Source organism: Bos indicus, chromosome 10, assembly GCF_029378745.1.
Source record: "Bos indicus isolate NIAB-ARS_2022 breed Sahiwal x Tharparkar chromosome 10, NIAB-ARS_B.indTharparkar_mat_pri_1.0, whole genome shotgun sequence".
NCBI classification, from domain to species: Eukaryota; Metazoa; Chordata; class Mammalia; order Artiodactyla; family Bovidae; genus Bos; species Bos indicus.
The window spans coordinates 81,135,514-81,278,119 of NC_091769.1; the positions used below are offsets into that span (position 1 = coordinate 81,135,514).

A 142,606-nucleotide genomic window follows, 5' to 3' on the forward strand; every position below is an offset into this window, starting at 1 on the left:
CCAGGCTTCCCTGTCCTTTGCCATCTCCTAGAGTTTGCTTAAACTCATGTCCATCGAGTCGGTGATGCTATCCAACCATTTCATCCTCTTTTGTCCCCTTCTCCTCCTGCCTTCAATCTTTCCCAGCATCGGGGTCTTTTCCAATAAGTCGTCTCTTCACATCAGGTGGCCAAAGTATTGGAGCTTCAGTCTTAGCATCAGTCCTTCCAATGAATATTCAGGACTGCTTTCATTTAGGGTTAACTGGTTTGATATTCTTGCAGTCCAAGAGACTCTCAAGAGTCTTCTCCAACACCACAGTTCAAAAGCATCAATTCTTCAGTGCTCAGCCTTATTTATGGTACAACTCTCACATCTGTGCATGACTACTGGAAAAACCACAGCTTTGACTATATGGACCTTTTTCGGCAAAGTGATGTCTCTGCTTTCTAACATGCTGTCTAGGTTTGTTATAGCTTTTCTTCCAAGGAGCAAGCATCTTTTAATTTCATGACTGCAGTCACCATCTGCAGTGATTTTGGAACCCAAGAAAATAAAATCTGCCACTGTTTCCATTTTTTCCCCATCTATTTGCCATGAAGTGATGGAACCAGATGCCATGATCTTAGTTTTTTGAATGTTGAGTTTTAAGCCAGCTTTTTCACTCTCCTCTTTCACCTTCATCAAAATGCTCTTTAGTTCTTCTTCGCTTTCTGCCATTAGGGTGGTGTCATCTGCATATCTGAAGTTGCTGATATTTCGCCTGGCAATCTTTCTTCCATCTTGAGCTTCATCCAGCCCAGCATTTTGCATGATATACTCTGCATGTTAAGTTAAATAAGCAGGGTGACAGCATGGAGCTTTAACATACTCCTTTCCCAATTTTGAAGCAGTCTGTTGTCCCATGTCTCGTTTCAACTGTTGCTTCCTGACCTGCATACAGGTTTCTCAGGAGGCAGGTAAGGTGGTCTGGTATTCCCATCTCTTTATAGCAGTGGAACCCTATTGTCATGGAGTGAATAATGGGGGAGATGACTGTAAATCGATCACACAAGTGCTGGTGGAAGGAGAGAGACTGCCGGAAGAGCATCCAGTCAGTCAAGAGATGGCCTTGGCCTGGAGTAAGGCAGCAGTGAGAATAGAAAAATGATAAAGATATTTATGAGAGAATCACAAATTGGTGAGTGATTAGGTATGGGATCAAAACTCTTAGAAAGCTGGCTTAGGCAACTGGATGTGGGGAGGGTAGTACCATCTGCTGGGATGGAAGTACCATCTGCAGGGGGAAGGGGAAGATTTGGGCAAAGATGATGAGTTCCTTTTTGGACCTGTTTAATGGCCATATCCATCGGGTGTCTAACTCATCGGTTGAGAGCTTGAGCTTCTGAGTCCACAAACCTGGGTTCAAATCCCAGCTTTTCCGTGTCCTGGCTGTGTGATCCTGGGAGAGTTAGTCCACCTCTCTGAACTGCTCTCTGTTCACCACAAAATAAGTACAGTAGTATCTCTCTTATAAGGTTGTTGCTGAGAATTAAACAAGAGGGACTATGTTCAGCATATAGCACAGCGTACCCATGTGGCTGGCACATGGTAAGCACTCCACAAATAGAATATCATTATTATTATTGCTAAATTTGAATGAAATGAGCAAGTCCAAGCTTTTTGGCTAATTTCCTTTATGCCTGTAAGTCATGTCTTTAACTTGAATTTCAGTTCCTCTCTCCATTTGGAAATGTTGCCCGCTACTCATTTCGCCTTTTGTCCCTGGAGATTAGGGGCTTTCCCTGATGCTCAGCTCTTTGATAAAGCTGAATGGCAGGCAGGATTATTTTGTTTACTGAAGGCAAATTTTGAGGAGGAAACTCGATGCTCGCTTCACACTGTGGCCTCCAGGTGGCGCCCTTCCTCCGCTCATCTGGTAGTTCTCATGCTATCCTCAAAAGTGAGAAATCAGGACGGAAAACAGCAAACCCAATCCCTAAAGCCCAGAGGAATGTTAAATCGAGGGACAATTCTGCAGAAGAAATTGAAGGAAGCATCTTCCTCCTTTTGGCCATAGGAATTGACGGTCAGTTCAGTCATCAGTTCAGTTGCTCAGTTGTGTCCGACTCTTTGCGAGCCCATGGACTGCAGCAAGCCAGGCTTCCCTGTCCATCACCAGCTCCAGAAACTTGCTCAAACTCATGTCCATCCAGTCGGTGATGCCATCCAACTATCTCATCCTCTGTCGTCCCCTTCTCTGCCTGCCTTCAATCTTTACCAGTATCAGAGTCTGTTCCAGTGAGTCAGTTCTTCGCATCGGGTGGCCAGAGTATTGGAGTTTTAGCTTCAGCATCAGTCCTTCCAATGAATATTCAGGGTTAGTTTCCTTTAAAATTGACTGGTTGGATCTCCTTGCAGTCCAAGGGACTCTCGGTCCAAACAATTCCTTGCAGTCCAAGGAACTGACGTGCACTTACAACTCTCTCGGGAGGCCATGCTGTTTCATACTTTGGCATCTCTCTCTGCACGTAGCCTTTGCCGGCAATGCTTATTTCCTGCCCCTTTGCCCCATGAATTCTGTCCTGTCTTGAGAAACGCAGCTCAGATGGCCCCTCCTCAGTGACACCTCGCGTGGTTGGCCCTTCAGTCTGGGTTGGACACCCCTCCTCTGGGCTTTCTTCACACCCTGAGTGCTGTGTTTGAATGAAGCTACATTTTTTTTTTCTCCAAGGGGGTAAGAATGACTTTATTTTCAATGGAATATTACTCAGCCATTAAAATGAATACATTTGAATCAGTTATAATGAGGTGGATGAAACTGGAGCCTATTATACAGAGTGAAATAAGTCAGAAAGAAAAACACCAATACAGTATACTAACGTATATATGTGGAATTTAAAAAGATGGTAATGATGACCGTATACGCGAGACAGCAAAAGAGACACAGATGTAAAGAACAGTCTTTTGGACTCTGAGGGAGAGGGCAAGGGTGGGATGATTTGAGAGAATGGCATTGAAACATGTATATTATCATATGTGAAATAGATTGCCAGTCCAGGTTCGATGCATGAGACAGGGTGCTCAGGGCTGGTGAGCTGGGATGACCCTGAGGGACGGGATGGGGTGGGGAGGTGGGAGGGGGGTTCAGGATGCGGAACACATGTACACCCGTGGCTGATTCATGTCAATGTATGGCAAAAACCACTACAATATTGTAAAGTAATTAGCCTCCAATTAAAATAAATTAATTAATTTTTTAAAAAGTAAGCAAGGTGAAAGAAAAAAATATAATTCCTTCTAGATTAAAAAAAAGAATGATTTTCTTTTTTATTTATTTTTAAAATATGTATTTATGTATTATCGGCTGGGCTGGGCCTTCACTGTTGTGCAGGCTGTCTCCAGTTGCAGCAGTCAGGGCCTTTCTTCATGGTTGTGTGCAAGCTTCTCATTGCAGTGGCTTCTCCTATTGTGGTGCATGGGCTCAGTTGCTGGGTTGTATGTGGGATCTTAGTTCCCAGACCAGGATCAAACCCGTGCCCTCTGCATTGGCAGGAGGACTCCTAACCAATGGGCCCAAGGGAAGGCCCTACAATACATATTTTTAAACATTTTATTGTAGAGATCTTCAAACATTTTTTAAAATTGAGTGAATGAACTAACAGCATCAGTTTTGCTAAACTTAATGTCTGATTTTCTTATTCAGTTTACCCACAGATAAGGATGTCTATGAGGGAAGGACTTGTATTTTATGACATTTTGTCCCCAACCCCTGGGCCTGACACAGATATCCAGAAGGTTTGAGGAATAAATGGACACAAGACATACTTGGTCTCATCTCTCTATTCATGCTCTCCCCCTTCTTTCCTCCTCTCTGGGGAGGGCCTTCCCATCATTGCCTCATTTTTGAGAGTCCTGCGGAGAGGCAGCCACGGGCATTGCCAGCAGGGCTCAGGGCTAAGGCTCACCAGGACGCTGTCCTCCACTGAGACTTGGCTTCGGGACCACACACACCTCCCTGTCTAAATTTTGGATCTTATTTTATGAACACAACAAATGACTGAACATCTCTGAGCCTCAGTTGCCTTATGGAGAAGGTGATGGCACCCCAGTCCAGTACCCTTGCCTGGAGAATCCCAGGGACAGAGGAGCCTGGCAGGCTGCCGTCTATGGGGTCGCACAGAGTCGGACATGACTGAAGCGACTTAGCAGCAGCAGCAGCAGTTGCCTTATCTGTGAAAACAGAAATTGTTTGCTTTGCAGAGCTGTTGTGAGAATTAAGTAAGATACCCAACTGCTTGGCACGTAGTAGGTGTGCAATAAATACTAGTTTCCTTCCTATGGGGTTTTATGTTGAATCCAGGGAAGTGACTTCATCCTTGGGGAAGAATGGCTGTTATTCATTATGCAGGTGGAACAGTGACAACAAGCATCTTTGGGAAACACCGGCTTCCCTTGCCTGGCACAGGAAACAGGCCAGCCTGCCCTCTGTCTCTGCCGGGAGGCCAGGTGGGCGGAGGCAGATGTGCAGGGCAGCGGGGCCTCTGCACGGCGCCCTCCTGCTTTGATTGTCCTTTTTCCCATTCGTTTGCTCCTTCAGCTGACACTCTATGCTCTCGAGGGGCAAGGTGCTGGGGCTGGTGGTGAACAGGCAGACGTGGCTGCTGTCCTCATGGAGCATGTGGTGTTAGTGGCTGGGTGGAAAGAGAGACAGGTGCATGTTGCAAAGAGGGATGGAATGAGTGTCAGTTGCTCAGTCGTGTCCGACTCTTTGCGACTCCATGGACTGTAGCTTGTCAGGCTCCTCTGTTCATGGGATTCTCCAGGCAAGAATACTGGAGTGGGTTGTCATTTCCTACTCCAGGGGATCTTCCCAACCCAAGGATCAAACCCAGGTCTCCTGCATTGAGGCAGATTCTTTACCATCTGAGCCACCAGGGAATAAGGGCTATGAGGGAACAAAGGAGGATATAACCTAGTCTGGGAGAGGGGAGAGCTTCCCTGAGGAAGGGACTTGGAAACGGAGACAGAAAAGATGGCTGGGAGTGAGCCAGGCCAAGTGCGGCTCACTCACTCTTCCCCATCAGCTTGTGGGGGACTCCAGGTGGGTACCCCACCCAGAGCTCCCTGTCACAAAGCTCCACCTGAGCCAAGCCCCCGCAAACCGCCTAGCCCAGCCCCTGTGGCCCTCTTCTCAAGTGGCTGCAGGAACCAGAGGCTCTTTTTCACCAAGGAAGTCTCCCTAAGATGACAACTGGGAAATGTGTCTGTTCAGGGAGCACTTGCCTTCTATTCAAGGATGCACAGAGAGGACCTGTCTTTAAAGAACAGCTTCCAAACACTGAGCATGTCAGGCACTTTCTGCTCAGTGTTGGAAAGTCATACATGGCTTCCCTCCCTCTCTCTCCATCACGGTGCCCTTAACTTCTCCCCACCAGAGCAACCCACCAGCCCCCGGAGCCTTTCCTTGCTTTGGCACAGCCAGATGCCAGGGCCCTGGGCAGCCCAGGGGATTGGGCAGGGACCTGCAGACTTTCTGTTGCCAGGCCACATGATCTGGCCCAGCCCAGGGCAAAAAGTGAACTTGACGTCAGCCCAGGGTGGGGTCCGACAGTGAATGGTCTGTGAGCCTCAAAAGGAAAAGAAGAATCACCAAGAACAGAGCCCAGCTGCTTTCGTTTCCTTTTCTTGACAAGGTTGGCAGATCAGGGCAATACTGGCAATCCAAGGCAAGATCCTGGACACTCTTTGTGGATGGGATGGTGAAGCGTGGTCCCAGTCAGACTCCTGCCAGTCATTCGGTCTACATTTCCAACTTGGATAGAGTCACAGTGGAATTGCTGGGATAAATGATGCAGACTTTTTTTTTTCACTTTTTGTTGTATTAAAATTTTTATTTTTAGAAGGGAAAATGTATACATGGTAAAAAAAAAAAAAAAATCCAGATCGTACAAGATATACACAATGAGAAGGAGGTCTTTCTGACACTGGTTTCCAATTTCCCACTCTGAACCAAAATTGCTTTCTTGTGCATGTTTCCCAGAGATAATGGGTGTAAACAACAGTTATATGTCTGTATAATCCACGTTTCTTTAGAAAACTAAAATTGATATACTATAAGCACATCTTTCCCTTTTTTATTGATACATTAGTGACTGAGAACGCATGCAATATATCTTGGAGATACTTCCTATACTTATCACCGCACAGTATTTCTTGTTAAGGATGGACAATAATTTAATAATTTAACTAGTGGGGCTTCCCTGGTGGCTCAGACAATAAAGAATCTGCTTGCAATGCAGGAGACCCGGGTTCTGTCCCTGGGTTGGGAAGATCCCCTGGAAAAGGGAATGGCTACCCACTCCAGTATTCTTGCCTGGATAATTCCATGAACAGAGGAGTCTGGTGGGCTATAGTCTGTGGGATCGCAAAGAGTCAAACATAACTGAGCGACAAACAATTTCACTTTTCATGGGTGTTTTAAAGATGTTTGATGCATATCAATGAATCAGCAGAAGTGAGCTCTGGTTTACAACGAGAAGTCCTTTAAACCCAGCTAATCAGTGAAACCAGGATTAAAATCCAGATCAGCTCAAAGCCATGCTATGTCTGCAAAGATGTTCAAAGACCAGCAGCCCTGGAGAGGGAGTCAGTTGCTGGAGAATAACCTCCTCATACCTCCCAGAGAAGGTTGGACTTAAAAATATGTATGAGAAGTAAGGCCCATCATTTTTTAAAACAATTGTTAGGCTACCAGCCAGATAATTGTATCCTCTATAGCAAGTGCTTGCGATGCAGAGCGGACGGTCCGCACATGGCAGTGTGAGAATGGGCCTGCTCCACCTAAAGATACTCAAGTTCAAGCACATTATTAACTATGCTGAGCAACGTCAGCTTGAGACCGTCTCGGTGGCAACGAGATCAAACTGTGCAATACAGAGCAGAAAGAGCAAGCCCTGTGCGCACATGTGGCTGGATTTCTGGTTAGGTGGACAGGACCTCCATCGGAGCCCTGAGGACCTTTTCTGAGACCTGGGTCTTCTTGAGATCCTCTCTGATATGGAATGGAGAGGAAGCAACACTGCTGAAGGCCTTCCCAAAGTGGCAGGGAGAGCGGAATGTGGCCTGCAGAGGACCTTCTTGGGGGGACAGAGCTTATCTTTGTCCCGTGCCCCCTGCAGCGGAAGAGAAGAGTCCTAACCACTGGACCACCAAGGAATTCCCCAAACTGCTGGGACTTCTGACGGATTACTTCTGTTTTTTTTTTAAAGTGTCTATGTTATCCCTTGTCACAAAAGTTTTATCTTCTTCCAAGACATGTTAGAGAGGACTACTTTAATCTGCGAAGCTGGGGAACCTGGAGAGCAGTACTGTAGACAGAGCATCTTTGTTCATATGATTACAAAATATCAAAATGCCTATGACTGGATGAAAAGGCGCATTCAGAGACATCCTTCTTAACTCCAAATTCCCTGATATACTGCTAGAACTGACAACTATTTCTGCCTGAGGGTTAGTATCAAAGTTGAACTGTGACTATGTAAGTCACATCTGTCAGCTCCTTGGGGTTGTATGGAGCCTACAGGTGCTGGGCGGAAGGTCCTGAGCAAGTGTGTACAGGCCCTTCTGCCTTCTCATCTCTGGCCTCCTTCTTCCATCCCCAGTCCTTCCAGCTCCACAGAGATCAAAGCCGATCCCTCGACCATACAAAGCCATTGATGGAAAAGCCGCAGTGATGCGGCAGCTCTTTGCTGACTGGGGCTGGGAGTGGTGCCAGGCCAGAGATTTTAAAAGGGAAAGCTTCCAAAGGCTGGATTAAGCCTCTGGAGCAGACGTTGCCTGTGGCTCGCCAGCATTCCGAGAGCTAGACGGGCGGCGGGCATGGATGGGGATTCAGCTAGCTCACAAAACTGTTGAGCAAAGACCTGGAGAGTCTGTTCTGAAAGGAGAGGCCAAGGAAGGGTCAGGTGTCAGGGGACTCCAGGGGAGCCCCGCTCAGTGCCTTCAGAGACTGGCATCACAGTGACTCGTTTCAGACAGAAAGGGCACAGAACAGGTGTTCCCATGAGTGCCTCCCCAACACCCCACCCACATGGCACTCCATGGATATCATTCCTTCTTGCAGTTTTATACGCAGCCTCCGCATTTGGAAATGGGGAAAAACTGAATGCCTGAAGTTTGCCAAGGAGTGAGACTTTGATAAACAGTAGAAATAATGTAGGGACATATCCATAAACCATGGTATAGTTTTATTTCTTTTTGGCCGTGCTGTGCAGCAAGTGGGATCTTAGATCCCCGACCAGTGATCGAACCCTCATGCCTATAGAGGAAGTATGGAGTCTTGACCACTGGACCACCAAAGAAGTCCCATAAATCATGGTTTTGTACACAGAACACAGCAGCTCGGACAGAGCTGATCTTGCCCTTTGGAATAGGTGAATGAGGGACCAGAGAGGTGTGCCAACCAGAAGACATCTCTCTCCACCAGCATGTTCCCATGCCTGAAATTCCACCACTGCCAGTTGGTAGCACTGGGTGGCCGTATCAGGTCAAAGAAGACCCAAAAAGAGAGGCCAGGAGGCTGAAAAAGATGTGGGGAAAGATACACTTTGCTGACTGCGCTGATCTGCTTAAGGGCAGCTTTGGGACAAAGACACGTTATCCCACGGTGCACACAACTGAGCGGCTGAACAGAAACAGCACAGAACAGATACCGGACTTGGGAGTCAGGTACACCACCGTTTGAATCCTGCCTCTGACAATTACTGGCTCAAGTAACTGACTTTGAGCCTGTCACTTGACTTTTCTGAGCCCCCACTTTTCCATTGCTGAAGCAGGGAATTGACTCCTGCCTCACAGGATTGCCATGAATGTGAACATGCCCTTTTACTGAGACCCTGAGCACACGTGTAATTTATCAGTAGTGGCAGCCCAAACATCCGTGGCACTGTTGTGGACGGGATGTTCGACTTGCCTCGCAGATTCTCTCTGCTGTGATCGCTCTTCTCAGCCCAAGTCCCCTGCTTATTCTTGGGCAGTTCCTTCCGAAGCTGTGGTGACCTTCCATGCAAGCTATTGAGAGGCTGGTGTTAGAATTTCACTCAAGTTTTCCAAAGGTATTTGCATTTTGAGGCCAATTTTCCTTTGCCATGTTTCAACACCCCCCCCCCGCCCCCCCCGCCCACTTATGTTCGGCCTTGGGGAGAAGGTTTCCATCTTTCTGAAATTAATCTTTGTATGGAAGAGTTTCTTACCACCAAGACAGATCTAGGCCTGCCTGCCGCCCCCCCCCACCCCCGCCACCCCCGCAACCTCCCCATACACACATTTGCAAAGGAGGGCAGGATAGAGGAGGAAGAGGCAGAGAAAAGTTGGAGTGAAGTTAGGAAAACAAATGATGTGAAAGCAGCAAATAGAGAAGGTGCAGGGAACTAGAGGGCAGAGGAAGAGGGCCTTGAACCTGGAGGGTCTCTTCCTGAGTAACCGTGGGAGCCAGCAGTCCCTGTGAACAGGCTTTCTCCCAGCGCCTCCTGTCCCCACCAGAGCAGCCTGCCTCCATGGAGCTGTGCAGGGCCTGCCTGCCTGTGGATTCTAAATTCAACTCCTAGTGCCCCCAGAGTCTTCTAGCTCTCTCTCTCTTTTTTTCCCCCAACTGTTGCATAGGGAATGCCAGATCTTAGTTCCCCAACCAGGGATCGAACCCATGCCCCCTGCAGTGGAAGTACAGAGTCTTAACCATTGGCCCACCAGGGAAGTCCCTAGTTCTCCTTTCCGCAGGCCTTCCTGCTGCCTCTGAGAGGCCTGTGGGTTCTCCTGGTAACCGCTCTCTCACTAAGCCCCATTGCCTGCACCAGCCAGTGTGGGGTCGGGTTCCTGGGTGTGCAGCCTGGGTGGTTATAACAGGTCCTATGCTCAGAAAGAGCATTAAATCTGCTTTGATTTAATGCTCTTTTTCTGTCTCCATCTTGAAACTTCTAATAATTTAATCTTTGAAATGGGTAAGTGTTTTGTAAGTGAAGTCCAATGACTTGATGGAGCATACCTGAGACAAGACCCCAGGCGGGCAGGCAACAGGAACACAAGGCTTAGTGGCCCTGCAAGTATATGCATGCCTGGCAAAGTCTAGGGGACCACTGGGCCCCAGTGTGGCCCAGTCAGACCTGGACCCATACTGGTGGCAGTGACAGTGGCGGCGGCAGAAACCACAGGAGCGGGGGGTGGGGGGTGGGGGGTGGGGGTGGAGGGGCTCACAGGAAGGCAGCACCCGATACCCCCGGGGGGCCTGCTTCTGCCCCTGGAGCCCATCCTTGCAGTGTCTGGACAACTCTTGGATCTGAGCTCCCAGAAAAGAATTGCTGGCCTTCAGGCAGTAAATTTTGTCAATAAATTATTACAAAATAATGGCATATATATAGATATTATAATAGAGCATATCAAGGAATTATTAGAATTCTTCAAGGAGTTTAGATAGTCTTCAAGAACTACTACAAAATTACAAAGCAAATATTCACAGGCTTACAAAGAGAAATTAGATTCAAATTGAATTTTTTCATTCAATGGAAAAGAACACTATATTCATATGAAGCTTGAATTAAACCAGTTATTAACAAGCAAGGTGACTTCAAAATTAAGTTTTCTTGTCATTTAAGATACAATGAAAGAGTGCATAAATAGGTGTTTTAAATTACATGCCAAAAATGAGGCCACTTTCAGTTTCGTATTTGACCTCAAGGTACAGAAATAGTCAAAGGAAACATTAAAGAGGCATGGTGTAAATTTATGTTTAAAACCAAATTCAAACTTACATGAAACTGGCTTGTATGAAGAATTAAATCTGCCTAGAAAGATTGTTCCATGGAAATCATCAGATCTAAATGTACCAAAATTTATATTTTGAAATAATTTGTTAAAAATGTATTCACAGGCCATAAAATATTCTTAACAGCTTCAGTAACAGCTGCATCCGCAGAAAACTCCTTCTCAAAATAAAAAATTATTGAAAATATTTACTATCTTACATTTGCAAGGGCAACTAACGTCACTCTCCATTATACTGACTGAAAATAAAGTTGTGAAAATTATAAATTTTGGTGACCTAATAAATGAACTTGCAGATAAACAAGGCAGAAAATGCTTATGCTCAATCAAGATCTAACATTAATGAATTATCACTATATATTGCATTATATCTAGATAGCATATTAAAAAGCAGAGACATTACTTGCCAACAAAGGTTCGTCTAGTCAAGGCTATGGTTTTTCCAGTGGTCATGTATGGATGTGAGAGTTGGACTGTGAAGAAAGCTGAGCGCCAAAGAATTAATGCTTTTGAACTGTGGTGTTGGAGGAGACTCTTGAGAGTCCCTTGGACTGCAAGGAGATCCAACCATCCATTCTGAAGGAGATCAGTCTGGAATATTCATTGGAAGGACTGATGCTGAAGCTGAAACTCCAATACTTTGGCCATCTGATGTGAAGAACTGACTCATTGGAAAAGACCCTGATGCTGGGAAAGATTGAAGGCAGGAGGAGAAGGGGACGACAGAGGATGAGCTGGTTGGATGGCATCACCGACTCAATGGACATGAGTTTGAGTAAACTCTGGGAGTTGGTGATGGACAGGGAGGCCTGGTGTGCTGCAGTCCATAGGGTCGCAAAGAGTCAGACATGACTAAACAACTGGACTGAACTGAACTGATTGCATTATATAAAATATGACACCAAAAATACTTTTTTACAATTTGTTAGTTTGTTACTTATGTATCTTTATTACCCCCAATAGATTCCATAAGTAATAAAAATATTTGTAAAGGCAGAACTTTTACATTCTAGTACCTTTAGTGGCATGTTTTTCTTGCTTTTTGAACAGGGACTCCCACATTTTCATTTTGTACTGGGCCCTACAAATTACGCAGTCTTCCCTGCTCAGTACCTTGAAGGCTCTCTAAATTTCAGCAAAGCCCATAGACATATAAACTCCACATTTTAAGAGTTTCTCCAGACTCCAGATCAGAGGATTTCAACCAAGAGCGATTTTGTCCCTCCTTCAGGGGACATGTGGCAGTATCTGAAGACATTTTTTTAATCATCACAAATGGGGGGCTGTGGGCTTCCCTGGTGGTGCTAGTGATAAAGAATCCACCTGCCAGTGCAGGAGACGTGGTTCAATCCCTGGGTTGGGAAGATCCTCTGGAGAAGGGCATGGCAACCCACTCCAGTATTCTTGCCTGGAGAAACCCATGGACAGAGGGGCCTGGCAGGCTACAATCCATAAGGTCACAAGGAGTTGGACACGACTGAAGCAACTTAGCACAGAACTCTAGGGCACTGCTATCAGCATCTAGAGAGTATAGGTCAAGGATGCTGCAATATCCCACAATGTTCGGGACAGCTCCCCACAGCAAAGAATTATCCGGTCCACAATACCAATAGTGGGGCAGTTGAGAAACTCCTATCTGGGGTCTCCATGTGTGATTCTGGATCAGCAGAACAGCATCCCTGGTGGGTTTGAAATGCAAACTCTCAGGCTCCACCCCAGACCTGCTAAGCCAGGATCTGCGCTTTTAACAAGATAGCCAGGTGATTCGTGTGCACAGAGAAGTTTGAGAAGCACTGAGCTAGAGGACATGAATGGTGTATTTTAGACATGTGAAAAGAGCTGAGAAGCTGTCTCTGAACCCTTCAGTCATGCCAGGTTAGACCAGCCCTGCAAGGACTCCAAGGACTATGCTGCTCCTGCCACTTTATTGTCTCTTCTTGTTCATCTCCTGAGCCCCAGTCCCCAGACGTGTGATAGATAATCCCAGAGGCAAGGACACTGTGGTCAGGGTCTGACAGCACCTCAGTCCTGGCAGTCGCTCTGATTTTAGACTATCTCAAGTCAAGCAAGTATGCAGAGAAAGACAGCAGGCTGATCTCAGACCTGGGAACTTCCAAGTTCTGGCCTGGCTTCCAGCTGGTCCCAGGCCACCCCCTGTTGCAGTGGCCCAAGGACTCTGCCGCAGGCCTCTATGTCCTAGCGACTGGTCCTCAGGCACGCCCCTGCTTCAGACCACAGCCACTAAACACACCGTTTCCTTCTCCAGTGAAATGTCCTTTCTCTCTCTCTTTTTTTTCTAACTTTTATAGTTATTTATTTTTGGCTGTGCTGGGTCTTCATTGCTGCATGTGGGCTTTCTCTAGCTGCAGCGAGTAGGGGCTACTCCACGTTGCAGTGTGCAGGCTTCTCACTGCGGTGGCGTCTCTAGTTTGTGGAGCACAGGCTTTAGGCTCGAGGGCTTCAATAATTGTGGTGCATGGGCTTAGCTGCTTCGTGGCATGTGGGATCTTCCCAGACCAGGAATAGAACCTGGGTCCTCCTGCACTGGCAGGCAGATTCTTAGCCACTGGACCGCCAGGGAAATCCCTATCCTTTCCCTCTTTATTTGCCTCCCAACAAGCATTCAAGGTGGCTTCCCAGGTGGCTCAATGGTAAAGAATCTGCCTGCCAATGCAGGAGATGCAGGAGACGCGGGTTCAATCCCTGGGTCTGAACGATCCCCTGGAGAAGGAAATGGCAGCCCACTCCAGTATTCTTGCCTGGAAAATTCCACAGACAAAGGAGCCTGGCAGGCTATATATAGTCCAAGGGGTCGCAAAGAGTCAGACATGACTAAGCATGCCTGCAATGAGCATTCAAGACTCACTCACCTGCTTATCCTGGAGACTTTTCATTTTCCTTGGGGTTCCCATAGCTACCAGCAGCCATATCTATGACAGTGGCCCCAAGCTCCAGGGTCCTCGAGACAGGGGGAAGTAAATGAAGGCCAGGTGGAGGCTGTGGCAGATGCAGAACTCTCAACCAGACACACAAACACAGGCCCAGTGTGTACACAGCTTTGGATTTTAAAAGAGAAGCAGAAAGTCTTGCTTTTTATGTGAAATATCCTTTTCAAATACTAGTAACTAAATTAAAAAATTAAAACAAACCAAAGGCTGACCACACTCCTCTACAGGAGGCTAGCATCGCCGATAGGCAATTTGCTAGTCTATGTAAACACTTGTTATCTTGTTTTGTCACTATCTGTGGACATCTTTGTCTTCCCACTCAGCCTGGTAGCAACCTGAGGGTGAGGCCTGAAACAAGTTGTCCTTAACATATGGTGGGTGAGTAAATGAATGAATGAATGCTGCTGCTACTTCATGTAAGCCGTGGTCATCTGGTGGGTTTAAAACCATGGTTCATTATGGGCAGTGTCACCTCCTAGGAGTTGTTTGGACAACTGTGAAGGTATTTTTGGTTGTTATAAAGATTAACAGTACCATTGGCATTTAATGGGTGGGGGTACTCAGAATAATATGGATGGATGTATGGATGAGAGAGCTGAACCATAAAGAAAGCTGAGTGCCAAGGAATTGATGCTTTCAAACTGTGGTGTTGGAGAAGACTCTTGAGAGTCCCTTGGACTACAAGGAGATCAAACCAGTCCATCCTAAAGGAAATCAGTCCTGAATATTCATTGGAAGGACTGATGCTGAAGCTGAAACTCCAATACTTTGGCCACCTGATGCGAAGAACTGACTCACTGGGAAACACCCTGATGCTGGGAAAGATAGAAGGCAGGAGGAGAAGGGGATGAGATGGTTGGATGGTATCACCAACTCGATGGACATGAGTTTAAGCAAGCTCCGGGAGATGGTAAAGGACAGGGAAGCCTGGTGTGCTGCAGTCCATGGGGTCACAAAGAGTCGGACACGACCGAGGGACTGAACAGCAAGTCAGAATGATGAAAGTAATTTTAAGCACTTATTTTGTGCTCACTGTGTGCCAGACTCTCTTCCAGGTATTTTATTGAAAGGAACTTATTTAATCCTTATGACAGTCTTACAAGGTAGATACTGTCATCATACCCATTTCACAGTTGGCAAGGTGGGTGAGGGGAGGCTAGTAGGTTGGCAGCGGACAGAGCAGCCTTGCATCGTAAGAAACTGCAGTTTCTTGGATGCTCCATTGAATGCTTATGCAGGAAAAAAAAAAGCCTCTGTTTATGACCATCAGAAATACAACAATCACATAAATGAAGAGTTTTATTTTTACTAACTGCTGAAAAGAGCTCACCATTTCATAAAAATCAACAGGCAGCAACATTGCTCAAGGCATTTGGGTCTCTAAACCCATATCCCTACATCCATCTGTGTTCACAGTTACCAAAGTTATGATGATTCTAGATGCAAGCACTGGATTGATTGATTTTTTCTATTAGTAAACTTGGTATTGAATAACTATGAACTTCAAAGAAGTGAACGAATCATAAGTATACACCTTATGAGCTTTTGCAAAATGAACACTTGTGTAACCAGGACTCAGATCAAGAAACAGAAAGTTCTTAGCACTCCGTAAGTCCCTTCTAGTCACAATGTACCCTAAAGGTAACTAGCGACCATCCTGACTTCTAACACCTGACATTCATTTTGCCTATATATCTTTGAACTTTATATAAATGAAATCAGGTAGTATATGCTTCTTTAGTGTCTGGCTTCTTTTAAAATTGTGATTCAGCCACATGGTTGTGTGAACTGAAAGTCTGTTCATTCTTGTCATTGTGTAGTATTCCATTGATGGACATACCATGCGGATCTATCCCTTCTGCTGTAGGTGGACTTTTGAGTTGTTTCCAGTTTTGTGCTATTGCAGATAATGATGCTGTGAATATTCTTTTGATAGCTGTCTTTTGGTAACATGTATACATTTAATTTCTGCAAGTATGTGCGTAGGAAGTTTATGGTATCTGTGATTTTCATCTCATAGTAGGAAGTTGTTGTTCAGTCATTAAGTCTTGTCCGACTTTTTGCGACACCATGGACTGCAGCACGACAGGCTTCCCTGCCCTTCACTATCTCCCGGAGTTTGCTCAAACTCATGTCCATTGTGTTGGTGATGCCATCCAGCCGTCTCATCCTCTGTCACGCCTTTTTCCTGCCTTCAATCTTTCCCAGCATCAGGGTCTTTTCCAGTGAGTTGGCTCTTTGCATCAGGTGGCCAAAGTATTAGCAGTAAGAGGGTGTTACAAAATACTATCCAAAGGAGGTATCGGTTTGAAGGAACAGTTGAGACTCTCTGGTTTGAAGCAGAGGCTCTGTCCATGGCCCATTTTCTGTCCCACAGAGATTGTCCCTGCTGCCATGTGCTTCCTGCTAGGGAGTGCTGTGGCTGAGCTCTGAGGAGGGAGTCAGAGAATCTTGTCTGAGAATCAGTCTGAGAATCTTGTCGTAAGACTAAAGGGCCGGGACTTCCCTGGCAGTCCAGTGGTTACGACTTTGTGCTGCCAATGCAGGGGGCATGGGTTTGATCCCTTCTGGGGAAACAAGATGCTGCATGCTACTGCTGCTGCTGCTGCTAAATCGCTTAAGTCGTGTCCAACTCTGTGCGACCCCATAGACGGCAGCCCACCAGGTTCCCCCGTCCCTGGGATTCTCCAGGCAAGAACACTGGAGTGGGTTGCCATTTCCTTCTCCAATGCATGAAAGTGAAAAGTGAAAGGGAAGTCGCTCAGTCGTGTCCGACTCTTCGCGACCCCATGGACTGCAGCCTACCAGGCTCCTCCGTCCATGGGATTTTCCAGACAAGAGCACTCCCCACCAAAATTAAATTAATTAAAAATAAACAAATAAATAAAAGACTCAAGGGCAGAGACCTGCATTCTCACTTCCACCACTAGAGGTCAGGCATTCACAAGGGACAGGGACTGGCGGCCCCTCTTCATTCAACCTTCCTTTCAGGTTCCTGTCCCTTCATCCCTGGTAACTGGGGATCCAACTCTGCCAGGGGAATTTAAACAAAATCTTCTTAGTGCACCTCAGAGGAGGCAACGGAATCAACACACTGTGGGGGCATCAAATCTTTTCCACCCAACCTTCCCTGTAAAATGGAGACTCTCTAGGGTCTGGCTGTCTCTTAGAGGTAACCCATGTTCTCTGTCACTCACTGGCTTTAATGGGAAGTGTATCCAACCCTGGGCCATCTCTGCTGGATTCACTGTTCCTACATGGTGACTTCTATAGACACACACATGCTGGTAAATGTTTACCAACTTGTTCTGGGAGTTGGGGGGTAATTTGTAGTGTTTACTAATTTCTGTGATGTAAATACTTTCACTATGTCTGATTTCAGTTATTAATGAGATGTCACTGAACCTGGAATTGGGAAGAGATGCTAAATAGCATAGTCGTCATCACGCATATGTGCTCAGTCGTGTCTGACTCTTCACAACCCCATGTACTGTAGCCTGCCAGGCTTCTCTGTCCATGGGATTCTCCAGGCAAGAATACTGGAGTGGGTTGCCATTTCCTCCTCCAGGGGATCTTACTGACCCAGAGATCGAACCCCTGACTCCTGAAGCTCCTGCCTTGCAGACAGATTCTTTACCTGCAGAGCCACTGGGGAAGCCCAAATAGCATAATATGATATAGTATTTCCAACATACATGCATAATAGATGTAAATAAACTTGAAAGCGTAGATAAGAGTACAATGTAGTAAAATTAAGAAGTGATATGTTTTGAGTGTGTGTTAGTTTAAAACTTTTGTTTTAGTGTAGTGTAAATGCCATTATTTGGAGAAGGCAATGGCACCCCACTGCAGTACTCTTGCCTGGAAAATCCCATGGACAGAGGAGCCTGGTGGGCTGCCATCCATGGGGTCGCTAAGAGTTGGACACAACTGAAGCAACTTAGCAGCAGCAGCAGCTTTCTTTATAGTCCAACTCTCACATCCATACACAACTACTGGAAAAACCATAGCTTTGACTACCCAGCCCTTTGTTGGCAAAGTAATGTCTCTGCTTTTTAATATGCTGTCTAGGTTGGTCATAACTTTTCTTCCAACGAGCAAGGAGCTTTCATTTTATGGCTGCAGTCACCATCTGCAGTGATTTTGGAGCCTCCCCAAAAAAGTCTGTCACTGTTTCCACTGTTTCCCCATTTATTTGCCAGAAGTGATGGTACTAGATGCCATGATCTTACTTTTCTGAATGTTGAGTTTTAAGCCACCTTTTTCACTCCCCTTTTTCACTTTCATCAAGAGGGTCTTTAGTTCTTCTTTGCTTGGTGATGTCATCTACATATCTGAAGTTATTGATATTTCTCCTGGCAATCTTGATTCCAGCTTGTGCTTCATCCAGCCCAGTGTTTCTCATGATGTACTCTGCATATAAGTTAAATAAGCAGGGTGACAATATACAGCCTTGACATACTCCTTTCCTTGTTTGGAACTAGTCTGTTGTTCCATGTCCAGTTCTAACTGTTGCTTCCTGACCTGAATACAGATTTCTCAAGAGGCGGGTCAGGCGGTCTGGTATTCCCATCTCTTTAAGAATTTTCCACAGTTTGTTGTGGTCCACACAGTCAAAGGCTTTGGCATAGTCAATAAAGGAGAAGTAGATGTTTTTCTAGAACTCTCTTGCTTTTTCCATGATCCAGCGGATGTTGGCAATTTGATCTCTGGTTCCTCTGCCTTTTCTAACAGGTTTCTCAGGAGGCAGGTAAGGTGGTCCAGTATTCCCACCTCTTTAAGAATTTTCCAGTTTGTTAGAGGAGGAAATTGAGCAGGGAGGGAGGGTGTCCACCTTCTGCAGTGAGTCTGGATCTCGGAAATGTTAAAAAACAAAATTCAACCCAATAACTTTGAAGATCTAATTGACTTTATTCAATGGTTCAGGAATCAGGGAGAACCCCATCTAGCAACTATAAGGGCACTCAGAGGGGCTGTACAAAATGGAAGGTTTTTTACAGGAAAAAGGGTGGGGCAAGGGACCTATTGTTAAAAGAAATGAAAGTGGGGGGGTGGGGGGGAGAAGTGCCAAGGGTTTTACTATGTAGATTGTTTCTTCTTCTCTTCGGGAATGGAGAGGGTCCCTGTGACAGATTATTATGTGACAGCTTCTCATTGGTGCCAACCAGAAAATTCCAAACTCATTAAGATTACATTTATGGTAAAGATTGAAACTGCAATTGGGCTCGGTATTAAATCTAGCTTTGGAATCATGGGCTTTAGCACAAGTGACGCCATTTTGGGCCTGTGGGTTTTCTCTTTAACAGAACTTAGGGAGCAAAGAAGGCAGAACAAGGACAGACTTATGGAAAAGGAAGCAGCAGCGGTAATGCAGGCCCCAGAATGGGAGGGTTTCCTTGCTGCTGCTGCCAAGTCGCTTCAGTCCTGTCCGACTCTTAGCGACCCCATGGACTGCAGCCTACCAGGCTCCTCTGTCCATGGGATTTTCCAGGCAAGAGTACTGGAGTGGGGTGCCATTGCCTTCTCCAGGGTTTCCTTGGGATAGGTGTGTATGCTTGGTGGTGGACATTCTGCTTGCTTTGTTTGAACTACCTCAAACATTTGACTTGTTAATCACAGCACTTTTTTAGAGAAGCTAGCAGAATTGGGCTGGGTGAGAGACCCTGAGAACCTGCCTGACCCAAGTTGCAGCAGAGGCTCTGGGTCCAAGCCCAGACTCTGGCACTGCCTATCAAGTAGGAACGCCTCAACATTAATTGAGCACCTCTGAGACAAGTATTGTTCAAGACCCTGGGGCGCAAAGATATAAAATCAAAACTTTTTGTCATTAAGGGGTTATTCTCTGGTGGCGCAGTGATAAAGAATCTGCCTGTGCATAGAGGAGATAAGATTTCATCCCAGGGTTGGGAAGATCTCCTGGAGAAGGAAATGGCAACCCACTTCAGTATTCTTGCCTGGGAAATCCCACGGACAGAGCAGCCTGGTGGGCTTCAGTGCATGGGGTTGCAAGAATGGGACACGACTTAGCTACTAAAACAACAACAATAAAGCCCTGTAAACACAAGCAGAGGACTTATCTCCTATGGCCGCAGGGGGACCACCTATATATAGAGAGAGATGCTATAACTATAAAGTGCTCAAACTGGTTGCATACTGTATGTTGGAAAATAGCCCTGGGAGACAAAGCTCAGGCTGGGAAATAAAGCCAGGAGTGCGGCGGGGTACTATAGCCGACTCTGACAGCCCTCGAGCTGAACTTGTTTTCTGAACTTTGAGATCCGTTGCGTGCGTTTAGAATGCCGAGGAATCCCTTTTAGGAAAGCCTGTTAAAATAGATTTTTAACACTAACGGCTTAAACACTCCAGTCGTAGCCTTTTTGAATCAGAATGGCTGAACGAGGGACCCTAAATCTGCATTTTTACACCCCTACCCCCGGGACAATCTGACGCTGGTAGGCTTCGCAACAACAACAAAAACAACAGCTTAGCGACGGGCCTGAAGAGAGATTCCTAAGTCCAAAGCTAAGGCAGCAGGAACGAAAGCGCCTAGCCGACCGGAGAGCAAACCAATCCTTTGCAAATAACAGTACTCCAAAAAAATAAATCCTAGCCGAATACTACAAATAATAATACAAACAATAAGAGCAGAAGAACTGAGAGGCTAAGCGCAAAGCCGTCGCAGTCAGCCCGCAACACCTCCTCCCAGTCTACTCTGGCGGAGTTGGCGTGACGGTCCCTTTAAGAACTCCCTTTCTTCCTCTGTCTCGCCTGCCGCGAGGCGTGAGGCGTGCGGGCCGGCCGGCGGCGCGTGCGTGCTGGCAGCCGTCTACCGGCCGGGCCTTTTCCCCAACGGGACGATCGCTGCGGCCGACGCCGGCGCTCGTTACGTGCGCGCGCGTGGCCCCGCCCCTCGCCCGCCCCTTCCCCTCCCCCCTCCGCGGCCTCCCCCGCCCGCGCAGTACAGCTGGCCCAGTGACGCGAGCACTGCCACTGCTGCCGCCGCGGTGTTCCATTCTCCTCAGCCGGCGACAGCCTCGTCCCCCTGCCACCGGCCTCCTCCTCACGCAGCGCCGGCCAGACGACGGCACGCGCGCGGGGGCTCGCCTAGACCCGAGAGGGCTGCGGGCGCGCGCAGGCGACGGAGCGGATCCCAGCGCCGCGGAAGCTGCGAGCGCCCCCCTCCCGGAGGTCGCCGCGCCGTCCCCCCGGTGAGTTGTCACCGCGGCCGGGGGCGCGGCGCGGGGCCGGGCATTGTGTCACAGGAGCGCCCGACCGGGCCGGCTGTCAGGGGCGCGGGGCCGGCGCGCACAGCCCAGGAGGGGGACGGCTTGGGGAGCCCGGGCAGCCGCCCCGAGTCGGCTGCTGTCCGCGCTTCCTGGCCCGGCGCCCCGGGGTGTCACCCCAACTCCCCGGGCGGCGAGCCCCGGTGCTTGGCGTGGGCCGGGAGGGCTGGCGGGGTGGGCTGTGTGCCGAGGCCGGGAGGAGCACCGACCGGCAGGCTTACGGCCGGGAGCTTGGTGGCCGGGACCGGGGCGCGCTGCCCAGGGGCCTCTCCGGTCGTGCGGGGTCGCGCTCCGAACCGGAGTTCAGGGTGGAGACCGCACTTTGCAGGTCGCAGGAGAGGAGGTAGGCAGAGGCTTTCTTTTCTTTATTACTTGTTAACCGTTTTCGCGTCAGGGCCAACGAAAGCGGCGGGTCCCGAGCTGGGGCAGGGTCGGCTTAGCGATGGTGGACTTCGCAGGACAACCTTGGAGCCGAGGTGTGCAAGCCTCGGAGCTTCATGGAGCTCCTGCGTCTCGTCTGGTCTTTAATCTCAAAACTTCATTATTATCCGGGCTGAGACGCACCGAAACCACTTCCTGTTTGTGTATGTAGACTTTTTTTTTTTTTAATTTCTGGTTTTTAGAAGCTCCAAATATTGGTGTCGGTCTGACCCTCCCACAGGGTTGTGACTCTGGGGGCAGCTGAAGTGGGAAAAGTTACCCCGTAAGGGAGGTCAGGAGAAGGAGGTGGTTTGGGGCACCGTGAGACCCAGGAGAAAAGCGTCGAAAACACATCTTTAGCTGGCTCGAGGGAAGTTCAGCAAGGAGGCCTGATGCTGCTGTTCCCATAGAATGTCCTCTGGTGGTAGGTACTTCCTCCGGCTATTTCTCAGATCACTTGCATCCTTATTTCTTTTCTCCAGGGTACACATTGATGGTATGTTTGCACAACATTCGCTTGTTCATACATTCTTTCTTTTCTTTAGTTTCACGAAAGTTTTTGTGATATAGGATATATGCCAGGCACTGTGTGCTAGGTATTCGGGTTACTGCAGTGAATAAGACAGAACCCAGCCATTCCTTACAGAGTTCACAGTTTTTAAATCAACTCATTTTGGATTATGTTGTTAATTTTCACTGGTGGCCATTGCTGCTTAAGGAAGTTTTGCCCAGTGTGTTAATAGGGGACAGTACTGGTACAAGACCTGATAAATAGAAATCCCTGTCCACAGAGTGGCTTTTTGGATACTGTAGTAGAAGTGTTCTGTGAAACCAAACCTCACCTGCAGCTAGATGGGGCAGGTCCCTGATCAGAGTAAGACATCCCAGGGCTCCCCCACCGCCGCCACCACCACCCTGCAGTGCTTAAACCCTCAGAGCAAACCCTTTGTCAGATGGCAGAGTTCAGCTTATTTGCTTGAGGCTTGCCTGCTCAAAGGTCAGAATTTGGGCAGATAGAAACGAAAGGAAGAAAGGTAGAATGAGCTATTACAGATGCAGGCTGGCAGACGATGAGCCCTCAGCACTTTGTCTGGTCTCCTGGCTGGTCTCCATCATGTGGTGGTTGAACTTGTGCTGTCATGTAATGGTCTCTTCGTAGGGGATTTCCTCCCTTGCGATGGCCAGGGCAGCAATCTCTATAGCTTCCTCCCCACCCCCCATAACACATGTATGCACCCTCCAAAGGGAATTATTCACCTGACTTCTTAAAAGGAAGAACGTATTTTAAGTTTACTGCTACTCAGCATTATGCATTTCCATCCTCCAGGAAAAAAATTTGCCTTATGTTTAAAATGTTTCCTTGTTCTCTTTTTCCACATTCTTAGCTCTTTGATAACCAGATAACTACTGGTATCTGTCTGTGGCCCAGAGAATTATAGTACTGTGTCTTTGAAAAAATTCGTGAGTCATGTAATCTTCCTTATTTCTGTTCCAAAACAGTTGAACTGGGGAGAATGTCTTGAGCAGAGCCTCTTGCAGGCGGAGAAGGAAGGCCAGAGAGCACATGTCCTCGTCTTCCTCTCTAGTTCTCCGTTTACCAAGGGGCGATTTGCAGAGAGGGACATGATGCCTGTGTCCAGGCCTGACATGCCCACTTGGAGGCCTGAATGTCTGCAGACCCACCAGGCCCAGTTGTGTAATTGCCATGCAGGAAGCACTTTCCTGAGCTCCTGAACTGACATGTGATCTCCTAGTGAAAGCTGACTAGCAGGATTCCTTTTCCCTCTTCCATTCTCCTGGACAGTAGGGAAGTCTTGTCTGGGGGTATTCCCTCAGGCAGTAGGAGAAACAGGAGAAGGGACAAGGAGAGGGAGAAGCCCAGTGCCTTTTTTGTTTTTAACTTTGCAGGCAGATACTACTGTGGTACAGACTTGAGTGCAAATTTGCTTCTTGGGTTAAGAGTAAGCATTGGGACAAATGCTTGTATGTTAATAGAGACTCTTTTCTCCTGGTCGAGATGGCTTCAGGCTAGGGTCCACTCACATATCCAACTGTGGTGAGGCTTCACTTAATGGAATGAGTTTAAAAAAAATTAATATTCTTAAGTTACATTGCCACATTGCAGGAAACTTGAAACTAGAGCAGTGAGAAATAAGGCCCATGATATGCCAGTGTTGTTTCCTTATTGGTTGGAATGAAGGCTACAGCTCGAGGCTGGGGCTGGGGGATATGTGATGGGTGTTGGAAGCTGCTAACAACTATGGATCTGAGACCAAAGAAGCAGTCTCAGGACAGCTCAAGGACCATCCTTGAGCATCAAGACACGTTCACGCCTGCCCTGGCTAGGATTCATGGCAGCAGCCGTTCTACCCTTAGATGGCTATGAGTTCTGGTGTCTCTTTGTAAAATCTTTATCAGAAAAAGTAGAGATGCTGGAAAGAGGCACCTCAGACAAGGGCTAGGTTTTAGCAGCAGAGTCTGTGGGCACCTACGGATGTTTCCCTTTTCTTGTGCTCACCTGTGTCTGTGGTGCTGGCCTTTTTCTTTCCCTCTTAGTTCCTTGGCCTAGAAACCGGCAGGATTCCTCTATTTGCTCTCTGATCGTCTGGTTCATACCTGAGTGTGGAAGTCTCCACTCCTTTGGTAGACTTTGCAGTGGTGCTGAGCTGGGTTGCTGCAGCTGTGGAAGGCCACCTGTGCTGTCGTCAGGGCTAGGGGACGGTTGAGTCTCTGTGAAGGTGCTGGTACAGCAGGAACAGGAAACGCAGCTACTATGGTGAAAACTAAGTGGGTTTCACAGACTCTGTTGTTGCCTGTGGTGTATTCTGCCTCCCTGACTCTTCCATCTCAAAAGAGGAAAATAGCCACCCTTGAAACATCAGAAGCTGCGTGCCAAGAATTCATGCAGTCCTCCAGAAACAGGATATTACTGAAGCATTTTTCTCAAGCAGAAACAGATGTAGTTCCCTGTTAGTGTCGCCAGTGTTAGTGGATCCTTATAAAATTACCTGATAGCAGTGTGCCCTTAAGTGTACCCCCCAACATGTATACAAGCATTATTATTATTATTATTATTATTATTATTTTTGGCAGAGCCTCATTGCTTAATCTGGGGAAGGTTAGCCTGGGATTCCTGATCAAAGTTAGCCTGGGTTTGTAGATGCAGAGGTTGTGACTGACAGTTCCTTATTACTCAAGAGGATCTTGTGTGGTGAAAAATTTGATGACTCAGGATTCTTTCCTCCTGTAGTTGGTGATTGAACACAGAACCTCAGGGAAGAGACACAGATAGGGGTTTTTTCCCCAATTTACCCTTTCTTTCTGTCCTTTTTTTTTTTTTTGTGGAACACTTCACGAATTTGCGTGTCATCCTTGTGCAGGGGCCATGCTAATCTTCTCTGTATAATTTCAGTTTTAGTATGTGTGCTGCTAAAGCACTCTTTCTGTCCGTTTTTAAGAAGGGGAAAGTCTAATCTTTCCAAATCCAGCCTCCTGCCAGCAGTGACTTGCCTTCATTCACAGAAGTTGAAGACTAGAGTGTAAATTGCCCTATATGTAGACTCTCCTTGCTGAAATTTTGGCTAGACTAGGCTAATGATGCGAAGAACTGACTCATTGGAAAAGACCCTGATGCTGGGAAAGATTGAAGGCAAGAGGAGAAGGGGACGACAGAGGATGAGATGGCTGGATGGCATCACTGACTCAATGGACATGAGTTTGAGTAAGCTCCGGGAGTTGGTGATCGACAGGGAAGCCTGGCATGCTGCAGTCCATGGGGTCACAAAGAGTCAGAAACAACTGAGCAACTGAACTGAACTGAGGCCAATGAAACATGCTTCTGGGAATGGGAAAGGGGTATTCATCCCTTTCTTCCTTCTTTGGGTTATTCTTAGTTGATCTCAGTAAACTGAGTTGATGGGAGTTTAAAAAAGAGAACTTGAAAAAGAGAACAAGGTGGTTTTGCTTATTTTGCATTTTAAGTTGTCAAGACAAACTGAGGGGAGAGGGGAGACTGAGGCTTTTTTTTTTTTAAATTGTTAATATGCTGGGACAAGATTACAGAAGACTTGGAAAATAGAGGAGGGGAACCACTGTGATTCTACCATGCTAACACAAACATCATGTCCATGTATGTATTCTGTGGTAGTCCTGTACATTCGATTTTCTATTTCTTTTTATCATCCAACATTACAGCATAAACATTTTCCTGTAATGACACATAACTTTTATAATTATTTTTAGTGGCTTTATAAAATTCCGTTAACTAGATCAGCTGTGATTTAAATACCCTTTTTTATACATCTGCTTCCCCGGTGGCTCACATGGTTAAGTGTCTGCCTGCAGTGCGAGAGACCTGGGTTCGATCCCTGGGTCAGGAAGATCCCCTGGAGAAGGCAGTGGCACCCCACTCCAGTACTCTTGCCTGGAAAATTCCATGGACAGAGGAGCCTGGTAGGCTGCAGTCCATGGGGTTGCAAAGAGTTGGACACGACGGAGCAACTTCATTTTTTTTTTTTTTTTTTCATTCATTTTATACATCTAGATTATTTCTAAGTTGGCTCAAGGAGATTTTTTTTTTGGAGGGTGATTTTATTTTGTCATGACATTTTTAAAAGACAACTTTATTGAGACATAATTTATATATCATAAAGATCATCCATTTCAAATGTACAAGCAATGGATTATACTATATTTAGCATTGTCCAGCGATCACCATAATCTAATCTAATCTAATCTTAGAACATTTTCATCACCTCCCAAAGCAACTCCATTAGTAATCACTCCCTATTTCTCTACAATTCCTCTGGTTCAGGGGTACCACTAGTCCACTGCTCTGTCTGTAGTTTACGTATTAGGACATTTCATTTGAATAGAATCATATATTATACAGTCTTTAATGATTGCCTTCTTTAATTTAGCATAATGTTGCTGAGGCTTATCCATGTTGTAACATATGTCACTACTTCATTCTGCTTTATTGCTGAATAATCTGTTGTATAGATATACCATATTTTGTTTATTCATCAGCAGAAAAACATTTGGGTTGGTTCTGTTTTGGCGATTATGAATAGTGCTGCTATGAACTCATGGTTTTTGTGTAGGCATAGATTTTTTAATTTCTCAGGGAATTATTTTTAAAGCTGCATCTGTATTTTTATTTTGGATTTAATGTTCTACTTGGTTATGTTGTTTGTTTGGGTAAGAACAGTATAGTGAGATCTCTTGTCGAAAGATGTTGAAGGTATTGCCCTGAATTTAAGAAGAGGTGCTCTATCTCTCTGTCTATATCACATATTTAAGAAGTTTGAACTCTCCAATAGCATTGTTTCCAGGTCTTTGGTGCAGAACTTTATAAACAGCAGCGAGAGCTAATAGATGCAATAGTGCTTAAATTCAGTGCACATGTACTGCTACTTAAAAAAAAAAAAAGGGGGAGCGGGGAGAGGGGTGGGGTGGTGGTTTAGCATGAAGGCTCCCAGTTCTAAATCACATCATCATGTCTTTTGGAAAGAGAGTTACCATGAACCCCACAGAGCCTTCCTTATCAATGTAATTTATAGTTCTCAAAAGTTTTTCCTCTCTGTATGAAAAATTGCATACAAGGGCTCTGTGCACCTGCTTGAGGCTGCTGCTGGGCTGGGGAGTGGCGTGCCTGATGAAGAGAAAGCCAGCCAGTGATGGGGGAGGGGGAGGGGCTGTGTAAACACAAGTCTAGAAAAAATATTCTTTAGAACAGCTCTTACAGGCAGACCTTAGTTGCACCCAAGGTTTAAAATATAGATCATGCCAGACACAAAGAGGAACAGATGGTGCTGCTGGGAGTGTCATTTCCTCCACAGAATCTACCCCTGGGTGGCTTTGCATCATAGCAGCCTCAGTACTGAAATAGTGCCATGCCTACTTTCGCCCTTGTCTTAATTGGAACTCCTAGCATTTGTGATTAGTAGCTGTTCTTGCTTCTCCTGCTCCTAGATTCCTACCAGAATCTCTTGAAAGTGTGCATGTATAGGGCACCTGAAGATCAGAGAGTCCAGAAAGTTCTACCTCAGAAATATGTGGGACACAGGCCACATGCCTTTTGTCCACAAGCCAGACAAAACCTAGGAAGTTGAGTTATTTTCCCTTGTACCTGTTTCAGGTTCCTGTACCTGTAGCTAAGTCCCCGGACCAGTTCTTCCAGAAAGTTCGTGTATGTGTGTGTAAATGTGTATGAGTGCAGCCATAACTTCACAGCCACTGTTCACTGCCAAAAGTTTTAGATTTGGAGTAGGCTCTACCTGTTAATGGCTTCCCTTGTGGCTCAGATGGTAAAGAATCTGCCTGCAATGCAGGGGACCTGGGTTTGATCCCTGGTTTGGGAAGATCCCCTGGAGAAGGGAATGGCAACCCACTCAGTATTCCTGCCTGAGAAATCCCATGGACAGAGGAGCCTGATGGGCTACAATCCGTGGAGTCACTGAGCAACTAACACTTTCACTTTCACTACCTGTTAATTTAAATTCTGTTCCTAAGTACTAGGAGTCTCAAAAGAGTGAGGACACAGTATCCACATGTTACTTGCACAGTACGTCAGGCATGTGACCAGAGAGAGCTTGTGAAATGCCGGAGTTGGAACAATGGGGCTTGAGGATGGTCTCATTTCACCACCTCACTTTATAGAGAAAAATGGGATATGGTTGCTCAGAGCTCATTTCCTTGAGTGCTGACGGGGCCAGGGCAGAAGCCAGGGCTTCAGATTCCTAGTCTGGTGCATTTTCTGTCCCAGTGTGATCAGCTTCTTTTCCCTGGGCCTCTTCCAGGAAAGAGGGCTGGAGCCCAAAAGGGTATGTGGTTCATATCGTTAGAAACAAACTCATATCCCTCTGTGATTGTGGCTTTTGAGTCTTTAGTAGTGAAATTACAAGAGAATGAGCCTCTAAATTCAGTTCTTCAGAAGAACTGTTCCTTAAAATGGGAGTTGTTGTGTTTAGCCTGGCCTGCTTAACTCTTCTATCTCTGTACTGTGCTTCCTTACAATTTAAAAAACACTCTGACTCCAGGCCGACGGGATGTGTTCTCTGAGTCATTTTCCCCTTGCGGTCTCTCTCGCCTAGGTGAGGCGGTGGCAGGTACTGGTGGCATCCTGGATGTAGGAGGACTGCCCAGTATCTGAGAACATGCTGTCTGGGCGAGCTGACTGCCTCTCCTTCCCACCCTGTTAGCAGACCGAAACCCTTTGCAACCGTGGTTCTGGTTTCCTCAGGTTTATTTCATGTGGGTCAGCCACCCGTCCACATGTATGCAGTGTGAACAAGGTCTCTAACTGTGTCTTTAAGCAGCGAGGAAGGAAACAGACTTCTTGGGTTGAGTTGTCGCATATACTATCTTTCTCCAGATAGCCAGTGAGCAGTTTTGTGTTCAGTGGGTGCTGTTCTTTCAGTTGGCACGCCCGGGGCATTTCTAGAGGGTTAACACATGGTGTGTTGGCTAGTCCACACCTTTATCAATCCTTGATTCTCATCCACCCCCAGGTAGAAACTGTGCCATGGGAAGGCGGTCTACCTCCTTGTTTCAGTCCTATGGGGGATTTTGCTTGTTACACAGCAGGATGGCAAGAAAAACAGGCTCTGGGTTTCATAAGATTTCATTGGTCCATCCTAGTTTCCCCTTTACATGTGCCCTCAAGTCCTAATCATTTGTGAGCTGAAAGTCTGGTTGGGCTGTGACGTCATACTGGTGGGAGGTGGGCAGAGGGTTGCTACAGAAACCAAGAGGAAGGAAGGAATCAGGTCATTTGTGTGGCAGGTACTTAGTGAATGCCTGTGGTTGCTCAGGCATTGTGAACAAAGAACAAAAAGGACACAGCACTTGCCCTCATGAGGTTAACAGTCCGGGGGAATACCCGGGGGTTATTTAATATGACAGTAGTGCTGGAGGAATCTGTTGTGTAAAGCAGGCGTTCAGCTTGGCTACTCAAAAGGAGTGGCTCTGGCTTTTTCAGGGACATTTGTGCTCCAAACCCACAATCACCCTGGAAAGGAGGAGGGCTTGAAACATTCTCTTGGCGAATTCTACCTGGCCTCCCTAGCAAGAGAGCAAATTGCCTTTCTCTGTAGAGCAAGCTCGGTCTAGGAATTTGGAGTCTGGACTCCCATTTTCTGGCTTTACTTGAGTGCTGCACAGTCTGTGGGATCTTAGTTCCCTGACCAGGTATCAAACCGGTGCCTCCTGAAATGGAAGTATGAAATCTCAACCACTGGGCTGCCAGGAAGTCCCAATCAGTTTTTAATGTGTGAATGTTTTCTGACCCTGAAGTATCTTCCCTTCACCCGCTCCCCCACCTTTCTTTTAGTTTAGAGAGAAAAGCCTGTGTGAGTTTAACAGTGAGAAATTGGGAGGGAAGTAGGATCAGTGGTGTGCATTCTTTAGGGAATCTTTTCTTCTCCTTTTCCTTTAAGTCTCAGTTTTAAATAATGTTAATTTGCAGTATCTCTTCCTATTATGGGGCTTTCCTGGTTGCTCAGCTGGTAAAGAATCCACCTGCAGTGCAGGAGACCCTGATTCGATTCCTGGGTCAGGAGGATCTGCTGGAGAAGGAATAGGCTACCCACTCCAGTATTCTTGGGTTTGCCTGGTGGCTCACCTGGTAAAGAATGTGCCTGCAATGTGGGAGACCTGGGTTTGATCCCTGGGTTGGGAATATTCCCTGGAGAAGGGAAAGGTTACCCACTCCAGTATTCTGGCCTGGAGAATTACATGGACTACAGTCTATGGGGTTGAAAAGAGTTGGACACGACTGAGTGACTTTCACTTTCACTTCCTGTTATATCTGGCTTTATAACCTGCCAGGGTGGTAAGGCCCCAGTACACTACTGGCGCAGATAAGGGTCCCAATAAGCACATTTCCCACGTAGGCTCAGGTTCTTGGCTAAGATTGTAAGTTCCTCAGGGTCAGTGCTTGTCTCGTCCACTTCTTTATACTCAGCTCCTGGATTAACTGGTTGATAAGAATTGACCAGATGTAGAGGATTAAAGTAAAAAGGGTGAGAGGGCAAGGTGACTTTGAGCCTTGATGACAAGAAATGTAAGAGTGGCATTATTGATAAAATTCTAGAAAGAAACATTTTGAGGGAGGCCTGGCTTGAGTGGAAAACAAATATAAACAGGGTGATAAGAAGCTGTTAACATTCATCAAGTTCATTCCGACTGGTGGCTGGAAAAGAAAAGAGCTCAGGACCCGTGGAGGTGGAGGGAGGGAGGGAAGGAAGGAAACAGAGGATATTGGTTGTCCAGAATGTTTCAGTGAGGCCAGTCAAAAACAAATTACAGGACCCGTTACGAATTTTGATCCTAGACCAGAGAGTTACCCCTTCTGATATTCAGGTGCAGGACTTTGTTTCTGGGAAACTGTCATTCTTTTAAAAGCCTCAAGAGGTATCAGTCACACCCTTAATCCAATTTACACGTGTGCCATCTACTTGTTTGGCCTTTTTTTTTTTACAGATACATAACATCCACTGCACATCTGGCTGCAGGCAAGGAAGTGGTTAACATAAGATGGCTTGTTTTCTGTTCTCCGGAACCAAGCTCTTCTGGGTGCATGCTCAGTCGTGTCCACCTCTTTGTGACCTTGTGGACTGTAGTCTGCCAGGCTCCTCTGTCCGTGGGATCCTCCAGGCAAGAATCCTGGAGTGGGTTATCATTTCCTCCCAGGGGATCTTCCCAACCCAGGGATTGAACCTGCATCTCCTGCATTGCAGGAGGATTCTTTACCACTGAGCCACCAGGGAAACCTGAGCTCTTCTGGGTTGGTACTTTTACTCCTGGAATTATAAAATAGAATTGTGTGGGTCATCTGCTTTGAAGATCTGTGTGTGGTTTGAAAAATCACGCCTTTGAAAGAACGGCTGCTCTCTGCAAATGCTGACCGCTTTCTTGGAATGTATGTGAGACAGTGCACGAACAGATTTCACAGCCTTTCGTATTGGTAAAACTTTCTGTGGATGGTAACAAGTAGATATTTTTCAAGCAGTGCATTGGAACTCATTTATTAATTGAACAAGTATTGAATGCTCTTTCCCACGTAATCATCTCCCCACAGGGATTATTTGCAGCACGGTATAACAGAGGTTTTGAATCGTTTGTCAGTATTTGGTTAGTCTTTTCCTCTCATAGATTTCAAATCCCTAGAGGAGAGAAGGGCTGGTTTAAGTTTCTTCCTCATTTACTTAAGCAGGTTGAATGTTCATATTAATAGCAATAAAGATCTGTTTATTTTACAAAGTACTTTACATAAGGAATCAGATAATTACTGTGAGGAAGATTTCTGTCCCATTTTACAAATGGGACAGCCAAGGCCTTTGCTGACCAGTGGGCATTTAGAATTCACTGTGCTGATAAATAGGGGCGCTGAGTCAGCTGGGGCTGAGGCTGAATCAAACACTGGTATCCTGCTGGGAAACAAGAAAACTCCTGGAATTGCAGACTTGGTAGATTTTAACTTGTGCATGAAAAGCAATGTAGCAGCCCCTTTCCTCGTCCCTACCCCTGTGTCGGCGTGGGTGCTCTCCAGATCAGTATGTCAGTATGTTTTTGTGTATCAGTGGGACAGAGATGTGAAAGTATGTGTAATTCAAAAGGGCACATTGCATCTCCTAACTAAGGAAAAAGCATTGCTGTATAGTCTGAGAAGATTTCACTTTTATTTTTTCAGAGGAGCAGGGAGGCCACAGGGGCAACACCCTGGTATTTAGAAGCCTGTGCAGTTTTGGGGTTAATAGAGGGTCCATTTGGGAGTGAGCCAGAGCAGAAATTCTAAGTTCCTAGGACTCTGTGTGGGGATCTTGAGGGCTCTGCAGTTGTATCCTGTATCAGCGTTGTTGCAGTCCTGTTCTTTCTGCAGGTGTGTTCTGACTGGGACACCAACTGTGGGTCCAGAGCCCCCTGAGACGCCTCCCACTCCTAGGCCGTCCTGAAGAGTGTCCTTTCTTGCTGACATGGGGATCCAGGGTCTCCTGCACGCCTGTCCTGACCTCCTCTTCTCTTCCCCATTGTCCTGCCTCTCTCCCTTTCAGAGGCAGAAGAGCCTGTGTGGACAGTGAGCGGGCTGGAGGGGAAGAAGGTCCTGCCTCGCCCAGGATAGCTTAGATTTGAAAACACGAAGCAGCACTAACGTTGCTGGGGCGGGGTGTGCTCAGACCGCTCTGGCTGTTTTTCCATTTGGTCAGGAAAGTGGAGGAGTGAGACTGGCTGCGGGCCAGGCAGAGTTTCCCCCTTTCCTATGGCGAATGAAAATGGACGATTGTTTGGGGGAGTGGGTATGAGTGGGAGGCGCAGAGCAGGCCTTGTCCTCATGCTGGCCCTGCTCAGCCACTTCCCAGCTTCATGACCCTGAGCGGGCTTAACCTCTCAGACGTGGAGTTTTATCCCTTGTGAAGTGGAGGTGAGAATGTTCCCACTGGCTGGCTCTTGACGGGTAGCCACCAGAGTATTAATAATTACCTGGAATGGGGAGTTCTGGGGTGATAAAGGGTAACAGGAAACTAGAATTTCTTTTTGTTTTAATTTATTTTTTAAAAATTGGAGGATAATTGCTTTACAGTGGTTAACTATAACTTCTTAAACTTGCTTTTTGTTTCATTTGAATTTTCACCATTGGCATGGATAACTTAAATGATTTAAATTATGTTGAAAAGTAACCCCTCCTAGGATTGTCACAAAAATAAAATGGGATAGTTAAAACACTCGGTATGGTGTCTGACAATTAAAAGATAACTCATGGCATTTTATTTGGGGAAAGAGGTGATGTTTAGTAGTTGACCCTTGCTTTTTGTAGCGTTAGGTTTTCTGTCTGACTTACGTACTTTGGGTGAGTCTCTTTGTTAAGCCCCAGTTTGTCAACTGAAAATGGGGTTAAAGTCAATATCTGCTACATACAGGGGTTTGGAGGAGACACGCAAAGCAGCTAGCCCGGTGCCTGGCTCCTAGTCGGTGCTCAATAATTATTGCCTGTTAGCCTGTTATCCTCTCAGTCACCCTGGAAGTGAGGAGAGAGTGGTGCCCACTTGAAAGCTTCAGAATGTGAGGCACAGAGTATAGTTTAGGCCAGGTGTCCTGTCTTAAGGCCAAGTGCTGAGTTAGCAGCAGAAATGGTGATGCCAATGCTCTTGTGGCCTATTGGCCCCTCTTGCAAACCAGAGAGGTCTCACCAGTGGGCAGATGGGAAGCCCCGGCCAGGGCTGTGGATGTGAAACACGCCGCTGGCCTGGAGAGTGGGGGTTACTGAAGGTCAGTTTGTCTGAGAAGGGCAGAGGCTGGTTTAGGACCACTTCCTTTCTCCACTCTCCAAGGCACATGGACTGCATCCAGACTGACAGAAGGGAGGGGCTCGTTTCCTCTTGCTTTTCTTTCACATCCTCCTGCTTGTCTTGTGGGGGACTCCTGAATACTGCCCTTGTAGTGGGTTCAGTTTTCCCAGCTCCTTCAGTCTAGCCTTCTCTGCTAACCTGCCCTGCCGCTAGTCCACACCAACAGCCTCCCAGGCCTCCTCCTCCTGTCCTGGAAGGCTAGCACAAGGCCTCTCAGCTTCTCTCTCCACACCCCTTGGGGGCTGCCGGTGACTTTCCACCTGCTCCTCAGCTAGCTGCCTGTCTGTGCGGCTGACTGGGTGAGCTGAAGCCAGACTTGGTGGGAAATCAGTGTTGAGCTTCCTTTTCTGTGTATTCACATTTTGAGAGGGAAAAAAAAAAAAAATAAAGACCCTGAGTGATTTCTGCCCAGTCTTGTTTTCAGGAGAATGAGAGATTCTAGTCACCAAACCCACTTGTGGGGCCAGAGCTGATTTTGCCCTGGCTTCTCACCTTGGGTTTGTACAGTATGCTTCTCACCCTCCCCTTTTCAGTTCTTTTTTTACATAACAGGCGTGACCACATTTGCCTTGCTCCCTTCTTCACAGGGGTCACGAAGTCCTTACCCAGAATTGGTGAACAGTATAGGCATTGCAGTGTTTGCAGCTTTAGCAGCCCAGGTTTGTCTGGCGTACTGGAAAAAAGCGTGTGCATACTTGTGCAGAGTCTTGCCCTTGATAGCTTTTATCCTGTTACCCTGTGTTTCGAACACACCCTTTTCCATTTGCATTTGGTGGTGGCTGGTGAGCCTTGTAGTCCATTTTTCCTTGGAGTGTATCCTTGCTGTGGGTGTTGAGTTCACATTTTATGCTTAATTTCCCATCAGGATCTGAACAGTGGGCCTGCTGTGGCGCTACCACCAGCCAAGTCATTGCACCTCGAGACAAGTCTGCTCTGACTCCCAGGCTGCTTTCTTTTCCTTATTTATGGCGGCCTGAAGGCCTCATGAAGTGCATCAAAGTGTTTCCTGTTGGCTTGGTGAAAGGAAGACACTTGGAGGACCTTAAAGGCCTCGTGGAGGGGACCCTCTTACAGTTAGCTAATCACAAATTTAAGACTCTTGAGTGAAGAAGTAGCCCTCCCACCCACTCTGTAAAAGCCCCTCTGAAACTCAAGTGGTTCAGGCTGTTTGTCATGTTGCTGTAGTATTTATCTGGTTTTTGAAGACAGACTTGCCTAAATTAATCCTGATTGTAAGGGTAGTGCCTGGAGGTCTTAGAGGAGAAACTTAGGGAACAATCAAACTCTGGGTTTATTTCAGGCCTAAGCAGGAGCTGGCAGCAGCGGCTCTGGGGCTCTAGGGAGGGGGGAATGGCACCTGCCTTGGAGCTGTCATCTAGGATGCCACCTTTTGGGAACCAGACTGTAGACAGTTCCTGGCCCGTGTGAAGTTGTGCCTGGGCCTTATCAGAAGTGAACCAGATGGTGTTTCTAGCAAAACTGGCAGGTGTTCTTGCTGTCAGAATTAATTTGAAAGTTTTACATGTAAATGTGGAATTATGGGAATTTTTCTTTTGGGGTTTTAATTGCGTGTGGAAGTGCTACCCTTATCTTAACAACTTTATTCATCTCCTGCCTCTGGCCAGAAGTGACTCCCAACTCCATGTCCTCCTGTCCCCTCTGGTTGCTTTCCTCCTCAGATGGGTCCTTTGTGGTGAGGAGATAGAGGGTGACCTGTCTTGAGTGTAATTTGAAGGTTGCTGATGGGACCGGCTGCCCGGAATGTATCTGCTCCACAGATAACATCAGTGACTAAAACGTTCGTCATTTGAGTCACTCCTTTGAGTTGAGACCTTTGGATGTAGCAGGTATGATACCTAGAAATAATGACTGTATCAGAGTCTCAGAGCCCAGGGAAGAGGAAAGAAGAAAAATCCTGTGGGGACTGGGACAAGGCAGGAGGACCTGAGCGCATGCTCTGTGCCAGGCCCTGTGCTGGGTGCTATTCCTAGGTGGGCCTGTATCCACTTTATACATCAGAAAATCAGGCTCTAAAAACGTTAAGTATTGGGGTTTCCCTGGTGGCTCAGTGGTGAAGAATCCACCTGCCAATGCAGAAGACACAGGTTCGATCCCTGATCTGGGAAGACCCCATCACGTGCCGTGGAGCAACTAAGCCCGTGCACAGCAACTGTTGAGCCTGTGCCCTAGAGCCTGGAAGTCACAACTGCTAAGCCCACGAGCCCTTAGAGCCCATGCTCTGCAACAAGAGAAGCCACCGCAGTGAGAAGCCCACACACCTCAATTAGAGAGTATCTCCTGCTTGCTGCAACTAGAGGAAGCCCACGCAGCAATGAAGACTCTGGCACAGGCCGCCCCCCCCCCCCCAAAAAAAAAGTAGTGTAAGTGTGTGTACCTCAAACCAAGGTTAAAATGATTCCAAAGTCTTTGTTGTTTTCATGGCAGATAAAAATATATACTGATGAAGAAGTTGGGGTGGAGGATGAGGTGGTGAGGGAGACAGGGGGAGCCTGGAGAGACCAGAGTGCGTGGGGGAGCTGCTGTGGAGGGGTTCTGGGGAGTGGATGGTCCTGGGTGAAGGATGTGGAAAGGAGAGGCTGGCCAAGCTGGAAAAGAAGGAAAAAGAGTTTTGGGTATTGCTTTGGAGGGGTTGACCATTGGCCGATGGCAGCTCTAACCTGAAGGACTCGTCTCGGAGTCTGTTTGGGGTCTGGAGAACCAGAGAGCCTTTGTCTTCAGGCCAGTGGCAGTTGGGCCCGGCAGGAAGCCTTTTAATCCCTGGTATTTATAGACTGGCCTGTACTCTACTCTAAAGCAACTCCATTTCGGTTACTGAAGGCAGCATTACCTTGCCTTTGAAGTGCCACATTTATGGGTCCCCCATTTGGCCCAGCGGGAGGGGCTGGATAATGCTGCGTCATATTGTCCTGATTCCCGGCTGCCTCAGAGGTTGTGCAAGGGCAGTTCTGCCATTTCCCTCTAAGTGACCTCTGGCTGCCCCTGCTCCTGCAGCTGCTGCTTTTCCTCTCGGGGGTGAGGTGGGAGTCAGGACTGGGGAAGTCAGCCCTCTTGTCTGTGTGTTCAGGGTAGCTGGGAATTCCCTACAACAGTGATTCTGATTTGTTCCCCCAGCGCCTTGCAACAAGCCTGGGGTTGCTTGGCTTATAGCACGGGCAGCCCTTGCCGTAAACCCTCAGTCCAGCCCAGCCTTGATTTATTGATACCTGCTGGCGTGAGTGTGGGGAGTGGTAACCAAAGATGACGGAGATGGGTCTCTGACCCAGTACCTGGAACTGATGAACACGCAGCTCACGAGTAAAGATCAGGTCAGTTCCTTTTCCTTATAGCAGGACGTGTCCGTAAACCTTTAGTCCTGTCTATCGTAAACGATTATTGTGAGGGCTGATTGTAGCAATAATGAATTGAGACTGCTTCAGAAGTATAAAACTCTAGGTTCACGCAAAACCTTGTTAATATTACACGGTGGAGTCTTAATAAAAGGTGACATGTCTTGAGTGCCTTCTGAGTACCAAGCACTCATGGTCTAAGTGACTTATATAGTTTATATAATCTTCACAGGAGCTTCAAAATAGGTTGATTATATTATACCTGATTTACAGTTATGAGAATTGATGCCAAAAGAGGATAAAAAACACCTTTCTAGGATGAACAACTGGTAAGTAGCAGCAGAAGCAGACACTCTGAAGTCTTGGCTGCACTGTGTGACCTTTCTGAAAACCCCAAGGAATCATAATGGGGGTGGGTGTCCCTCCTCAAAGGGAGGCGGCAGCCAGGACTTACCTCAGAGACCAGAAAGGATCAGGGAAAGGTCAGCCTGGGGCCCAGAAAAGCATTAGCATTTCTGTACAACCTAATCACATTACCGAAAGCAGTCCTGAACTTGGAGCCATCTTTCTTGGATAGTAATGCAATTGACATAGATAATTTAAGCCAAAGAGGAAGGGCAAACTTGGTGAGCTCGAATATGTGGATGGATACCTATTAACTAAAACACTGAGAGGCAAAACCTCACAGCAAGTGCCTCTGTCTTCAGTTTACAAATGAGTGCCAAGACCCAGGCAACATGCCCTGTGTTGGGACTTTAAAAAAAACAGACATTAAAAAAAATTTTTTTTCTCCTGTCAGCCTTTTTGTGTTGGTTTCTATAAAGGATATCTGAATTTGGTCATTAATATGCAGTGTATCCATCTTTGGCAGTTACTTTTCAGAGGAATCAGGCTCATTTTATGGGGCAGCTTCTAGCCAGGTTATTTCAGTTGTGGAAGGTGTGGGGCAGATGGCTCCTCAGATGCAGGTCTGTAAAGAAAAGAGAGCTTTGGGAATTAAAGTCTCTGAATTCCTGCTTCCCTTCACTCCATTCTGCCAACAGCATTCTTCACATGCAGCGCCTGTGACTGAGGTGATGTGTCTCATTCGCAGTTCGGGGGAATTAGCCGTCAACATCTAATGACCTAGTTCTCAATTTCTTCAGTGGCTTCAGAAAGTTTCCTAGAATACCCCCAAAGCAGTATTTCTCAAAGTGTGCTAAGTCACCTGATCCACCTCTAACTGAGGAATTCTTACCTAGAATCAGTCTGCAAGTTAAAACACTTTGCTCTGCTGAGGTTCTGAAGTAGAGCTGGGAATCCAAGTCCAAGTCCACTCAAGAAGGGCTAGAGCCGCAAGCCGCCCTGTGAACAGTCTTCAGAACTTCCTGTTTTTTTTTTCTTCCCAGAGTGAATGGGAATTTTTCCTTTTATTCTATAATACATCTAGGATAATTTTAATATTTGAAATGAATTACATAATCTAGCAATTGATTTGAACCTCTACCAAGATTATATGCTTTGGTGTCATATTGATTCATTTGTAATCTTGCTGTCGTGAATTGCTATCTCTGTGGCCTTGGGGAAATTATTTAACTTCTCTATACCTTGTCCAGATAGAGAGTTGCTCTCCAAAGAAAGAGTCGCTTGGTCGACTCTGCAATCCCATGGACTGTAGCCTACCAGGCTTCTCCATGGAATTCTCTAGGTGAGAATACTGGAGTGGGCTGCCATTCCCTTCTCCAGGGGATCGGATCTTCCTGACCCAGGGATTAAAGCCGTGTCTCCTATGTTGCAGGCAGATTCTTTATCATCTGAGTCATTAGGGAAGCCTGGAGATAGGAGTAGTACCTTTTAAGGTTCTTATGAGGATTAAATCAGATATTAGATGGAAAATGCTTAGAGTCATGTGCAGTGATTAGGCAGTTAGATTCCAGGTAGTAATAATGATGTGTTATTTTTCTTATCCTGAGGTTCCATGTCACTGGGAGTATGACCACCCCAGTTACAGAGTCGAGTCCTGCAGGATAACAAAACATCCCTCTTCCATTGGTACAGCCAAGTCACGGACTTCTAAAAGGCCTTTTGCCGTCCATAGGAAGCCTAAACCAATTATTGGGAAAATGTTTTGTGCTAACATATCCTCAGCACCCCAGTTTTAGTTCTCCGAGCCCCTGTGTGGAGGGTATGGGTGGCTGTTCTCAGGCAGTCAGGATCTGTCACAGGTGGGAGGGATGCACTTGTTTGGAAAATGTCGGGATCCACCGAGTTGTTTTAACCCGCAGCTGTTTGTTCTTCATTCAGTCTACACGCTCTTTTTCCTCTTATTCTTGTTTAATGGTTAGGAAAGAGGGCTAAGCTGCACTTTCACTTTAATGATGTGTGTGTATTTGTGTGTGTGTGTTAGTCGCTCAGTCGTGTCTGACTCTCTGTGACCTATGGACTATGCTTTAATGGTACACATGTCAAATTCATTTCTCCCACCAACTTACTTGTTTTAAAAAAAATTTAAGAAATCACAAGTTCTACTTCCTTCTTTTTTTAAATGGACTTATTAGTTTTTTTAAAAAAATATTTTTATTTATTTATTTGGCTGTGCTGGGTCTTAGTTGTAGCACACAAAATCTTTGATCTTTGTTGTGACACGTGGAGCAAGTGGGATCTAGTTCCCAGACCAGGGATTAAACCCAGGCCCCCTGCACTGGGAGCTTGCACTCTTAGCCACTGGACCACCAGGAAATTCCCTCTACTTATTTCTTGAAGAAAGATTAGGAAATACAGGTTACTTGATTCATGGAAGAAGAAAATCACCTGTGATTTCCCTTCCAGAAGTCACCACTGTTCACCTGTTAACTGTGCTACTTGTGTCTAGGATGGCCGGGGACAGCAGTGGCCGGCAGCGTGTCGGGGTTCAGAGGAGGGACTGCCTTTCTGAGAGCCGGGCTGGCCCTCCTGTGGCTCAGAGCCTTACACTGGGCAGCTCTGCTTTGGGACAAGCACTTGGCAAGTCCTCAGGTGTCCTCCCGCCTTGAGAGCAGTTACTGTGGGAGGCCAGCTGCTAGTTTCCATTGATGCCGTGTACCCAAGCGTTCTGGGCCTTGTTCATGTTGATTCTGCCCTCCTGATTGTGCGTTCAGTTTTCACATAGCCAGGTGGGGTGGGGTCTTGGGCCTCTTTTCTCTGTAGGAACTGATGCTGGCTCTTAGGGTTGGTGGTGCTCCATCTCTTGCCTCTGCCTTGCTAAATGTCTCTGGGAAGGCTCTGCCCAGGAGGAGAACTCACTGGGTAAGGAGAACACTGCCTCACAGCTTTTAAAATGTAATGCCTCCTCCCCCTGTTCTCTTCCCGAATAAGAGCTGCCAGTAGAAGTTTAGTGCTGGACCATTGAGATGTTTTTATTACTGTGTGATGGACAAAGGAATTGTCAACTCATTCATCTCCTTCACTCCCTTGCAAGTGGGAATTACAGGAAATCACAACTAGCATAAAAAACTGGGCGAGTGGGAAGGATGCAATGTGTAACCCTTATTCCCAAAAATGGGCAGAATGTCGGAGCTGACTGACCTTAGCCTTAGGCGATCAGTGGGCCAAAGCATGGCCTGAAGCTCTCACCATCTGGGAATTGACACTGAATCTTGCTGCTTTCTGACTTTGTGTCATCAAGACTCCCCTCTTCTGAGCCCCTCCTGTCTGATCAATAACGAGCTCCTGCCAGTTCTTTCTGCTGGAGGTTTCTGTCACCACTACCCTGGCCCAGACCTTAACATCCTGTCTGGCCTCCCAGGCTGCTTTAGTCTCCCTTGCCAGGTTCATGTCCCCTGAACATTTTTCTTATCTCAAGTAAAACTAGGTAAGAGAATGCAGCCCTATGTGTGCGGGAGGTCATATTACCATCCCTTCCCCCATGCTCCTTGAGGACAAAGACTGAGTAATCTGGTGCCTCTTACATAGTAGGCCTTTAGTAAATACTTGTTGAGGTGGATGAAGTCATGTTTCCTGCTCAAGAACATTCATTGGTTCCCTACTACCTATGGATCCAAAGCTGAATCTCTCTGCCCGTTTTTCATAGATGTACAGTCTGGCCTTATTGTAAGTATTCAGTGGAATACTTAATTTACTTTGTGGAATAACCAGAGTCTGGTAAGTAATAGATACCAGGGAAACCGTAAGAATTGTGCCTTGCCCTGAAGGATCTCAAATGGATTTTTTTTTCTGTTCTTCCCTGATTCTTGGCTTCTTTCCCCACCCCTGCCTTCCCAATTTATCATGCTTATTTATGCCTTTCAGCCCCAGAAATTCCTTCTTGTTGTCTACATACTAATTCAGCTCTCAAGGCTTTCAGGTCAAATCTTCCTTCCTTCCTTTTTAAGGTCCTCTCTCTCTGTTTTTAAATATTTATTTGGCTGTGCTTGGTCTTTGTTGTGGCATACAGGATCTTTAGTGTCAGCATGCAGAATCTTTTTAGTTGGGGGTGTGGGATCTGGGCTTCGAGGTAACTCCATGGTAAAGAATCCACCTGCAATGTAGGAGATGCAGGTTCTGTCCCTGGGTCAGGAAGATCTTCTTCAGGAGAATATGGCAACCCACTCCAGTATTCTTGCTAGGAAAATCCCATGGACAGAAGAGCCTGATTGGCTGCAGTCCATGGGGTTGCAAACAGTCTTACACAACTGAGCGACTGAGCATGCATGCATGTGGGATCTAGTTCCTTGACCAGGGATTGAATCTGGACCCTTTGCATTGGGAGCTCAGAGTCTTAGCCACTGGATTCCCAGGAAAGTCCCTAGGGCCCTCTTTAATTGTCTTGGTTCAGGTCCATTTCTGTCTCTCTCCCTTTTTTTTTTTCATTATTCTGTCCATAACTCACAAGTAGTTGCTGCTTATTCTTCCTTATTTTCTGAAATGCATACCTCACGATTTAGTGTTTTATTGCACCCACATAGACTACTGAAATAGACACTCTTGCCTTACTGGGTGCCTTGATTGTTTGCTGTCAGGTAGGCAGCTTCTCCATCTCCACTGAAAGCGGACTGGGGCTTGTGGTTTCTGTGCCTTTTGCAGGCTTCACGTAGGACATGGTGCTGCACAGAGCAGACAGAGGTGGAAGCTAATGTGATGTGCTTGAGAGTGTGGTTCCTGGCAGGATTTTGGGTGGCCTGAGGCTGGAAGACCATCAAGGACTTTTTTTAGGGCTCTGGAAACCAAGACCTGAGAGAAGATGGAAAGATCAGAGAGGGTCCAGCTTGTCCCCCAAGAGTTTGTCCCACTCAGAGATTTTCTTGAAACCCCAGTTCACGTGGAACTGTGTTCATTCTAGAAGTTGGCCAGTGTTCTTGGAAATTGTGGGGAGGTGCATGTGTGATGAATCCTCTCTAAAGGAGGATATGAAAGGTGCCTGGCCATAGGGAAGCTCGTAGCTTAAGGGAACAGACCATCTGGGGCAGTGGTGAGCAGATGCAGTTCGATTTGTTTGTATTAGAGGCAAATTGATTCCTCTGGGAAGTTTAGGGATTTAAATAATATTCTATAAATACATGTTTTTCTTTGCTTTGTCACTGATGAGGTTTATGGCTTACGTTACATGTTTCCTTCTAATAATAGAATCTTACGTGAAATTAAAAGCAGTATCTTCCTCTTCTGACTCAGACAGAATTATAAGTGTATTGCTGATTTCCTACCCTGCTTTTATTTCTTACATTCAACCAGGACTGTGCAGACAGGTTGGTACATCTGTGGGCTGAGACCAGTTTCAGCCAGCTGAATTCCCTGTAATCCAGTCTGCATCTGAGAGGCACATCTAACTTACTGGAGTTCTAGGTAGGAAGTGTGGTTAAGGAGGCAAAACCATTTAATTGCAGCTTGTTTGAAAATAAAACCAGCTTGAGTTTTCTTCTCACAAACTTTCTCTGAAACATTTCTTTAGATCTTTTATTTTTGGCAAATGGGTTTTGGGGTGGCAGCCTCATTACTTGTGATGGAGAGGTAAAATAAGCCAGTGGGTGATTTCCCAGAATCCTGAGCCTTTGAACATTGCAGTTCCTTTTGGAAGTGCAGAAACCAGGCTGCCCGTCTCAGATTTATACCCTCTTCCCATTCTTATCTCAACTAGTAAATACTGTGGCATCAGTCTGCCTAAAAATGTAACGGCTTAAATTTGTTTAAATGTCTATAGCAGTTTGGTGATGAAGTTTAGCCCTTTAATGATAATGATGATGATAGTGATGATAGTAGTAGACAAGCAGGCTGACTGAGTTGTGAATTAGTTCTTTTAAGGTTCCCAGGAAGAAAATTACTAACTCACTTTTCTTGTCAAGGTCTTAGTGTTGAGTAGAGCAGGGAGCAGCCTAGAGAAACCATCTGCCCAAAGGTTACCCTTCACACAAGTCCTTTACAGGAAATTGTGTGTTTTCTGTTTGGAATGGGGTGTGTTCATTCTTTTGAGAAGCCTTTTTACAATAGTATAATGGTTCCTCTGGAACTCCTAGCAGTGTTCTCTTTCTGCCCTCTACTGTATTTACAGCTGCTTTTTCCCTAGGGGAGCATTCATCTGTTTTAAAAAACAGAGAGAGAAAACAAGAAGTTCTCTCTAACAGTGAGGTTTGGAAATCAAAACCGTGTTTGCCCTTCAGGAGGGCAAGTTCTTGAGGGGCTGTTGTTGGGGTGGAAGACAAGGAAGTCCGGCTGTAGTGTCCTGATTCCCTGCCCTCACTGCACCCCCGCGCCCCTCTACCCGCAGCGTGCTTGTGACAGATGTGAAGGGGTTTGAGCACAGGGCCCATTATGACCCCTTGGTTGTACTAGATCAAACATTGCTTTTCAGCCCCTGAGTAAGGCAGTTTTTCTGGCAGGCCACTGTCTGGCCCCGCATATCCGTGTCCAGGGTCCTGGACTGATGTTGGGCCTGAAGGGCAGGAGGAGCCTATGGTGATTGCCCTGGAGTGTGGAGGCAGCAGCAAAGCCACAAGCGTTTAGGAAAGACCTCTCATCCTTAGGATGCTTTCATTATACTGATGCTTCAAGGCCTTGGAGCTGGGGTTTGCCAGGTCTCTGGGTGCAGTTAGTCAACGAACTTCACCCCAGTACTCCTTAGCCTCTTTTTGCCCAGTTTTAACCACATAGCTGGTTGTGGACGTGCACCTTTGTTTGATGAGGAGAAGAGGATTTCTGCTTTGCAGTTGAGTAACTGTGCCTTCTATTTAGGTTCTGTAGAGGGTTATATTTGAAAAGCTAATGAGTGTTTTTTTCCACTCTGCACACACAGTGATCCAGAGTGGGCTGCAGCGCAGGTGCTGTTGAAGGCAGATGTTGAGCTGACAGTAAGGGCAGCTGGGCCCTGAAGCTCCAGCGGCCTGGCCCCCTGGCTGACAGCCCATCCCCCAGGGCCAGGTCGCCAGAGAGGGCTTCAGCTTCCCTGAAATGACTGCTTCTTATGGCTAGTGTGACCAGCCAGAGGAGGGGGTGGGTTTCCTGGGGAAGAGGGTGGGAGAGTCTTAATTAAGCCAGTCTAGTTTGGCAGTTAGCTCCGACTTGCCTCCAAGTCTGTGTTGGCTGATAATTCCCTTCAGCTCTCAGAACAAGCCTTTTTCGTTTCCAAACACACACCGCCCCCCACGCCCCCAAAACTACAGCCTTCCTTGAGTGTTAACTGTGTGTACCTTCTGCTTCCTTTCTGGAAGAGGCAGGTAGCTACTCGTGAATTTTTTCCCCTGAGCTGCTCTGGCTGCATTGGAGTTCCTGGAGACTCAGCGCTACCGGACATTCTCATCTGGCAGAAGCCTGGCCAGGAGCCATTCCTGGAGGGCTCAGTGGACAGAGCACTGGGAACAGTGCTGGGGCTGGCACTCAGTCTGGGGGGCTCGGTGGGAGGTATTTGGGAAACCTTGCTGAGTGAAGAGTTGGGAGAGCTGAGTTTTGGTTCAGCCACTAACAAGCCCTGTGTTCCTGGGGCAAGCTGTAGTCCCCCTCTAGGCCTCAGTTTCCCTCTCTTAACATGGATAGGTTGAACTTTAGGCTGTAATGTGTTAGGATCCCAAGACAGACCCCATGAGTCTGCTCCTAATAAAAGATGACCAGAGGCAGCAAAGGTGGGTGCAGAAGAACCTTGGATGATACTAGAGATGTTTTCCAGGTTCATCTCTTGGTGGCAGAGCATTGGGTGTCTTTGCCATCCCACCCCCAGGGTGGTCTTTGGAGGTGATGCTTGGCTTGGGCCCTGCTCCTTTCGTTTCCTGCCCTGGGGAGGGGCGGGCAGGCACGTGCAGTTGGCTGTCTCTGCCAGCTGCCTGGGGCTGAGCCATCTGCTGCTTAGGCCCGCGGGTGGGGTGGGGGCTGAGCCCCAACCTAATCTCCTCTCCCGCACTAGCCGCTCAGCAGAGTCTACCCCTTCTCCCCGCATTCTGTCCTGTGTTCCAGCGCTCTGTTAGGCTACCCTTCACCGTGGTCTTGCTTTGTTCCAGCTGCCCCCATCCCCAGGAGAACCCTTGCTGTGTTTTTGTTTACTCTGTGTGTGTGCTGTGCCCTTTAGCCTGTGCCCCAAGAATCTTTCTGTAAGTAAGGCAGCAGCGGCGGCAGGAAAACAATGAAACTTTGGACTCTGGTCTGTCTCTGTTCAGATGCAAATGACGAGTCTCTTCCCATCAGAGTTTGTACCTTTGGGTTCTCCATCCCACCTCCTGAGGAGTCTTTGAACGGCAGGGGTGGGCTGAATCAGTAGCTCAGAAAAGCTCTGATTTAGCCTGTGCTTCAAGTCTTGTTTCTTTCTGGCCTTGTGTGGATGTAGGCACGACTGAGTGACTTGACTTTCACTTTTCACTTTCATGCATTGGAGAAGGAAATGGCAACCCACTCCAGTGTTCTTGCCTGGAGAATCCCAGGGACTGGGGAGCCTGGTTGCCAGCCGTCTATGGGGTCTCACTGACTCGATTTAGCAGCAACAGTGGATGTAGGCAAGAGGCAAAGAGAAAGGAAGTTGTCCTCCTGACTGTCGGTGACTCTGGGTTTGGAAGTTCTGAACTGGTGTGTATGTGTGTGTGTGTACATGTGCACAAGCTGTGCAAGGAGGTGGAGTTAGGACGGAATGTGGACAGTCTTGAAAGTCATCTTTACAAGTGAGGAGATGACAGAGCAGGGAATAAAAGGGCAGTATATCCTAAACCAGGGCTTCTCAAACTTTTCTAACTTCTCAAACCGGAGGAATCTTATTAAAATGCAGATTTTCATTCTGTAGATCAGGGATGAGGGAGAAAGAAGTGGCAGCCCACTCCAATATTCTTGCCTGGAGAATCCCAGGGACAGAGGAGCCTGGTGGGCTGCCATCTGTGGAGTCACACAGAGTCAGGACACGACTGAAGTGACTTAGGAGCAGACCCTGAGACTCAGTGTCTCTGTTAAGCTCCCAAGTGATTCCAGGGCTGCTCTTCAGTGGCCCGAGCCTCCCCCTCCTCCTCTTAACACTGATGAATAAGATTGACCTGAAAAGGCAGAAGGGAGACTTTCTTATGTATTTTAAATCTGAGAGCCTGGGCTGGGCTTTAAGCAAGTGTTTGCAGAGCCTTTTCTGGATCGCTTGTACCTGAGCTCCTGGCTTCTCCGGCGCTCCCCCTTGGCTAGATTCTGTCTCTACAATAGCAGAACCTCTGTCCTTCAGGGGTGGATGTGCATACTAAGCTGGATCCTTTCTCTTTGGCTCATGATAAGGACAGATAGCATTTCAAATAGAATTTTAGAGCTGGAAGAACTCCTCAGTCATCTTTTCCAAGCCTTCTGTTTTAGAGAGGAGGAAATGGGCCCAGAAAAATTTTGTGGTATGTAACAGCCAGAATCAACAGCTAGTGGCCGAGATGGGGTGAAAACCCAGACATCTAAACTCTTAGTAAATTCTTCTCTCTGAGGGATGTAAGCCTGAGTTAGGGACACCAGCAGGATCAAAGCGTTGCCTGGAGACAGGTGATAGGAAGAGACTTGCCAGCGGCGGCAGGGAATTTACAAGCACAACTGCTGATACCTGCTCAGCACCGTGCTGATCCCACTCAGGCCAGGGTTCTCAGCTGCAGCCTTTTTGACATTTGGGGCCAAATTCTTTGTTCTGGGGGGCTGTCTTGTGCATCATGGAATGTTTGCTGGCACCCTGGACCTCTGCCACTTGGATGCCAATAGCATCCCCCAGGTTAAGACCGTCAAAAAGTCCTCCAAATGTTGCTAGAAACCTTGGGACTGGAGTGGCATGTAAAATTGCCCCCACTGAAAACCACTTGTTCAGGCAGTAAGTTATTTTGGGGAGGAGAGTCCCTCTTGGGCACCTGTACTAGGGTTTTTTGAGAGAGTCATGGTCTCAGAGTTTACAAAGAAAGCACAAAAAAACAGATAGAGCTCCAGCCTTCCCGGGACCTTATAGTTTATTAACTACAGTTTACTGGAGAGACCAGACCAGCCAATGTTGAAAACAGATAAATTGCCATTTTAATGGTCCCTCCAGGGTAGAACCCCAGGCTGGACTCTGAAGAATGGGGTGCCTGCCCAGGGTCCTTAATGAGAAGAAGATTATGTTACCCTGGACTGGGTTGCATAGCTAAGAATTGAGTAACTCTATGTCATTTCTTGAGTTACTTTTACCTCTTCTTAAGGAATATTTCTTTCATTCTGAAAAAATATTTTATCTGAATCTGTAAAGGTCCATCAGACACATTAACCAGTAGATGTGTACACTTGAGGGGGGGAGGCCTCTTCAGGACTAATGCTGGTGAAGCTGACTCTTTCCATGATGGGGTTTACTTTTTCTTTCTTCCTTGATTTTCTTCAGCTAAGGCATGGATCCTCTAATAGACCTTTCTTATCTCTTTTCCAGTATTTTAAGGAATATGACTGTATAAATAAGCTTCAGTTTGTAATGTTCTGAGTACAAGAGTATAAAACGTGTCTCTACGAAAGTAAGAAAGGGTCTTTACCCCTTTTTACTCCTCATAGAATACTATACTTCCAAAGAGCTTCCCTGGTAGCTCAGTGTTAAAAGAATCTGCCTGCCAATGTTGGAGGTGCTTGTTCGATCCCTGGGTCAGAAAGATCCCTTGGAGAAGGAAATGGCCATCCATTCCAATATTCTGTCTGGGAAATCCCATGGACGGAGGAGCCTGGTGGGCTACAATCCATGAGGGTCACAAAAAGTTGGCCATGACGTAGGGGCTAAACAACAACAAGTACTTGCAGATGTTTGTAAGACCACTGAGTTTACGTCTTGTGCTCAGCACAGGCCTCCCTGAAAAATATTACTGCAGAACACAAAAACTTAGTGATGGGAACTCATAGTTCCTGTCAGCTTTTCCTTAGGAAATGAGTGTCAAATTGATTTTTTCCCCAATACTTTGAACATGATGCTCTGTTGCCTCCTGGGTTGCATTGTTTATAACAGGAGACTTGCTGTGATTCTTTGTTTCTCTGGGTGCATTGTCTCTCCTCCTACCTCCTCATGGCTGCTTTTAATATTTTCTCTTTAATGATCATTTTCATCATTTTGATTACAGTGTGCCATGCTGTGTTTTCTTGTTGAAGTACTTCTTCTTGTGGTTTGATGAGTTTCTTGAATCTGTGAGTTTATAGTTTACATCAAAAAAATTTTTTTGTGTGTACCTATGTGCGCTTCCCATGCCTCAATTATGCATGTGTTAGGCTGCTTGATACAGTCATACTTCTGACTTATGTTCTGTGTATATCTCTTCGGATAGGTTCTATTGCTGTGTTTTCAAGTTCATTGAATTTTTTCTTCTGCAGTGTCTAATCTGTTAATCCCATTCTGTATATTTTTCTTTTCAGGTATTCGTATTTTTCCCTCTAGAAGTTTAAACGTTTGAGTCTTTGTGGTCTCATGCCCGTCCCTTCCTCTTTTCTCTTGAGCACACAGAGTATATTTGTAACAGAGATTTGAACATCCTCTGTGTTCATCTGTGTCATTTCTAGGTCTGTTTCTGTTTGTTTATTCTCCTCCTGTGACCATAGGTCATGGTCATAATTTTCTGCCTCTTTGCATGTCTGCTCAGTTTTGATTTGAAACTAGACATAGTGAGTTGTATGTTGTTAGGTGCTGAAACTTTCTGTATTCCTTTAAAAACTTTTTGGCTTTGTTCTCAGAAGCAATTCAGTTACTACTTAGAATTGGTTTGATCCTTTCAAGGCTTGGTTCTCAGCCTTTATTTATTTATTTATTTTTGTCCTTTTTCTTTTTTGCAGACAGCCTTTAGTTGAGGGCTAGGATGGTCCCACTACTGAGGCCAACACTTGTGAAGATCCCTTCCGGTGCCCTGTGAACCAGGAGATGTTTTGTTTCCACTTTGGCCCATGGGAACGCGTAAACTTCTGGCTCCGTGTGAGCGCCGGGGGTTAGTTCTCTCCTTTGGTTCTTTCCTTAGCCTTGCTAGTCTCCTCTAACACGTGCACAGATCAACACTCAGCCTCGGCAGATTGTTAGTTTTTTCCCTTGGAGCTCCCTCCTCTCAGTTACTTTGCCCTGCACGTTCTAGCCTCCTTGACATCCCCCAGTTCCCAGCTGTCTCTCTAACTCAGTGAAATCATTGAACTCTCAGGTTTTTATTTGCCTACTCTCTGGTCTGAAGATGCCTTTAGGGGGTTAGTTAGCAGGTTAGCCCTGCTGGGGCACCAGCAGGACTCTGCATTTCTTTCCCTTTTTTCAAGGATCACTGCCCTGTGCTACCTATTTTTAAATGTCTGAAAACCATTATTTAATATATTATATCTGACTTTCTAGTTGTTTAAGGAAAACGTAAATCTAGTCTCTGTTATTCCATTATGACTTCTGTGTCCCTCAGGCTAATTTTTAGGTGTCTTTTGCCTCCTGTGTTCACTTGTTGAAAAATTAATCCAGTGAGACAGATTTCATTGGGAATTCAACCAGGTTCAGGTCATGTCACTGCACCAAACATTTACTGAACAGCTACAGTGTCCAAAGGAACAGCATGCTGTAGTGTCATGCAGTATGTGGTGTATAATCTGAAACTTCACCTGTATTGTGATGCCATGCTTCCAAGCTGAACACTGAGTGTGTACTTCCAGGTTTATCCTGACGTGAACATACGCATATATATGCTCTGAGCCTCGTTCCTATGCCTCCTGACCATAGTGCCATTCAACCTGGGTGACTGATTGAACTAATAGGCACAGTTGATGAGCAAATAGCGGATGCTCAGCTGTCTGTCCATGAGTGAGGGTCCAGACAGCTCTGTGCAGACGCAGGAGCTCTAAATTCCTGTGTGCGGTGGCCCTGCCAGCATCTCACGTCTCACTCTGGGCCCGATATTGTATTAAACTCCAGAAATGCGTGAATCACGGACTCGTCACAATTCTGTGAACTAGGTATTGCTACCCCAACTTCGTATATGACTCACAGGAGGTAACGCAGGGCACCTAGGTACCTCTGAAAAACAAGAGGCAGAATCAGGATTGAACTCCCTATGACTTTAAAATCCATGTTGTGATTAATTCTTTAATTGACTGTTTCATTTCCTTCTGCTGGCTCCACCTTACTTCCCTGTTTTCTCTTTGGCACTTTGACTATATATCTCTCTTGGGTTTTCACATTTTACCTCATCGTAGTTACTTATGTATGTGTCTTACTTCCCCTGTAGACTGTAAACTCTTTAAAGGTATGAGCTTTCCCCCACTTTTATACCTTTTGTGGAATCCAATATAAGTAGGTGCTCTTTATATGTGTTGAATGAAGTTAGTAAGATATGTGTTAAAATTGGGGGAGCTATCAGATTCTCTCATCAAATTACGATGCTTCTTTCTCATCTGCTGAGTTTTATTACAGTCCCTCTTAACATAATCTTAGATGATACATGGACTTTATGAGATTCTTCATTTGATACCTCTGCCTGAATTTTGACTAATTTGAAATAAGTTTTGAGTCTGTATTTAGAGATTTAAGGGAATATTCCTTCTTGTGCATTAATCAGATCCTTTCTTCTCAGGTCCTGACTTTGAACTCCGTATTGAGAGAACCAGAGGTATGGTTGGAGCTAGACCTAGAGCATGCAGGCCTTGGTGGATGGCTCTGTACCGTGAGAGGGTCATGTCAGTGCAGAGGTGGTGCTTGGGCGTGGGACTAATCAAAGGGGAAGGAACAGTAGGCAAGTTCCTGCTTCTCCTTCTTGCTTGGGGCCTCACAGTCCAACCTTGACAACTTACAGGAAGTTTGGGTAATATGTGAGGAGGACGGGAAGAGTCATGGTTTGCTTATAAATTAGGAGGCTTCTTGGAACTTAACACAAGATGAAGAACATTTGGACTAGAAGACAGTGTCTTGCTTGGGTAGGGGTGGGGGGAGTGTCTCAGAGCTGCAGTTCCAGAAGCTTTAACTGAAAACCTTAGGTTAACTGAGAAGGTACAACTCTCAGAATTTGTAGTACACAAATTCTTTCTAGCCATCATCCCATCTTTCTTCTTCCTTCTTTTCCAGTTCCACCATCCTTCCCCCCAGTAGTTTTGCCCTTATTGTCTGTGCTTTCTCACTTTGAATTCATGATCTTCCCTCATGACTGTAATAAATCTGCTTTTGAGGAGGTCACTAGTGATAACTTCGTGATCAGATCCAATGGATGGATGTCTTTTAGGCTTCATTTATGGGACCTTTGTTGCGTCTGCCACTCACCCTCACATTCTCCTTGAATCACTGTGTCCCTCCTGTGACAGCTCTGATGCATAGGCTCCTGGTTTCCTTGTACTTTTGGGAGGGTCTTTAATGATCTCTCTTTCCTTCACATTCTGCTTTAGAAAGTTAGTGTTTCCCCGAGGATCCTGTCTTGACTCTCTTCTCACTCAGCTCTCTCACCAGGATGAGCTCTCATCTCTTTTGCATGCTTTCAGCCAATCACTTTCAGGCCGATCACTCCAGGGCTGTATCCTGAGTTTGGAGCACTTTGCGGAGTTTCATACTCGTTTCTAATTTGCCTGCTAGACCTTTCCACTTGGATATTCTCCAAGTACCTGTAGTTCAGTCCTTCCAAACATAACCTGCGCTACATTCATCACATGCTTCACCAGCACCTGCTTGTCCACATATGTTCTTTCCTCTTGTGGTAGCTTCTACCATTCACCCAGTCACGGGCCAGAAACCTCGGTGTCATCCTTTGTGGTTCTCACTCGTCGCATCCTATTAGTTTCTGGCATCCTGTATAGTCTTTAGCATGTTATGAATGCTGAGCGAATACAAGAAAATGCCTATTAATTTCATCTGAATTTAATTTCAGTCTAGCACTTCGATCTTGTTACTATACTCTGATTACACTCTTAACTTTTGGGGAAGGGCGTTAAATTTTTGACCACATTCAAATTATATTAAGGAGAAGGCACTTTTTTGTTTAAAACAGGACTGCTTTGCAGGGGGGATTAGTCATTACTAGAAGTGTGTTGATTGGCCACGTGCTCACTTTTAGGACGAGGAGCTGCACAACAGGTAGAGATGAGGTGGATGAAGTTGCACTGTGCTGGCCCTGGAGGGTGTTGTGCTTCACGAACAAGGCCGTAGAGGCAGCAGGTGTACCCATGCTGTGGCTTCAGTGTGAGTCACAGCCAAGGCTCTTCCCCAGGGAGCGGAGCATGCCTCTTTCAGCTCATTGATGAATTTCCTTAATTGTGTTGTAGTGTATCGAATATAAACATTGAGGATATATTGGTAACTGTCATGCTTCTCCAAGTTGATCTCCCTTCCTTTCCATCTAACTGCCTGAAAAGAAAAAAAAAGAAGGGACTTATCTGGCGGTCCAGCGGTTAAGACTGTGCCTTCCAGTGCAGGGGGTGTGGGTTCAATCCCTGGCCCTGGTCGGGGAGCTAGGATCCCACGTGCCTTGAGGCCCAAAGATCAAAACATAAAGCAGAAGCAATACTGTAACAAATTCAGTGAAGACTTTAAAAATGGCCCACATCAAAAAAAGAAAAGAAAAAAAGGAGAAGGTGACTTAAAGAACCAGAGGATTTTGGAGCCAGAGAAGCTCTTCAGGTAGTGATCCATCTAGCTCAGCCTTTTACATTTTCAGATTATGATGACAATAATAGATGGTGAAAACTAGAACACCTATTTTTGACGACTTACTGAATACAGGCAATGTGCTAAGTGCTTTACATGTAATTCCCATGTGATACTTACCCCATATGATATACTTACACCATACTCATGCCATATGATAACATGTATTACATGATATGATGCCTACAAGGTAGCTATTGTTAGTGCTAGTTTATAGATAAGGATAATGGAGGTCCAGAAAGATTGGATAACTCTCTTGGGGTTAATGCTGAAGCGGCTATTGTACAGAGAGGTGAAACATCATGCTTTTTCAAGGTCAGGTTTTCCAGTTAGAGGCAGAACATGAGTAGAATCTAAATCTCCTGACCTTGAACTCAGTAAGCCTGTATTTTCATTTTCACCTGAGAATCCATTCTCTGTGGTCATTTTAGTCTCATTGCTTGCTGAACCCCTTTTAATTCCAGTGAAATCAAATGAAGCAAAGTAAAGAGTGGTTTGGAGTTGGGGGTTTTGGGTGAGTTTTTACAGTTTATTTTTAAATAGGCAGCATTCCCAGACTGACTGGGAATGTAGCAGAAGGCCTGAGAACCAGGAAGTGACACAGACCTGTTTATACCCTCCCACGTGAGAGCCTTTGGAAAGTGATCCACGGTGATGGTAAAAAGTAAACACCACTGCTTCAGCCAGTTCTCTTGGGTTTGCTATTTTTGACCTGGAGGAGGTGTTTTCCTGCACAGCCATGAGTATGTATTTAGAAGACCAAAATCTAGCACCTAAACATCCCCTTCAGTGAAAATATATAGATATGTTTATTTCCTGTTGCCAGACAGCAGCAGTCAGCAACTCTTGGCAGAAAGAATTATCACTGTTTATTTTTCCTCTCTCCCTCTGCCATCCTTTCGGTGAATTGTTCTTCCGTTTCTTTTTCTTTCTTTATAATTAGACCTGTGGATGCAGAACGGGCCAGAGAGCTCACTAAATCTGTTCATGATAGTCAAGGTCCAGCTCAAAGCTTCCTCTTTCACCTCCCCCTACTCCCAACCAGAATCCTTTGTTCTTATGGCCTCTGTGTCCTCATGGCACTTAAAAAAAAAAAAAAAAACAACCCTAGTAACAGTTTCACAGTGCTATATGGATAAACACATAATTCCTGTCATGGAGATTGTGAATTCCTTGAGAGTAAGAACTATGCCCCACGTCATCTCTGTGACCACCCAGGCCTTGCACCGAAGACAGCCAGTAAATATTTGCTGAATTGCAGTATAGTTACTGCAAACACAGAGCCCTGAGAAATCAGATTTAGCAAATCAGCTTCCCAGCCTTTATTTGCCAAGTTAGTATTGAAACCTGCTCTGCTCAGCTCTGATGGAGACCAAGCAGAGGGCTGTGATGACACGTAGACGTGTCTTTGGGTCCAGGAACCAATGACAGCCATGTCTGTCAAGCATCTGTTTTCCTGCCTGGCAAAACTTCCAGGATTTATCTATCCTCTCTTCCTGTTTTATATCTGCTGCTACTTTGCCATCTTGTATTTCCTACACACATTATGGGGTTTGGGGTTTATCTTTATTTTCCCCTTCTGTGAACAAATAAATGTTGAACACTCTGGGGCACAGAAAGAGGCAGTTGGTGGGCTCTGCAGGAATTTACCACCTGCAGTAAATGTAGTATACAACAGTTAAGTGACTGTGAGTGGTCCACAGGGAAGGTTATGATTCGTTCTCCCAGTCTTCATGCAGTGTTGCTGGGGGTTCAGAAGAGCTGTCCCATGCTGTGGGCTCAGTTGATGAGTTTTCCCAGAGGAGATGCGAATAAGCTTGACCTTGTGCTGGGAAAAAAGAGCAGGGAGCCCTCTGCAGTATGAAAGCAGGAGGAGGAAAGACTTCTAGGCCCCTTTGATTGCATTTATCTGTAAAATAATGGCACAGTGGCACCTATGTAATGAGGTAATGAGAGGGAGAGTATGTGTGTGTGCATCTCAGTCATGTAAACTCTGCCCTTATCCTGTCCTACAGCATGTTTACACTGTGGGACATATTTAGGGAAACCTCCTTGGTCCCTTTAGACACATAGCACTTCAGGATGCTCACGTACAAGGTTATATAATTTGGAGAGAGGCATGTTCAGTTCCTTAAAAATATATATTTTTAGAACTTCATGGGAGAGACCTCTGGAGGTTTACTTGTTTAAACTCGTGGCTCTTCTTTCTTCTAAACTAACTGTGTTTTGAGCCTTGTCTCAGGACAACAGTGCCCTTTGGGAGTTTCATGTGGGCTCAGTCACAGCCTGTTAGAGCAGGAAGGGGCCTCCAGCAGCGCTAATTTGAGGGCCCAGTATTCCAGACGCTGTTCTGATCCTTCACGTTGATCCTGTTTCTACCTCCCAACAGCCCAATGAGGTGGGTATTATTTACCCATTTTGTAGATGGGAACTGAAAATAACTTGCCCTGGACTACCTAACTAGCAACATCCATGCAGACCAGAGGTTCTTGCCCAGTCTGCAGGAATCTTTCCACGGATCCATCCTCTCTGAGTGAGACGAACATGAAACTGTTTCCGTTTTACTGATGAAGAAACAGAGGCATCGGGAGGCAAAGTATTTGTCTTGGTTCAGGCCATCAGTCCAGAGAAGAGATACTTTCCTGCCTTCAGGGTTGGAAATGTATGGCCTGAGCCGAGGCGCTCTGCCTGTTCTCTCCTTTTTCCTGTCCTGAGTCTGTCTGTCTTTGTTCTTTTCCATCCTCTCTTGTGTTTTTCTGTTTCTCTCTGGGCCCTTACAGCTCTGTGGTGATCCTTGCCTTTGGGTGTGTGGAGGCTGGGTTTTTTGTTGTTGTTGTTGTTAGTTGTTTGTTATTTTTGGAAAGGGCTTTAGGAACACTGGGTATGAATGGCCTATGCAGATGTGGTGATGGATTGATTAAGCTCTAAATGGAAAAGCGGCATCTCCTGAGTTTGTTGCAGTGCAGAGGGAGGTAGATGCTAGGCTATGTCTGCTCTGGGGAATAAAGAGGAAGGATTTCACATTTCTTCCTTCTACTCAAAACTTTTGTTGACTTCTGTTTCAGAGGAAATACTTTGAGGCCCCTCCTTTTCCCTAGAAGACATTCCAGAGCGCTTAAAACTGAAAGGACATTGGGGGATCATGCAGGCCCTGAGTGCCAGGAAGAATGAACGACTCATCTGAGGCCCAGCCACTGCTGGGTGGTGGTGCTGGGACATGAGGGCTGTCTCCTGCCTGCAGGTCCATGCTGCAGTCATCCTGCTGGCTTCTAGAAAAGAGTCATTAGAGATGATTATAGGGAAGGTGCCATGTATCTGCTGGTGTTTCTGCTGTCTGAAGCCTGAGGAACAGGGTAGGGAGAACAAAACAGCAAGAGGCTGTAGTGAGCAATTTTGGGAAGAAAGATAAGAATACAGGGATATCAGAGCAATTCAGAAAAGCCTCCAGTACCTGCCTTACCCTGGCTTCAGTGGTTCCTGAGAAAGTGAGAGTGTGAGTTACTCAGTTGTGTCTGACTCTTTGCGACCCCATGGACTGAAGCCCGCCAGGCTCCTCTGTCCATGGAATCCTCCAGGCAAGAATACTGGAGTGGGTTGCCACGCCCTCCACCAGGGGATCTTTCCGACCCAGAAATCTAACCTGGGTCTCCTGCATTGCAGGTGGACTCTACCATCTGAGCCACCAGGGAAGCACCAGGAAGTTTTTCTGAGAAAACCTGAGGATTATTTTTGTGATTTATAAGAGGTAAATTTTAACAAGACCTCTGATATTTGTGTCCTTTTGGCTTTGGGACTGGAGATGAAAAGGAAATGGATAAAGTAACATTATGACTCTCAAGGATCTCAGAGTTCAAAAGACAACTTCGTGCCTATTGAAGTACTCAGCTGTTGGTGGCATAAAAGAAAGGGGAAGATACAGAGGTTAGCAAAATTGGAAGGAGCCATTTATCCCCAGGGAGGAAAAAAGTGAACTGAAGACATCTAAAAGTAATACAATTTTGACATTTTATGGGGGAGGAGTGGGAGGCATTTAGGTATCTTTTTCTGCTTTGGCCCAGCGGAATCAGGATGAATGAGAGTGAAGCTGGGAGGCACCACTGGGAGAAAGGGAGAAGCAAGGAGGGCCCCACGGCACGTTCCCTGCTCTTATCACAACCTTTGAGGAGCTCTGAACTCCACAGAGCTAACACTTATTTTCCGTACAATCTGAAATGCAAGGGTTAAATTCTGTTCTGACTTCATGAACTGTTGTCTTCCCCCCATCACATGGTAGTATGGGGGTTGGTGAAGATGGTTAATCAAAGGAACAAACTTATTCTAGATTCTCCATCACCACCATCCCCTTTCCAGACTAGCCTGAAGCAAGGAAAGGATTTCTGTTGGTCTTACCTATTCACTTACCTCTTATAACTAAGGGAGAGATGGCCGTGACTTAGGAAATAATCTGTCCTGAGTGACTCATGTAAACTGAGTCTGAGCCGTAGAGAAACTCAGGTAGCCTCTGGGAGGCTGGCAGGGCTGAGTCAGAACCCTTAGCCTCCACAGAGGAGGGCTCAGTAGAGTGTGACCTGACCGCGCCTGCAGCAGGACTGTGACATCCTCGACCTGAGGAGCAGGGAGAATGGAGCAGTGCGTGCAGGAATGGGCCCCAGGCACAGGGGCTACAAGGGGCTGGGTCCTGGGTGCCCCGGCTGTTCCAGGGTTCCCCCTGACCCCTGCTGCTGCCTGTCTAGGCTGTGAGCGACTCTTAGGATACCTTTAATCTTAGCAGGCTCTTTGGTTCATCTGGAAGCATCTATGGCAACAACAAGTAAGCAAACTGTGTGAACTCGGAGCTCGTGTTACAGGCTGTCCTCAGCCCCGGAGGCGTGCCATGCTTATTGTCATCGTTCTTAAGAGCAGTTTTCTCAGGTCACCTTCTGCTGTCTTGGCTTAGAGGCTGAGACTGAATAGAAGGTCTGAGTCTTACCAGTTCACAGAGCAAGCAGTCCCTTTCATTTTGTCTCTTTTGAGCCTTAACTAGAACCTAGTGAGATAACCCCAGAGAAGGCGGTGGCACCCCACTCCAGTACTCTTGCCTGGAAAATCCCACGGATGGAGGAGCCTGGTAGGCTGCAGTCCATGGGGTCGTGAAGAGTCGGACATGACTGAGTGACTTCACTTTCACTTTTCACTTTCATGCATTGGAGAAGGAAATGGCAACCCACTCCAGTGTTCTTGCCTGGAGAATCCCAGGGACGGGGGAGCCTGGTGGGCTGCCGTCTCTGGGGTCGCACAGAGTCGGACACGACTGAAGCGACTTAGCAGCAGCAGCAGTGAGATAACTCAAGCTTGGTTTTCACAGCTTCCATTTTACAGATGAGGAAGCAGAGGTGAAGGCAGTGTCTTTCCTCTTGGCTCTGGACAGGAAACGAATGTTTATGACCATCACATTCAGCAGGGCACAGTCACTGAAGCTTTTGACATTTGGGTTCACAGAGGTGGGAGGGGCCCTATGGCAGTCCAGATCTTGGTGGTCTCCTTTTACCACAGGCTGTTGAGGTGGCAGCAAGAATCCCAAGAAGGAGAATCAAAAGGGTGAATGTAGGTTTTTCCATGACTCTTCCCCACCTCATGTTTTGGAAGGGAACGCTGGCTGTTGGAGGAATCAGTGAGTTGTACAAAGAGAAGCATGGATGCGCTCTGGAGGATTCTGTGGCTGAGAGAGGCTTTAGAGCCGTTTCTAGGTGTGAAAACAGAAGCCAGAGAGCGTTCCTGACTAGCAGGCTGGTTGGTGGCAGTTGGTCCTCCAGATCCTTTCCTCTCTCCTCACGTCTGGTTTAGATGCTACATGCCTTGTAAGGATGGGTGTGAGCGCAGGCTTTGGAATTAAGCATGATTAGTTCCCAGTTCCTCTTAATCATAATTTTTCCCAGTTTTTTTTTTCTTTTTTTACTCTGGTAAAACACACATAAAATAAAATTTACTGTCTAAACCATTTTGAAGAGTGGTATTAAGTACATTCATAATGTCAAACAGTCATCACCACTGTCTGTCTCCATAATTCTCTTCATCTGACAAAACCTTAAATAGTAACTCTCAATTCCTTCCTTCCCCCAGACCATGACAACCACCATTCTACTTTCTTTCTCTAAATCATAATTTTTTAATCAGGAGAAGTAGTCACTAAAACATCCCCCTCCCCCCCAAAAAAATACTGAAGTGAAATGAATACTTTTTTTTTTCCCCAAGTTTTCACCTATAGGTTTTTTCTAGGCATAGTAATGAATACTCAATCTTAATTTCTTTTCAGTGTTTTTCTTTTTACTTGGTCTAAAGCCACAATTCAAGGACAGTTTTTTTAAATTCTGCATTCAAAGCAGATCCTTTCTTAAAATGATTAGGTGTAGCGTGACCCTTTCTCTATAATAGCTGAGTTTTCCCATTTTGGGATACTCTGGGACCGTGGGGACTCACTTTTCTCCAAGTTATTTCTAAAGCACTACCCTTGGCTCAGCCTTGCGTGTGAACGTTCCTTGACTCTCCTCTGTTCATCTTTTCTCTCTGCAGAGCCCTAATTTCCATCACCCCATTTGTTCTGCACTTGATCAGGTCTTTGACTCATGGTGGAATTAGTCCCTTGCCCCAGGTAGCTGCTTAACAGTAAGGGAGGAACCACCTGTTTCTTCAAAACAAAACATGAGCTTATATGTATGCATCTTTTCCCCAGTTCCATACTCGCTTCTCCCCATAGTATTGATGAGTTCAGCAGACATTTGCTGCCTGCCTGTCTGGTGCCAGGCCCTGTGACGGCTTTTGAAAATTCCATGTTGAGTAATTCACGGTCCCTGCCTTCAGAAACTTTGAGCCTGGTGAAGTAAGACAGATAAACAGATGTAATCACCTGATAGAGGTAACGTCAGAGTAGGGTGCTCAGGGCACTTGGGGAGTAAGAAGAGGGTTATTTCTACTGGAGGTGGGTGTGACATGTCAGAAAAGAACTCCCCCAGGAGATGACCCTTGTGCTGAGCCCTGCAACCCACTGTATTCCTGGCAGGGAAAATCAGATTTACTGGCGTGTCCATTCATTTGTTGAGAAAGGAGGTGGGTGGCCTATGGGAAGGCCTTGCTGCATTAATTTTATTTTGTATTTTATCTATTTGATTAGGTAATACACAAGGTACAACACTCAAGGCGATGAAAAGGGAATACGTTCAGTGAACAGTGAGCCTTCTGCCCTGTTACCCCTAGATCCCTTCCCTGACAGCACTTGGTAGCTGCCAGTTTCTTGTGCATCAGTTCCAGAGAGAGACTTTCAGTGCATACAAGAGTGTGTGTGTGTGTGTGTGTGTGTGTGTGTGTGTGCGTGCACACGTGTGTATATCTTAAAAACACATGCACACATGCACATGGTTTTCTTCACGTACTAACTTTGGAAGTCATTCCATATTAGTACAGACTGAACTGCCCAGTTCTTTTTAAACCACTGCGTGTATTCTGTTATGTAACTTATTTAACTAGTCCCCTTCAGTCTTGTGCCAGTATAAATAATGCATTGAATATCCTGCATATGTATCATTGCACACAAGTGGTTTCTGAGGACAGATTATAGGAGTAGAATGGATAAGTCAGAGAATATGTGCATTTGGGGGCTAGATATTGTCACATGGTTCTCCAGAGAGCTCTACTTTAATTGTTGTTTAGTTGCTAAGTCGTGTCCAACTCTTTTGTGACCCTATGGACTGTAGCCCATCAGGCTCCTCCGTCCATGGGATTTCCTAGGCAAGAGTCCTGAAGTGGATTGCCATTTTCTCCTCTAGGGGATCTTCTCAGCCCAGGGATTGAACCCAGGTCTCCCTCTTGGCAGACAGATTTTTTCCCACGGAGCCAATGGGGAATCCCCTACATTAATTATAAAATGTTAAATGTAGGATTCTTTACCACTTGGTAACCCTCCCTCATACCAAGTTACCCTCCCACTTGGTAACCAGTCCTCTAAAATCTGTGCCACAGTGATCTTCCTGAAAGAATTTGGTGGTAGAACTTCCCTGTGTATAATCCTTGGAAGCTCCACATGGTCTTCAGTGATAAAGTTTTTATTTTTTAATTTATTTTTATTTATTTGACTGCACCAGGTCTTAGTTGTAGCGTGTGGGATCTAGTTCCCTGACGAGGGATGGATCCAGGCCCCTGCATGGGAGCACAGAGTCATAGCCACTGGACCACCAGGGAAGTCCTGGTCTTCAGGATCGATTTTAAATTTAGCCTAGCACCTGCCTCTAGCGTCTCCTGGGAGTGTAGGGTTCCATTGCTCCCAGCCACTTGTAGTTAATGTGTTCCTTCTCCACTGGACACTTCGTTTAGTAGTCTGTCTAGCATCCCCTCTCCTGGGTAGTCTTTCCTGATTGCCTCCACTCATGCACGGAACAGTGAGCACCACCCTGATCTGGCCTCGTCCATTCTCTGCAGAAGTGCTTCTGCACGTGCTGTCATGTGGCAATAGCAGGTGTCCTTCTCCATGATCCACTTGTTCTTCCCTTGCGGGGTGGTGAGTGCCTGCCCAGGTTACCTGCTGTGGCTGCATGTACAGTGGCAGCACCAGGGATCCATTGCTAACTGGCTGGCGGCCTGGGCATAACCTTTTAACTCTCTGAACCTTAGTTTTGACTTCTTTCAGAAGAGGAGATGAAGCCTGATGACCTCTAAGGTCTCCTCTGATGCTCAGATCTTATTCATAATTATGATAGCAACAGGTGCCATTGTTTACTGAGGACTTGCAAAGTGCCAGGCACTGTTTTGAGCACTTTGTCTGATCCTAAGGTGTTCATTGGTAGGACTGATGTTGAAGCTGAAACTCCGTTACTTTGGCTACCTGATGTGAAGAGCTGACTCATTTGAAAAGACCCTGATGCTGGGAAAGATTGAGGGCAGGAGAAGGGAATGACAGAGGATGAGATGGTTGGATGGCATCACCAACTCAATGCACATGGGTTTGGGTGGACTCCGGGAGTTGGTGATGGACAGGGAAGCCTGGTGTGCTGAGGTTCATGGGGTCGCAAAGAGTCAGACACTACTGAGGGACTGAACTGAACTGAATCCTTACATCAGCCCTATGAAGATGATTGTATGGTTACTCTCTCCATTTTACAGATGAGAAAACTGAGCCTCAGAAAGTAAATTGGCCACAAGTCATAATAGAGGAAAGAGATTTGAATTCTGGCATTCTGACTCTACCATTCTTAGCTACATAACTCTTTTTACACATTTACACACACGTGTTTTGTGTACCCTTTTGGGTCACTAGCAGACTCCATCCCTAGACCTCTCCATGAACCATCCCTGTTGGCCCAAGTTGGAGTCTGGGTAAAAGCTGGGGACAGAGGACTCTACAGTCCCAACCATTGAGGGGTGGTGAGTGAAGACCCAGTGGCTAGCTCTCTTCGTGAGCCCCTTGGTCATGCTCATTGAAGACCCTCATAGTTGCTTTTCCTTTAGACTAAGGCAGTTCATATTGCTGTCTTTAGAAGGTACCTCTCTTTAGAAGGGCTGTGTAGGCCTGAGCAAAGGCTTCATGCATGGATTAAAGTCAGGGCTGGGTGATATCCCTCAGGGACATCCTTTATTATGATTGTAGATGGCAGGCTCGCGTATCTGTTTACATAAACCTGTACTGGAGAAAGAGGTGTGTATGGCGTTTAAGGAGGAAGTGTAACCTTATATTTGGAATATCTTTTATAAACTAGGATAAATGATATCAAATGAGTTAAGTAAAATATAATAGATCTATATCAAAATATATGATCAACCGTTCTGCTTTCCTGAAAGCAAGTGGGAAAAAACCCTTAGAAGTCTTGATCCCTGATTTTTTTTTTTTTTCTTTTTTAAAGATACTGGTTCCTATTCTTCTTTAAGTCTGTGAGCCAAAGTGGATGGTCAGGCTAGTCAACAGTTAAGCCTCGTTCTCCCCTCAGTGTTTGTCCCATAAAGCCAACAGATGCGGCCTCTGGGGGCGCAGGTGTGTTGGGTGAGCCTTGAGTAATTAGTCCATTTTTGAGATTGGTGGTGGGAGCCAGGTCCCCAGGGGCTCCTGCAGCCTCTGGTGGTTGAGCAGGCCCAGCCAGGGGCTCTTGGCGCCGGCTGTGGCGTTCCTTCTCTAGGCGGTGGTTTCTCCCTCTTAGACACGTGTTCTCTCTTTTTTTTCCGGTTAGTTGAACTTGCTCTGAGTCCAGTGGCAAAGGCAGAGGCAAACTCGGGTGCAACACTCTCCACGTGAACAACCATCTCTTTCCTCCTCTCTGCTGGAGCCCCCACGGCAGGCAGGCAGCAGGGCACTTTCTGAAAGCTTTACCCAGCTTGACGGATCCCCAGGTGAGCCGGCTCTGGTCTCCTTGTCTCGTCACAAGGATCTGGCTCCCAGGTGGTAACCACGCCTGTGGCAGCTTACTATGGGCCTTGGCATTTCCCCAGGGAGGAGTTGAAAAGCCACTTACATGCTTGTCTCTTCTCCTGGCAGTAGGGATTCAGTTGCTAGAATTCTTTCAACTTTGTATGTTACCAAGGCTTCCCTTATCATAAAGGAAGGCCTATTATAACTAACATAGGCTAAAGCTTTCACTTATGTCCTTTTTTTTTTTTTTTTTTAAACTAGGTGAATCTACCTGAGGCTGACTTCAGAGTTGTTCCTTCTGGCTTTTACATTTTTCCTTTTAAAAATAACTTGGACGGATAAAAGATGTGCCATGGCAGGATAGCACCAAAGAGCACCTCAGCGTTTGCCGTGGCCTCCGTGGGACATGGAGTGTTCCTTCCCCTGGTGATTCTTAGCACCCTCCTTGGAGACGGACTTGCCTCAGGTAAGCCCCTGCCTGCTGCCTGAGTATGCGAAGGAGAAGACTCAGTACCATTGTTTTCCCAAAGGCTGGGAGAAGAGGATTCTCTGCTTGTGGAGCAGTTAATGGGAGAGCAGAGGGTGGTGGCTTCAGTGCTGGTCCTGCGATACAGCTGAGAGCCAGTCCTGGGGGGCAGGGGTGCTCCAAGGGACCTAGGGAGCCAGCCGGAAGTGGGGGTGTAGGAGCCTACCAGGGGTGACTTAACCATCCCCCTCCCTTAGCCATAGTCACGTATGGGACCGAGGTGTAGGATTCAGAGTGTGATGTGCAGGTAAGGATGCGCACTTTGGAATCCTCTGTGTTCAGGGCCCAGTCCTGCTCTCACTAGTTCTGTGACCCAGAGCGAGTCTCTGCTTCTGTAAGCCTCAGGTCCCTCACCTGTGCTATAATGACAGAGTTGGGTAATAGTGACATGGACCAGGTAGTGCCCAAAGCCTAAAATATTTACACTTTAAGATATTTGGCCCTTTATGGAGGAGGTTTGCCAACTTGCCCCCAGCCCAGAACAAGCGATGCTCACTAAGAATGTGTATGAATGGAGTGGCTGTCAGAGTAAGAAGAAAGAAGGGACTGGGCAGAGCTAGGACGGACCTCAGAGGCTGTGCACTGGCCCAGGGTCGGGCTCACGGCAGCCCTGGGACCAGAGCCCCGCCCAGTGCCTGGCGCACCAGCACGCATGCTCTTCCCCGGCTCCGCTGGGGAGGCGTCCCGGCCTTCCATGGCTGTGTGAGGGCAGAGCTTCTGCCTTCGGCCTCTTTAGCTTCATCGGGCCATCCCTTGTACCCCACCACTTTCTTTTATGGGCTTCCCCCCACCCTCCCATTCCCCACCCCATTTTCCAGCTACCCACACCTTCCCAGCCTTCCATTCAGGGTCTGAAATCAATTATCAGGGACTGATGGTCCCAGACTGGCTGGATAAAGGGATTATTATTCTCCAGTATGGAAAAAATATAAGTCTGTAGTGTGGGCTCAGACCGGGATGGGAAAATTGGCTCTGTTGTTTTCTTTCCCTCCCCATCTGCAAAGAATCCTTCCTCCCCTGCCGTCCCACCGCCTCCGCCCAGTCTTTTTATTCCCCATAAAACCTGTGTACTGGCGTGAGCAGGGTGCAGACAGGGGAACGGGTTTCACCATTACTTCGTTCGAGTGCACCAAGTTGTGATATTTTTTCCTCTCTGGAGTGGTTTCTGGTGGAAGGAGGTGCCCACAGCTTGGCCTGAAACCCAGAGCACACCTGTATGGCCGAGCCTGCATGAGTGGTGTGTCAGGCAAGCTTGCCAAGAAACCAAGACTCTCAGATAATCTGAAGTCGAGGAAAGGCATTCAGGTCAGGAAAGGTCTCTTCCTGCATTTCTTACCTGTTCCTATAGCTGCTCTTAAACACCCATTCCAGAGGCATTATAATGAGATGCTTGTTACCCAGAGAGCTCTAGTAGATATCTTCATGTGTCCTGGCACAAACATGACTGCAAGAGTCTCACTGGGCAGAGGTCAGCAGGCGTCCTCTGGAGGTGATTGGTCTGCATAGTCTCTGGTTGTAAATACCACGAGCATGCCTAGTATTGGTCGTAATTGCTCAGGTTTAGAAGAAAAGCATCATGAAGAGGCACTTGAGAGTTCTGGGGTAAAGCTCTACGTAAAGTGATGTATGTCATGTCCTTAGTTCAGTTTTCTGTCCTGGTTTCTCTTATCTGCAGCCATCGATTTGGAGTTATAATGGAGATAGGGTTACAGAGGATTGGTTCAGCTTGCCCCTTGGTCATATCTTTAGCAGAGATGGAGAGAGTTAATGAAAGTTCCCTTTTTCAGAGTGGCAAAAGGAAGCGTGTCTTACTCTTCATACCTGGGCACAGTCTGCAGGGGAAGACCAGGTCTAAAAAGAAGGCCTGTGCTCATGCTACCCAACTTGCCTTTCTTGGGCTGGAGAGGAATTAGCATCCCCGCTGTGTAGGAGCCTCTCCCAGGTCTCTTTGCTTGTGACTTTAAGAAACTTGCTGTATGTATGACCTCAGGTAAATCACTTGACCTCTTGGTGTCACCTATAAAACGGAAATACAACACTTGAGGATGTTAGGTGGGTGTTGTGTGGACTAATAAAAATGATTGGAAGGCGCTTGACATATAAAGTGCTCTGTGTAATTTTAAATAATAACAACAGCAGATTTGGTATGTGACCTCCTGTTGAGTCACTCTGGGCGGGAGGCTTCATGTGGATGACGTCCTCTTCTGTCTTTAAAAAACAAAACCGGAGAGACTTCCCAGGTGGTCTAATGGTCATGCTCCCAATGCAGGGGGCCTGGGTTCGACCCCTGGTCAGGGAACTAGATCCCGCATGCCACCACTAAAGATTCCTCATGCCACAACTAAGACCTGGAGCAGCCAAATAAAGTAAATAAATATTTAAAAAGCAAAACAAAACTGGAGATGCAGAGTCACTTCTTGGGTTGAGGATAAGGGGTTGGGAGGAAGTGTCAAACCTGACCAGTTAAGGAAGGATTGATTCCGTCCAGAATCCCTTTCGCCTTCCATGTTTGCATAGTTGGATGGTCCCAAGCCAGCTGCCTTGCTGACTTGTATAAAAAGCTTTTAATTTCCATTCTCTCCCTGTTCTGAGCAATTTTATTGAAAAAACTTAGTATTTTGTTTCTGATTTTTTTCCGTTGCTGTGACACTTAATGGCTGTGTTGAAAATCAAACAAGCACCTAAAGCAAGGAAGGCAGAGTGATAAAGCTAGGTGCTTAGTGTTCACTGAAGATGGAAAATGTTGAGAGCTCGACTCTCAGGGGGATGGTGTGGCTTTGGCCCTTAGCATCACTCTGGCAGAGAGATGTTGGCAGGTGGCCCTGGCTCACCTCACCGTCTCCGAAGGGACTTGGAGTCCGAGGTAACACACACTGAGCTGGGAAGAGAGGACAGGTAGGGAAGTGATGTGTACGGAGCATCATTTGCGTGTCAGGCTCCGTGGTATCACGTAAAAGCTCTCAGAATGCCCGTGATCTACATGGTCCTGTAACGTTTTTACAAATGAGAAACCGAGGCCAAGGGAGTTTCGGTAACTTGCACTGCCGAGGGAGTTTCAGTAACTTGCACTGCCGGTAAGCGGCAGACAGTTGTAGGTGGGGAAGCTGGCTGGGATTTGTACCCAGTCTGTCTGACTCTGTTGCCCATGCTCTTGCTGAGAACCACACTACCTCTGCTGAGTGGCCGGCTTCTCTGAGACCTGTTTCTTGTACTGCTCTCTGTTGGAGCGCTCAGATCAGCATCCTTCAGAGGATAACTTTGACAGAGGAAGAGAGACACCATCTGTTTTCCTTTCTGGATGAAAGATGCAGGAGTCATCTCTGGGTTACCCTGTCTGCCTCTGTGGTTGTCTCTGCTCTTTTCTGTAATGACCCGTGGTTGTTTGGGTCCCAGTTCAGGCACAGGGTTTGCCAAGGCAGTTCTATTTTTGGAAAGGAACAATAGGGACCACAGCAAATTGTTTGCTAAATGAAGTTCCCAAAACATCCGCAGAGCATCTTCCTGTCAGCTGCCAACCATGCTGAGGACGTGATGTAATCTCTCCATGGTGTAATTACCTGTGACTATAAAAAGACTTGGGGATTGTGGTAGGAGGCTGGGTGGGTCATTATAGAGCTGGCTGAACCCTGGCATCATGAAAAGATGTTGAGAAATTGCCCTCTGCTTGCTGATTGTTGTGCCATGATTAGAACACCGCCAGTGCATGGTATGAGCTTTGCACTGTGACTTCCGAACAAAACAAGCCACAAGTCTACCAGACTGAACACCTCAGTGACTCTCCTCTGGGTTAAAGCCTCATTAAACACACATTCCACCTCCCAAACAAAGGTGCCCCACTACTCTGGTCCTTAATTACAAGCTTACAGGTTATCCTTACCCACATCTTTCTGTAAAAGAGGGTCACAGGGTGCTAATAAAAAAAAAAAAAACTAGGTGAGTGCTCAGTCTTTAATTGTTCTAGGTAGGTTTGTAGATGAATTCTTTCACCACCTCTCACCGACTGGGAGATTCCTTTCTTCTTCATCACCCCAGCAGCACCTACGAGGGTGTGAGCAGTCCTCCCATTCCAGGTGGCTGATACTGGTGTAGTCAGCTGCCTGGACTGTGGCCAGATCAGGAGTGACCTTGGCCGCCGTGTGTTCAGCTTTGGAGCCTAGAGGAACGGCAGTGTTTAGCGACGACTGTTCCGCAGTGTGCTGTGACTGAGAGGGATGCCTGCTGCTGGGTCTCCCTGCCCTGTTTACCCAGCTCACCTTAAGCCAGCCTACAGTTTGAACTCTCCACGAAGAGGATGAGTACTGCCTCGGTGCCTCACTGCCTGCCTTACCTTGGATAATCTTGCTGACCTCATTGTCGGTATTTCGCTGGAATAGGGAAGACAGTAGATAATCTTACTTCATACAATTGTTGTGAGGATTAAATAAGATGGTACATACGAAGCACTTAGGACATTGATTGGCGTACAGAGAAGTAATTGCCAGGTGTGAGGACCAGACTCTAGCACCAGTTGATACCAGTCTGCACTTTTGACACCACAGCTGATTAGCTCTGTTGGAAGGTGCTCCTTGTTTCTTCCGTGTCTCTTGGATTCTTTTGGATTCAGTTTAGCGCAGCATCCTGAGTATATTTAGACACATACGGATGAGTTCTCCCCAGTTCGCATGCCCCTGATTCTCAAATGCCGCCTGTTGGCATCTCACACGTGAAGCCAAGCAGAAAAGAGCAGCCGTGGCCCTTTGCAGTGCTGGGGCTGAGAGTCAGCTGGGTCATCTCACAGTCAGTCCTTCCCTTCAGTGAGGCTGTCTTGTTGGCATCTCAGAGCCGGGATTCCCTCAAAGCTGCTGGTACTTTTGTTAGGTACATTGTTAGGAATGTCCAGAGGGTTTTTGAAACCTTAACAAAATGAGAATGCTAGAGGTCTGTTCTTTGATTTTTGGACTGTGCTGGGTCGTCGTCGTGGTACGTGGCTTTCTCTAGTTGTGGCCCGCCTTGTTGCTTCTCTTGTTGCGGAGCACAGGCTCTGAGGAGTGCATGAGCTCTCTGGTTGTGGCAGTCAGGTTCAGTTGTGGCTCAGGGGCTTTAGTTGCCCACAGCATGTGGGAATCTTAGTTCCCTGACCAGGGATTGAATCTGTGTCCCTTGAATTACAGGGTGAATTCTCAGCCACTGGACCACCAGGGAAGTCCCCCAAGGGTCTGCTCTTTAAAGAGGTATTTCATCAGCACAGTGATATGAAAGCAGGGTTATATTCTACAGAATTTCTAAACACATCTAGGAGAATACAAGATGGAATTAAAAATTAAGAACTCTCCTCTCGTCTCTCCGTTTTGGTAGTGCTTTTGCCTCCTCCTACTTTCCTTAGCTGTGTTTGACAGCATTCATTTTTGTAAGAGTCTTTGTCCTACCCAGGTTCACTTGTTTCCCTAGAGACAAGGTTTTCCCCCCGTTTTAACTGCTTTAACTTGTTAGCTTTGCCAGTAGCCAAATCTTTTAAAAGTACAACTGTTTAATCATTCAGAATTCTGGGAAGTAGTGCAGAGAAGATAAACAGATTCTCTTCAAGGTTTATTCTTTGCACAGCGTTTTTTCTTCTCAAATTCACAAAAAGTATTTTAGCTGTTTAAGCCAAGGAGGGGAAATGTGTTTCAGGAAGTTATGGCCAAGAACTCCTGCAAGATTGTAAAATAATTTGGCTCTGGCCTTTGTTACTCTGAGTAGCCAGCAAGTGACACTTTATATAATACAAATGTCCTGACTATCAGTTCTTCACATTCAGTAGATACAGGTCTCCCTGGGAGAAGGCGGGACCTGTGTATTTATTATCACTGGCTTGAGTTCCAACAGCTCAGCCTTGTTGACTCTGGCAGTGGGAGGCGTAAGAGAATGTTGTTGGGATTGTCATGCACCAGACAAGGACAAACAGGGCGTGGGCAGCCACCTGTCAATATTTGCCGAGCACCTATCTCGACACTTCGAGGTGCGGGGCCAACAGGAGAGGAGCCTTGGATGTTTCTGCTTCCCAGTTGGTCTCATTACTTTGGAGGCTAGATTGCAGAGGACCCAGTGCAGCCACACTCAGGCTCCTGATGACGATGCATGCTTGCTCCAGATGGCTCACTTATGGCCTATGAAGTTAGCTGGTGACATCAGTGGATTGTGTGGCCCTCTGATTTGTCCCCATCATGCAGTGGAACTTAATCTTAGTTCATGTTCTTTCTTCTTGGCTTTATGAAAGTTTGCACATAAGCTCCTTGAAGTCAGGGACAATGTCCTTTGTACTTTGTTATAACCAGGCCAGGGATCGTCCTGGGGAGGTGGGGGTGGGAGGGGTCACTCCTGGTAGCCCTGTGCAGGGTCATGGTCCGTCCTGTGTGTGAGGACAGGCAGGGCGAGTCCCTGGCCCTGTGAGCAGCAGCAGCCTAATCAATGGTTCCCCGTAAGACTCTCTCCATCCTTCCTGGCAGTGGAGAAGGATGTGGAAGTGTCTTCATGCTTTAGAGGGTGAATGTAGGGGGGTGGGTCTTCTGAGAGGAAGGGAGTGGGGCTGGGCAGGCCGCCCAGACGAGTTCATCATCCAGTGTGTTAAATTTCAGCCTGAGCCAGAGTCTCTGAACCCAGTGAGGGTTCCCTTGGGTGACAAGGAGCAAGGAGAGGTAGGCTTTCATTACATGTGGGAGTGACGTCGTGTGCAGTAATGGATGTGCGAACCGTGCTGGCCCTAAACTTACCCTGACATTGGAGAGGGAGACGGCAGCTGGATGGATTTGGCTTCCCTTCCCCGTCCACAGCTCCCTCTACCTCTGTCCTTAAAGTCGAGGCTGAGGGGACTCCTTATTCCCCTTTCCCTGAGCACTAGAACCTTCAAGCCTGTCTTTACACTGTTCTTTCAGTGGCTAGATTTCCTGTAGCTAGAAGCCCGCTGTCTCCCCTCCCTCCCCTTCTCCCTTCACTTCATCCTTTAAGATGCAGTTCAAAGTCAGCTCCTCTGAGACAGCACCCATCCCCTTACTACTAGAATAAATAAGGTCTGAGGGAAGGAGAGTTAGGCTACATGTGTATTTGCTGAATGGTATAAGCAGGAGCTCTTGGTCTCAGCCCTTTCTCTTTGGAGAATGTCAGAGAGTTTTCCCTATGAACAGGATTCCGATTACGAGGGTCTTGACCATCTTTGATTATTGAAGGGACTAGACAGCTCATTAAGGCTTCTGGGGAATTCCTGCTTTGGGGAACCTGAACCCTTTGTCTGCAGATCATGATACACAAACCCCATGGACTTGTTCCAGACCCTAACACCCAGGGTTGCCATGGAACAGATTGGGTTTCGTGTTTTCGTAAGCGACATCAACTCATTTAGCAAGTGTGTGTTGATGATATAAGGCAGGCCGGGGTGGGGTGGGGCAGCTGAAGATAGGTAATGCCTTGGAGGACTTTCAGGAACTGGGTACTGGACTGGCTCTTGTTGGAAGTTGTCACATGTAGTCGATCCTCATGGTCAGCCCGTGAGAGGCGGGTGGCTACAGCCAGGAACAGGACTCTACACCAGAAGGAATGCAGGCGGGGCGGTTTAGACTCTGATATGTCCACTGTTTCTTGTTGAGCTCCCGCCAGGGTTGTGATGGTGCCGGCTCCAATTCTGTAAAATACTCCCTGTGGTCGCTATTGCTGCCCTGGAGTACCCACAGGCAGGGCTCTGCTCACGTGCAGATGGTTGAAAGGCCTCTCTGAGGGAGAGGAGTCTACCTAAGACCTGAGGCAAATAGGGGAGACAGATGGCATAGTCAGGTTAAGAATGCAGTCTCTTGGGCCGGGTGGGCCAGTTGGAACCCTGGTTCTGCCGCTCGCGTGTTGTGTAATTTTTAAGACGTCTCTCAGTGTCCCTCAGTCTTGCTACATAATGACGTACATACCACGTGGGGTTATGGTGTGGCCGTCATCACTGTTGTCACGTGATGCCTCAGCCAGCCTGTCGGGGCCAGTCTGGAGGGAGGAGAGGTAGAGAGAGAGAGAGAGAGTTTCGTGTCTGCTGGGCTCACTGGGCTATTCCTTCCTTTGGAACTTGCAGCATCACTTCTGTTGAAACTTTGGAAGTCTGGTATACTCTGTCCTCTAAACTCGTTTGCTGCTTTACCATACTGGTTGAGTGAGTGGTCTCTTCTATTTTGGTGGAGTATGTTTAGAAGCCAAGGTTTCAAAAAAGAAAAGAAGCATAGCCTTGGCCTAAGAGTTCAGAGGTTGGGCTGAGCATCACCAAAAGCACAGTTTGGGGGAAGTACCCAGAGGGGTAAGATGCTGCTGGTGGAGGCAGGTAGGTGCTCTTCCTAGCTGAGTTGTCAGAGCAGTAGAGGAGGGAGAGGGTGGAGGAATAAGCTTGGTGTTAAAGGTCAAAAGGTTAGAGAAAAAAACAAACACCAGTTAATGGATTAAGGGTTGAATGAGTCTAAACAAAGAAATGAGGAGGACTGGAAAAGGGTGTTGCTTTTGTACAAGTCCATGGAGAAGATAGGGAGGAGAATGGACTCTTTGCCTGTGGGGACTGGAAGGGACTGGCTGAGTGAGGCCGCCCCTCCAGGCTGGTCCCTCATCCTCTGCGTCTGCCCAGCCAGCCCGTGGGAGGCCTGCCTGACAAGAATGACTTATTTCAGCCAGTCTGGTGCACTGCACGGGGTCCCACATCAGGAATTCCATGGGGAAGTTTCCTCAGGCTTGAGAAGGGAAGGGAGGAGAGGGGAGGAGCGGCTGGCCATGGGCATGCAAGTGTATCCAAGACTGGTCAGCTGGTATCCGGCCAGTGCCTGGAGCTGTTGGGGTGAGGACTCTCCTGTGATTTGATGTGTCCAAGTACAGAGAACCGTCGTGCCTTCTAGTGGAGATGTGTTTCCGCTTTGGCCACCTGGGATGCAGTTCCTTGACCAGGGATCGAACCCCTGCCGTCTGCAGTGGAGGAACAGAGTCTTAACCCCTGAATCACCAGGGACGTCCCCGTGTCTCAAATTTCTTATGAGAGACCTTCAGCAGAGGAACCCGTTCTCCATGCTATTGCTCTCAGCACCTCCTTGTCAGGCACTTGAGAAGCTTTGTGGTCCCTCTTGTTCAGAATTCTGTTACTGGTAACAGAAAGCCCTGGCCCTGCAGGAATAATTAACATTATGAATGATAGGATTAGGTGAGTTAGTACATGTAAAAGTTCTGGGTAAACCATAAAAGTCTATTCCAGTGGAAAGGATTACTGTAATGCTTTTTTTTTTCCTTTAGAGAGCATCTCTTCTCTGAATTGCTCGAAGCACTTGGTTAACACTAACTGGTTAATCCTTCATCCATCCCTGGGCAGAAGGCTGGCTTTTAAATAGCTCACTTTGTATAGATCAAACTAAAGTTTCCAACAGAGCCCCAAATCTTGAATCTAAAGCCCAAATCTGTGGAGTCTAAAGCTTGGATCTCCCAAGTGTGAGACTGCCTCACTCCTGGGAACAAAGAAGGTGAGAGAAGAAATGGAGGGATCCTTTAAAAAATTTTTTTTAATTTCCACTGACGTAGTCATGTCAGACAAGGTGGCTGTAGTCAGGATTTTGAGAAGCCTAGAAATCTTCCTCTTGGAAAGACCCATGTTCCTCTTGGAAAGCCCCAGAGTCTTGTTGGGAGTGAGGGCCTGGCATCAGCTAGGGAAGCAGAAGGCTAACCCAGGCACAAGCTAACCCTGGACACAGAGTTCTCTTTAGGCTGTAGTTGGCGGTACCTGAGGCTCCAGATTCTGCACCATAGTGCCAGCCCCACCCCCACCCTGGTACACCCCCATGGAAACCCAGCGTGTCCCAGGATGTGTCAGGGCACGCACCGCTGGTGCCTGTTGCCTTCTGCAGGTCCCATGGCAAGGCCCCAGGGAGGTGGGATCAGGTACCTCCCTGAGTGTCTGGCCTAGGGCAGTTTTCCTGCAGAACAAATACTGCAGCCTGCACTGGGTAGGATGGCATCTGGGCAGATCAGAGTCATGACAGCTCTCTAGTCAGGAAGAGGCCTGGGCTCTTTGACTCACCATTGTCCCTTCTGACGTCTGGTCTCAGCAGTGTAGAGCTGGCAAAGGGAGGTTTTGTTGTGTTTTCATTGCTAGGTAAGGTCCTCCAGGACCATCCAGATGTTTCTTCCCAAGCTCGTGCTTTCCAGCCTCTGGTCACAGCTTCAAGGGCAGTTTGTGTACTTTCTTGTACAAGGTCTTGAACCTAGAAGCAAGGGAAGACAGGCTGAGTTGGAAAGTTCCTCCTTCCTCCAGTGGCAGCTCCGTGGGCTCCTAGCTTGAAGTTCAGGTCATTCAACTGTGCCAGCTAAGAGTCACCGGCTTGTGAGAGAAGCAGCCAGCTGACCCTTATAGATTATATGAACAATTGGGTCTCAAACTTGAGTGTGTGTTCGAATCCTCTGAGGGCCTGGGTTGCTAGGCCTCACCTCCAGAGTTTCTGATTCGTCAGGTCTCAGGTAAGGCCTGACAGTCTGTGTTTCTACTAAGTTCTTACGGACTGCTGCTGATGGTCTGGGGACCACACTCTGAGAACCACCAATTTGCACTTGGGCTAAAAAAGCCCACTTGACCTTTCCAGAGCAAATTTGATAAGATGTGAACAGAGAGTTGGAGAGGTCACAAACTGCTGGGGATAGAGGAAGGTCAGAAGTAGGATGCTGCAGGTGGATCAGCCTAACTTAAAAACTGAGAAGAGGTTAAATGATTAAAGAAGGTGCTGGCTGGGCTCTTACCTTCACCAGTCCAGTTCTTGTCCTTTCCAGCTATCCGACAGAGGGAGGGGCCAGGCCTGGGGAGCCCCAGCGGCATCACTTTGGGCATCTCCTCCCTCCACTTCCTATTCTGCCCTTTTAAGCAGTGGTGAGCTCTGGAAGTTTGTGTTTTAAGTCTTTCCACAGCTTGAGGTCCATGGTACGGAGAGCAGGGTGCTGAGCTGGGGTCCCACGGATCAGCCTGTGCGCCACCTCTCAAGAGCAAAAACTGAAGGCCCCTCACTTTGCTCAGGGGCAAGCGCTCTCCAGGGTCCTTTGAGCTTGGATACCCAGCATTCTTTTTTCCTTTTTTGGTTGTGCTGGGTCTCCATTGCTTACGTGTGGGCTTTCTCCATCTGCACAGAGCTGAGGCTACTCTCTAGTTGCAGTGCGTGGGCTGCTCACTGTGGTGGCTTCTCTGGTTGCAGAGCATAGGCTCTAAGCACACGGGCTTCAATAATTGCAGTGCGTGGATTTAGTTGCTCTGCTGCATGTGGATCTTCATGGACCAGGGATTGAACCTGTGTTCCCTGCTTTGGAAGACGGATTCTTACCCACTGTACCACCAGGGAAATCCTACCTGGCATTCTTTAATGCCTTCTCTGATGGCTTCCTCAGCAGGGTCAGGAACTTCCGCTTGCTTGTTAACTTGTTTTTTTTTTTTTTTTTTTATTCTTTAATTTGTGTGGAAACTTCTGTTGATATTGAACCAGAATCCCATTGAGGGACTGACTGTCTGAAAGTGAAACCAGAGAAGTTCAGAAATTAGAGTAACTTTACTTTTTAGAGTCTCTGGCCTGTACAGTTACGCTGTCCCATAAAACTGTCCACAGAGGGCTGACTTCGCATCATTGTCAGGTGCTGCTCCCTGTACCCCAGGACGTCACACTCATTGCCAGCAGTGTTTCTGGATGTCTGAGTTCTCATTTCCAGGTGCCCGGAGATGTTGGCCTCCCTTCTGCACTGCCCAGCACAGTGCTCATGGGAGGCCCGTGGAAGTATTAGCTGGTGTATGGAATAGAGGGATGCACCCATGCGCATCCTTTCCTTTGATTTCTCCCTTCTTACGTTGTGTTCATTGCCCTCCTTTGCCCTCCTCTCTCTCCTCCCTCTCTGCTCGCTTTACCCACTCTGTGTTCTGGCACAGCTGGCCATCAGTGTCTGTGCACTGTGCGTGGAGGGGTTGGGTGTGCCTGGGGAGTTCCCAGGGGTCCTACCCTAGCCATCTCTGTGAGGAGCACATCCAGGCTCCCTGGTCTTTCCCCTGTTCCCTTCTCTCTTATGCCCACTTTGTGGTAGCTGTGAGTTACAGAATGTTTTCACCATCCTAGGAGAGGTTGCCACTCTTCAGATTGAGTTGGACCCCGTTTGCAGTCTTTATTTCCTGCCCGCTGTATTGGCAAGCTGAAGGACTCCTGGCCTGGAGAAAATTAGCATGTCCTGCCTCAGAACCATCGTCTGGCCCGTCTCCCCAGCCTCTGTCTTGGCTGACTGTCACTTAGCCGCTCTGATCCTGCCTGGGTGGCTTTCAGGCAGCTCAAGCAGTGACTAGCCTGAGGTCTCCCTGGAAACAGGGGAAGATTGAGGCTGATTTAACTCATTTTAAGTGAAATCACCAGCCTTTTGATGATTCCATTAATTTCCTCCCTTCTGAACACGCTCATGCTAGCAGTAATTGGAAATCCTGACTCTGTTTCTCATTTCCCCCCACTCCTCTGCTTTAATCTGAGGCAGCTGGATACTGCACTCTGCTTTTTCATTTACTGGAAGAGCAGTTTGAGGATGATTTTAATGACCAGCTTTGACAGTACTTCCAGAAGCCGAGACTGTTGCTGCTCTTCAGTTCACACCCACTTGGGGGCCTCTGGCTCACTTACCTTGCTCCTATGAAACTCTGCTTTGTTCTTGGTATGCAGGTGGGAAGGGGGCTGTGTGAGAAGGGGCCCCAGGGGGAGAGGGCCCTGGGGCTCTCTTGTCCCAGGTAGTGTGTGCAAGCTTTTCATCACTCAACATTTGCAGACCTACGAGGTGTGCCAGGCACGGTCTAGTTACTGAGCGTTTCCCTGCCCCCTCTTCCCTGCCCTGGTGGAAGCACAGAGGCCTGAGCCCGTGAGGTTCCAGCAGAGCTTGTGACTAACCACAGACCTTGGGAATTGTCTCCAAGGCTTTCTCTCTGTGTTTGTATGATAGCGATGCCTGTTTCAGTTTTTACTTTCTTGGCTCTAAAGAGAAATAAATAATATGAACCACCTCCCAAGATCAGAGAAATAATGGTTGCTTGCTGCTGTTGGCAGTTGACAACTGTCTTGGGTATCATGTCACACTGGTGTCCTCGCAGTGACTTACCACAGCCAGGAAAGGATAAAGCTGGTTTTGAACCCAGGTCCTCCCATTGCAAGTGAAATGCTCTTTGTACTACATTGTGTTCGTGTGTGTGTTTAACACTGACTTTCCAATGTCATTGTCTTTAGCAGATCAACCACATAAGTGTTAAACTGTTGCGTATGCACTGGGCCTTCTGCCAGAAGCTGAAGTCCTCACAGTCTAATTGGGGGAAAAGATAAGATAGAATGCATCTTCATTCCCTTGAGCGGTTCAGGTACTGAGTGCCATTAGAAGGAAGAGAATTAAGCCTGACATCATCCAGGAAGGCTTCCAGAGAGCTGAGACTTAACGCTGGGCCTGGTGGGAAGGCAGGATCCAAACCAAGGAGAGCTGGAAAGGAGAGTTTGGCATTTGGCCGCCTAAGATTCTGGGATGCAGAAATGGTGATGAGATTTTAGTTCTTCATCAGACTGAGAAAACTAACATCCTCTGGGTGATGCTTTCCCAGCTTCCCTGTGCTTTTAAAATCAGGTTCACATACCCCATGCCCACAAAGAACCATTCAGTTTGTCTGGAGTGCAGCCCAGCAATCTGCATAAAAGTTTTTTTAAAATAATATCAAACAATCTCCCCTCCTTTCAGTTCTCTTTCCTGAACAGAAGAAAACAAGGGTGCAGGTTTCATTTGTTCCAGAGGCAGAAGCTATTTAACACACTGTTTCAGGTGGTGAGGTTGGCCACACTTTGAGAAACATTGTACCCTAAGCAAATGCCCTCTCCGCTGCAGGAAGCGTTAGGGGTTAAGAATCTGGGTTTTGACACCATAGGAGCCCCACTCCTGAGGACTAAGTGTTTAGGATAACTAAGGGGGAAGGGGAGACTTGGTATTAACTGATGTAAGTTTAAGGTGATTCTGATAGCCACTGGGTCAGTCGGGGTGCTCTCATGAAGGCAGGTAGGTGGTGGGGGCATTGAGGCCGAGGACCTTTAAACAGGTCATGCTTGGGAGTTAACTGCATGTGCCTCTGACTCTTAAGAAAAGCGTTTTTATAGATGCTGTGTGGTAGCTTAGTTTCAGATGGATGTTGGGGGTAGAAGCAGTCAGGGATCAGTCAGTGGGTGGGTGGAAGCTGGTCTGGGATTCAGGATCGTTTACATTGAGAGCCCTGGAAAAGGTAACGCTGTGTCTTCCATAGGAGTTGGCAGTCTTGGTGAATCTTATGATTTTTCTGTCAGTATTTTGGCACCAGATGGGACCTGGGGTGGCTGTGAAGATTAGAAAACTTACCAAGTTACTAAACACTCTGTTAGGAATTAACATGTCTTGGGATTTCCTTGATGGTCCAGTGGTTAAGACTCTGTGCTTCCATTGCAGGGGGCCTGGGTTCCATCTTTGGTTGGGCAGCTAAGATCCCACATGCCTAGGGGTATGGCCCAAAAGAATGATATGTCTTAGTTTGGGGGTGTTGTAAAATACCTATAGTAAATGTGTGATATATTTCAACTAATAGCCACTTTAAATCTGTTATCCCATTCTTAGTCAATGAAAATTTTCAAATACTAAAAAAATACAGGGACTAATACACCTGGATATTTGCCCCCACATTTCATATTTTGCCTCATTTGCTTCATATGTTTTTCTGCAGAGATATAGCCAGTATCCTAAATCAATATGTATCCTTCTAACCATGCGTCTTGTATTTTTACATACTTACATGTGCATTTACATCTAGTTTTTTAAAAGGCCCTCAATCTGTGGAAGTCTGATTTCATTTGTTTTTTTGCATTTTGTATATTACAAGTTTTACATACTTACTCATGCGTTCCTAAGTGATACAGAATATTGTTTTGTGTTTTAAAGTGGGTGTAATCTTCTGTAGCTTCCTTTTTTCACTCAACATTGTTCTTGAGGTTTAGCTAAGTTGATAAATTTGTTTTACTTAGGGTATAGCATTCCATTTTTAGTTGGAATTCTGGTATACTGTTAATATACCAGAATATTTGTAACCACTCTCTCATTAATGGACATATAGGTGACAAGTTTTTCATTGTTAAAAACAATACTGCAAGGAACATCCTTGTACATGTGTCCACGGTTTCTCTGACATACACACCCAGCGATAGAGTTGCTGGATTGTTAGAAGTATTCAACTTTCTGTGTATTACCAGGTAGCTTTCCAAAGTAGTTGTTTGAGTTTTCACCACTAGTGATGCATATGAAAATTCATAGTTCTGCCCTGGTGGCTCAGATGATAAGGAATCCACACGCAATGCTGGAGACCTGGGTTCAGTCCCTGGGTTGGCAAGAGCTGCTGGAGGAGGGCATGGCAACCCACTTCAGTATTCTTGGCTGGAGAATCCCATGGACAGAGGAGCCTGGCAGGCTACAGTCCATGGGGTTGCAAAGAGTCAGACACAACTGTGTGACTAAGCACAGCACCATATGTTTTGCAACAGCTAGTATTGTTAGATATTAATTTTTGCCAATCTGATGGATATAAAATGGAATCTCTTGAGTTTTATATTTCTTTGACTGTCTTCTAGTTTGCAGATTATTTTAACTTTTATCTATGGCAGTGGTTCTGAAGGGTCATTGGGGTCTTTTCAGGTGATTGACAAGGTTAAAACAGTTTTCTCATTACTACTAAGATACTGTTTGCCTTTTTTGCACTCATTCTTTCACAGGTGTGTAGTGGAGTTTCAGAGACTTACATGATATGTCTTGATACAATCACTGCGATTTTATTATTTTTAAATGAATTTGTAAATTAGTAATAAAAACTAGTTTTATTTTCAACAGTGGTGTGTGTTGACAGATGTAAGACAGAGACAACTTTGAGGATTCTCAATAATTTTTGATAGTGTAAGGGGGACTTGAGAACAAAGAGTTGAGAACCACTGCTCCTTTATTCATAATTTTTTCTTTCTGAAATGTGTTTTCTTTGACTTTCTTAAGAAATCCTCTTCAAATTTCATAAAAGATGGGCTCATATTTTCTTCTAGAAGTTTTTTTTTTTTTTCAATTTCTTTCTTTCTTTATGGCTGCCCTAGGTCTTCCTTGCTGAGCACAGGCCTTCTCTAGTTGCGGAAAGCGGGGGCTCCTCTAGCTGCGGTGCACGGGCTTCTCTCGCTGTGGAGCAGGGGCTCTAGGGTGGGGCCTCCATAGTTGTGGCGCACAGGCTTAGTTGCCCCGCAGCGTGTGAAATCTTCCGGGACCACGGGGATTAAACTGGCGTCTGCTTCTTTGGCAGGTGGATTCACCACTGGACCACCACAGAAGTCTTTCTTCTGGAAGTTTACTAGTGTACTTTTGTGGGTGCTGTCTGCCGTTTCCCAGGCCCTTCAGCCACTTAATTTTATACCTTCTCAGAACATTTGTAGAGCCTTAATAGAACATTTTCCATGCCTTTTTTATAGCAGAATTTTTTTGAGCTTTTTGGGGTGTGGGGAGCAGTGTGGATGGAAGGATAGGCAGGGATTTAGTCACCTTTCCCAGATCCTTTGTTTAAGAGAGGGTCCCAGCATTCTGCAGTTTATTGCTGTGTCTCCTTGAGATGCTGGTACACTCTGATTTTGGATCCTTGTGTTTATTAGTTCATCACAACTTGCTGTCCAAGGACCAGAACTCACCAGTGACAGGGATTCTGGAAGCGCCTACCCTCTCTAAAGCCCCCATTTTCCACTGGACGTTTGAGTTCCTTTTAGAGAAGGAACCAGGAAGCTCTCTTTTTCCTGGTTGTGTCCGGGCGGGCTGGCTGGGCCGGGGGGTGGGGGCAGTGTGCAGGCAGGCAGCTGCCAGGTTAACTACAGTTGGGGGCATAAATGGTAGCCCCCTTTAAGGGGAAAAAAAAAAAAAGTACTGCTAACATCCAAGGCCTCACCTTTCACTAGACTCTTAACTGGTTTTTCTGTTCCCAGTATATTCCTTACCTCCCTCCCCTCAAATCTGTCTTCTACCCTGCAGGCAGCATAACTCAAAGTCTCAGACTTAAGCCAGAAAGAAAAACACCAATACAGTATACTAATGCATATATATGGAATTTAGAAAGATGGTAACAATAACCCTGTATACGAGACAGCAAAAGAGACACTGATGTATAGAAGTCTTTTGGACTCTGTGGGAGAGGGAGAGGGTGAGATGATTTGGGAGAATGGCATTGAAATATGTATAATATCATATATGAAACGAGTCGCCAGTCCAGGTTCGATGCACGATACTGGATGCTTGGGGCTGGGGCACTGGAATGACCCAGAGGGATGGTATGGGGAGGGAGGAGGGAGGAGGGTTCAGGATGGGGAACACGTGTATGCCTGTGGTGGATTCATTTTGATATATGGCAGAACCAATACAATATTGTAAAGTTTAAAAAAAAAAAAAAATCTCAGACTTAGCATGATTCTTCTCCCCTTAAAACAAAAACAAACTCAAAGCTTGCTGTGAGGCTGCTGTTAAGGTCTGTACCCTCACCTGTGCAATCTCTCCAGCCACTTCCCTAGCCTATGCTCCGTCCAGGAAACGCCACCGGGCGTTTATTCCCATGACACACCATCAGATGTGCCCCCAGTGCCTCGCTGATGCTGTTCCCTCCACCTCAGATGCTGCTTTGATTGCCGATCTTTTCAGTAAAGCGACACCGTAAATTATATTATTTACCCCTTAGTTATGCTCTAGAGGTGTTTGTATGTGCCCCATGTGTCAGGGGAGAGCTTGTTTGATTCTTAGCCAGGCCCCACAAAACTCAAATACAGATTCTAAGAAGATGATCCCTTTCATCTTTCATCCCTACTAACTCCGCCTTTCCAATTAAAATGAAGACTTGGAGTTGACCTCTTTTTAATCTTTGTTTCACTTGTGGCTTTTCTGGGGGACAGCTGCTCCATCTCCTTCCCTTCCCGCAAGTTCCTTCCCCATAAATTGTTTACTGCGTTGACTCCTGTCACTTTGCACTCCGGTTCTTTAGTAACCGCAAGCGAAGGGGATTTCTTTTTTGTGGTTAAGGAGCTGATGTAGACATCCTAATAAATTGTCTTCCAGCATGTCTTACTTGCAAGGGCGGGAATGTGCTGAACAGACAAACGAAAGCACCTGGTCCCCCACAGTTACTGCTTGTTTTGAAAAAAATAATAAACTGACATTTATTTCAAATTGACTAGCATATTTTGAAAGTGATGCATGAGTTGTATGTATGCGATAACGCTGCCAGCAGAAAGGCGCTGCTCAGGGAAGGAATTCTGGATGGTGTTGTGTTTGCCATTTAGCCACACCCAGACTCCTGCTTCCCCTTCAGCAGCTTAAAAAAAGAAAATTCCACAAACTCTGGAAATCTGTTAAAGATGCAGACTAGGTAGATTAACTTCTTTTCTGAAAGAGCTTTGTAGCAGGAATCCACATGGTTCTAGAGAAACGGGGCTCCCACATGAACTCCTGCAGGCCTGTGTGCTTGCTGTAGGAGGTTGGGGTGGGGACCTAAGAAGGGGCTGCAAGTCAGAGACTCTGAGCTTGCAGGAGCCTTCTTCACATCATTATTGTGTCTGAAAGACGTGACTTTCTTTGACAGCTTGTTTAATGGCCCTTTCATTGGTTCTTGAGAATGGTCACTAGGTAGATTGGGAGAGTAAGAAGCAGAAGGGGACAAGTTATTCTTTGCTCTGTTGCTGATAAGGGCAAAGCTAGGATTGATCTGTTGCACGCTGCCTCCTGGTTCATGCAAACAGGCCATATGGGCATGAATTCTCAAGTTCAGGGAGAAGGGGCTTATGCCAAAGTGAGGTCTGAACACATAGATGCTGGTTACTGGGTATGAATACATTAGGCCTTTATATGGACATGGACCTGAGTGGTTTCCTTTGCGGGTGATGCTTTTCTTTCTTCTTATTTGAAAAGTACTGCTAATGTTGCTGAACTGTTTGATTAGCAGTAGTTATAAAGATGAAAGATGAGGAGTAGTTAGGTAAGCCTTGCAGATCAAGCAAAATGATATGAATTTTCTCCTCCTAACCCAGTTTGTTCGTGCACCCTCCCCTGAAATGCAGACACTCTGGAATATGTGAGAAAATAATCCTTATGATCAAACATAATGTATAAAATACAAAACATACCGACCGCCCCATTAAAAAAAAAAAGAAGAAGAATGCGATTATTGCAAAAGGATTTTACCATCCTCCAAAGGAAGTGGCAATCCATTCCAGTATTCTTGCTGGGAAAATTCCATGGACAGAGGAGCCCAGCAGGCTGTAGTCCATGGGGTTGCAAGGAGTCAGACACAACTTAGTGACTAAGCAACTCCTCCAAAGGAGTTACCATAGTTGTTTGTGTGGTGCAGCTTGTGGGATCTCAGTTCCCTGACTGGGGATCAAACCTGAGTCCTGTCAGTGAGAGCACCCAGTCCTAACCACTGGACCGCCAGAGAATTCCCTGTGCGGTTGCTTTTAAGTGGAAGTACCTCTGGTGGGTGTGAAATACTGCATTAGCACCCAGCTTGACGGGGTCACATCTGCTGTTGAAGGAGTCCAGGAAGAGAAGGAGGAGATGGGGAGCTTCCACGGCACCTTGGCAGAATGAAATGAGGCATTAGGTAGGGCCACCAGCTCTGAGAAGTGCTGCACTCTACGCCTGGCCAGGAGGATTTGCCTCCTTCCCTCTCCCACCCCCCACAGCTTGTCTCTCCTGCTCCTGCACAGCAGGCTTCTTTGCCAAGGATGAAGAGCTTGGATGTCAAATTCTTTCTCTCTGCCCTTGGCAAGGCAGGGTGTTATATTTGTTTTTTAAAGAAGCCTTTTTGCACTTGGGGAATTTTTTTCTTTTCTCTTATGGGAAGTTGCTTCATCATTTCCCAAAAATATACCGCACCTCTTGTTTAAACAGGGTGCCCTTGAAGAGCTTTGGAGCCTGAAGCGGGATGGGGGTGTTGTGAAATCTTTTGTTTAACGCTTTGATGAGAGCTGGAATGCTCGCTCTCTGCAGGCAGAAGTGTCAGGATTTGCCAGGACTGGGTCCAGGAGTTGGGTGTTGAGGGGGAGAGACTCCCTGAGATGCAAGAACTGGGGTCTTTTTAAGCATTTAAACAGTCCATGTTGTAAGAGGTATCAGCCCTTCTGGGCACAGACTCTATCACGTTTTTGTCCAGTGCCTTCAGTGTGCCCAGGCTGGAGAACGTGGATTTGCTGTTCTTTTGAGATGCTGATGGTACCCTGGAGAGGCAAGACCAACTCACGCATAGCAACGGTGAACAAAACAGTAGTAAGTGTGGGCTAAATTGTGAAGTCGTGGGCACTTCATTTCAGAGAAAGGGAATTCCTACAGAAGAGAGCACTGAGGCCAGGCCTTGCACTGTCGGGGGAGGGGGGTGTTAAGCTGATGTCGGGTAAGAAAGGATATTTGAGAGGGGAAGGAGGAGCTGAGAAGAGCCAGCAGGCTGACCTGAGGCCACGAATGTGGGTGAGTAAGCCCAATGGTGGGGGTAGCCTAGCGGGACTTGACGTCGGAGAAACAGGACAGACCAAATTGTGGAGGGCCTAGCACATCCAGGAGAAACATTTAGACTTACAGGAAGAAATGGGCAGCCTTTCTCAGATTCTGAGAAGAGAGTAGCAGCATTAGGAAAAATGTGGCTTTGGGGAATATTAGCTGACCAGAGTAAGCTAGAATATGCCTTCAGGTGGGCAGGAGGAGAACCCCAGCTCCATCCACCGCTCTTGGGAGGAAGTCGTACTTGGGTCCTTGGAGAGAGGGATGGCCTGGTACATGGCTTCTGTCTTGGGTGAGCGTGGTCGCACATTGCCCGTGGCCTATGGCCGCCTGCAGCTTCCCCTGGCAGGGCACAGCAACTTAGGCCACGAGGTTAGTGCTGTCTGGCTAGGAGCAGGTGTTAGGTGCCAGCTCGAGCTAAACTTTGACTAGGGCCCCTGTGGAGGTGCTATGCCCAGGTGGGCCCAGTGGAGCCAGGCACGAAGTGCGGTGGGTTCCATGCTGCTCGTTTTAGGTTGGGATTGACCAGGGATGATTGCTCAGATCCAGACAACATGGGTCACCTTGTGCCTAATCAGGAGTCGGGGTGCATCATGCAGAATCCTTGCCCGTGCTGAGTTCTGTGCCCTCCACCCATGCCCTCCACCCGTTCACAATCGTAAATAAGGAGTTTGGGTAGCTTTGGACTATAAATAATACCAAAGAGGATCAGTCAGAAAGTATTCTTCTTAATAGACTACTAGTAGCTGCTGTTTATAGAAAGTGAAAATTGAGAAAATAAATTATTGTTGAGGGAGATTGCGTCAGTGGGGACAAACACATCATCGCAAGATCTATTAAGTTCCAATAGAAAGAGGGAAGAGTAAATGATTGCCAAGGGAAGTACTGCCCAGTTTGCCTAAGTCAGGAACATAGTGACAGTTTCCATACCAGCCACTGGGCCTGGGCGGGGCCTGCCCCTCCCAGCTGACCCACCCCAAGCTCCCTGGCACGGACCCAGAGCATGTCCAGGGCAGGCATCAGGTTTGGAACCCTGGGAAGTGAGCGGCTCCTCTTTGGGGATCATCCCAGCCTGTCACCAGGGCAGGGTGTAGGCCAGCAGAGGCTCAGCTGCCACTCTGGGTATGGGCCCTGGTGCAGGAGAGGGACAAGGGCTTAGCTTGAAGCCTCAAGACATTAGCTTTGACATCATGTTGCTGCTTTTAAAGACCAGTGGTTTTTTCCCTTTTTTTTTTTTTTTTTTTTTTTTGTGAAAACTAAGGCCCCAGACACACTGTTCAGATTGCTGGTAGATAAATGCTAAAACCCATTCTGAGTAATCGCCTTTTTTTTTTTTTTTAACAGTTGAGTAACAGAGTAGTCCACAAAACAAGATTTGACTGTAATGGGCCAGCCCACATTTGCAGAAGGCCCAGCTGTCTTTGGGCTTCTCAGGTGGCACTAGTGGTAAAGAACCCTCTCCTGCTAATGCAGGAGACCTAAGAGACGTGGGTTTGATCCCTGGGTTGGTAAGATCCCCTGGAGGAGGGCATGGCAACCCATTCCAGTGTTCTTGCCTGGAGAATCCCATGGACAGAGGAGCCTGGTAGGCTGTAGTCCATAGGGTCGCAAAGAGTCAGACAAGACTGAAGCAACTTAACACACACACACACCTCTCTTTTTTTTGTTGTTGTGTTTTTTTTAATGCTTCATTTTATTTATTAATTTTTAAATTAATTATTTTACTTTACAATATTGTATTGGTTTTGCCATACATTGACATGAATCCTCCACTGGTGTACATGTGTTCCCCATCCTGAACCCCCCTCCCACCTCCCTCCCCATCCCATCCCTCTGGGTCATCTCAGTGTACCAGCCCCAAGCACCCTGTATCATGCATCAAACCTGGACTGGTGATTCCTTTCACATATGATATTATACATGTTTCAGTGCCATTCTCCCAAATCATCCCAACCTCGCCCTCTCCCACAGAGTCCAAAAGACTGTTCTATACATCTGTGTGTCTTTTGCTGTCTTGCATACAGAGTTATCGTTACCATCTTTCTAAATTCCATATATATGCGTTAGTATACTGTATTGGTGTTTTTCTTTCTGGCTTACTTCACTCTGTATAATATACTACAGTTTCATCCACCTCATTAGAACTGATTCAAATGTATTCTTTTTAATGGCTGAGTAATATTCCATTGTGTATATGTACCACAGCTTTCTTATCCATTCATCTGCTGATGGACATCTAGGTTGCTTCCATGTCCTGGCTATTATAAACAGTGCTTCGATGAACATTGGGGTACACGTGTCTCTTTCAATTCTGGTTTCCTCAGTGTGTATGCCCAGCAGTGGGATTGCTGGGTTATATGGCAGTTCTATTTCCAGTTTATTAAGGAATCTCCACACTGTTCTCCATAGTGGCTGTACTAGTTTGCATTCCCACCAACAGTGTAAGTAAGAGGGTTCCCTTTTCTCCACACCCTCTCCAGCATTTATTGCTTGTCGACTTTTGGATAGCAGCCATTCTGACTGGCATGAAATGGTACCTCATTGTGGTTTTGATTTGCTTTACTCTGATAATGAGTGATGTTGAGCATCTTTTCATACATTTGTTAGCTATCTGTATGTCTTCTTTGGAGAAATGTCTGTTTAGTTCTTTGGCCCACTTTTTGATTGGGTCATTTATTTTTCTGGAATTGAGCTGCAAGAGTTGCTTGTATAGTTGTGAGATTAATTCTTTGTCCGTTGCTTCATTTGCTGTTATTTTCTCCCATTCTGAAGGCTGTCTTTTCATCTTGCTTATAGTTGCCTTTGTTGTACAGAAGCTTTTAATTTTAATTAGGCCCCATTTGTTTATTTTTGCTTTTATTTCCAATATTCTGGGAGGTGGGTCATAGAGGATCCTGCTGTGATTTATGTCAGAGAGTGTTTTGCCTATGTTTTCCTCTAGGAGTTTTATAGTTTCTGGTCTTACGTTTAGATCTTTAATCCATTTTGAGTTTATTTTTGTGTATGGTGTTAGAAAGTGTTCTAGTTTCATTCTTTTTTTTTTTTTTTAACAACTGATTATTGATTTATTAAAAAGGTTGATTTAGGCATCGGCAATGGTGACTTCCACCTTGACTCCCGGCTCAATAGTGATGGAAGTGATCTGCTTGACAACTTCAGAAGGACTGTGCAGATCAATGAGTCGCTTGTGGATCCTCATTTGGAATCGATCCCAAGTCTTAGAACCTTCACCACAAGGAGTTTTCCTCGTAGTTATTCTCAGAGTCTTGGTAGGCATCCGAACTGGTCCTTTAACTTTGAGATTCTTTTCCTTCACGCCTCCGATCAGGTCAACACACACCTTCTCCAGAGACTTCACGTTGCGGCTGGTGAGGGTGATCCTAATCCGGTGAATGGCCACCTCTGGCTCCACGGGAGTCTTGCCGGTGTCTTTAAAGGCCATGGCTGTGGCATGGCTTCCTGACTGACTTGTTCCTCGGCGAGAGTGAACAGCGGTGAGTCAGGAGCAGGAGCGGGCGGCACAAAGGTCCACGGCAGCCTCGACCACGTCTTCCTCAAAGAGCTAGTTTCATTCTTTTACAAGTGGTTGACCAGTTTTCCCAGCACCACTTGTTAAAGAGATTGTCCTTTCTCCATTGTATATTCTTGCCTCCTTTGTCAAAGATAAGGTGTCCATAGGTGCATGGATTTATCTCTGGGCTTTCTATTTTGTTCCATTGATCTATATTTCTGTCTTTGTGCCAGTACCATACTGTCTCAATGACTGTGGCTTTGTAGTAGAGCCTGAAGTCAGGCAGGTTTATTCCTCCAGTTCCATTCTTCTTTCTTAAGATTGGTTTGGCTATTCGAGGTTTTTTGTATTTTCATACAAATTGTGAAATTATTTGTTCTAGTTCTCTGAAAAATACCGTTGGTGGCTTGATAAGGATTGCATTGAATCTATAGATTGCTTTGAGTAGTATACTCATTTTCACTATATTGATTCTTCCGATCGGTGAACACAGTATATCTCTCCATCTATTTGTGTCCTTTTTGATTTCTTTCACCAGTGTTTTATAGTTTTCTATATATAGGTCTTTTTGTTTCTTTAGGTAGATATATTCCTAAGTATTTTATTCTTTTCTTTGCAATGGTGAATGGAATTGTTTCCTTAATCTCTCTTTCTGTTTTCTCATTGTTAGTGTATAGGAATGCAAGGGATTTCTGTGACACACACAGCTCTCTTTGCTCTTTATTATCTCTGTCCCTCAGAGAGGTGAGGCTGGCTGGGAAAATTGAGAGGATTGTGTGAGAGAAAGCAGCAGGCCCACAGTTCAGAATCAGTTGCTCTGCAACTTCTCTGCCATCTTGGAGTGTATGGTTTCATTTGGTTTTGCACATGGACTGCAAGTACAAATAGACTAGCCCCAGAGGATTGCCCACCCACTCCTGTGGAGTCTATGAAGCACGTGGATTCTCTTTCCTGTAGGCCTAGTTACTCCCAGCAGCTGGGGGTGAGGTGGGGAGGGAGAGACTATTGTTCTGCTCACATTATTCCACTGCGAGAAGTACCTGCGAAGACTCAGGATCGCCACTTGCACATGTAACAAGCCTTTTCCATCAACAAGGCAGAGAGAATCGGAAACCCAGGATGAGTAACAGGCCTATGGCGTGTGCCGACTAGCTTGGCTTCCCTTGGTGCCATGCAAACCTATGCACCCTGGCTGCAGTCCTGGCTTCTTTGTGAAGTGCAGGTATGTGTGTGTTGCTGAGTGCCAGTGATCCTTAGACACATTCCTCATTCATATTCGGGCCTTTGGGGCTAGGGTGTAAGGGGCAAAAGAGTGCAAATCGGATACCTCGTGAGGTGGTTCTGAAACAGTGCTGAGCAGTCAGCTTTTAAAAGTTTGTCTTAGAAACAACCTGTACTTTGGTACATTGTAAATTGACACCGCAGTTGCCTTTTGAGTAACGAGTTTGGACTTTGGTGCAGCAGCTGAGAAGGAAACCTCATGGGCGGTGGGTCTAGGGTGTGGCTGCCTGCCAGCTTGCAGCATGCTCTGAGCAGCTTCACAGACTCCATCTGTGCAGCCGTGTATGTTGCAGCAGTAACTTGGATTTGGGGCCCTTTATTCTCTACGGATGAGTTGAAAATGGGAAAATGACATTGCTGATGGTAGTTATAAGAAGGGCAGGTCTTCTAAAGCTGATAATAATTGAGGAGAAGATTTTGAAGTTCAGCATGCCAAGAGCCAGGGATCATTAGTGTTGGTTGAGCATTTGCTGACTCTTAAGTCAACGGCCCTCCTCAGTGGTGAAGAGGAAGAACATAGTTAAAGAATAGTGTAAAAAAAACCCCAAAAACCTGAGTTATGCTGTCCAGGAGTATAAAAGCCAAAGCATTATTAGGCATTTTAGCATCTCGTTTGGCTTCCTGAGAGCCCATCTTCTTTATATATATTATAATATATAAACCTATCATTTGACTTCAGGGGGGCTCTCTCTGGAGAAATGGAAAAACTATAACCAGGTTCCCCTGTGATCAAGAATTGTGCAGAAACAAAACCCTGTTTGTAAGGGTGCAAGGCCCTTCTGGGCTTCTGGGGCTGAATCTGTCCCTTGGAACACAGTCCATGTTGACCTACTCTCAAGGCCTTTCCCCTGGCAGTTTACTCATTTATATGCTGATGTCTGTCATCTTTTTTCTATTTAGATACTTTTAACCTATGATTTTAAGCTGTCAGATGGGCTGCGTTTATTTAAAAGGCTAGGCTGCTCAAACACTGCTGGCTTTCTCTAACTGGAAAAGTCCCAGGTTTGGGGAGGTAAGAGAAAATCAACCACCAAAAATAAACTAGAAACTCGTGCCTGGACTGTGAACTCTTTCGTATACTCCAGTCTCAGTCCTTGACTTTGTGAGTATAGAGTTTTATTATGTGTGTGCTTTAAACAACTAAGTTTTTAAGCAAAAACCACTGACATCCCACACCAGGGTACCATTATAATGGAAAGAGAAAAATCTTTAATTATAGCAGCGTTGTGGCCTTCTCCCATGCCTGGCTAGCCAAGGCATGGAGTTGATAAGCATACAGTATCTTTCATACTTGCCATTACAACATGTTAATTAAGAGAATTCAGCTGTGGCACCAGCTGGGGATGTCTGGCTTTGTGGAAGATTGCAATTAGATGCTTTATTTTCTATTTTCTTTTTCCCCTTTCAACTTTGGTGGAATGCCTTTGAGTGGGGGCTTTTAGTCTCAGCAGTATAAATACTTTAATGTGCCTAATTATGTAATCATACACTTACACTCCTCTGTGTACACACACACCGTTTTATGGATTTTTATCCCCTTTTCCAGTACATGGGGCATCTCGCCTGCTTTTTGGTTTGGTTGGTATTCTGTGCCATGGGCAGGAAGACGAGGAGGGCCAGAGACAGTTTGGGGTTTTCCTCCAATTATGATCTGTCCCTCTGCTCCCTGCCCCCGCCCCCACTCTCCTTTATCTCTCAAATAATTAGCATCTCAATAGTTTCCTAGAAAAGTCAAGGTAATTTAAATGAAATTGGACTTTATAATACTATATCTTTCCGTGAATTTGCAAGTGCAGTCTTTCAAAGTGTATAGTTTTATTTTTCTCAGTCCTCAATTCCAGGCAGGCCTAGGGCATGAGCCTGGACATGAGAGCTCAGGCACAATGGAACCCATTGATTTCTGGCATTCAGCTTGCGCGGAGAGGTCCTGTGACCCCAGCTGTTAGACCGGGATCTGGGAGCAGCTGTTTTCCGAGATTGAGTCCTCCAGGGATAGGCCATCTGCTGCTGTGTGAGAGAACCCTGGGAACGAAATTGACCGCAGGACATCTCTGTACTCCTTTTCTCTGCTCTAGTCCCTGCAGTTTTTCCCGGGCCCCCTCACCTTGGCACACTTAAGACACATGATGCATCTGCACCGGAGAGCTCACATGGTTTCTTTCGGTCCTTCTGCTGCCCTGGCTCTGCCACACCTGCACCCCAGCTCCACTGAAAACTAGTTGCCAGAGTTGGCAGGGAGATTCAGATGGCTTCTTCAGCTGGATTAGAAACATAGAGCCGGCTTTTCGTTTTATTGGTAGTAATAATAGTAGTAGGGAAGAAGAACCCAAGAGTTTTTCATTATTCAGATTTGTATTTGGGGCCCTCCCTGATTTTCTGAATTTCCAGCTATGTCCTGCTACACACACACACACACACACACACCCTCTTCTTGCTCCTCTGCTATGCCCTTGTCTCCCCCTTGCTCCCCCTTGCATGCTCTTCCCCCTCCTTTATGCAAGTCACAGTCTTTCATCCCATGTCACAGTCCTGTTTACCTCTAGATTTGGAGTTCTGGTATCATTTCTTTCTTCCTTTCTGATCTCTTCCCCCGTTGAATTAACCCTTCTTCAGAACCTCCTAGTGTAGCCCAGATTGATTTCTAACATGTGTCTCCTGTGGTTATTTATTAGACCACAAGCTCCCAGAAGGTAGGGTCGGTATCTTTGTTGCCTTCCCAACCCTCCTTCCCCATTGCCTGCCACAGTGCTGTAGTGCTTAGTAAAAACCTATTGAAAGAACAGATGGATACATGCAATCCTTAGGTGAACTCTAGGAGATAGAGTAGATGTTACTATTATTATAACCTACTTGGGGCGCCTCATCTGTACCCCCAAAGAGTGTGAAGTCTCCTCAGGAACAGTGAAAGTCGCTCAGTTGTGTCTGCCTCTTTGTGACCCCGTGGACTGTAGCCTGCCAGGCTCCTCTGTCCATGGAATTCTCCAGGCCAGAATACTGGAGTGGGCAGCCATTCCCTTCTCCAGGGGATCTTCCCAACCCAGGGGTCGAACCCAGGTCTCCCGCACTGCGGGTAGACTGTTTGCCGTCCGAGTCACCAGGGATGTATTATTTACTCTCGAAGTTCTATCACCAACCTGGCACACTGGTCGGGGCTCATAGATATGAAAATGTTATATTGAGAAAGCATTCCTAGTAGAAAGAAATCCAGAGGGAATAAGAATCAAGGTTTGCAAGTGTTTTTTAACTCTCTTCTAATGGGTGAAAGTCATTAAACCATTCTTTGGAAGACAAAAGATTAAAGGATATTTTCTGTTCACCTGTGTGATGTTTGGACACAGGTATCTTCTGACGCACAAATGACTGAGGCTGCAACAGGCAATGTCTTCTGACCCGGAATCTTGTCTGGTCAGTCACAAGTGGCTTACCAGGCGCAGGGGCCCAAAGACCTGAGAGAGGCAGGGGAGGCAACAGGAAGGTGGGGCTCAGATGGACAAATAAAAAGCACGGTTGAGACTCTGTCCCTGAAGCTCACTAATCTGTTTTGCGTTTGCTTTGTTTAATGATCAAGGGATCTTGACAGCCTGTCACAGCCAGGCTAATAAATACTCAAGCTAAAATCAAAGGGGAAGCAGGTCCCAGACATGTGAGAAAGCGCTTGAGGGCAGGGGCCCTGCCATGGACCTCACAGCGGGTCTGATGTGAGTGAATTCACAGGAGGTGAGAGAAACTCTGGCCTTCCCTGCTGCCTGGGACAAGGAAAGGGATCTGCCAGGAGTCCTCTGGCTCCGTCTGGCCCAGAACTTTAGAAAGACTCACAAACTGAAAGTTCAGTTCAGTCGCTCAGTCATGTCTGACTCTTTGCGATCCCATGGACTGCAGCACCCTGGCTTCCCTGTCTATCACCAACTCCTGGAGCTTGCTCAAACTCATGTCAATTGAGTTGGTGATGCCTTCCAACCATCTTATCCTCTGTCATCCTCTTCTCTTCCTGCCTTCAATCTTTCTCAGCATCAGGGTCTTTTCCAATGAGTCAGTTTTTTGCATCAGGTGGCCAAAGTTTTGGAGTTTCAGTTTCAGCATCCATCAGTCCTTCCAGTGAATATTCAAGACTGATTGCCTTTAGGACTGACTGGGGGTAGAGAAGAATAAAACTCCTCTGGGGAGACTTCTCACCACCCTTGATCAGCTGATGATAGCAGAGGGTGGGAAGTTCCCTTTCTAGGAAGTGCAGAGGAAACCAAGAAGGCCGGACAAGCTCCTTTTCCTGTGGTGGCTGTATGAACAGTGTGGTTAAACTGATGAAGCATTTAAAGAAGAGACTCTCCTTCCTCACAGATGGAGGAAGACTCTCCAGATGAATAGATTTTGTAACTTTTGACTCCATCTTCCCATGGCCCATTGGTCACAGTGTTCCTCATTTTTGTTGGCTCAGAGGTGATTAAGGCAATGACCCCTGGCCCTTGCCACTTCATTCCCCATGCCACGCACCCCACCCTCCAAAGAACCGCCTTGTCTTTTCCCTTTTATATCTCCTAATCGCGTGGTAGGGTCAGGCCTGACACAAACCCCCACGGAATGTGCAGGGCTCACTTTATGGCCGGCCTTCGACCTGTAGTCTGTTATTTGCACCTTGTCTGTCACAGCAAGATCCATCACATCTCTTTCTTCAGAAAAGATGATTCAGACCTTTACCCCTCAATTACTGGGTGGGTGTTTTTCCAAGAAGTGTAGCGCTTGCCAGTTACAGGTCACCTCCATCGCTGATTTCTGCCCCCTCAGCTGATTTCTGCCGCGCTCTGTGGCTAGAGTTTACCAGTTGCTCCCTTTCGTTCACTGCAGGTGTGTGAGCCTGGGCAAGCAGCAGTGGCTTGTTGAGCACCCAGCATAAGCAAGGCGCTGCCTGACTCCCTGTTTGGAGGCACGCAGCAGAGGCTGTTTATTCTGGGCCTTGGCAGAGCTGCCCTGGTGATCCTCTGTATACTAGGCGGTGGGCAGAAGGGCAGCCCTCTATCTAAATGTAGCTCACACCCCCGTTCTGCACTCAGTGGCGGGCTTCCTGTCATGTATCCCTCTTGGAAGGTGGGTGTTCCCAAGCTGAAAATGCCCCCATGCCCTCTCCCACTTGCAGCTTTGGGATCCGTGCTCCTTAAATAGCTCCATTGTTTGTAATGCTCACAGATTACTAAAGGAAACCGTCTTGCCTTTTCCCCCCAGCTCTCTGGAAAAATGTGGCCCCACTTGAGATATGAGCTGAGTTCTCTGGGCACAAGTAAACTCACCAGTCCACATTCTTCGCCAAACAGGAATTACTGCAACTTTTTGTCAGATGGACCCCACCCCCATGCTACACTTTTGTAGGTCTTGGGGTAACTTTTTTGGTGGCATCTGTAGTCAAGGAGCTGGAGAAAGGCATGCCAGAGTTTCAATCCAGACTCTACTACCAGGTAGATTTGTAATCTCAGGCCACTACTAAATTGCTCAGAGCATCACTTTCTTCATCTGAACAAATTGAGTATGACACCACTTTCCTCATAGGATGGGAGAGTTAAAAATAGGATAGTAACTTTAAATTGCCTCTCATAGCGCCTGGTGATAAATGTTAATTCTCTTCATCACTTCTACCCTGTTGGACAGCAGAGATCTTTAAATTTGTTTTAAATTTAAATTTGTGTTTCTCGAAGGCCTACTGTGTGTGCCTGACACCAGACTTGGCATAAGGTATTTCCATCAGATGGTGGACTGGGAATGAAACCACAACTCTGAGTCCAGCCCTGTCGTAAACTCCCAGCCAGACTCTGAAGTCAGTTATCACTCGCTCATCAGTTCTCCTTCTGAGGTTGCTCAGTGCCTTAAGCAGCTGACTGGGGCCTTCCTGCAGAGGACCAGCCTCCATCCTCCTAGAGGTGGGGAATTCTGAGGGCAAGAGCAGACACGTGGGCAGCTTCTTCAATGATAGGATAAAGGAGATGAGACCAGGAAGTAGCAGTCGCTGATGAGAAAAAATAAACATCTGTTTTCTCTTAACCCTTTACTGCTCTCAGGGGAACGTAGTATAATTTGTTAAGCACGTGGAATGGCCTGTCTCCTTAGCCCTGCTGGCATCCCACCATCCTGGGGTGGAGGCGGTGGAAAATTGTGGGTGCTGCTCTCTTAAGTCACTGCAGTGGGTGGGAGGGTTTTTGATACTGTGAGGCCCAGGCCTGGAGCAGCAACAGGAGAAGGGTCCTCCTGCCTGCTCGTCTTCTCAGTTGTACAGTAGGGGTGGGGTGAGGGTGTAGCCCCAGGTGGCCGCGTGTCTCTCAAGTCCCTGAGCTGTGAGAAAAGGGGTGAAAGGGTAACAGGCCATATGGAGGCCATTAATCTTCCCTGGTGGCTCAGAGGGTAAAGTGTCTGCCTGCAGTGCTGGAGACCTGGGTTCAATTCCAAGGTTGGGAAGATGCCCCAGAGAAGGCAATGGCAACCCACTCCAGTACTCTTGCCCGGAAAATTCCACGGACAGAGGAGCCTGGTAGGCTACAGTCCATGGGATCACAAAGAGAGTCGCACATGACTGAGCATCTTCATTTCTCTGTCAGCCAAGAACAGCTCAGGCTCTGCTGAGAACACAGTGGGGCAGGGGGCTGGCATATTACTGAGCTGGAGGAGGGGACAGCAGGCAAGCCAGAGTGCTCATCCTACTCTTCTCACTGCCTGTCCCTCTCCAGACATCAAGAAATTTCTGAAGCAATCCCTTTTCTTTGCTGGAGTCTTTGCCCTACCCTATTCCAAAAACCACAGGTAAGAAATTAGTTTACATTTATACAAATCAGTTTACATTTACAAATCACATTTATAGTGTGAATAATAAATGTAAAGAATTTAAAGAAAGTGCCTACTGTGTGCCAGGCATGATGCAAGACACTTTCAGGTACATAGTTTCATCCATCCCCTTAAGCACTTCACGAAGGTGAGTATTGGCTGCTAGGAAGTAAGGCCCAGGAGAGGGCAGGCCCCCAGGTCAAACCCTGATTCACCATCAGACCACGCTGTGACTCTGCATGGCCCGATTCTGGTGGCTGGGAGTGTATTTTCACGGGGAGATGGCAGTTTAGAGAACATGAGATGTCCCATGCCGAGGGCGTCTCTCCCTGCTAGAAACCACGCAGCTCAGATTAGGATGGAGCCCAAGGTCTTTTAACTGACATCACACACCTGGTCTCAGGGCTTAATGAAGCACAGGTTCTTGACGTCTGATTGCAGAAAGAATTCAGTGAGAGACAGAGTGATAGGTAAGAAGTAGATTTATTTACAGAGAGACACAGTCCACAGACAAGAGTGTGGGCCATCTCAGAAAGCGAGACTCCAAAATGTGGTGTGGTTATACTTTGTATGGATTGGCTGATTTCATAGATTAATAAGTGGGAGGGTTATTCCAGCTGTTTTGGGGAAGAGGGCGGGGATTTCCAGGAACTGGGCCACCACCCACTTTTCAGCTTTCTATGGTTGGCCTCAGACCTGTCATGGCCCTGGCCGGTGTGTCAATTAGCTGATGCGTTACAGTGAGTGTATAAAGAGGCTCAGAGTCTCCTGGAAGTTTCGTCTTCCACCATCTTGGGCCTTGTTAGTTCTAACCAGTTTTTTGTTGTGTCCTATGACTATGTCATTCTAAACATTGTGCCCTGCCTGCCAACTTCCCTCCTGTTTCAGCTGTTATCCGCTCCTGATTCATCTCAAATCAGAAACCATGTGACCCTTTGCATTTAAAAAGACAGTGCCTTGAAATGTGGGCAACATTTTGTAGGTGAAGTCAGTTTCTGCCAGTTTCTGTACCGAGATCTGGGAATACAAGAAGCAGAACAAATGCTTACCCTACAGCTTGGGTATGTGGGTGGGTTAGTGGAGAGGTGGGGTGGACCGACCTGTGAGAAAATAATTGCAGAGACAACAGTACAGCCAGTGCTTTATGGGGAGGCAGGAAGATGTGTGGAGAAAAGAGGAGGGTGATAGAGCTGCTGTTTATTGACTGCTTGGTGTGTGAGAGGCATGATTGTGATGAATCTGCACAGCGCCCACGAGGTACACACCTTTACTGTCCCCCTCTTACAGGTGAGGGAACTGGGGAATGGGAAGACCCGCCCAAGCCCACGCAGTGGGGAACTGTCCTAGCTCACCCGGCTGCTCTCACTGTAGGCCGGGGGTAGGCTCTGCCCGTGCCGCTTAGTTCTCTTTGGGACGGTGTCCTGGGCAGGCGACCTGGGAGCCAAGTCTTGACAGTTGGGTGGGGCTCCAGCTGACCCTTTGTATTTTCAGGTCAGGGTTTCCAGGCCAAGGAGCAGCACTGCTTCCTTCAGAACAACTTTGGTGGCCACTCTCAGATGACAGGAGTTTTCATGTTTGGGGCAAGGTGCCATAAAGAAAATGTTCTTCCTTCTTGTAGGCTCTGACCTGCCGGCTGGCATGTCCCCTCTCCTGTGAGGTGAGGGGAGTGAAAGATGCAGGCCTGAAGCAGGAGGGACAGCCTCTGAAGCTGGACCTGCTTGTGAGCCTCAGTCCCCTGGAGCGGGGCTTGGGCCGGGCCTCTGCGAGAGGGCAGCCTGAGCCATGGTGGCTTCTGCTGCTGCTCACCCCCACTTGCTCTGGAACCACACCCTGGGAAAGGCTGGAGCGCCCGCAGCTGGCCCTCCCCCGAGTTTGGGAAGTTCTCATGAGAAAAGGGATCCTGGCTGGACAATGGGCTTCCTGTCTGACCGCTGGGAAGGTTTGTCTCAGAGGAGAGGAAGGTTGCAAATGGCATGAGAAATCATCTCTTCCCTTTCGTTGCATGCTGCCTGTTTTAGACTGGTGACTAGTTTGACTAGGGGATCAGGAAGGCAGAGCGCAGGGGAAAGCGATGGACAGAAGCAGCCCCTGGTTCTCTCTGGAGGAGCCAACCTCCTCTGGCCTGGTTCTCCACCCCCGCCGTGCGCCCAAGGTGGGACTCTGCCCTGACATGGCTGCGGGCGCTTCTGCACAGATAGGACGCTTCTCCTCGAGCCTCCCACACGGTGCTCAGTTCAGAACTGGAGTGGCTGCAGGACTAACAGGAGAGGAATCTCAGGGGGCGATGAGGCTGGCCATCCACCCAACTTGATGCAGGTTTGCAAATGGCAGACAAGACCTCAGAGGCCTTCTGGTTCAGCGCCTGCATGTATGGAAATTGAGACCAGGAGAGACCAGTGTCCACAGGCAGCACACAGATCGCCTTTGTCACTGGGCTCCCCTCCTTGTGGCTCACTTTCTCAGGTGGGCTGTGAGAGGAGAAGCTGGACACAGAACCCTTGTTACTGCCCAGTGCCATGGAGCAGAAGCCAGCCTTCCTGGGTTCAGATCTTTACTCGCCGGGTGACCGTGACCAAGTTTTTTAAGCTCTCTCACTCCATCCATTTGCTCATCTGTATAATGTTATAACAATACGTTTCTTATAGGGTTTTTGTGAAATTTGAATGTGTTAAGACATGTAAAGTGCTTAGACTGATACTTGGCATATAGTAGGTGGTCAGTGAATAGGAGGAGCCTGGTAGGCTACAGTCCATGGCATCGTGAAGAGTCGGACACAACTGAGCGACTTCACTTTTCACTTTCATGCATTGGAGAAGGAAATGGCACTCCAGTGTTCTTGCCTGGAGAATCCCAGGGACAAGAGCCTGGTGAGCTGTTGTCCGTGTGGTTGCACAGAGTCGGACACGACTGACATGACTTAGCAGCAGCAGCAGTGAATAGGAGCTGTTATTACTGAGATTTCTAAGGGAGGCCTTAGAAGAAACCTTTATACCACAGTGAGATGTGGTAACCCAACCACTACGCCCACCCCGACCCCAGCCCCTTGCATTTGTCTGTAATACCCAGTTCCAGCTTCCTTGAGAGGCTTTCTTGAGGAGAATCACCTCCCCGTTGAACTAGCGAGCTCACACCTTTCCCAGAGCAGCGAGATGTTCCAGAGGTCCAGGCCTAGTCCATTGGGGGATGGACTGGTACCCTCGCCTCCTCTGCAGGTCTGCCTGGACTTCTCAGTCAAGCCTGCAGCTCAGGAGCCAAGCGCCTGTTGAGTCATTTAGAGATGAGCGGCTCGGAGGAAATTACTCAACTCAGCTAAGGCTCATTGTTTTTAATCGGTAAAATGGAAAAAAAAAAATTAAGCCTCATTGTTTTTAATCTGTAAAATGGAAAAAAATATAGTACCTGCTTTGTGTAAAGAGAGAGCTCAGAAGAGTGCCTGGCACAGGTAATAATGCTTTTCGCAGTAATTATTATTTTCCTAGTCTTACGTCCAAAAAGAAATTTGCACATTTGAATACCTTTCCCAACCCCTACTCCCCGTTTTGCCTTGCTTTCTCTCTGGCTCTCTCTATTCCTAACAGAGCCTTGAGGGCTAGAAATAGAAATTAAACCTTCATGTATTGAGAAAGGGTTTTGAAAGCAAGCATGTCAACAGTGCTTTAAAGAACAGCCTGAGGGACCCTGCGTGCTCCACGGCATCTTCATCTGCTGTTTACCCTCCGGTCTCACACCTAGTGGTGTGGTCTGAACCCTTCCTTCTGTTCTCAGACCCCCATCATTTGTGCCATCAGTACAATGGCCACTAGCCTCGAGTGACTGTTGAGAACTTGAAATGAGATTTGTTTGACCTGAAATGTGCCATAATTGTAGAAAAGAGTATTATCAAATATCTCATTAATAAATTTTTATATTATGTATTGAGATAGCAAATGTGTATTTTGCATATTTTGGTTAAATAAAATATATCATTAAGATTAATGTGACTAAGAAAAATCTAAAATCACCTCTGTGGCCGCATTGTATTTCTGGGGGACAGTATTGTGCTCGGTGTTTGCTTCCCATCCATTCCTTCCTCCCCTTTCTATTTTTTTGCACCTGCTTCTCTTTGCCTGGGCCCTCACCTTCCTCTGGTTGCCAGCAGTTCTCAGATGAACAGAAAAGATGTCCCTGCTCAGAAGGACACCCAGGGCCAATAGAAGAGCTCAGCTTTGAGCAATTTGCTTCTTTCATTTACGAGAGTTAGCCCTGCATGTCTGTGTCCTGTCGACTGTAATCTTTCTGAGGGTTTGGTCCTGTCACGCTTAGCTCTGTGGCCCTGCTAGAGCATCTTAGGAGGAGGGGTGCTCTGATTGTGTGATGGAGTTACAGCCACGCAGGGACACGTGTGTGTGATGGAGTTACAGTCACACAGGGACACGTGTGATACCGCCTCTGCTGCGTTCCTTGGTGACCACAGCTGCTGTGTTGATGTGCTGGGTTTGGGGGAACCTCTTTGTTCTCCTCTGAATTCCTAGAAGAGTTTTCTCTGGCCGTCCTTTCTTTCAGCACCTTCACTAAGCACCTATTTCTCTGTGCCCATTGTGTTATAAATGCCACTACACTGGTTTTAGTGTAAAACGACATTATTTCAAACCTGCAAGTGGATACTAAACACAGTTTCTTAAGCCCAGGCACTTAAAGTCACAAAAGAATCAGACGCGACTGAAGCAACTTGGCACGTACGCACGATGTGAGGGAGTTGGTGGGGGGTGTTGTTTTGTATTTTGTTGGGGTATAGTTACTTTACAATGTTGTGTTTCTGCTGTACAGTGACGCGAATCAACTATATGTATACATATATCCCCTCTTTTTTGAATTTCCTCCCCATTTAGGTCACTACAGGGCATTGAGTAGAGTTCCCTGTGCTATGCAGTGGGTTCTCATTATCTATTTTATACATATTTGTGGGAGTTTAGGGTTTTCTTGATGACTGACATCAGATGGAAGTCTCTTCTGTTGAGTCTTTTTAACTGAACTAGGTATTTGCATTCTGCTTCCCTTCCTCAAGCTGATCTTCACCATCCCTGCCCTCCACACCTCATTTTAAAAGGGGCTCTTGGAAGGAAAGTTATGACCAACCTAGATAGCATATTCAAAAGCAGAGACATTACTTTGCCAACAAAGGTCCGTCTAGTCAAGGCTATGGTTTTTCCTGTGGTGATGTATGGATGTGAGAGTTGGACTGTGAAGAAGGCTGAGCGCCGAAGAATTGATGCTTTTGAACTGTGGTGTTGGAGAAGACTCTCGAGAGTCCCTTGGACTGCAAGGAGATCCAACCAGTCCATTCTGAAGGAGATCAGCCCTGGGATTTCTTTGGAAGGAATGATGCTAAAGCTAAAACTCCAGTACTTTGGCCACCTCATGCGAAGAGTTGACTCATTGGAAAAGACTCTGATGCTGGGAGGGATTGGGGGCAGGAGGAGAAGGGAACAACAGAGGATGAGATGGCTGGATGGCATGACTGACTCGATGGACGTGAGTCTGAGTGAACTCTGGGAGCTGGTGATGGACAGGGAGGCCTGGCGTGCTGCGATTCATAGGGTCGCAAAGAGTTGGACACAACTGAGCAACTGAACTGAACAGTGTGTTAAACTCGACACTTTGACTCCAAGGCCATTCCTGGAGCTTCTTTTGATTCATTTGTTATGGAATCTTAGAATTTGTTTTGTCTCTGATTCCTCGCTTCCTCTTAAAAGTCTGGTCCCCAGAACAGCAGAAGAAAATCACATTATCTGAGGGCTGATTGGGGGCTCTTATTGGTTTCTGCTCTTGGTTTAGGCTCAGGGATGGGAGTACCAGCCAGATCATTCTGCCTCCTCTCCGTCTGCTGCCTCCCCATCTGGTCTGTGTCTCCTGCTTCATGATAGCTGTGCCCTGGGCACTCCACAGGCACCCTGAAGAATTACCTTGCTGATTCCTGTGCTCATGGGAGGCCAAAAAAAGTGGCTGTAAGAGATAATGGGAAGCAGAGAAGGAAGCTAAAGAGAGCTAATTGATTTTTTTTTTTTTTCTGTAAAATTTCTATCTTCTGGCTTTCTCCCTCTTCTTTTTAAAATTATGCAGCTTTGCCAAATCAGATGAGTTCATTGTCTTCTTGGGGCTAAGAACAGATCTTGAAACTCCCTCTGCGGACCTGGGGTTGTCAGAGAGAGCAAGCCTGATGCACAGATTAAGTCAACCTCTTGCCCAGAACAGTGGCTCCCGGAAGCCACCGAGTGATTTATTTGATCCTCCTCATGTTCTTCCCAGTCCTTTGACGCCCAGGCGTCCCTGAGACCCTCTCCCAACGCCTGCTCCCTGCCAAGGCGCTCCCACTCTGCTTTCTGATTGGGCAAGAGGGCTGTATTTTTTTCCTTATGTTCTTGGCATCTTAAAACAATCCTGCCTTTTTCTGATTTTTCCTTCTGAGACCTCCTTATTTCTTCCTTGGACTTGGGGCGGTCCCTTCATGATGCTGAGGCTGTTCTACCCTAGTTTGTCTCTTTTGTATGGTCCTCATAGAATGTTTTAATCCAGTTTATTTCCCCATGCAAGGGTGGCTCTACTGCTGACCTTCTCCAAAGGTTTTTTCCTCCTCTCTTTGACTTACATCAAAGTCAGCTCTTCTTGTGATTTCACCCATTGAATATGGTATGAACACCTCCTATTGCAGCCAGGGCCCCTCTGCAAAATGGTTTCTTCACAATATTATTACTTCTACTACTACTGTTACCATTATTTTATTTATTTATTTATTTGGACAAATTTTCTCATGCAGTCAAGCTAACCTAGGCTACCTGATGTTCTCTGGGCTTAATCTACACTTTGCTGCTTTGGAGCATTCGATTCAAACCGCCACCTCCTTTCCCGCTGAAATCAAGCCCCATTGAAAATGCCGCTTCCTCCAGTAGCCATTCCTGGCCCTTCCCCACACAAGGTTGATCTCTCCTGCTCTGAACTCCCCCTCTTGCAGCACTAATCTCATTCTTTGACATGTATAGGGTAAAATCTGTGTGGAGTATCTCTGGGAAGAAGCACTGAGTGACTGGGAAAGAGGGCTTACTTTTCTGTGTTCACCCTCCTACTTTTTGAATTTTTTTCTAGGTATATATTTCCTATAATTTTTTTTTTACCCCTCCGAAGGTGTTATTTACATAACAAAGAACCAATCTGTAAAACTTGAGAAGAAAATATTGGAGAGTATGTTTAGAAGAGTTTCCTAAACATACTCTCCAAAATGTGTCACGACATAAAACTCAGAAGCCATGAAGAAAGAAGCTTTTAAAATACACATGTGGACTTATTTGTCATACCCCTGTTTGGCTACAAGTACCCGGAGTGCTTGGGCTTCCCTGATGGCTCAGTGGTAAAGAATCTGCCTGCAGTGCTGGAGATGCAGGCTTGATCCCTGGGTTGGGAAGATCCTCTGGAGGAGGGCATGGCAACCCATTCCAGTATTCTCACCTGGAGAATCCCATGGACAGAGGAGCCAGGTGGGCTACAGTCCGTGGGGTCACAGAAGACAGATAGGACTGAGCAGCTGAGCACACATGCGCCTGCAGTGTGTATCTTTTTATCCTTTTTCAGAGCAGAGCACAGTGATCCCTGCCCAGTCATCAGTAAATATTAGTGAACCGGAATGAATTGTACGTAGCGTCTTTGTAGACCTCACTTTTGGTACTGATGCAGTGAGTGCCAGGTGATGTCCAGGGTCCTCTCAGGGGTTCCGTGACGATGTGGGCTTTTTGGGCAGAAGTGCCCAGCAGAGCCGGAATGACTTGAGAATCAGCAGTCCTTCCCCTGGGACTGTCCTCCCCCGCACACTGGACCTGTGTGAGTCCTGCCTGCTTTTGGGAGCTGCTGTCAGATGCTCACCATTAATTACACTGAGGAAATGAACCAATTAGACACAATCTGGAGAGAGCCAGGCGATCTCTGGCAGGCTTGTTGCCCTGAATAAAAGAGGGAGAGTGTACAAGGTAAAGTGGTTTGCTGAGCTTCCTTTGGCAATCCAGCTGGCCAGCTCTTTGAGCACCTTGGCCAGAGTTTAGAGAGGCACCAGGAGAGGTGTGATGCCTGTGTCTGCCTCCTGTTCCAGCCTTTGGGCGAGCTGGGTGGCATGGGAAGAGTCTAGAGATGATGGTGTGTCCTTAGAGGGCGCTGAGTGGGCTTATTTGGGCTCATATACTAGTTTCAGAGAGGACGTTCAGACTTCTCTGATACCTGTGGACCTACCTCATTATTTTAATAGGTTAAGTAATGGAGTCTTTTCTCTGAATCTCAATGATAAGTAGCCTGAGGGCAGGGAACCATCATCTCTTTTTTTACTTCATATCCCCGCCTCTCCTGGTTGGCAGTCATCTTACATAAGAGCAGTTTGCAGGCTGAAGGGAAGTGGTATTTATTTGGTGAGAGTGGTGGGCATTCCCATGAAGGGAGAGTACCTTATCTCAGACAGTCAGAAACTCGGTCTATTAGAGGAAGTGAAAAACAGAAACCCAGCAGGTCTTATTTTCATATTGATGTCCTGGTGATATCTTGATGGGGACAGGGTATCTGTCAGCAAAATCTAAAGTCCTTTGGAGACTTTCATCTTTCCTGCATTAGTAAGGCTTGGGGTAAGCTGAAGTTTGTGGGTGCCTGGCCATCTGCCAGCATATCTTCTTCCAAACAGTGATCCCTGAGGGAACCTGTTGTCCCCTTCCTGTTTTTGCGAGGCACACCCCTTGATCTATTGCCTGGGGACTTGGGTTCTGCAGTGTCCATCCAGGCGCTTCACGTCCTCCCCAGGCCTTGGAATTGGAGGCCGCCTTCTCCCTGGGCCGCTCCAGGGAGCTTGTTACCACAGCTTGTCTCCATCCCAGTTCCCCCAGCACTTAGGTACCGTTTGCCATTTTCCTTGTTCAGAGGGAGGTAACCTTGACATACACAGTTCTTAAAGGCCCGCTCACTCCTGGAGTGGAAGCAGTGTCTGCTGGTGGGAAGAGCAGGTTTTGAATCAGGAGACCCAGCTCTGTTCCCCGGTCTGCCCTTGACTCTCTCTGCCTTACACTTGGCTCAAAGTCATTTAACTTTTGTGGACCAGTGTCCTCATCGTCAAAGGGGAGGCATGATGACTACTCCACAGAGATTTTAAAACTGAGCAGACCTACCTCAATGAAAAATACAGGCTTCACTGTAGGATGGAGTTGAGTGATGCCAGTGACCACGCAGTTCAGGGAATGCATGGTGCCGGGGGCTTGGGAAGCCTCCCAGGAAACGCATCAGAAGCCAAGAAGGCACATTTTATCACACAGAGGAGTCCTTTCTGATCCTGATCTGGAAACAAAGCTAACATTTCCCCCTTGCAGGTTACTGGTGTTTTACCACCTGTCACTTGGTTTCATTGTGTTCCAGTAGGTTTTATTAAAACTGTATTACACACTAGGTCTCTGTGAATCTAGCTTGGTCAGACTACTGTTGAGTGAAGGATGCGGTTCTCTGCAGGCAGTAGGGAGGGGGAGGGGAGGGGTGGGGGCGTGGTGTTGGCAGCCCGGCTTCCCCTGTTGCCAGGGCGCCTCCTTCTGTCTTTGGCAACCTGATCTTCCAGTGTTCCGGCAGCAGCCTTTCCAAGGGTCTGGCGCTCTGCTCCTGAGGTGTTTCCTACCGAGGCCTTCAGCACTGCCCTTCTCCGTGTTGCCAACGGCACTCCCGCTGGAAAACCTCATCAAGGTACCTCCTCTCTCTCCATCTCTGCAGTGTGTTCCCTGCCACCGGAGCCAGAGAATGGTGGCTACATCTGCCACCCCCGGCCCTGCAGAGACCCCCTGAACTCCGGCAGCGTCATTGAGTACCTGTGTGCCGAAGGCTACATGTTGAAGGGTGACTACAAATACCTGACGTGTAAGAATGGCGAGTGGAAACCAGCCATGGAGATCAGCTGCCGTCTCAACGAGGGTCAGTTTGGCAAGCGAGAGTGGGGTACTTGCTGCTGGGCTCCTGCTTCCCTTCGGGCTCCCAGGCAGTGGCACGCACTCGCTCCAGAGGGCCCTGTGCTGTGGGGGGCAGTGTGGTCCCTCTGGCACCCTGCAGCCTCCCCTCCTCTGGGGTTCACGTCTCGGTTAGACATTTGGATTGCTGATGCGTGTCCCGCGGCGTTTCAGCTGAGCCACTGAGGCGTCTGCTGTGCGATGCAAAGTCCCTTGATGCTCTAGCCCAGGGCTGGTGACCTCTGGCTGTGTTCTGCTAACACAGGGGCACAATGCGGGCACCTTCTGTAGTGTCTGTGGTATATTTTTTTTCCCTGAATGGAAGGGCGCTGTTTTGTTACGGAGCTGCAGTCCAGCTGGACAGGAGCACGCTCACCCTCAGCCTCCTCCTGTCGTACATGACATGAAGTCCAGCCTCCTGAGGAAAGTGTGTGACATGCAGCCATCTCTGGGCTTTTCACTCCAGTTTCAGGACTGTGACACTCTGGAGAAGGGTGGGGACCGGCCTTAGATATACAGCTAAAGATGCAGGACCTTAGAACAGAGGGTTATTACAGCCCTGTTTTTATAAAGTTTGCTGCCACATGGGCGGAACTTTAGATGGTGGAAAGATGTGTGCATTTGAATGGTTCATGTCTTTGAACCTGCTGTTGAGGACAGGATCAGCTTGGGTTTATAAAGGTAAGATCTCTAGGGTTAAGTGAATTTAGGTGTTAGATGGTCCTCAGCAGTCCAAGGTGAAGGGAATTTTAGTTTCAGGAACAGAATAGGGAAATGTCCGTTTTCCTTGACATAAAAGCCATTTGGCTCTGCACTGTTGCTCCAAAAGCGACCCTGGCCATACCTAGCACGTCTCACTGGGGCACCATGCAGGGGGCCTTTGAAGGTCAGCCATGAGGCTCGCGTTCCATGTGTCTGGGTACAAAACACTGGTGATGATGGCTTGTTTCCATAGACAAAGATATCCACACTTCGCTCGGGGTCCCCACGCTGTCCATCGTGGCTTCCACTGCCAGCTCCGTGGCGCTCATTCTCCTCCTCGTGGTGCTGTTTGTGCTGCTGCAGCCAAAGCTGAAGTCTTTCCATCACAGCCGGTGAGCCCAGTGGCGGTGGCAGCAGGCGTCACTGTTAGGGGCTGGCCCTGGACTGGCAGAGGGGTGCTGGTGGGCTTGCTGGCCTCTGCTGGTCCATGTGTGCCCAGGGAAAGGGGAGGGCCCTGCGTGTGTTAAACTTCCAGGTGTACCAGGCAGTGTGCTTTTGCTTCACATCCATCATCGTAATCCTCACAGGATCATTGCAGATTAGGAAACTGAGGCTCAGAGAGGTAAAAGTCAGAGAGGGTCATCCCTCTAGGTCAGGGGAGCCCCCCCCAGCCCCCACCTCTGGGCCACAGACCAGTAGCTCCTGTTAGGTCAGTGGCAGTGTTAGATTAGAGATAAGGTGCACAGTAAAAGTGATGCACTTGAATCTTCCCCAAACCACCCCCTGACACACCTCTGTCTGTGGAAAATTATCTTCCACAACATCAGTTTCTGGTGCCAAAAAGGTTGGGTGCCACTGCTCTAGGTGACTACAGAGCTGAGACTTAAACCCCAGTCTCCCACTCCAGTGCCGTTTTATTTCTGCTATGTCAGTGGTTCTCACATGTGGTCCCGGCAGCAGCAGCATCACCTGGGAACCTGTTATGAATGCAGATTTGCAGGCCCCACCCAGACTGACAGAATGAGAGGCTCTGCCTTTCGTCAGCAGTCCAAGCGGTTCTGGGGCAGGCTCGTGTTTGCAGGCCGCTGCCCTGTCTCCCTGGTCCCCACTCCTGGATGCACAGAGAGGCTCCAGTGGGGAACTAAACACAGGCGCCAGCACCTGGGCCTCCATCCCCAGATTTATTTGGTTTGGGGTGGGAGCCTGTGTATAAAAGTGATCCAGAAAAAAGGTATTTGCACGGCTGAATCTCCCAAACATAATGTCGAGTAAAATACAAAACCACACACGCCTATTCTCACACAGACACACACATTTATTATCTCTATCTCATTCATAAAAGGTCACAAAACCTCAAAACTAAACAATGTTGAAGAATTCATGCTTAGGCATTAAAGTTACTAAAATTAAAGTCAAAGGAATGATTTTAATGTAAGTTAGGATAGTGGTTACTTTTGGTGGTGAGGTGATAGGAATGGTCATGGTTATACACTGGCATTATTGTTTAGTCGCTCAGTCATGACTGACTCTTTGCGACCTCCTGGACCACCAGGCTCCTCTGTCCGTGGGATTTTCCAGGCAAGATTATTGGAGTGATTTACCATTTCCCTCTCCAGGGGATCTTCCTGACCTAGGGATCGAATCTGCTTCTCTGCATCTTCTACACTGCAAACAGATTCTTTACTGCTGAGCCAGTAGGGAAGCCCATACACTAGTATTACCTTTGGAATAAATCAGGTATACATTTTTCTGTGTTTTATTTCTGCTATGTCAGTGGTTATATTTGTGTTATAATCCACAGGGTTTTTTTAAGTTTACAAAATTAAAAAAATAAAAGGCAAGTAAAGTGACTTGAGTCAAAAGAACAGAATTCTTCCTTCAGTTTTCGAGTCCAGTGTCCCATTTCAAGATCACGGTGTTTCTTTTCCTTCTCCTCTTTTTAAAAGGACCTTTATGGAGATGTAATTTGCTTCCCTGGTGGCTCAGCAGTGAAGAATCCACCTGCCAATGCAGGAGACGCAGATTTAATTCCTGGGTTGAGGAGATCCTGGAGGGGAAATGGCAACCCAGTCCAGTGTTCTTGCCTGGGAAATCCCATGGACAGAGGAGACTGGTGGGCTCCAGTCCACAGGGTCGCAAAAGGGTCAGGGACGACTTAGCAACTAAACAACGAGTGTACGTGCCACACCGTGTGCCCGCTGGAAGTGTACAGGCAGGTGTGTTCACAAGTACACGCAGCCACCGCTCTTCCACTTTCCTGGCTTAGCTGTGCTGAGCCCGTGGCTTTATTTCTGAGTCTCGAGCTTCCTGGTTTTTGCACAGGACCAGAGGGCCAGGTGCCTGTATACCCAGAGGCTAGTAACATAGTCTCTGGAAGCAGGTGGAATGGGTGCACATCCTAGTTTCCTCCCTTACCAGCTGTGTGCCTGGGCAGGTTGCTTAGCTCCTCGGAGCCTCATCCACGTTCTTGGTGAGGGACTCAGGTGAGGATGCAGTGGGGTGAGTGTATAAAGCCCTAGTGCCGTGCCTGGTACATAGTAAGCCCTCAGAAACGGTTGGTATTGTTGGTACTGTGATGCCTACTTGTGTGCATGTTCTGATTCTTCCTTTGTCCTTTGCTTCTCCGGACGCAGGCGTGACCAGGGAGTGTCCGGGGACCAGGTCTCCATCATGGTGGACGGAGTCCAGGTTGCGCTCCCGTCGTATGAGGAGGCTGTATACGGCAGTTCTGGTCACTGTGTGCCGCCAGCAGACCCCAGAGTGCAGATTGTGCTGTCAGAAGGGTCTGGGCCCAGCGGGAGGAGCGGGATGAGGGAGCCGCACCCGCAGGACCAGGGGGCCTGTTCTTCTGCAGGCAGCGAGGAAGAGGCCCCGGGCCAGTCTGGACTGTGTGAAGCCTGGGGCTCTCGGGGCTCAGAGACTGTGATGGTGCACCAGGCAACCACCTCTTCCTGGGTGGCCGGCTCAGGGAACAGCCGAGCGGCACACAAAGAAGCCCCGGATTCAGAGAACAGTGACATACAGAGCCTCGCGTCAGAGGACTACACAGATGGTAGGTGGTCTGTGCCGGTGCCCAGGGCCCTTGCTGGGAGTGAGGGAGGGCAGTGAGCCTTTCTAATCATTGGTGTGCCTGGGGCAAAGAAGGATAGTACCTAGGGGATTATCGTACAAAATAGGATTTTACCCTAGGTGGGCCTTTGGGCTCTGTATTGGGAGACTTTTTGCTATTGTCTGTGAGTCTTAATAGGTTTGGAGTCTCTGAAACTATTCATGGCCTCAGGGAAATACTAAATCAAAGGGTAGACAGCCAGTTGGAGGTGGAAGTGGGGCCTGTCCTCTTGTTATAATTCTTATGTTCCTGAAAGGACAGGAATGACAAGGAGGCGTGGGGTCTTAGAAAAACTGGAGCCTGTATCTCTGCCAGAGCATTCTGCTGCTTCATTCTAACCAGGAGCATGTCAGCTCCTGTGCTGTTTGGTTTTCTTGCACTACCTCAGGTCAGACCTCACGGTGATCCTGAGAAGTAGGTGTTGTAACCAACACCAATTTACAGATAGGGAAGCTGAGGCTCCAAGAGGGTAAGTCTTGGTAAATGGCTGAATTGGGATTTGAAGCCAGATGGATCTGCTCCCAAGCCTGTATCATAATCCATGGTGCCATATTGCCTCCCAGGTAACTCCGGGGCCTTTGTGGTAAAGCCGTCAGAGGATGAAATTGCTCCCTCCTGACACCTCTGCCTTTACTGGAGCCTGGAGCATCAAACACTGGGATTGACTCTTGTCACTTTAAAAACCATCTTTACATGAAATCCCACTGTGGTTCAGGATGCAGAATAAACCTAGATGTTTCCCTTTAGAAAGTCAGGACTTCCATGCTTACCAATCCCGTTCCCCCCCCACCACTGCCCCCCGACCCCTCTGCCAAAAGTGCTTTAGAGCTCTCCCCTTCCTGCGAGTCCTGGCCACAGTTAGTGTCTAAGGTTTAGAATATCTGAAAGCCAAGAAGTTGGAAATTTTTAAGTGCAGATCAGGTTTCGGGTTTCCTGAGTATCACCAGTATGCCTCCTATTATCTTGGTGGGATGTAGAGCTAGGAAGGGGCCATTAAATCTTTGGGCCAGATTTAAAGTTGGAAGCCAGTGGCCCCAGGGCAGCCAGCTGTACATGCTGTGTGTCTGCGTGTACTGACGTAGACCTCAGCCCCTGTCCTTCATAAAGAGCCCTGGGGTGCCAGCTCTTCTCCCTTCTCCTTGTCCCTGGCTTTGTTCCACGTGTTGAACAAGCATTATTCAGACAGAGCCCATCTTGTGCCTGGTGTTGGATTAGGTTTCAGGTGCGATGGAAAGAACCACAAAACATGCTGTCTGCATGCATGGACTGTCAGTCAGTTGGGAAGATGGAGCATATACCTGAGAGTTAGAGAAAAAAATGGAACCAAATGGTAGGGTCCATGTCAGAATATTGTTGTTCGGTTGCTGTCGTGTCCGACACTTTGCCACCCCATGGACTACAGCACGCCAGAGTCCTCTGTCTTCCATATCTCCCAGAGTTTGCTCAAATTCATGTCAGTTGAATTAGGTATGTCAGAATGAGGGGTGTGCAAAACCAGACACAGAGGTTATTGAGTTGGTTGCAGGTTAAGCCCAAGTTATCTGGGGCAGACAGTTGTGCAGGAAGCCAGGCCCTTCAGGTATCAGTCTAGCCCAGGTGACGTGTGAGATGACTTGAGACCCAGAGAAGGGGATTGATTTACTCAGAATCACACAGCTGAAGGATGGCTTTCAGAAGGAGGTGAGACTTACCAGGGCTCAGTAGCCTCATAAGATGAGAATAAGGGTAGAAAGAGAAGCAACTGAACCATCAGCATCCAAGCGGAGGAGGGTGCGGGGGGCAGGGCCAGAAAGGGTTTGAATACTGGACTGGCTGTTCAGGTTTTCTCACACAGACAGACGGAGAGATGAGCAGGAAGGCCTGGAGAAGGGGTGAGGGGTGTAGACTAGCTAGGAGTGTGCGAGGGGCCCCCGCAGTGGGGTGAGCTGTGCTGCCGTCACCCACACGGGTAACCACTCTGCTTTCCGTCTTCCTCCGCCCGCAGATATCCCACTGTTGAAAGAAGCATGAGGGCTGCCACGGGCTTCTCTCCTCTCTGCCCTTCCTCCTCTCCCTGTGGGTTTGAGCACCACGTCCTCCAGCCGCCCTGCCCGGAGACCTGAGCTGCCCACCTGTGTGTCTGTATCTCCGCACCTCTGAGGGCCCACAGGCCCACTTTGCTGGAAACTCCAGGAAGAATCTCGCCATCTGCCTGCTGGACGTCTGGAGGAGCTGGCTCCCTGTGCGCCCCAGCTTTTCCACCTGTGTCGGGGACGTTATCTGAACGTGTGGGTTGACCCCTTCCCTCCCCGGAGCCCTCCAGTCCCCTGCAGCCAGCTCCTGGGTGGCAGCCCCCCGGCTCCCGTGGCCCGAGCGCGCCGTGTTTACTTGTGCCTTCCTCCCCCCAGTCCGGTCTCCCTGTCACGCGGGCTGGTTGCTGTCCTACAAGCCTTCACGGCTGCGCTGCTGCTCCCCCAGGGGGGCCAGGCCTGGGTCTGGCCCATTTGCTTTGGAGACTGGCACCACTGCCCTTAGCAGGAGCAGATCCCAAAGTGGCTTCAGGTGGGGCCAGAGTGTGGGGCCCTGGGCCTGCCACTGGCTGACAGCAGTGGTGCACTGCCTCGACTGAGGACGGAGGCTGTGAAAAGTCACCCCGCAGCCATCCTCACTCCAGCTGTCTAGCTCAGAGGTGGCGGCTCCTGGCCCTGGTGAGTTTCTGAGAAGCGTCCAGAAGATCCCAAGGGAGGGAAGGAAGGTGGCTGTTAATGATTTGTCTTCCTAATATGCAAGTCCTCACTTCCTGCTTCCAGCATCTGGCCTTCCTGGCCTTGTTTTTTTTTTTTTTTTTCTCTTTCCCTGGAGCCTAAGGGGAAGGTGCCTGCTGCCTCCTGGGTGTGACGCCGTGTGGCCCTGGCTTCCTTGCTGGCCAGGGCCAGCGGCGTCCCTCATGGGACTTGAGAGTTCTGAGATGCCGTGGGATGCCCCACTGGTCACTGGCAGTTGGGGGCCAGTGGCCTCGTCCTGGGTTCGTGGTGATGGAAGGGGGCCTGCGGGGCACCGACCGAGCCCCCAGACGGCTGCAGGCAGCTCCGGCCCAGTCCTGAGGGTCCTCGTCACCGCAGTCACGTGCCTTAGTAACTGTGCCCGGGAAGCATGCTGCCGCTTGCTCGCTGCTGCTTCTCCTCCTCCTCCCGCCCTCCCCTGCTGCCTTCCACTCGTCACAGCTGACAGACGACACCCCTGGAGACATCAGCACACACCCCCACCCGCTGCGTGCGCTTGCTGGTGGGGACGGTTTGGGAGCAGCCTGGCTCCAGGGCCCTGGTGTGGAAGGAGTGGCCAGGGCCCTCGCTGGGGCTGCTCCCTCAGCGGGCTGCTGCCTCTTCATGAGATGTGGCATTAGGGAGTGCTTGTTGTTGCTTTTGTTCCTGAAGCGCTGCCCCTCTGCTCCCCGCTGAGCCTGAAAATACTCGAGCCTGGGGCGTTTTCAGTTCCTGACCTACCAGGGTAGCTCCGGTGGCCTTCTCTCAGCCTCCCACCCCCTTGCTCAACACTCGCACTTTATTCCCGCTTATCCTGGCCTCTCACCCCTGTAGTCTTCCTTCCTCTCAGGTAAGGGCAATGCCTGCCGAGCGTTTCTCTCTCTCCTTCCCACCTGGTGCCCACAGCCCTGGCCCGCAAGGAGGAGGTGCCTAAGGGAAAGTGCAGAACAGAGTAGGCCTGCCCTTGGCCTCCAAAGAGGCCGTGTCCAGAGATGCGCCTACCAGCTGTGGCTGGCCCGGGGCCCATCTGGAGGGCAGGGTCCCCACGACCCCAGTCACTTCAGCCCGCACAGGTTCTGCTCCGCCCGTGGTACCCTTGTCTTCCTCCGGAAGGGAGCAAGGCCCGGTAGGGGGATGGGCTGGGGGTGCCTGCAGAGTCTCACTGCTGAGCCCGCAGCTTTCGTTTCCCCATCTTCCAGCACCTGAACTCGCGTCTAGAATATTTTTTTAAACGGGGCTCTTACCCTTTTTTTATATAAATACTCTGGGGGTTTTCCCCATGAGATTGCACTTTTTGTTTGCGGTTTATCCAGCCACAGAGATGATCCGCCTGCCGCTTGAAAAAAATAAAAAAGCCTGCCTTCTGAACCCTTCTTTCACCTTGCCCGCCCACCCTGCGGGGATCACAAGCCCAGACTTGCCACCTGGGAGGGAGGAGAGAAAAGTTGGGAGGCTCCCCTCCCCTGCTCCCCTGTCCCTGGCTTTGATGAAGCCTGCCTCCTGGAGGCCCCTGGCATGTGGGTACCGGGCCAGCCTCACCTCCCTGCTTACCCGCCGTGATGGCTTCCCGCAATTAGTTCTCGTCTCCCAAATCAGCCATGAACTGCTGTTTCTAGAGCTTCTGGCCCTTGTTTCAGATGTGAAGGATCAGGGCCTCCACGGTGGCCTTGGGGTGGGGGCTGGCTGAGAGACAAGGTGGTGTTGGGGGCCACCAGAGGGGCCTGGAGCAGTGGGGAAAGCTGCCCTGGTGTGGCTTCCCTGGGCTCACCTCTAGGGGAACCCAGCAGAGGACTTGTACAGGAGAACAGTTGGCACCAAAGGACTTTTAAGAAGCGTTTTTTTCTTTTTATTTGCGTACACGGGCTGACTCAATGTAGGTTTTATATCTTGGCAACTTGCAGTCACATTCCAGTGACTTTCAAGGGCCAGTATATGGTGAAAAATCACTTAAATTTTCTAACATTTTCAATGCCTTAGTTCAGCAGGTAGGCTCTATCTTTTGCCATTTTTGAGTTTTGTGTGCTGTGTTCCCATTTCACTGGGTGTGAACTGTGAAATGGGCCAAGTCCTGGCCACTTTGTGAGTTCTTCTGGTTTTATAAGGCATTTCAACGTACATCCTCCCAACACTCCATTTGCAAACAGAACTTAACTCCTGTCTCATCCCCATTCTTCCTGCCAGCCGTGAAGCTTCATGGAGAAGCTGATGGCCAGACAAAGGTATACTTTTCCTGCTAAGTCAGTGGTGGCACAGGAGCCCTAGCACTTGACCTTTCCCCTCCCCACCCCTGTGGAGCTCAAACCACTGCTTCCCATATAACTGTCACTTCCATTCCCAGGGAGCATCGCTACATAGAGAATGAAAAATGCTGCAGACATTTCTAGATCCTTGCCTGTTTGTTATTTCCCCCCCTCTCCTTGAAAATATAGGGCCCAGAAGGGAAAGGACACAGGCTTGACAGCTTCATTCCAGATGTGCTTGCTGAGGACAGAGTCCAGGAGCTTCCCTGAAGCCTGCCGGGGCTCCTGGCCTTCAGCACAAGGCCTGTTGTTACTGGAGTCCGGTGAGGGGCTCGGAGAGGATTTTGTGTGGCAGGTTTGTAGACCGAGTGGTAGAGTAGCCAGTTCCCCAGAGAGTGAAGGGCAGGCTCAGCTTTCCTGGGAAGCAACTCCTCTTAACCGCCAGTTGAAAATCTAGTAGAATTTTGAACAAGAACCCCAAGGTTGAGCCCTGTGCTAGGAGCTGGGGGATGTGCCTGGGCAAAGCACTTGGACCATCATGCAGGGAGAAGAGAGGGTTGAGGGTGGCCTGGCGGCTCATCACGCCACTATGGAACCTCAGCAACAGTTTCACATGACACGCGCATCATTGACTGTGCAGGATGTCACCCAATCAGTTTGGGTTTGCTTTATTTTATTTTATATATATATTTTTTGGTATCCTGTACATTGCAGTGGGTGTGAAGATAGTATTTTAATATTTGTACAAAGTTTAATTTAATTTTAATTGTTCTCTGTATATAACTGCATTTCTAAATAATAATAATAAAAAAAAAGTTCTTTTGAAGGCAGTTGTGAGAGATGTGATCCTTCCAGAAAGTTTTTGCAGAAACCCTCCCAGGGGCAGGAACTCATGAAGGGCATGAAAACACCAGCTCTGAGGGGAAGAGATGCCTGATAAGAGGAGACGGGACAGGGAGGTGGTGTGTGGAACGAGGAGGAGGGACCACAAACCCAAGTGAAAGCACGTCAGTCCCCTCAGCGTGCCAACCACTGTGCTCAGGCTGCGGTTCAGCAGTGAGCCACATGGTGAGTTGGGGGCCTGCGTGGAATTCCTGTCAGGAAGGAAGACAGAGCAGCAGCCAGTGATGGCCGTGGTGACAGAAGTTATGTTGAGGGGACAGTCAGGAATACCTTATGGTTGAAAGGCCATGTAACTGAGAAGAGGGAAGCTAGAACGGTGAGACTGAGGGGCAGGACCCAGCGTCTGCGTGGGCAACAGAAAAGCACTTGGAGTTTGAGAAACCAAAAGGGGTCTAGGGCCGCTGCAGGGGGCTGAGGGCAGAGGGCTCAGGGACCGCTGAAGGAGGCAGACAGAGGCTAATGGTCGGAAACCCTTGCCAGCCACGCTGGGACGTTTCACTTCTTCCTGAGGACAACAGGAAGTGCCCTCGTGGTTTTAATCAATAGAATGACTTAGCTCCACTTTGTTTTCGGAAGCTATCTCTGTCTCTTAAGAAGAATGAATTTACGGGGATAAAAACATACATAAGAGAGAGACCATGTAAGAAGTTGTTGGTTCTGTGGGGAATAAGGTAGTTTGAGCAGCGAGGTGAACAGCAACACCATTCTCTGAGGGGGAGAGGAAGTACTGGAGACCTAGAGCTGAAAGAGCAGGAGGTGAAAAGAGGTCACTGCCAGGTAGGAGAGGTCAACAGTACTCAACAGGTAGTAAGGGTATGAGTAGAAAGATGTACCGGGTACTTCGGGATAAAAATTCAGGCCACCCTTAGTTTTGTCCCCCTGGGAAATGGTCAAGATGTGTTTACACACAGTGTCATGTGGAAAAGCATTCTAGGGGTATCTGTGCCCAACACCCAGTCTCAAGCTCAGAACACCCGTCTTCAGTAGGGTCTGCCCAGGCAACACTGCCATAACTGCAAGGGGGTGGAGAGACGAGTGGTCCAGCTTTGAAGTGATGGTGATAGTGGAAGTGAAGTGAAAGGCACTCAGTTGTGTCCAACTCTTTGCGACCCCATGGACTGTAGCCCGCTAGGCTCCTCAGTCCATGGAATTCTCCAGGCAAGAAGACTGGAGTGGATTGCCATTCCCTTCTCCAGGGGACCTTCCCAACCCAGAGATGGAACTCAGGTCTCCTGCATTGCAGGAAGATTCTTTACCATCTGAGCCACCAGGGAAGTCTGATGGTGGTAATGGCTGGTCCTTAAAAAAGCACTTACTCTGCACCAGGCAGGGTTCTAAGTGTTCCATGTGTATCAACTCAGAGCCCTGAATCACATAGAATGGAAGTGAGGCCTAAAGAGGTGAACCGACTTGCCCAAGGTGGAGCCAGAATTGAATTCGAACCCAGATAGCCCTGAAGGAGTGATCCCCTCCCGGCCCACTTCCCACCCCACCAGATTCTGCCTGCCTCTCAAGGCCCTCATCCCCTTCCTACTGCCTTTCAGAGTCTGTTCTCAGCAGTGAGCTTCAGATAGAGGAAGAACTCTTAATTTCAGAGCAAGGAAATGGCATTCTGTCATGAGGACAATACGGTACCCTCATCTCAGAGGATTGGGATGTGCCCTTCATGGCGTTGAGGGAGGAGGCATTTAAGCTATGCAAAATGTGATGAGAAATAAATTCACCAAGCAGCAAGAGTTGTTCCTCCACGAGAAAAAAACACAGACAAGACCGCTTGTTTCAATGAGAGGTAAGTCCTCTCTCTCTCTGGAATATGGGAGAGAAGCATATCCCATCAGGTAAGAAATGCTGGGGAAGGGAGTTTTGTCCAAACAGGGTCAGCCACAGGTTGGCAGCCCTTCTCTTGATGACACATGAGAGGAACAAAAGAAACAGCCCACAAAACCTGCAGAACTGCTGGGGAAGGGCTGTCTTTGAAGTGATTGGCCTAGATTGGAAAGGAGATGGAAGGGGAGAAAAGAAATTTTCTACCCTGCTACTGAAGCCCCATTTCCCAGTTTGGAAAGCCGAGACTCCCAGACAAGGACAAAAGTAACAATCTCCAGGGCAGGGCTTTCTCAGACTACTTAAAATACCTTTAAATATGCCAAAGTAACACACAGTCATTTCAGAAAATTTAGAAAGAAAGTTAAAATCACCCATAATTCCACCTTCTACTGACAATGTTCTAATCATAAGATTTCATTGACACCATTTTTAACGGTTGCATAGACCCTATCATATTGGTAATCTGGACTTTTAGGTTGTCAAATTTTTTTTTTAATTCTTATAGCCAATGGGTTGATAGTATTTTAAATTACTTCTCTGGGATAAACTGCCGGAAATGGAATTGCAAGATCAGAAGAAGCACATGTTAGAGGCTTTTGAGACAGCTCAAATTGCCCACCAAGAAAGTTACTCCAAATTACAATCTCATTAGCAGTGTTCATTTCCCAGTGACCTCACCAGCCAGCATGGGTTATTTTGGTTTTTGTTTTTTAATGTATTGGCTGCACTGGATCTTCATTGCTGCACAGGGACTTTTTCTAGTTGCCACCAGCAGGGGCTGCTCTCCAGTTGTGGGGTGCAGGCTTCTCATTGCAGTGGCTTCCCTTGTTTCTGTTGCGGAGCGTGGGCCCTAAGGCTCGTGGGCTCAGTAATTGTGGCACAGGGGTTTAGTTGCCTCTAGGCATATTGGATCTTCCCAGACGAGGGATCAAACTCATGTCCCTTGTATTGGCAGGTGGATTCTTAACCACTGGACCACCAGGGAAGTCCAGCATGAGGTATTATCTTTTTTTAAAAAAATAAGCCAGTTGAAAGAAAATGGCATTTTGATCTATAGTTGTTCATTATTCCTGAAGTTGAATTTTAAAAGAAGTTGGAACTGTCCAAGTTTGAGGTCCAAGACATCCAGGTTTGGGGGAGAGAGAGAACTTCCTGAGGCAAGAAATGAATCTGTACCTGGATAGACATGGCACATTCCCACAACGACAGGCCCAGGTTGTTGCTCTAAGCTCTGTGGAGGTAGGGGAGCATCACGGCTTGGGGACTGTCCCATCCCACGCCCAGAGGTGAACAGCTGTTTGGCATCTCAGATTTCCCATGATGCCCCAGGGCCACCAGAAAAGGAAATTTCATAACACAGGAATGTCCTGAACAGCCTGTCTGGGGTAACTTGAACTGTTCCCGAGCCTGGGGTGGCTGACGACTCAACTTGGCAGGAAGCTGCGGAGGCTTTGCAAGTATGGACTTCCCCACCGTGGAGCTTGCTGGGGAAGTGGGTTGTCCAGCCTCCAGCAAAAGGCAGCATGCTTGCGGGTTCAGCCTGCTGACCTGGGCTGAGCATCTGAGGTGATCTTGGGTGTGTGAAGGAAGGACTTTGGCTCCACACAAACACACCAAGGATGGGGGCTGGTGCTGTGACTTCTAGGGTGGTCTCAAAGCCCTTGAACATCAAGCTCTGAAGACTTTTACAGAATTTGGTGCTGTAGCCATTTTATGGAGAAGGCAGTGGCACCCCACTCCAGTACTCTTGCCTGGAAAATCCCATGGATGGAGGACCCTGGTAGGCTGCAGTCCATGGGGTCACTAAGAGTTGGACACGACTGAGTGATTTCACTTTCGCTTTTCACTTTCATGCATTGGAGAAGGAAATGCCAACCCACTCCAGTGTCCTTGCCTGGAGAATCCCAAGGACGGGGGAGCCTGGTGGGCTGCTGTCTATGGGGTTGCACAGAGTTGGACACGACTGAAGCGACTTAGCAATAGCAGCAGCAGCAGCCTTTTTATGGGATGGCCATTCTCACTCATAGTCATTCATTCATTTGCCAATTTACTCAACAGTTTTTTGTTGTTGTTTTAAAGCTTCCCTGGTGGCTCAGATGGTAAAGCGTTTGCCTGCAGTGTGGAAGACCCAGTTCAATCCCTGGGTTGGGAAGATTCCCTGGAGAAGGAAATGGCAACCCACTCCAGTATTCTTGCCTGGAGAATCCCATGGGCAGAGGAGCCTGATAGACTACAGATCATGGGGTCACAAAGAGTTGGACACCACTGAGCGACTTCACTTTCACTTTCTTTCTTTGTTTCTGTTTTTTTTAGAGTTAGCTTTACACAAAATCTGGTACTAAGTCCCAGGAGTACAGCAGTGAGTAAGAGTCAGTCTTTGTCCTCAAGGAGTTTGCAGACTAATAGGGGAGAAAGAGATTAAACAGCTGCCTAAAATTTAAGGCAGAAGTTAAAGGAGGCTATTGGAGCACCCGCAAAGTGCCTGGGGAGTGAAGAGTGAAGAGTTCATTTCTTGGGAGATGAGCAAAGATTCCCCAGGGAAGGTGCCATTTGCTTTACATCATAAAGGATGAATTTTATTTTAATACTCTAGGTAGAAGAGTAAGTCAACAAGGAGCTATAAGGTGGGAAGTGTGAAGAAGCAGTTCCTTCAGGCTGTATGTGTGTGCTCAGTCATTCAGTCGTGTCCTACTCTTTGCGACCCTATGGACTGCATCCCACCAGGCTCCTCTGTGCATGGAATTTTCCAGTCAAGAATACTGGGATGAACTGCCATTTCCTACTCCAGGGATCAAATCTGAGTTTCTTGTATCTTGCGCATTGGCAGGCAGATTCTTTACCACTGAGCCACATAGAAAGCCCATTCTTCAGGCTACAGAGACCTATAGGAGCAAAGCACCAGCATATAAGACGAGGAAGCATCTGAAATCGCCACTTTTGCAGGTTAATTAAAGAAGGTCAGTGTGAGCAATTTCAACCTAAAACTTAAGATCTGCCACAATTAGAAATGCCTTTCTCCTCTGGGTTGATTAAACTTTAATTATTTTAATCACAAGAAAGAAATCCAGGATACCCATAGACAAGTGTCTGAGACTTCCTGTCCCAGAGTCTGTTCCCTACAAAAACAGAGCACTGAGCATAAATGACTTGCTGCCAACCTGCCAGCTCCTGCTCCTGCCTGCAGGGGGCGTCCTCAGAGATAGCGCGAACGCGTCCAAGTCTCTAGTACAGGGCCGGTTCACTAGCTCTTTGGGGACAGACGGGACACCCAGTGCTTGCAACCAAGTTTCTGCCAGCAGCAGCCAGGCAGCCATTTCAATGTTGAGAGGTGTTTTTGCCCTTTCTGTCATTTCCTTGAAGCGGAATTAAGGGACAGTGGTTACATCCAACTACAATAGTTTTTCCTTGTCACGTTTCTTTTTCATTAGAAACGTTGGAAAATAAGCTGCCTTATAATGAGTGATACATGTTAAAACATCGGAAGTAATATTTTTTTCACATATCAGTTTGGCAAAAGGAAAAGCTTAAAAATATCTGCTGCTGCTAAGTTGCTTCAGTCATGTCTGACTCTGTGCGACCCCATAGACGGCAGCCCACCAGGCTCCCCCGTCCCTGGGATTCTCCAGGCAAGAACACTGGAGTGGGTTGCCATTTCCTTCTCCAATGCATGAAAGTGAAAAGGGAAAGTGAAGTTGCTCAGTCGTGTCCAACTCTTAGTGACCCCATGGACTACAGCCTACCAGGCTCCTCTGCCCATGGGACTTTCCAGGCAAGAGTACTGGAGTGGGGTGCCATTGCCTTTATCTAGTGGGAGTGTAAATTGGTACATTCTCCATGGAGAGTAATTTGGCGACAACCATCAAATTACAATGCAGTTCCTCTTCCCTTCATTTACTGAACAGTTCAATTCTAATACCAGTTAAGTGGGGGCAGAATTACACAATCAGAAAAGGAAACAGGATGAACACAATGAACCATGCAGTGTCAGGTTGGAATGGTAAGATTTCATGGTTTCAATCTATATAAATATAGAAATATAAATAATGCATGTATGCAGGTACACACACACATGAGCTAGATATTCCCAAGCTCTTTCCAGAGGATTTGGGATCAGTGACACTTCAACAGCAGCTAGCACACCTGAAGTTTGGATCTTGGCTTTTAAAGACTGTTTTCCACTAAAAGGAACCTGGGCTCCTTGGAGAAATGGCTGATTCCAGAGCCCCAGCAGGAAGATTACTAGATGAACTTGCAATATCTTGTTGTATCAGAAAGTTAAAAAAAAAAGTGCTAAAAAAATGATGGGTACATGTCCAAAGTACTCCCACTCGCACGGGCATCAAAATAATGATAATAGATTTTAATCCATTGCATAAAATAGAAGGCCACAAATCCATATAGGTAAACTGAAGTCCATATAGGTAAACCTGGTAGACATTACTTCATTCAGGGGGAAAAATCAAAAATCATGTACCACCTGACAGAATACATCACGTCCAAACACGTCCACCAAACTCAACCTAAATCTAATCATGAAAAAATGATACAAACCCAGACTGAGTATTTTTTACAAAAACGGGCATATAGTCCTCAAAATGCCAAGTTCACACAGAACAAAAAACACTGAGAAATGCAAAGCGTGATTCTGAATTGAATCCTTTGACATAAAAGACAGTATTGGGACAACTGGTGAAACTTGAGTCCAGTGTGAGGATTAGATATTGAGGTTATTCAGGGCCATGTCCTTGTTTGTAGGGAATACATGTTAAAGGGGATCCAACAACATACTCCCCAAATGAGTCAGGAAACTCTATAAATTTGTTTCTAAATAAAATTATTTACTTAAAAAATATTACAGTGTACTCTTTGACCAAGAAATTCTCCTTTCAGGAATTTTTTCTGAAAGATGTTCTTGCATAAAAATATCAAATGTATAGAAGCTGTTCATTGCAGTTGTCTAATCACTGCAGATGGTGATTGCAGCCATGAAATTAAAAGATGCTTACTCCTTGGAAGGAAAGTTATGACCAACCTAGATAGCATATTGAAAAACAGAGACATTACTTTGCCAACAAAGGTTCATCTAGTCAAGGCTATGGTTTTTCCAGTGGTCATGTATGGATGTGAGAGTTGGACTGTGAAGAAGGCCAAGCGCCAAAGAATTGATGCTTTTGGAGAAGACTCTTGAGAGTCCCTTGGACTGCAAGGAGATCCAACCAGTCCGTTCTAAAGGAGATCAGTCCTGGGTGTGTTCATTGGAAGGAGTGATACTAAAGCTGAAACTCCAATACTTTGGCCACCTCATGCGAAGAGTTGACTCATTGGAAAAGACCCTGATGCTGTGAGGGGTTGGGGACAGGAGGAGAAGGGGATGACAGAGGATGAGATGGCTGGATGGCATCAAGGACTCGATGGACATGAGTTTGAGTAAACTCCGGGAGTTGGTGATGGACAGGGAGGCCTGGCATGCTGCAATTCATGAGTTTGCAAAGAGTTGGACACAACTGAGCGACTGAACTGAACTGAACTGAATAAAGCCAAAACTTCAAAATAACCTAAATGATCATCAACACAGGCTAAATACATATGATACATCAAACATTAAATGAATATGGTGGAGGAGGCAGGGGAAGAGAATAAAACAGCTCTGGACTATTCTGCAGGATACATTGTTGTAAAAAAAAAAACAAAAAACAGGCACAGAAGAGGGTGCTGGAACACTATCATTTGTATACCAAAAAAAATCTTTTAAATGTGTCAATGTGCAACCTTTTCTTTTCACAGAGAATCACTCCAGATATGGGTAACATTGAGAACCTCTTGAGGAGAGAGAGTGACTTGGGAGGAAGGGTCACTTTCCATACCTTTTGCACTTTTGAATTTTGTAGCAAGTAAATATATTGCCTCTTCAATAAATTATTCCTTAAAAAAGCAAAATGCCTGATACCTAAGCACACAGAAAATATTCTCAAAGAATGTTGAAAATGTATCTGATCTGTTCATTTGTTACAAATTAGTAATCTGCCTTCTGGAAAGGGACACACAGCTCCCCAAAGAGCTTTGCTTAAGAACTAATAAACCATATTCATTGCCTGTTATTTCCATCTGCCTTTCTGGAGAAAATAAAACTATTTACTAGAATCTTTAGTATTATGAACTGAATTGTGTCCACACCCCCCTGACCAAATGCATATGTTGAAGTCTTAATTCCCAGTATCTTGGAATGTGTCTGAAATTGGAGACAGCATCTTTAAAGGCGTAATTAGGTTAAAATGAGGTCATTAGAGCAGGTCATAATCCAGTATGACTGGTGTCCTCATAAGAAGAGGGAATTTTAATATATATACACAGAAGGAAGAGGGCTTCCCTGATGGCTCAGTGGTAAAGAATCTGCCTGCCAAAGCAGGAGACGTAAGAGATGCGAGTTCGAGCCCTGGATTGGGAAGATGCCCTGGAGGGCAACCCACTCCAGTGTTCTTGCCTGGAGAATCCCATGGACAGAGGAGCCTGGTGGGCTGCAGTCCATGGGATTGCAAAGAGTTGGACACGACTGAACGACTAACTTCCACTTTCCCTTAGGCAAGTGGGAGCCATCAAAGGAGCAGACTCATTGGAAAAGACCTTGATGCTGGGAAAGAGTGAGGGCAGAAGGAGAAGGGAATGATAGAGGATGAGATAGTCAGATGGCATCGTCGATTCAATGGACATGAGTTTGAACAAGCTCTGGAAGATGGTAAAGGATAGGGAAGACTGGCGTGCTGCAGTCCATGGAGTCGCAAAGAATTGGATATGACTTAGAGACTAAACAACGACAACAAATACTATGGTGAATAGTACAGAAGGAAGAACTGACGCTGAAGCTGAATCTCCAATACTTCGGCCACCTGATACAAGGAGCTGACTCACTGGAAAAGACCCTGATGCTGGGAAAGATTGGAGGCAGGAGAAGGGCACGACAGAGGATGAGATGGTTGGATGGCATCGCCGATCCAACATGTCAATGGATGTGTGTTAGAGCAAACTCTGGGAGATGGTGAAAGACAGGGAAGCCTGGTGTGCTGCAGTCCACGGGGTCGCAAAGAGTTGGACACGAATGAGCGACCAAACAACAACAAATAGAACAGGATCTGAGGTTGGTTGAATTCACAGATGGGGACCTTGGATATGGAGGGCAGACTGTAAAATTATGCTCAGATTTTCCACTTCTGAGCGTGGGCACCCCTAACCCCCATATTGTTGAAGAGTCAACCTCATAGGAAAAGGAGTATGTCAAGGCTGTATATTGTCACCCTGCTTATTTAACTTATATGCAGAGTACATTATGAGAAATGCTGGACTGGAAGAAACACAAGCTGGAATCAAGATTGCCGGGAGAAATATCAATAACCTCAGATAGTCAGATGACACCACCCTTATGGCAGAAAGTGAAGAGGAACTAAAAAGCCTCTTGATGAAAGTGAAAGTGGAGAGTGAAAGTGTTGGCTTAAAGCTCAACATTCAGAAAATGAAGATCATGGCATCCGGTCCCATCACTTCATGGGAAATATCCTGGCATCCGGTCCCATCACTTCATGGGAAATAGATGGGGAAACAGTGGAAACAGTGTCAGACTTTATTTTTCTGGGTTCCAAAATCACTGCAGATGGTGACTGCAGCCATGAAATTAAAAGACGCTTACTCCTTGGAAGGAAAGTTATGACCAACCTAGATAGCATATTCAAAAGCAGAGACATTACTTTGCCAACAAAGGTCCGTCTAGTCAAGGCTATGGTTTTTCCAGTGGTCATGTATGGATGTGAGAGTTGGACTGTGGAGAAGGCTGAGTGCCGAAGAATTGGTGCTTTTGAACTGTGGTGTTGAAGAAGACTCTTGAGAGTCCCTTGGACTGCAAGGAGATCCAACCAGTCCGTTCTGAAGGAGATCAGTCCTGGGTGTTCATTGGAAGGAATGATGCTAAAGCTGAAACTCCAGTACTTTGGCCACCTCATGCGAAGAGTTGACTCACTGGAAAAGACTCTGATGCTGGGAGGGATTGGGGGCAGGAGGAGAAGGGACGACAGAGGATGAGATGGCTGGATGGCATCACTGACTCGATGGACGTGAGTCTGAGTGAACTCCAGGAGTTGGTGATGGACAGGGAGGCCTGGCGCGCTGCGATTCATGGGGTCGCAAAGAGTCGGACACGACTGAGCGACTGAACTGAACTGAACTGAAGGAGGAGAAAAAGAGGAAAGACAGAGAAATACACAAAGGGAGTACTGGAGAGTGTGTAGGGAGTCTTGCAGAGGGTTCAGGAGTGAGGCTGAGGGTCCTGGACTCAGGGAAGGGTCATCACACTTGTTCAGGGAAAGAACTAAAGCCTGTCCTAGGGAATTGCTTCTGGGGTGAAAAAAGAACTGGTTGGCCTCCCACAGGAAGATTTGGGGAACGCCAAAGGATCAGAGCACACCCAACCTGGGAAGGCAGAATCTGGAGGGTAGGGTGGGGGGTATCGTGGGGGCATGGGGGCAGTAATCTGGTTCCTCTTATTTCTCCTCTGAGCAACTCAGACTGAGGCTGGGAAGGATGATTTGCAGGCAGAAGGATCTGATTTCCTCTCTCTGATAGAACAAAAGCCAATTCTTGGGGAAGAACTTGAAGTAGTTGATGCCTGGTCCTTGTCTTGGCCTCGAAGATCAGCCCACAGTTAGTGGGGAGTTGGGATGGCTCAGCTTGCTGGCGCCATCTAGTGTCCACCTGGTGGGATTCGGAAGAACTGATGCTTTTGAACTGTGGTGTTGAAGACTCTTGAGAGTCCCTTGGACAGCAAGGAGATCCAACCAGTCCATCCTAAAGGAAATCAGTCCTGAATATTCATTGGAAGGACTGATGCTGAAGTTGAAACTCCAATACTTTGGCCACCTGAGGAGAACTGACTCATTTGAAAAGACCCTGATGCCGGGAAAGATTGAAGGCAAGAGGAGAAGGGGACGACAGAGGAAGAGATGGTTGGATGGCATCACCGACTCGATGGACATGAATTTGAGCAAGCTCCGGGAGTTGGTGATGGACAGGGAAGGCTGGCGTGCTGCAGTCCATGAGGTTCCAAAGGGTCGAACACGACTGAGCAACTGAAATGAACTGAACTGAACTGAACTGAGACACTAGTCCTCTGCCCATCAGAGGGGAGGCTTAGGCTAGGCTGATGGGATAAAACTGGAAAGTTGGGGTCCAGCCTGCAACGGAGTTTTGGGCAGCTGTGGCCTCCAGGGGTGATGGAGAGGGAATGTGGCCAAGAGTTCATGGGCAATGAGCCTGGAACTCTGTATTAGTTTCCTGTACTTCCTGCATTCCCTCTATCTCCACCGGTAGTCAGATTGGGATCCGCCTGATCCACTATGACCTCATCTAAACAGGAGGACATCTGCGAATCCCTGTTTCCAAGTAAGGTCATGTTCACAGGTCCTGGGGGGTAGGACTTGAACCTACCATAGTGGGAAATGCAACTCAATCTATAACAGACTCCTCTCATCCAACAGTGTCTGCAAAGGGCCAGGCCTGTGCCAGGGCTGGGCTTGCAGGGCTGAAGGTGTGGACACTGCTGGGGCCTTGAGGCTCCTTAAGAGTCTTGTCACTGGATCACCCTTGACTCCTCAGAGCCCAGCAGGGCAGGTCCAGAGACTCAGTGTTTCACTGAAGTAGGAAAAGAGGATGGAGGAAGGGCAGGAGAGAGGAAGGAGGGGCTGCAGGAAGGATGAGGGGGGAGATGACACGGGGGAAAATGGGGAAGGGGCCGCAGGACCACTGGCTAGAGCTTTTGCAGAGAGGTGACCTTAAGCTGGGACTCGAGTTTGCCCAGAAAAGAGGCCTTCTGGGCTGAGCTAAAAGTCCGAGCAGTGACCTAGAAGCCTGAAGGAGGCTTGTGACATTGAGAGGTTTGGTGTGGCTTGAAGGGAGGGTGTGTGTGTGGTGGGGGATATGCGCCTGTGCTGTGCTCTATGGTGAAGGCTGGGTGGGCCATTCTCAGGGCTTTAAATACTACCTCTAGGTGGACAGACACCTTAGGAGGTTTTAAAGCCTGCACTAGGTGTCAAAATTACCAGGGGTAGAGACTGAAGCAGGGCTTCCCTGGTAGCTAAGATGGTAAAGAATCTCCCTGCAATGCAGGAAACCAGGGTTTGATCCCTGGGTCAGGTAGATCCCCTGGAGAAGAGAATGGCAACCTACTCCAGTATTCTTGCCTGGAAAATCCCATGGACAGAGGAGCCTGGTGGGCTATAGTCTATGGGGTTGCAAAGAGTCAGACTGAGGGACTAACGCACACACACACAGACTGAAGCAGGCAGAGACTCATGAAAAAGGGCTTCAGAGGGCGTCCTGGATAAAAATGAAAATATCCAGTCTCAGAATTGCCCCCATTTTTTGAGAGCATCTGCTGCTGCTAAGTTGCTTCAGTCATGTCTGACTCTGTGCGACCCCGCAGACGGCAGCCCACCAGGCTCCCTCGTCCCTGGGATTGTCCAGGCAAGACCACTAGAGTGGGTTGCCATTTCCTTCTCCAACGCATGAAAGTGAAAAGTGAAAGTGAAGTCGCTCAGTCTCGACCCCGTGGACTGCAGCCTACCAGGCTCCTCCGTCCATGGAATTTTCCAGGCAAGAGTACTGGAGGCGGGTGCCATCGCCTTCTCCGGAGAGCATCTAGTGCAGAGTAAAACCACACTGCCTTGAAACTTACCCCAACTACTTAACACATGCTTCCAAAACAAGCCCCTCGTAGTGTGCAAGCTCCTTCACGGCAGCAAATACCAAGAGATCCAATCTGTGTGACTTCAGATGTGTCCCCCATAGGCTGTCGTTGTAGGTATCAATGTAGTTAAGTAAGTGTCATTTAATTTCTAGTTTGCTAATTGTTGTTAATAATTAATGAGCGTTTGACTTCATGGAATACTTTTTCTGCTAGAATAGATAAGATTTAACATAGTTTTCTTTAATCCATTAATGTAACTCATCATATTGAATAGTAATAGAATTGATTGCTATTAAACCATCCTTATATTCTTGCTAAACCCAACTTGATTAGGATAAAAGCATGTGTGTGATTGTGTGTTTTAAAATACACTGCTATTTTTGTTTAATTGACATCTACTGCCAATTAAAAGCTGTTGATCACCATCTGGTTTTGCAAGAATGAAGACACTGTTGCCTGCCGTTGCAGACCCTCCACACACCCCAGAAGGAGTTCCAGGCCAAAGATCAGGAATGAGGCCCTCTGTGCTCTGGGAAAAGCTGGCAGAACAAGCCTTCAGATACTCGGACATTTTCAGGAGAAGATGTTATGAGCTCAATTTCTCACATCTTCTCATAGCTAGAAAAGGACTAAAATTCTTAATAGAAGCATCTGCTTCTCATGACCCGCAGCAATCTTCTGCCAAAAATGTGTGCCTGCTTGTATGTATCCCCCCTTCACCTTGCGGCTCAGCTGGTAAAGAATCCGCCTGCAGTGTGGAGGACCTGGGTTCAATCCCTGGGTTGGGAAGATCCTGGGTTCAGTCCCTGGGTTGGGAAGATCCTCTGGAGAAGGGAAACCGCCTGCAGTGTGGAAGACCTGGGTTCAGTCCCTGGGTTGGGAAGACCTGGGTTCAGTCCCTGGGTTGGGAAGATCCCCTGGAGAAGGGAAAGACTACCCACTCCAGTATTCTGGCCTGGAGAATTCCATGGACTGTATAGTCCATGGGGTTGCAAAGAGTCAGATACGACTGAGCAACTTTCCTTTACTTCCTTCCTTCACTAAAATCATATATATACTGTGACTGCCCACCCCTGGCCCCGCCTTCAGAGCGGGTCCTCAGCCCTATCTGAGCGGAGGTATCCCAGACTGTAATTCTCATTTGGCCCCAAATAAAATTTAACTCACAGCTCTCATGTTCTGCATTTTTTAAAAAGTTCTTTTCTTGTCCTTGATTGCCACAGAGCTATGGTAACCCCATGTAACAGTATTTTGTGACTTCCATCTTCTTAACTTTTGGAAGCTTATTGGTTTCTTAACAGTCGGATGAAAATGACCTATAAAACCATATGTGCAATTTCCTGAATGATTATTGATTGAATTAGGTTTTCCATTTTATTGAAATAATTTTGGTGATTTTTTTTCTATAAAGTTCTCTATTTCAATGTATGTTTTTTTAATATGTTGGCATAGAGCATTTTGATTTTTAAAACTTTGCTATCTGTAATCATACCCCTTTAATATTTCTCAATTTCTAAAATTGTTTACTTGTTGTGACTTTCACTTTTTCTTGAGCAATCTTACCAGAGTCCTTTTTTGTTTTTGAAGAGTTCAAGACCTGTTTACCAGAGTCTTACCTTTGGCTTCATTTGTTTTAGTTGGGTTTATTAACAGCTAGTTTTATACAGTAAAATTTACACTTCTTCATTTTTAGTTTTGACACTAATACAATCACGTAATCACCACTACAATTAAAACTGTTCCATCACCCTCTAAGATTTCTTCATATTCCTGTGTAACCACCCCTTCCCAACTCTAGCCAGAGGCTAACACTGATTTGTGTTGCGTCTATAAAATTTCTGCTTTTACAGAATATCATATAAATAGAATCGTACATTATGTAGCCTTCTGAGTCTGGCTTCCTTTACTTAGCATAATGTGTCTGATTTTTGTCCATGTTTTACATGTATCAATAAGTTCTTCCTTTTTATCATCAGATAGCCTCCCATTGTACAGATGTACCAGGGTTTTGTTTGTTTTGTTTCAACAAAGTTTGGTAATCAGCTTTTAAAAAAAGTGATGTATTCTTTGGAGAAATGTCTATTTAGTTCTTTGGCCCATTTTTTGATTGGGTCATTTATTTTTCTGGAGTTGAGCTGTAGGAGTTGCTTGTATATTTTTGAGATTAGTTGTTTGTCAGTTGCTTCATTTGCTATTATTTTCTCCCATTCTGAAGGCTGCCTTTTCACCTTGCTAATAGTTTCCTTTGTTGTGCAGAAGCTTTTAAGTTTAATTAGGTCCCATTTGTTTATTTTTGCTTTTATTTCCAATATTCTGGGAGGTGGATCATAGAGGATCCTGCTGTGATGTATGTCAGAGAGTGTTTTGCCTATGTTCTCCTCTAGGAGTTTTATAGTTTCTGGTCTTACGTTTAGATCTTTAATCCATTTTGAGTTTATTTTTGTGTATGGTATTAGAAAGTGTTCTAGTTTCATTCTTTTACAAGTGGTTGACCAGTTTTCCCAGCACCACTTGTTAAAGAGATTGTCTTTAATCCAAAACTGGAAATAGAACTGCCTTATGATCCAGCAATCCCACTGCTGGGCATACACACTGAGGAAACCAGAAGGGAAAGAGACACATGTACCCCAATGTTCATCACAGCACTGTTTATAATAGCCAGGACATGGAAGCAAGCTAGATGTCCATCAGCAGATAAATGGATAAGAAAGCTGTGGTACATATACACAATGGAGTATTACTCAGCCATTAAAAAGAATTCATTTGAATCAGTTCTAATGAGGTGGATGAAACTGGAGCCTATTATACAGAGTGAAGTAAGCCAGAAAGAAAAACACCAATACAGTATACTAACGCATATATATGGAATTTAGAAATATGGTAACAATAACCCTGTGTACGAGACAGCAAAAGAGACACTGATGTATAGATCAGTCTTATGGACTCTGTGGGAGAGGGAGAGGGTGGGAAGATTTGGGAGAATGGCATTGAAACATGTATAATATCATGTATGAAACGAGTCGCCAGTCCAGGTTCGATGCACAATACTGGATGCTTGGGGCTGGTGCACTGGGACGACCCAGAGGGAGGGTATGGGGAGGGAGGAGGGAGGAGGGTTCAGGATAGGGAACACAGGTACACCTGTGGTGGATTCATTTCGATATTTGGCAAAACTAATACAATATTGTAAAGTTTAAAAATAAAATAAAATTAAAAAAAAGTGATGTATCATTTTTAAAAACTTTTTATTTTATACTGGAGCATAGTTTGTCACGGTGGCTTACACAGTAAAGAATCCTCCTGGAATGCAGGAGACCTGGGCTCGATCCCTGGGTCGGGAGGATCTCCTGGAGAAGGGAATGGCTACCTAGTCCATTATTCTTGCCTGGAGAATTCCATGGACAGAGGAGCCTGGCTGACCACTGTCCATGGGGTCACAAAGAGTCAGACACGACTGAGCGACAAACACTTTCACTTGTTCCGTAGTTGATTGACAACGTTTTGTTAGTTTCAGGCGTACAGCAAAGTGATTCAGTTATACATACACATGTATCCTTTTTCAAGTTCTTTTCCCATTTCAGTTGTTATGTAATACTGAGCAGAGTTCCCTATGCTATGCACTAGATCCTTGTCGGTTATCACTTTTAAATACAGCAGTGTGTACATGTCAATCCCAAACGCCCTAACTATCCCTCCCCTCCACCCCTCCCTACTGGTAACCAGAAGTTCCTTCTCTAAGTCTGAGTCTGTTTCTGTTTTATAAATGAGTTCATTTGTATCACTTCTTTTTAGATCCTGAATACAAGGGATAGAATACAATATTTCTCTTTCTCTGACTTATTTCTCAGTATGACAATCTCTAGGCCCTGGATGTACCAGTTTTTTAGTTGTTCGTATTTTGTTGTTTATTCATTTGGCTGTGCTGGGTTTTCATTGCTGTACACGGACTTTCTCTAGTTGCGATGAGCAGGGGCTACTCTTTGTTGCGGTGCTTGGGCCTCTCACTGCGGTGGCTTCTCTTGCCGTGGAGCACAGGCTCTAGAGTACATGGGCTTCGGTGGCTGTGGCATGTTGGCTTAGTTGCCTCTTGGCACGTGGGATCTTCCTAGACCAGGGACTGAACCTGTGTCTCCTGCATTGGCAGGTGGATTCTTCACCTCTAAGCTACGAGGGAAGCCCTGAAGTTTCCAATTTAAATGAAGTTCATAAGTTAAAAAAAAAATATGATGAGATTGGGGGCTTGTCAGTCCCTCTCTATTGTGTTTTGTTGTTGTTGCTTTCTAGTGTTATCGTATCATTTAAAAATTTCCTTCTTTGGTCTTCAGTTCAGTAGTTCAGCCCCTCAGTCATGTCCAACTCTTTGTGATCCCATGGACTGCAGCATGCCAGGCCTCCCTGTCCATCACCAACTCCCGGAGTTTGCTCAAACTCATGTCCATCTAGTCAGTGATGCCATCCAACCATCTCATCCTCTGTTGTCCCCTTCTCCTCCTGCCCTCAGTCTTTCCCAGCATCAGGGTCTTTTCCAATGAGTCAGTTCTTCACATCAGGTGGCCAAAGTATTGGAGTTTCAGCTTCAGCATCAGTCCTTCCAATGAACATTCAGAGTTAATTTCCTTTAGGATTGACTTGTTTGATCTCCTTCCTGTCCAAAGAGCTCTCAAGAGTCTTCTCCAACACTACATTTCAAAAGCATCAATTCTTTGGTGCTCAGCTTACTTTATGGTCCAACTCTCACATCCATATATAACTACAGGAAAAACTATAGCTTTAACTATACGGACTTTTGTTGGCAAAGTAATGTCTCTGCTTTTTAATAGGCTATCTAGGTTGGTCATAGCTTTTCTTCCAAGGAGCAGGCATCTTTTACTTTGACGGCTGCAGTCACCATCTGCAGTGATTTTGGAGTCCAAGAAAATAGTCTGTCACAGTTTCCATTGTTCCCCAACTATTTGCCATTAAGTGATGGGACCGGATGCCATGATCTTAGCTTTTTAAATGTTGAGTTTTAAGCCAGTTTTTTTTACTCTCCTCTTTCACTTTCATCAAAAGGCTCTTTAGTTCCTCTTTGCTTTCTACCATAAGAGTGGTGCCATCTGCATAGCTGAGGTTACTGATATTTCTCTTTGGTCCTAATTTAGGTTTATTAAGTATTTCTGTTTGGCTCCATTTGTTGAGTACAATTTATGTATTTTAACTTGATTTTCAGGAAATGCATTTAAGGCTACCAATTTCCCTCTAAATACTACTATAACTGCATTTTGAAAGGTTTGATTAATAGTATTTCCATTGCTCATTTCTAAATAAGTGTCATTTCCCCTTTAACCATGAGTTATTAAAAAATAAAACTTTAAGTTTTCAAATATGAGTTAAAAACACTTTGTTTTAGTTATTGGTTTTAAATTTAATTGCATTGTACTTCTTAGAGACAGTGACTAGTATAACAGATTACTTGAACTATCTTGAGATTTTCTTTGTGACCTTATAGCTGGTCAACAATTGTGATGGTTTTTTCACACTTGGTATAATGTACGCCTCTATTATTTGGTGCAACGTTCTGTATTCAAGCAAAATACTTGGAATGGTGCCAGGCATGTAAGTTCTTCACTGTTAGCTGATAGTATTGTTTTTTATTTTATAATTTTTTCTTCATGACCTATTGATTTATGATAGAGGCTGTTAGGTCCTCCCACTAGGCCTTGGGATTTGTCAATTTCTTTTTATAATTATGTTAGTTTTTGCTTTCTGCATGGGCTTCCCAAGTGGCTCAGACTGTAAAGAATCTGCCTGCAATGCAGGAGACCTGGGTTCGATCCCTGGGTTGGGAAGATCCCCTGGAGGAGGGAATGGCTACCTAGTCCATTATTCGTGCCTGGAGAATTCCATGGACAGAGGAGACTGGTGGGCTACAGTCCATGGAGTCACAGAGAGTCAGACAAAACTGAACAAGTAACTCTTTGCTTTCTATAATTTAAGACCGTCTTGTTTTTTGAAAATAATTTTGTTTGTTTATTTTTGGTTGTGCCGGGTCTTCACTGCTGCACGGTCTTTCCTCTAGTTGCAGTGAGTGGGGCTACTTTCTAGTTGTCTTGGGCAGGCTTCTCATCGGGGTGGTGTTCTCCTGTTGCAGAGCACGGGCTGTAGGCACTCAGGCTTCCGTAGTTGCAGCACGCGAGCTCAGCAGCTATGGCTTTTGCTTAGCTGCTCATCCGCATGCAGCATCTTTCTGGACCAGGGATTGAACCCATGTCTCCTGCATTGGCAGGCAGACTCTTTACCACTGAGCCACCAGGGAAGCCCAAGGTCATCTTATTAATTACCTGCTACTGTATAACAAAATACCCCCTGAATTTAATGGCTTGAAGCAACAATACACATTTACAGTCTTGTGGTTTTTGAGTCTGGGATTCATACATGGCTTAACTTGGCAATTCTGGCTTAGGGTCTCTCATGAGTTGTTGGCAGGAGTCACTGTTCTCCAAAGGTGAGCACAGGTCTGGGGACCTGCTTCCAAGCTCACTCATGTGGTTGGCAAGTTGGTGCACCAGTCTTCCCCCACAAAGACCTCTCTGGGACTGTAGGAGTGTCCATTGACATGGCAGCTGGCCTTCCCCAGGGCAAGTGATTCAAGAATGTACATACACATCAAGGAAACAAGAATTGAAAGAGACACGTGTACCCCAATGTACATCCCAGCACTGTTTACAACAGCCAGGACATGGAAGCAACCTAGATGTCCATTGGCAGATGAATGGATAAGAAAGCTGTGGTACATATACACAATGGAATATTACTCGGCCATTAAAAAGGATACATTTGAATCAATTCTAATGAGGTAGATGAAACTGGAGCCTGTTACACAGAGTGAAGTAAGCCAGAAAGAAAAACACTAATACAGTATACTATCACATATATATGGAATTTAGAAAGATGGTAACGATGACCCTATATTCGAGACAGCAAAAGAGACATAGATGTAAAGAACAGACTTTTGGACTCTGTGGGAGAAAGCGAGGGTGGGATGATTTGAGAGAATAGCACTGAAACATGTATATTACTGTATGTGAAATAGACCACTAGTCCAGGTTCGATGCATGAGAGAGGGCGCTCAGGGCCGGAGCACTGGGACAACCCAGAGGGATGGGATGGGGAGGGAGGTGGAAGGGGGTTTCAGGATGGGGAACACACGTACTGCTGCTAAGTCACTTCAGTCATGTCCAACTCTGTGCGACCCCATAGACGGCAGCCCACCACGCTCCCCCGTCCCTGGGATTGTCCAGGCAAGATCACTGGAGTGGGTTGCCATTTCCTTCTCCAATGCATGAAAGTGGAAAGTGAAAGTGAAGTCGCTCAGTTGTGTCCGACTCTTAGGGACCCCATAGACTGCAGCCTACCAGGCTCCTCCATCCATGGGATTTGCCAGGCAAGAGTACTGGAGTGGGTTGCCGTTGCCTTCTCCAATGGCAAAAACCACTACAATATTGTAATTAGCCTCCAATTTAAATAAATTAATTTAAAAAAAGTGTACAATGAAGAAGCTGTGATGTCTTTTATGATGTGATTTTGGGAACCACACGCTTCACCATATTCTACTCATCAGAAATGAAATCTCTAAGCTCAGCCCATATTAAGGCAGGGGAGTTACGCTCCACCTTTTGAAGGAAAGAGGGTTAAAGCATTTGCATGCATACTTAAAAATAATTCAGCTGCCCTTTAATCTATCCAGACTTATAATGTCCTCTTTTCTTAATGGAGTATTTCTTTATTATGTACTTCTCTTCTTTATGCCTTACTGATTTTTTTTTTAATTTAACATCACGTGGTTTATTTATTTGCCTGTGTTAGGTTGCTAAGCCAGGTTTTCATCCCTTTATTTTCAAATATTCTTTCTGTTTTGTTGTTAGATATCTGTCATGAGTAAGATATTATTGGATTTGTAGGACTTTAATCTGATAAATTATTTTACTGTATGAATTTATTATGTTTATCTTCCTTATAATTATTAATATATTTGAACTTACATCTATTAGTTTGTATTACCCTCTAATTGTTCTTCATTTTACTTTTCCTGCTTTCTTTTGGATTGAAAATGTTGTCAATTTTCTATATTCTCTTACACTTCTCTAGTTGGGAAGCCATAATATTGTATTTCCATTCTTTAGAGGTCACCAAAGTTTTTGAAAAAAATGAAGTTATTATTTCCATCCATCAATGTTTCACCACCTTTGCCTGTCTTGAGACTTAAAAAAAAACCAAACTACTTTTGTTATACATTTCTAATTTAATTGCTTTGTCATCAAAGAGTACAGTCTGAATGATAAGGATCCTTTGGAATTTGTGGAGGTTTCTTTTGTGGCTTACTGTTTTAAGGGGCTTCCCTGGTGGGTCAGCGGTAACGTGTCCACCTGTAATGTAGGAGACATGCGTTCGATCCCTGAGTCGGGAAGATGCCTTGGAGGAGGGCACAGCAACCCATTCCAGTATTGTTGCTGGGAAAATCCCATGGACAGAGGAGCCTGGCGGGCTACAGTCCAGGGGGTCACAAAGAGTCGGACACAACTGAACACACACACACACATATACTGTTTTAAAGGTTGCATATCTCAAAAAAGTGTATGCATTCCTTTTTTTTTTTTTCCAGTTCAGAGTGCTGTATACAGCTAATAACTCAGTCTAGTAAGTGTATTGCTTGACCTACAGGAGTGTGGCAATATTTCAAACTGCAATATTATTATTTTGTCAAGTGTTGCTTGCCTCGTGCCAAGAGGCTCTCCTGCACTGTCACAGACACAAACCACACTGGTTTTTCAGTGTATTTATTGAACTTTAATGCCAGGCTCTATTCTTATTTGCTCCATTTGGACCGTTTATTGTCCAGGCACATTATCCTTCTTCATATTAAAATAAAAACCCTGGTGAAGGTTAGAAATGGGTTCAAGTCGGTACTTTGTGACAACCTAGAGGGGTGGGATGGGGTGGGAGGTGAGAAGGAGGTTCAAGAGGGAGGGGACATATGTATGTCTATGGCTGATTCATGATGATGTATAGCAGAAACCAACACATTATTGTAGAAAGCGGAGCGCCAAAGAATTGATGCTTTTGAACCGTGATGTTGGAGAAGACTCTTTGGGAGTCCCTTGGACTGCAAGGAGATCCAATCAGTCCATCCTAAAGAAAATCAGTCCTGAATATTCATTGGAAGGACTGATGCTGAAGCTGAAACTCCAATACTTTGGCCACCTGATGCGAAGAGCTGACTCACTTGAAAAGATCTTGATGCTGGGAAAGATTGAAGGCGGAAGGAAAAGGGGACGACAGAGGATGAGATGGTTGGATGGCATCACTGACTCAATGGACATGAGAGTTTGAGTAAACTCCGGGAGTTGATGATGGACGGGAAGGCCTGGCATGCTGCAGTCATGGGGTCACAGAGTCAGACACAACTGAGTGAACTGAACTGAACACATAATTGTAAAGCAATTATCCTTCAATTAGAAATAAATTTTTAAAAATAAATATGTTCAAGTTACTAGAGTGGTGGTCAGATACTGAAAATAGATTTGGTAATGAGAGATAAACCTGTTTCCCAACATTTATAGAGCTTTCCAGTATCTGTGACTTGAGGTCAACTCCAGGGAGACAGCATGCAATGCAATTTGTCCACCAGGTGGCGCACTAAGCACATAGTCTAATTCTGAGAGGAAGAAACGATCCCAGTAAGAAATGTAAGAAATGGGACATTATCCAATGAAAGATCAGGACTTCATAGTCAAGTGTGTATATGTGTGTGTGTGTGTGTGTGTGGTGTGTACTAGACCAGGAACTTACAATAACAGAATCTAGGATCTGGATTGGATCCTCGGCGTCTTCTCCCTTAACCCTCTTCCCAGAAGAGATAATCAATTCAAAGGATGAAACAAATGGTTTGATTCATAACTAACGTAAATGTAGTTAAGGTGTTTTATCCATTACTTCTTTCTATAATGCAACATTTGTTTTATTTTAAATTTTTAACACGGATGATTTTATATTTCCACTTCTGAGAAATGTGATGCATTGTTTTAGCTATTGAAACAAACACAGAAAAACTCACTGAGGACTTCTCTGGTGATCCAGTGGTTAAGAATCTGTCGTGCAGCACAGGGGACAATCCCTGGTCTGGGAAGATCCCACATGCCATGGGGCAACTAACCTCGTGTGCCGTAGCTACTGAGCCATCGCTCTAGAGTCCGCAGACTTCAACTGCTGAGCCCGTGTGCCTAGAGCCTGTGCTCCGTAACAAGGGAAGCCACTGCAATAAGCCCAAGCACCACAGCTAAGACGCAGGGCAGCCAACAGATTAATTAATTAATCAATTAATTTCTACAAAACCCACTGAATTGTTACATTTACATTATCACCACCCTCCCCAAACTGTTGTTCACTTAGGACACCTCTAATTTTTTCCATTCAGGCACTTTGAACCACAGTTATAAAGCTTCTGTTGCCACATTGAGAATGCTTGTAGTATGACAGGCAACAGAAAAGAAGGCATAAAGTAGATTTGCGGTCATTATAGCCATGTAAAGACATGTGCTCATATGGATGCAGGTTGGAAGTGGACCATGGAGAAATAAACATGTGGTTTTTTTGGGGGAACTGGAATTGTGTGTGTTTCTTCCTCTATTAAAAATCATATATATTTATAATAAATTGATAAGGAATAAAAAGTGAAGCCATATATATATGCTTTGACGTGAGAAATACAAGACAAACTTCATTGTGGTCGTTTGTTTTTTTTTCTGGCCATTCTTATTATTGGTTTCATTCCATGATTCTTGATGAAAATAATTTTGTTGTATAGAAGAGGATACAAAAATGTTCAAAAATGATCTACTTTAGTGGTCAAATATACCAGGTCTGCCGCTGTTGGCGGTGAAGATCCCCTGGAGTAGGAAATGGCAACCCACACCAGTATTCCTGCCTGGGAAACCCCACGGACAGAGGAGCCTGGCAGACTATAGTCCAGGGGATCGTGAAGAGTCGGACACGACTGCGCACACGCATGCTGCTGTTGGCAGTCTGGGTCTCCTCTGCCTCTTGGGAAAAAGAGCAGGACTGTGTGAGAGTTAAGTGATCTGCACCGCTTAGCTGAAAGAATCACTTTACATTTATTCAAACTTAAATGCATGAAGCTGAGAAAGCCTTGCCGAAGGAGAGCGGCGAGTCTCCCCAGACTTTTCCCCGGAGAGCACCCCGTGGTTGAAGCCACCTGCAGGAGTGAGAACAGGGGTGGCTTTGCTGCTGGTGTAAGCCGGACAGGAATGGGGGGCCTCCAGGCCTCCCTCTTTGGCCCTCCCTGCAGCTGCCACAGCAAAGGTGCTGGTTTTCCTGCCACCTGGGGGCTGGAGTCCACAGGAGAACCGAGTCAGTTCAGCTTGGGAGTCAAGCTCAGAAAGAAGGAGAAAGGTGAAGGCCTTAGAGGAGGGGAGTCTCAGGTTAGCCTCTCCCTTCTGGACAGGAGAAGGAAATGACAACCCACTCCAGTATCCTTGCCTGGAAAATCTCATGGACAGAGGAGCCTGGTGGGCTGCAGTCCATGGGGTCACAAAGAGTCGGGCTCGACTGAGCGACTAACACTTACTCTGGACAGACAGACTGGGTGGGCGGGGGCTCTGCCAGCCTTGGCCAGGTGGGCAGGGAGAGGCCTGAGGGGTCTCCCATGTGTCTGGCTTTGGGACAGAAGAGCGCAGGGCACAACCTTTAAAATAATGACATGGTCATAGGACGTTACATAAACTGATTAGAACCAGCTAGGTCCAAGATGGCAGACTCAACTTCCACTTGACTTCGAGCCTCAGTACACGCTCGTTGTGGGGGTTTCCCAGGTAGCACTACTTGTAAAGAACCCACCTGCCAATGCAAGAGACATAAGAGACACAGGTTCGAGCCCTGGGTCGGGAAGATGCCCTGCAGGAGGGCTTGGCAATCCACTCCAGTATTCTTTCCCGGAGAATCCCAAGGACAGAGGAGCCTGGCGGGCTACAGTCCATGGGTTGCAGCGTCGGACACAACTGAAACAACTTAGCAGGTAGGTACACAAGCAGGTAGGTACACAAGCAGGTAGGTACACAAGCATGCCGGCTCATTGGAGGCTTCTCGGGGGGCACTAGTGGTAAAGAACCTGCCTGCCAATGCAAGAGACGCAGGAGACGCAGGTTTGATCCCGGGGGTGAAGATCCCCTGGAGGAGGGCATGGCTGCCCACTCCAGTATTCCTGCCTGGAGAATTTCATGGACAGAGGAGCCTGGTGGGCTGCAGTCCAGGGGATCGCAAAGAGTTGGACACAACTGAAAGACTTAGCATGTAACACACGTAACACTTGGCTCGTCGTAACATACCCCAGGTGCCATGACCATAAAGGCCAGAAAGTGGGCAGCGGCCCAACTCCTGGAAATCCCCACGCCTTCCCCAGAATAGCTGGAACACTCCTCCCACTCACGAGCCTATGAAACTACCCACCCCTATAAAGAATGGCAACTCCACAGCTTTGGAGGTATCCTCTGTCAGCGGAGTGTGTTTCCTCTCTGAATAAATCTTCTTTCACTTTACTATGGCTTCCCTTGAATTCTTTCCCGTGTGAAGCCAAGAACCCACACTTGGTGGCTACTCCAGGGACTCGGACGTGACCTGGGAAATGACCATCCTCTCGTGCCCCACTCTCTTTCCTGAAGCAGCTTCATTGCCCCGGTGCCCTCTCCATGGGTCCAAGGCTTTTCCTGGGGGGCCAGCACGGGGTCCTGCTCCCAGGACTTCTCTGCCTGCCAGTCTCACCTTCTTGGATTGCTCTCCAGGCCTGTGCACTCAGCTCAAATATCTGCACTGTGTCCTCCCCGCCCTGAGGATGGAGAAAGCCCATTTTACAGATAAGGAAACTGAGGTGGGGGCTTTAATGTCTTCAGGATAGGGGAATTCCCTCAACCAGCCAAGAGGCTCCTTTCCTTGGTGCAAATACCATCTTGTTCTGGGGATAACACAAATAGTACAGGCCTCGCTGGATCATGAGGAGCTGGAGTCTTGGTCTGAAGAGGGAAGATTCAGTGTGATCAGTGGTTAGACTGTGAGCTCCCTAAGGAGGGAGACTGGTTGGGTCATCTCTGTCCACAGTGCTCTCAGATGCTCAGTCATGTCCGACTCTGCAACCCCATGGACTGTAGCCCGCCAGGCTCCTCTATCCATGCAATTCTCCAGGCAAGAATACTGGAGTGGGTTGCCATTTCCTTCTCCAGGGGGTCTTCCAACCCAGGGATTGAATCTAGGTCTCTTGCATTGCAGGCAGACTCTTTATTGCCTGAGCCACCAGGGAGATGAGCTATGGACTGTAGCCTGCCCTAACTGGGAATTAATCGGTGATAGGAACCACTGTTACATCAGAATAAGTACATTTTTATCTTACTAATTCCAGTACCATTGTATTTGAAAGCAAGAAGTACCACCAAAAAATAAAGAAAGGACTTCCCTGCAGTGCATGATTAAGACTCCTCACTTGCACTACAGGCGGCACGGGTTTGATTCCTGATCAGGGAACTAAGATCCTGCATGCTGTGTGATGTGGCAAAAAAAAAAAAAAAAAAAAATACCACCAACTGGCCAAGGGGTTCTACATTCAGAGAAAGGAGGTCAAGAACCGGGAGAACCAGTCTGAAAACTACCTTGTTTCGTCATGTGTGAACGAGCGTAGAGGTGGGGCATTGTGTAAAAAACAAAACAGGTGTGGGCATTGTATAAAAAACAAAACACCCCACAGAACCTGGGGAGACATTGGGCATGGTGTGTGTGTGGGTAGGGGGCACTTTGGACAAGTAGCCCTGACCTGGCGCAGGAGGGTTGAGAGAAGCCTTGGCTCCTGATAACATAAGTTTCTCTTCAAAGAGCCTTTATGTGATTTGTGCATGAGAAATGCAACAAAGTCCAGAAGTAAAGCCCTGACAGAGGAAAGACAGCAGAAGTCTTAGGTAAGCAAGCAGTGCTCGCCTATCACTGGTGAAAAAAAAAGAACCTGTGACTCTGGGCAGAGTTAGACCCTCCCAGACTCGGAGCCTCTGTGGTGCTTCTATGGGGAGGAAACCCATGTGGTCTGAAATTTAAAGAAAACTGTCCAACTTTTAACTGGATGCAGCCCATGCAGCAGAAGGAAAGAATGACTTTACGGGAAACCTAGGTTAAAAACA

General features: G+C 46.9%; 2 protein-coding genes and 1 non-coding gene across 11 annotated transcripts; 1 reads left to right on the top strand and 2 right to left on the bottom strand.

The window, feature by feature from the left end:
* The first annotated feature begins 20,673 nt into the window (after nucleotides 1–20,673).
* SUSD6 (sushi domain containing 6) lies at nucleotides 20,674–115,766 on the top strand. 9 transcript variants are annotated; one of them, XM_019969122.2, is made up of 7 exons: nucleotides 20,674–20,932; nucleotides 63,318–63,477; nucleotides 63,758–63,962; nucleotides 105,919–106,116; nucleotides 107,104–107,242; nucleotides 109,484–109,902; nucleotides 111,944–115,766. In XM_019969122.2, the coding sequence occupies exons 3-7, from the start codon at nucleotides 63,842–63,844 to the stop codon at nucleotides 111,967–111,969; spliced, it is 903 nt and encodes a 300-aa protein (XP_019824681.1). In that variant the 5' UTR covers nucleotides 20,674–20,932; nucleotides 63,318–63,477; nucleotides 63,758–63,841; the 3' UTR covers nucleotides 111,970–115,766. The 9 variants fall into 9 exon arrangements, with proteins under 9 accessions (XP_019824681.1, XP_019824680.1, XP_019824682.1 ...); XM_070797770.1 differs by lacking the exon at nucleotides 20,674–20,932 and adding an exon at nucleotides 21,030–21,350; XM_070797768.1 differs by lacking the exon at nucleotides 20,674–20,932 and adding an exon at nucleotides 26,890–37,100.
* Nucleotides 24,763–24,865, bottom strand: LOC139185545 (U6 spliceosomal RNA). Its single transcript, XR_011569117.1, has one exon. It is a non-coding gene; the product is annotated as a U6 spliceosomal RNA (small nuclear RNA).
* Nucleotides 87,635–88,099, bottom strand: LOC109565291 (small ribosomal subunit protein uS10-like). The gene has a single exon (XM_070797774.1). It carries the CDS (start codon nucleotides 88,015–88,017, stop codon nucleotides 87,658–87,660), a length of 360 nt encoding a protein of 119 aa, XP_070653875.1. The 5' UTR covers nucleotides 88,018–88,099; the 3' UTR covers nucleotides 87,635–87,657.
* Nucleotides 115,767–142,606: the final 26,840 nt, after the last annotated feature.

Coding starts and splice junctions, on each gene's coding strand:
- SUSD6 (XM_019969122.2), top strand. CDS start 63,842: ATGTGCCATGGCAGGATAGCACCAAAGAGCACCTCAGCGTTTGCCGTG. Junction 106,117..107,103: donor CAGCTGCCGTCTCAACGAGG/GTCAGTTTGGCA, acceptor TTGTTTCCATAG/ACAAAGATATCCACACTTCG. Junction 107,243..109,483: donor AAGTCTTTCCATCACAGCCG/GTGAGCCCAGTG, acceptor CTCCGGACGCAG/GCGTGACCAGGGAGTGTCCG.
- LOC109565291 (XM_070797774.1), bottom strand. CDS start 88,017: ATGGCCTTTAAAGACACCGGCAAGACTCCCGTGGAGCCAGAGGTGGCC.